Genomic DNA, 133,053 nt, shown 5'->3' on the forward strand with positions numbered 1-133,053 from the left:
GCGGCTTGGGACCCAAGACAATATTTTTAGAAACTCTTGCGACGAATGTGCAATTGCTATCTATGAATACTAAGATGTAATATTTTTTATGAACACTATGATTTGGCCAGTGTGGGCAAGTTACTGTACAACTATGGTTATTATAATTCTCTGTATGAATGTATTGATCTAACTCAAAATAGGACTGTTGGAAAAACATGCAGGGAAGCAACACAATGGTGCTTAATAAGCAACCCCCAAACAAACAATTGGGGAGGCAATTACTGGACAATGGCATATTTCCAGGCCTCAGGCTGAAGTGACACAGCTCTTCTGACAATGCTGAAAACAAAGAGATCAAAAGTACAGTACTCTAAACTGTTAAAAAACCCTTTTGGGGAAGAAGGAGGGGTTAACTGTCAGGATCTGTCATGAGGGCAGCTTAATTGAGAGACGCTGTGCAGAGGAGTCTGAAAGAGTTGGATCTTTCCCCAGATCCAGAGAATGGCAAAACTTTAAGGAAAGACAGGCAAGCATGTAAACTGTCTATTGTTTTAAGATGTATTATCTCTGAATTTTTTTGTTTAAATAAATTATAAATTGCATCAAGAAGGCTGTTTGGTCACTGGTTACCACTGCCACTGCTCCAAGAGTACAGGTATGGAACATAGGTCACACCTGCTGAGGTAATCATAGTTAGTACCAGGAGACTGCAGCCAGGGCCCAGTTTGAGAATGGAAAAATATGATTTCATCCAAGAAAGGTGACAGCGTAATGCCTTAGGGGTTGTCCTCAGAGAGTCTAGGAAGGGTCAGAGGTGCAGTTAGCCTGACAACTGTGATCAGTATCACCAAACAAATAAATAATCATTAAGAAGTTTATTTGTGGTTTAGCTTTACAAACAGTAACTGTGCATACGGCCTTCACTTAAACAGTCCTTATTCTAGAGACCACTTCAGACTACAGACAATATTTTCAGAGTTGTCATCATCTGAGGCACTAAAGCTGGAGCCCCATTAAAATAAGGGAAGGGAAACTGCTGGTAGAGATTTCCATGAGGAACTTAACTTCAGACCCCATTCCCCCAGCCTTGATCTGAAATAGCCCATATTTATTGGCCTTCAGGGCACACTCCAAAGCCTACTGACTCAGACTTTGGGGAAGTGGGTGGTATTTGTGATAAGGGAACAATGGCTGGCTTATTTTTGGGTTTCAGAGGGAGGAGCAGCTTCTAACTTAAATGAAAAATACAATTGCCTAGAAAAAAATTATGTCAGGGGCATCTAAGACCTAGCAGAGCTTCTTAAAATGTGCATTAGAATTCAGAATAAATATGGGACGAATTAATACTTTTCAAAGAATATATGGATGTAAAGTGGGCCTTGCTCCCAGTTGGGCTATAATGGGGAAAACAAAATCATAGTAAAAAAAATAAATACATAAGATTTCACAGTTGTAAAACCCAAAAGGGGAAATTCTTCAGTATTCATGGAAGGATCACTATATGTCCTACCAGCCTGGGGTTTGCAGTAAATATGTTGCAGCCACAGGCTTAAAATGTACCAATAACAAAGGTCCCTGAAGTTTGACTATACTAACAAAGTTACAGGCTTATTTAACATGTGTTCCATCTTCTAACAGGAACCTGATCTTGCAAAGTGGGGAGAGGACAAACTTGATACAATAGGTCATTTTCATCTCCAACTACTATGATTCTAAGTGAATTCAGATTCTCTCCCAGTGCCATTGAAGAAAAGAGTTAATATTTCTGAGTCATTTGAAATTTAAATCGGGATAGTAGCTTATACACGCACACACACTGAAAGTACCAAAGAGATATTGCTCTGTGGTTTGAACTAAGGACAAACTTTTGCTTTCTGATGCATAAGGTATACCTACGTAACAGGGATGTCACTGGGAGATTTATGCATGTACATCAGAAACATCAGACTACTTGTGTTGAGATCTATCATGCTGACATGTAAGAGCAAAATTTTGCCCTATGACTTTGCAAAATTCAATCTCATCATTATACAGATAGTGCAAAAAGCTTCTAAAACTGGCCATAATGTAGTCCCCCCCCCCCCGTATATACTAATGCTATTAGATGCCATGGTCTTGTGCCTCTATTGGTAAAATTCATGCCACTTGCATGAAGGTTGTGTTTTGTGGCTCTAGAGAGGTGGAAAACAAGGACATGAAATCCAGGGCCATGGTGTGGGGCAAAATGGTAGACTCAGTGTCCCTTATGTCCCTTCCTTCTGGGATTTTGAGAAGATGTCATCTATTCCTCCACAGGCTGGTGAGATGGCAGCTGGAAGACTAAGGGAATTACCCAGCTGTTGAATATCTCTTGAGCACTTCTGTCTTATTGCTATTGATTAACTGGGCGGGAGGGAGGAAGGAGCATTTTTCTGTGCTGGGAACTTTTCATCAAGTTTGGTAGGACTCTGGGCTTGCTTACTGGTTTGCTGTTTGAAATCTAGGCTTGGCTGCCCAACCGTCTGGGCTAAATTGCCAACCATCTGGGCTAGATTGCCATGAAGTTAGGTGGGGTAGCACCTGATTTCTAGCAGAGCTCTTTAAAGTGAGAGCAGTGAATAGGCCAGTGATTAAAGGCAGCTGAGAGGGTTGAGTTACTCATTCCAGCTGGGTGTGGGGTTCAGGCTTTAAAAAACACAGAGGCTGCCAGTGGCTGGTAAGATATGTGGCTAGGACACTAAGGGAGTTTGTTAGCAGAGGAAAGCAGGGAGGGATTTTTCCCTTAATTTGCAGGTAGTTGGAAGAACCTGCAATAGGAGGAAAAAGACATGTTGCCAACACCAGTGTTAGCTCTTCCTCTGCCTTCACACAGTGGCGGAGGAGAGGAGGTAAAGAAGAGCAACAAAAGTGATAAAAGGTTTAGAAAACCTAACCTACGAGGAAAGGTTTAAAAAAACTGGGCACATTTAGTCTTGGGAAAAGAAGACTGAGTAGGGACTTGATAACATTCTTCAAATATCTTAAGTGCTGCTATAAAGAGAATGGGGATCAGTTGTTCTCCATGTCTACTGAAGGTAGGACAAGAGAGATCTACATTAAATATTAGGAAAAACTTTCTAATTATAAGGTAATTAAGCACTGAATAGGATTCAGAGGAGGTTGTAGAATCCCTGACATTGGAGGTTTTAAAGAACAGGTTAAACAAACGCCTGTCAGAAATGGTCTAAATATGCATGATCCTGCCTCAGTGCAGCGAGCTGAACTAGATGCCTTCTGGAGGTCCCTTCCAGCCTTACATTTCTCTGATTATATGTATCCATCTAGGGTGACAACCTCATATGTCTTTGGGGCAACATCTTGTGACACCCCTGCTGTTTGCAACCAGTGTTTCCCATCGCAGAGATGCACAGCATCATTTTCATGAAGTGGTGCAGCCATTCCCCACAGCTGCTAAACCAGCCAATGTAGCTGTGTGGGGTACTGCAGCCACATGCACATAGATAGGTCTGCAACTTCCCTCCAGGCCTAGTCTCTAGATCAGTGGCTCTCAACCTTTCCAGACTACTGTACCCCTTTCAGGAGTCTGATTTGTCTTGCGTACCCCCAAGTTTCATCTCACTTAAAAACAACTTGCTTACAAAATCAGACCTAAAAATGCAAAGGTGTCACAGCACACTATTACTGAAAAATTGCTTACTTTTTCATTTTTACCATTATAAAAATTAATTATAAAATACATCAATTGGAATATAAATATTGTCCTTACATTTCAGTGTATAGTATATAGAGCAGTATAAACAAGTCATTGTCTGTATGAAATTTTAGTTTGTACTGACTTCACTAGTGCTATTTATGTAGCCTGTGTAGTAAGAAGAGAGCCTGAGACGCACACATGCAGCCAAACATCTGTCAACAGCCTGTTGTAAAACTAGGCAAATATCTAGATGAGTTTATGTACTCCCTGGCAGACCACTGCGTACCCTAAGGGGTACACATACTTCTGGTTGAGAACCACTGCTATAGAGTGCCCCAAAACTGCTCTTTCATGTCAGTCCCCTGTAGATTGGCAGAGAGACCAGCCCTGTGGTGTGCCGGGGTACACAGGCACCTGTCCATGACCACTCAGTTAACTTCATCCTATAAAACCCCTAGGCTGAGCTTTAGTAGTTTCTTGTGCTGGCCCTCCACACCGAGCAGAATTTGACTGTATGTGCAAAAGGACGATAAATCACTGTATGAAACAAAGTGCTGAAATAAAAGTGATAGTATCAGGCCACCCAGTGATTTGGCACCAGAGTTTGGAACATATTCAAACATCACCTGCCAGCTCTGCTGCTTGAAAATGCAGCAACAAGCTGATGTTTGTGCCTACCTACTTCCAGATATCTCATAATAATTTTAGACTATCAAAGGTGTATCCTCTTGTAATACAGCTTGTTATGACAAAATTCCATAAAAAGCTGAAAGGGCAGATGTGATGAGTCTTCTCGGACTGACGTGTAAGCTTTCAAAAGAGTGTTTTGTAGGAGAAAGGTTAGGCCTGACTAAACAAAGCGGGGGTCAAAAGTCAACATTTTGAAGAGAAGCTTTCTGATGAAAATAGCAAAGAAATTATGTCAATTATTTTTTTATTGCTTTCTCTGCCACCTCACCCCTGCATTAATAATTTTTTCCAATAATCTGGTTGACATTTAAAACATAACAATCCTGCAAAACATTATGAGGTGATGCAAGAGATACATTTGTTTAGGAGAGTTCATCATTATATTCTATCTACTAAGGTTTGCTTCACAAGTTCCTTTGGGTATAATATGGTTCCTCGCTGTTTTTCCTGATCTATTGTATAGAGTTCCCATCAACTGTTAAAGGACTGCTGCATTCCACTGTAAAGATGGTTGCATTTCAATGACTCTGGCACTCAACATTTTGCAGCAAGGTGTCCGAAGTTTGCAAAAATTTGGAGATGCTTTGGATGAAAGTACTCAAGAAAAAAATTCCTAGATCAATGCACAGGGTCATTTGATCCACCTTAGTGATTTTTTTCTCTTTACTCATGGAGACAGAATATAATTTTACTTATGTTTAGTTTGAATCTTTATCCAGTGTATTGTAGTCAACCACCCAGTATATTTCCATATCATAAATAACATAGGCTCTTCTACTTAAACGAAAGAAAGAACCTCTCTGTTAGGAAAAACCTCACATATTAGATTTCTATAACCTCATATCAGAGAGAAGTTCAAATACCCTGCCCATTGCCTGGCTACACAAACATACCAACATAAATATAACAAATAATCAAAACAACCTAACATGTAGGACTTGATTGTCAGGTCTAGCCAAGTAGATTCTCCAAGCTTCCTAGAGAAAAGGAAAGAAGTTTGCTCAAGCAACGTTTTTTCACTGGTCCGTATATCCTTTATAAGCTCCTCTATTAATAATAATAGCACCAATGCCTTTCTAGCCAGAATGACCTTCTACCAATGACCTTCCAGGGGAGGAAGCTCAACAGGGAAGTTCTCTGCAACTGGGGGCCCCACCTGGAGGGGGTAGGTCTTTATTTTGATATTGCTTGCAGGTTTTACAGAGGAAGGTTTGCTTCAGCCCCTGCCTCCAAGATCATTAATCTCTTCCTGCCCTGGTCCAGGGTAGGGTTCATTCAACTCATCGGAAGAATTTTCTTGTAATGGTGCTTCCTCCTACAAATTTTCTTGTACGGGGGTAGAGTCTGGCCCAGGGACTCATCTGCATCCCTCATGGCTCTGCTTGGTATTATATGTCTTTGGGAGGATGTAAAAAACTCAATAGCTAATGCTAGACACAAGACTGGTTTCATTAGAAGAAGCACATTTGGTGCTCAGCTCACTGATTGGTTGCTGTTCTAAATCATACTACATTGTGCAAAATACTGGAAATCCAAACTACGAGTGCATTATCGGTGCAAATTAGTGTAGGAGATTGGTGCTCTGGAGCATGAGGGACAATCTTCACCAAAAAGATGACTAATTTCCCTGTCTGGTCCATTTGATCACTGGTTTTTTGACATTGTGTCCCGCCCAAAAGGATTATGTACATACCAGCATCTTCTACATTTCCATATTTTGAGATGAACTCTCTTTTCCCCCCATTACCTGTTTAGAGCAGGATTATCCCTTACCCTATGCACCTGCATAGGAGAGGAAGGGGCATAAAATTAATCCATGGTGTGAACTACGTGCATCATGGGTCATAGTGTGGGATGGAGTGTAGCCTCCACTGAGCTGCTACAATGGTACAAATGGTTTTTCAGACTGAACATAAATCTTCAAAATACTGGATTTATATTGAAAATGCTGCTAAATTAGTAATACAATAAACCAAAAACACCTATTTCCCACCGCTGATCCAACATGCTGACTAGGCTAGGGGTTAGACAAAGCTATTACATCAGCTCTACACCAGCCTGGGAGGTGTCCTGTACAGGGAATATCTCTGGGGACTGCTTTTCCCCTTTCAAGGCCCATTTATGATGCCAGAAGAGTACAAAGGTACCATAAGGTAACTAACAATGAGGCCCATTACTCACTGAAATATTTTTCAGTATTCATCCATTTGTTTTATGGCTAAAAGTCCACTCTGAAGCATCTTGTGGTATTTAAAAGAAAGTAGCTATCTTCACAGGAACACAGTGATCATAATTTTCAGTAACAGAATCACAGAACTATCACCCAGGCTGTTTGACCTGCCTCTCAATAATGTAATAACCAGATTCGCAAGACCTCATATGCCAAGCACCAGCAGGTCTGCCAAATTTGCAAGAAGATGATGGAAATCATGACACAGAAGGTGCAGACTAATGACCTGAAAGAAGTTATCAATAAGCTGATCCGAGACAGCATTGGCAAAGACATAGAAAAAGCCTGTCAATCCATCTACCCTCTTCATGATGTGTATATACGCAAAGTGAAGATTTAAGAAGCCCAAGTTTGAACTGGGCAAGCTGATGGAACGGCATGGGAAAGGTGGTGGCGGCACTGGAAAACCTTCTGGGGACGAGATAGGCGCTAAAGTAGAGAGAGCCAATGGCTATGAGCCCCCAGTGTAAGAGTCTGTCTAGAATCAAAAATGGATGCAAAAAATAAAAAAAATTAGTATACAAAAAAAAAATTTGGCTGGAGATATGCTTATCAACAACTGCAATGGTTCAGCCTGAATAAAAATGATGATATGCATATTGGAAGTTCAATCCACATATCTGGTAAACTGGTACATTTGAATTTTTAAAAAATATTTTTCTAGTATATTAGATTCAAGAAAACAGGGTGCAGATCTGGGGCCAGGGAACATAGGACTTTGTATTAAAAACTGCTTTAATGGAGAGTAAGAGTTGGAAATAAATATTTACTAGTTTCCTATGTTTCATGTTAATTAAAGAAGCATGTGCGTGTTTCTTGATAGGCTTCTTTGATGGCAGTGGCCTTTACAAAGGTTGTAAGTCTAATGTTGCAATGTTCATAACTGGTGAAAGCATCACAGAGATTCTCTATTTACAGTGAAAATAGATTGGCATTGCTCTTGATCATCTCATCAGGGCTAACACAGGGTGGCATTATTAAATCTCAGAAGAAACACCATCTGTTTCATTTGTAATTGGGAAAGATGAACTGTGTTAAAATAAGAACCTAGCTAATAAATCTTTGCTCTTCCCTCACTCTGAACCTTTTTATTAAGATTCAAAAAATACAATTAAGGCTGTGTCCTCGCATAGAAAAGGAGATAAAGGTCCCCAATATGACTGTCTAGTTGACCTTCCCCTTCCTGATCTCTACAATTCTTGGTAAATTTTGTTGATATGATTACAGGGCAGCCTCTTTACTGGGTTGTGATGCAGCTGAATTAGGATATAGTGTTCTCTGAGGCATTCAGTGTACTCCAAAGAGATTGTTTACCTCTGGACTATAGCATTTCTGTGGCAGTCTAACTGATGACATACCAAAAAGAGTTAGAATCATGAAGGAACAAATAGCAATTTAGCATGAAGACAGTTAAAAACAATGAGATCTATTAACGTAGATCTATTAATCTGACTAACTGATTTGAGAACAAAGCTGGGCTTTCTCTGTTTTCAGGATAAATGGTAAACAAATGACTAAAGCACCTCCAACACAAATGTCTTATTTTTATTAATAATGATAAACTACATGAGTACAAAATATTATTTTTTCTGGTATCAATTCCCAGAACACAGTTATTAAACCCTGCAGTTTCTAATCTAGGCAATAAATGTAGGTCAAGGAAATCAGAAAACCTACATCTGTAAATTTTTAAACCATTTCTTCAATCTCAAGGAAGAAAAAGTTTGCTCATAATCACACCAAGGTAAACTTTGCTTTACTCAAGATTTTAGTTAAAACTAGTTGGAGATCTATTTTTGTTTGATTACCAAGGCTTTTTGAAGCTTTGTTACATCATCATTACATATTACATTGTGTAAACTAGTTCTAAATAAATTTGAATTCAAGGTGTCCAACTTTACTTTATAATCAAATCATTATTGCTATTGTATGAGCTCCAAACAGAGAGACACTTTAATAAAATATTATCTTGAATCGTTAATGTCACAGTGAAATGGACCTTTGACCTAATACCATAGCAGCTCCTTTAAATAGTATAATTTATGCATTCCTAATTGACCATCATATGAATACCAGGTATCATATTAACAGGGTATATCAATCGGTAATAGGAAATTATTACAAACTTGATATATATGACAGATACTGTGACTGCATGGTAATATAAAATGTATAACCATTATTTACTTTATTTCTTTTCAAATATTCCACAAGGTCTTCACATTGCTGCTAATGGTTTAAAATTCTAAAGTTTAATTATATGTAATTCTAAATAACATGGCTTTTTTACAATTACAAGAACATAAAATGGTCAAAACTTGTAACTTTAAAAAAAATAATCTTTAAAGATTACAAAATCTATAATAATTTCAGATTTCCATCTAACACGGCTGCTACTCTGAAAGATCTTCCATCTGTAATGGAAGCCATATCACTCCAGACATTTAAAACTAGACCATAGTAATGTTTACCCCAGATGTTCAAAAATCATGACTCAGGCTCCTCAAAACTGTGTAATTTTAAAAAGAAATGTGTTCTTATTTCCCTTCTTTTTTTTTTTTTTTTGAGTCTTTATTTTACACTTGGGTCACATTTTCAAGCTTTTTTCCAAAACCAGATGGGTTAGAAACTTTTAAATGAAAGCCTAATCACATGCCTCTTGGAACTAAGGCTTCTGGGAAAACACAAAAACTATGCGACTCATGATTAAATCATAAGAATTGGCAACAGTGACTGGACAAAACACAGATGAATATACTGTTGCTGCGTTAGAAAGGATATGGACTAGATGAACTAATAGGTCTTTTCCATCTCTAGCTACTATGAATCTAAAGTTTAAGAGGAATTACACACATTGTTATTCTGCTTCTCTTAATGTATCATCTTGCAGGATTCTTATTCCTGGCTCTTATCTTATCAATACAAGATTAATGGAACTACCTAGTTGTTAAAGTTTTTTGATTCTGAAGGGCAGGGAGTTCTCCTGTTGGCATAGGTAACGCAGCTCCCCAAGAGGTGGTAGCTAGGTCAATGGAAGAATTCTTCCATCAACCTAGCAGTATCTATACCGGAGCTAGGTCATCTTAACTACATCTCTCGGGTGTGAATTTTTCACACCCCTGAGCAACATAGCTAGGTTGACCTAAATTTTAGGTGTAGACCAGGCCTAAGAATCCTGCAAGATTATTTTTTTAGAAAGGCAGAATTACAAGATATGGTCCCTTAATTACCTGAGCAATTACATTGAACACAATGGGACTACTCATGTATCTGAAGTTAAATACCTTACTGAATTGGGGTAGGGGATAAAAGTAAGTCCCCCTTTTCTAAAGTTACCATCTGAGGAGGATTCTTGCTCCTAGAGCTCAAGGGATGTCCCAAAAGAAAATGTGAGCACAACTGCTGTGAGAAAGAACAACAGGCCAATGCTAACAGTATGTACAGGAAAACTTTTTACATATACACAGAAAGAAAATATATACACACACACACTATGTTTATCTATATTGCATTAAACAACTATGTTAAGAGAACATTATGGTTGCCAAATCAATGAATGGATAGTTACTCAATATTTCTTTTTATTCTCCTAATTCAACATGTAGACACAGGCCTGGGGCTAGTCTACTACAGATTCTTTGGGTATAGTTAGGCCAGCAAAGTCTCCTGATGGAGATGCAGCAAATGCTGGCAAAATGAGTTCTTCTGCCCACGTAGCTATACCACTTCAGGGATTCCAAGGCCAGAAGGACTATTGTGATTATCTAATCTGACCTACTGTATAACACCGGCCATAGAACTTCCCCAACATAATTCCTAGAGCAGATCTTTTAGAAAAACATCCAATCTTGATTTTAAAATTGTCAGTGATGGCCAACATTAGCTATGCAAACAAAGGCACTCTTCTGTCAGTATAGTTGTGTGTCTAGACTAGGGGTTTTGCTGGCATAGATATGTCGCTTGGGGGTGTGTGTGAATTTTTCTCACACTCCTAGCTGACATAGCTATGCTGGCAAAACTTTGTAGGGTAGACCCAGCCCTTATTTACCACATACGTCCAAACCCTGCACTGAATACAAAATTAATTACCTCATGGGAGTTTCCAAGGTGCTTTCACTATAGTATCTGAGTACTTCACAAATATTGATGAATTTATCTTCACAATGCCCTTGTAAGGTGAGGTGGTTTTAACACCCACCCATACCCTTTTACAGTGGGAGAATGGGGACACACAGAGAGATTGAGGCCAAAAATTGTCAGAAGTATGCACTAAACTTGGATAGACTGCTTGAGACATCTAAGGCTGTGATTTTCCAGAGTACTTACCATTTTAATAGGACATTATATGCTCAAAAATACAGCTTCCATTGCCTTCAGGTGAAGTTGAGAGTGCTCAGCACTTCTGAATATCTGACCTCAGGTGTTTCATGTTCGACACTCTAAAAATGAGGAACACACAATTAGTGGCTAAATTTTGGCTCAACTGGTTAAGACTAGTATTCTCATAGGAACTCTGCGGCAGAGACAGGGATAGTGTCCAATTCTCCAGGGTTGCATTCAGAAGCTTTTGCAACAGATGATACAGGGGTACTAGAGCCAACAACCTTATTCATTACACAATCTTGATTCATACCCAGCATAGGTCCATCCTTTTGCACTGAATGTGCAAAAAATAGCATGCAATCATGTAATTAATTACTGAATCATAGTGCATGTGGCACAAGCAACCTTAATGCTGTTTTTTCCAACTTTTGAGTGTTTGACTTTGCAAACAATGTTATTTTAATGTTTTATTTGTTTATTTTGAGTGTACTTTCCTAAGTTGATTTCTGGATACCCATCTTGCTCTGTCAATCTGTTGGGTACCCAGAAATCACCTACTACAGGATAGGCCCAACAAGGACAATAACAGAACACCACTGGCCATCACATACAGCCCCCAGCTAAAACCTCTCCAGCGCATTATCCACGATCTACAACCTATCCTGGAAAATAATCCCTCACTCTCACAGACCTTGGGAGGCAGGCCAATCCTCGCTTTCAGACAACCCCACAACCTGAAACAAATACTCACCAACAACTACACACCACACCACAGAAACACCAACCCAGGAACCAATCCCTGTAGCAAACCTCGTTGCCTACTCTGTCCCCATATCTACTTTGGCGACACCATCAGAGGACCCAACCACATCAGCCACACCATCAAGGGCTCATTCACCTGCACATCCACTAATGTTATATATGCCATCATGTGCCAGCAATGCCCCTCTGCCATGTACATTGGCCAAACCAGACAGTCCCTCCGCAAAAGAATAAATGGACACAAATCGGACATCAGGAATGGTAACATACATAAGCCAGTAAGTGAACACTTCAATCTCCCTGGTCATTCTATTACAGATTTAAAAGTCACTATCATTGAACAAAAAAACTTCAGAAACAGACTTCAAAGAGAAACAGCAGAACTAAAATTCATTTGCAAATTTAACACCATTAATCAGGGCTTGAATAGGGACTGGGAGTGGCTGGCTCATTACTGAAGCAGCTTTTCCTCTCCTGGAATTGACACCTCCTCATCTATTATTGGGAGTGGACTACATCCACCCTGATTGAATTGGCCCTGTCAACACTGATTCTCCACTTGCAAAGTAACTCCCTGCTCTCCATGTGTCAGTATATAATGCCTTCATCTGTAACTTTCACTCTATGCATCTGAAGAAGTGAGGTTTTTACCCACGAAAGCTTATGCCTAAATAAATCTGTTAGTCTTTAAGGTGCCACCAGACTCCTTGTTGTTTTTGTAGATACAGACTAACACGGCTACCCCCTGATACTTGATGATTTTTAGCAGCTGATTCAGGATTTTTGAATACTTGAGATTGACAATACTGTGCCACTCACAGCAAATTGTTCAGATCTTCCCACTCCCTTCTACATACTTTGATCAAAGTGAAATAGTTAATGCTGACATTTAAATTACCACTAATAGGCATCTATACTAACACCCATCCAGATGACTGGCCAGTTCACATTTCTCTGAAGAATTATTAAATCAGCAAAGTATTCTTTAAGGCCTTGTCTGTACTAGAAAGGGTTTGTCTGTATAGCTATATTGGTAACTCCTCCTTGTGTAGACGCATGGGCTATACCAGTTCTCCAAAGAAAACGTACTGGCAAAAGCATTTTGCTGGTATAATTGCATCTACACAAGGGCTTTTGTCGGTATAAATATGTTGTAAAAAAAACACATACCATAAGAGACATTACTGGCCAAAGTTTATAGAATAGATCAGGCCTTAGATACAACCAATGGCATGATGTCTCTGTGAGTTTGCAGAATTATAATAATTGAGGTTGGTCTACAGCCAGAACTTGCCCCAGTTTAACTAAAATCAGATTTCAAATTGATCTAGGGGTTTGTCTACAGGGAAGTTATACTGGCATAAGGTAGGGTATGAATTTAAAGCTCTATAGTTATACTGGTATATCTCCCTGCTTGAACACTCTTATCCTGGAATCAGGCTATGTCTATACTATGGACCTTTCAATGGCACAGCTGTACTGCTATAGTTGTGTTGCTGTAAGTCTCCTATGTAGCTACTCTATGCCAGCAGGAAAAAGCTCTCCTGCAGGTAAAATTAAACCACCCCTAACAAGCAGCGGTAGTTACGTTGGGAGAGCATCTCCCACCAACATAGTGCTGTCCACACCTGCACTTTTGTCAGTGAAACTTTTGTCAATCAGGGGGATTATTTTTCACACCCCTGACCGACAAAAGTGCTAGTGTACACATAGCTTAAGTCTAGTGCCTTTTTCCAGTTTACCTTATGTCACTTTGAAAGTGTTTTAAACTGGGCTTGTCTACACTTAAAATGCTGCAGCTGTACCACTTTAGCACTTCAGTGAACTTTCCTGTCGACCTAGCACTATCTATGCCTGGGGTTAGACCAGTTTAAGGGCATGACTTGGGTGTGGATTTTTCACTCCTGTGAACAACGTAGTTATATTGACTAAATTTCCTAGTGTAGACCAGGGCCTTGGCTACACTGGCGCTGTACAGCACTGCAACTTGCTGCGCTCAGGCGTGTGAAAACACGCCCCCCGAGTGCAGCGCTGTAAAGCGCCAGTGTAATCAGAGCCTGCAGTGCTTCACTCTCACTCGCAGCGCTGCAAGCTACTCCCCTCGGAGAGGTGGAGTACATACAGCGCTGCAAGAGCTCTCTTACAGCGCTGGCGGCGCGACTACACTCGTGCTTCACAGCGCTGACGCTTCAGCACTGTGAATTCCCAAGTGTAGCCAAGGCCCAGGCCTTAGCCAAAAAAGCCCATGCTTATTCCAGAATAAGAGTGTTCACATGGGAGAGTTAGACAGCATAGTAGTTTAACTAGTAGTATAACTGGAAAAACCTGGCGTAGAGAAGCCCTTAGTTATACCAGTGCAAACCCTTAAGTGGACAGCCTGATGTCAGTTTGCCAGGCTTATCTTTTTCAGGCCTGGTCTATGCTTAAAACTTTTGCCAGCATAGCTAAAACAGTCGAGCGTGATCAAACCCAGTTGACACAACTCTGCTCGCAAAAGCCTTAGCACCCACAAAGTTAGATTGGTAAAAGGAGCCCTGCGCCCAGCACAGCTATGCTAGGAACTTGCACAGGAGTGAATCCACAGCTCAGGGGTGCTGAGAGCCATCGAACCAAACTGTAAATCATGTATATGATGGAAACCACTTCAAGCCAAGCGTACAGCAGCATCCCTACTTCCACCACTTATGCTAAAGCTAATTCACTAAGTACACCACGCCTAATGGGTGACTAAGCAGAGACTAGGATGGGCCACATGCACCAGTGCCTCGGTGCCGCTCTGCACTTAGGGCACCATCCAGTGACGGACTGGCTTCCTCCTCCAGCTGCCACTCATCGCTTCCAGCCAGCGCTACGCCCTGCCCTCTCCCTCTGCCGCAGCTCTGATTGCCTTCCCCCGCCCTTTCAGCTGCCTAGCCAGCCCCGCCCGCCTCTAAACTCCCCCCCCCCCTTTCGCTCGAGCGCGCCCGCTCCCCGGCCCCCCACCTCCCCGGCCTGGTGGCGCCTGCGCAGTGCGGCGGGGAGGCGGCGGCGCGCGGGGGGCCGTGCGGGCGCAGGAATGTGCGTTACGGTTAAATAGTGGGCGCAGGAGGGGCCGCCGCGGCGCTCGGAGCCGGGCAGCGCAGGGAGGCGGCGGCGGCGGGGCTGGGGAGCCGCTGGGCAGGGGACGGGCGGGCTCCATGGCGCGGCGCGGCTTCCTGGGCGGCAGCGCCTAGCTCCTGTGAGAGACGCTTCCCCGCCGGGACCGAGCGGAGCTTGGCCGCGGCCGGTGCCGGGCGGAGCGGGGCCGCGTCTGCCGGGCGCGCCGGGGCTTGGGGCGGGCGGCGGCGGCGGCGGCCGGGGCACCTCCGCCTCTATGATGAAGCTGAAGCCGAACCAGACGCGGACCTACGACCGGGAGGGCTACAAGAAGCGGGCGGCGTGTTTGTGCTTCCGCAGCGAGCGGGAGGACGAGGTGAGCGCGCCGGGGCAGCGGCGGTGGAGGGGGGCTGGGCACGGGGGGAGAGGCCGAGGGCCGGGTCCCTGCGCCGGAGCCAGGCTTGGGGGGCTCCTATCGCCTGTCCCCGCCGGTGCCTTTGTCCCGCGCGGGGTGTCGGGGGAAGAGGCTGTTCCGGGGCGAGTCCCGCTCTCTTTCCCCTTCCCTCGCCCCGGGGCAGGGTAGCGGCAGCCGCATGGCTGGGTGCGAGACGTCCTCCCTCCCAGGCTGCGTGGCGTTTGCCTAAGGCCCGATCGGGTCGCTTTGCGGGCCAGGGCGCCGGTCGTGCCGCTGCGCTTCGCCCTGGCTAGCACGGGGCGCAGGGGGGCGGGCGGCTCCGGGTTTCAGACCGAAAATATCACGGTGAGCCTGTGAAGAAGGAAGGTTGCGGGGCTCTCCGACTTCTCGGCTTTTGTACGGTGAATTGGAGCTAAAAGCGGGCTGTTCAGACCCTGGTTCCGCGCATGTGGCAAAAGCGGCATCATCTCGGCATAACCTGTGCGCATCGCCCTGCCGGGAGTCTCGTGCCGCTCACGCACCCGTAGCTCCATCAGTCGAACAGATGTCTCTTTCGCAGTATAACGTAGCGAAACATCACTTCGATTACTTTCTTTCTTGTGTTGCAACTTCATTATTGGGGGGGACTGAAATATTTAGGACTATCACCATTTTATAATCAACAAACCCAGCGTGTAAAGCGGAGTGCTGACAGATAGGCGGCACCAGCTCTGATTTGTGGCCAGAATCGGTATAGGGGGCGAAAACGGGGTTTCTGAATCTATTGTCTTTTTAGTTTGTAGGGTATTTAGAATTATGACTTGACTGTACAGCAGTCTTGGTGCTGACGTTAACCAGAACTTGATTAGCTTACAGTAACTTATTTAATGCTGACTCTCTTAATTTAATGTATATTCATTATTTGCGTTTTTTACCAAATATTTGGTTAATCGATTTGTAATTTAACAGATTGTACTGCATATATTTGAAGATGAGGTATACTTGGTATGTTATGACATAGTGTTATGATGAACTTGGGATAAACCTGATTGTGCCCTACTAGTGAATTTGCATAGTTGTCTTGGATTTTTACTTTTCATTGAGTGAAATTTGAGTAGTCTTCAGTCCCCACAAAACTCTGCTAAACACTTTACAGTTTAAAAATATTGTATAGACATTTTCTACATTGCATTGACTTTGAGGAAAGTTGAAATGGTGAATATAGATGTGAGCAAGGTCTTACATTGCAGCAAATATAGGAGACAACAAAGTTCTGTACCCTTAATCAAGGTCAATTGCACAGGCAGTCATTTAAGAACTTTTTTGATGGTTGCATTGCATAATGTAATTAGACATTATCTGTGATTTGGAAACATAAAAGCTAGAAACTTGAGTTAATAACGTTTTTAAATAACTAAAATGGTCATAAAACTTATCTACCAGAAATTTAAGACTTGTGTTTTCCCCCCTCATCTGCATATGGGAAGAAGTCTTTTTTTTCTAAACCATCTTGCAGGTTTCTTATTCCTAGAATATGGCACCTTAGTGTGAGACCGAAGAAGTCCCCTATCAGAGTATGACCCTTGAGGTCTGCAATAGCTGGGGAGATTATCCTAACTTCTGGACATTCCACTCAATTCCTCTTTTACCATGGTCTGCAAAGGAGCAACCTGCAAGAGACTATTCCCTGGTCTACACTGCAAACTTGTCAGTATAACTGTGTTGCTCAAGGGTGTGAAAAATCCACACCCCTGAGCGAAGCAATTATATTAACCAAACTCCCGGCGTAGATGGTGCTAGTGCTTTCTCTGGTCGGTGGCATCTTTACTAAGGGTACGTCCATATTGGCGGGTAGTGTTAGCTGTATCGGGGATCGATTAATCACATCTCATCTAGACATGATAAATTGATCCCCGAATCGACACCTGTACTCCACCTCCGCAGGAGGAGTAAGCGGAGTCGATGGGGGAGCCGTGGTGATAGATTCGCTGCCATGAGGATGGCCAGGTAAGTTGAACTAAGATACTTTGACTTCAGCTACGCTATTGCATAGCTGAAGTTGCGTATCTTGGTTCCAATCCCTCTTCTCTTCTCTCCTCCCACCCCCCCACTTCTGTGTAGCCCAGGCCTAAGTGCCACAGCGGTGTTGTAGGTGTAGACAAGCCCAGGTGTTCTGGTACACTTCAATGCTTTTGCATTTGTTTTTCTCAAATTTGAGTGCCTATCTCAATACTCAAGAACTGGTTTTTGTCTTGGTGCTCAGACACCTGTTTTGTCCCGCACTTCAGCACTGCTACTGCTTTCTTGTCTCACTTAATCAGCTGATATGAGCCAGCTGTAGGTGTTTAATTGCGGTGTAGACATGCCCTGTTTTTTCACACCCCAGAGCAACAAAAGTTTTGCCAACATAAGTACTGGTGTAGACATGGCCTTAATTTAGGTGTTCAGAAATATACTGTTTCTTTACATTCACATACTCCTTTCCACCCAACTTCCTTGAACAGCTAGTCATTTGTTGAATTAACTCTTAAGTCACATGAACTATATCATTATGTAACCTCAACAGAAGGTATGAAAAAGCAGTAACTTAATTCTTAATTTCATTAGTTTCTTTGTGGTCCTCAAACCTCTTGTTAGGCTCCTAGTGTATGTTCATCATTTGTTCATATTACTTAGCCTAGTACTTTCAGCAACACTTGGGGTTTACTCTCTAGTATAGCCTCCCCAGTTTGCTTTTGATTGAGATGGGGCTTGCCAAGTGCTGCAGTAAATTCTAAACACTTAGCTGCTGTAATTAGAATTCATCCATATCTGCATTTAGTATGCATTAACCTCTTTTTGGTACTGTCCAAGACACACTAAGAGTGTACACTTCTTAAATGTGATGCAGTCAGATTGTAAATGAAATCTGTTATGTACCATAGCCAAGGCTGGCAAACTCCCAAAACCAGAAGTGTCTAAAAAGATGCACAGGTTATCTATTTTGACTTAATTATGTTGAATGTCAATATATTACATAGGCAACAACATTGCTTTAAAGAAGCATCATAATATAAAAGCATTTACTGTATAGCATAATATAAAAGCTCCAAGAAGCAACTAGTATGTACATGTAGTGAATGTTTGCCGCCTCTTGTATTGTAGCTCCTTGGTCCTAATTGATCTCTGCATTCTTTTTTGTGGGGGAATTAATAAAATAGAAGGATCTCCTGCCTGATTTCGCCACTGAGTTGTTTCAAACAATGTCTCCTTATTAGTAGGATCACTTTTTCTTATGTATGGGCCTGGATTGAATGAGCTTTCCAGATGATTACCTTTGATGTAAAAAGCTGTCTGGCGCCTGTCCATTTGAGAGACTAGTTCTGTTCATATTGCATACCTGCAGACTGCAGTCACTTGGGCTATATTTGCACTAAGAAAAAAGGTGTAGTTTTAACATGTTAGCTGATTGAATTAGGGTTTACCTCAGCTGTGTTTAAAAACACAAATGTCTTCTGTACACTAAGATTTTAACATGGAGCTAATACATGTTAAAATGCTTTCTTTTGCCTAGAAAACATGCCACATACCCTGTCTTGATTATGGGAGAGTGTTTTTAAAAATTAGCTAATCTGACATTAAGGTGTCATATGCAGTGTTGCATCGATGTTGGTCTCAGGATATTAGCAATACAAGGTCCAATAAAAGATACTTCCTCACCCACCTTGTCTCATCAAGATGTCACGTTTGTTAACTTAATTTTAAACAGGGAATATCTTATTGTTTTTAAAAAGCACCGTTTCCCCCAGTAAATACAAGTCCTAATTGAGTGTCTGAAATGTGCTTTAGGCACTGTCTAATACCTAAATTTGGGGGCACAGGGCTTTTGCCTGGAACATATTCCTCTCACTTAACTGTCAGAGTATCAGAGGAGTAGCCGTGTTAGTCTGAATCTGTAAAAAGCAACAGAGGGTCCTGTGGCACCTTTGAGACTAACAGAAGTATTGGGAGCATAAGCTTTCGTGGGTAAGAACCTCAGAAGATCTGAAGAAGTGAGGTTCTTACCCATGAAAGCTTATGCTCCCAATACTTCTGTTAGTCTTAAAGGTGCCACAGGACCCTCTGTTGCTTTTAACTGTCAGAGTAGAATTTGTTCATAGGTATATTGCAAAGTTTTTGTTCAGTGTAGTTTTCTGTTAGTGCTGGCTTGAGAGAGGATGGTCTTGGTTTTGTAGTGTTCTATAATATTTGGCCAGTTTGACCTGTTAAGTTTTGGTGTCTTTGGACCTAAAGAATTTTGGAGCCATTATCTAAATTTAAATACTAATATCAAATACCTAGAAGCAAAATCTCTCCTCTGCAAAGATGTAGTGTGCTCTTCTAAGTATCTTAATGCCAAGACAGGTCAGTGATATTTAATTGGTCCTCCTTACAACTGAATGAGCCTCAAAGGGTAGGTCTACACTTACATCTGGATCCGGCGGTAAGCAATCGATCTTCTGGGATCGATCCCGGAAGTGCTTGCCGTCAACGCCGGTACTCCAGCTCGGCGAGAGGAGTACGCAGCATCAACAGGGGAGCCTGCCTGCCGCATCTGGACCCGTGGTAAGTTTGAACTAAGGTACTTCAAATTCAGCTACGTTATTAACGTAGCTGAATTTGTGTACCTTAATTCGAAGTGGGGGGTTAGTGTGGACCAGGCCAAAGGTGTATGAACTGTTTTTTCCTACTTCAGCAAATGAACTACTGACATGCTGATCCTTAAACCACGCTCTTTCCCCACTAACTACAAGTAGCGGTAAGCACAACACCAAGAGAAAAATGGCTCTTGCAAGGAGCCCAAAGCGATTGTGATACTGAAGTTTTACCAGTAAAAACTACATTCTGCTTCAATTTGGGCTCATTATTCAAGCTCAAGTGAGATTCCATTTGGTATGGCTGTGGTGTGCATTTATGGTGCGGGAGATGTTTGCATAGTGGTCCAAGTCTTTGTCATTTAATTTTCTCAACCGATTTTCAGTAGAGCATAGGTCTGTCCAGCTTAATCATACAAAGACTGTCCTGTTCAAGCTCTTGGGTATTAACATATGTAAAGGGACTTGAGTTCAGGTCACCTGTATATAATGTTGGCCCCACCACCCTCTTACGGTCCTTTCAACACTATAATAAAAAAAAAAAATCAGGGAACCTGGTTACAACAGTTTGTACTCTGGATGAATTTAAGATTGTAACAAAACTGGGCAACTAGGGTACAGCTCAGGGGACAACTGTAGGACTAGTGGCATCATGTGATCACAGGTACAAAGATACTGAAAGTGATGAAATGGAAGGATATTTTTATTTAGTGAACAGTCATTTAACTTAAATGCTCTACAAATAATTGGGAACATCTGATTCAGGAGTGCTGACTATCCGTTAAGGAGAGAGCAACTTTCCAGTTTGGGGCCTCCAACAAAGTTAGGTTAAACTTCCATGTTTTGTTTCCAAGTGTGTGGGGGTGTGTATGAAGGGAAAAAAGGGGGAATGGGGTGCAGCCTGAAGAGTTTGAGACCTTTCTGGCCTTCATACAACATAAGGGCAGACTTTTCCTTTTTAGAGGTCACCTTTCAATGCAGCAGCTGCATGCTGATTACTCCACACTGTTTAATCTAACTTTAATACTGTATAAAATGCAGGTATAGTCATCAAAACTTTAAATTAAAAGTTTACCAGTGTAAATGTAGCTAATAAAGTTACAAACTTAATGAAATGTGTTTAAAAAGTGACCTTTTTAGCCCACACACAAATACAGCTACTTAGTGTTCTCTGAGTTAAGCGAGGTACCTTTTAGCATTTCATGTTAAATCACATCAGCCAAAAAGATTGCTTTGCCCTTCTGTCATATTAACATGATTATAAATTGAGCATGGCAACCGCTTTGCGGCACTTTACATGGAACTGAGGAAAACAATTCTGCCAAAATTTTAGGTAAAACTTAAATATCTTACCTTCTTTGGCACTAGCAAACAGGAAGCTTTCCCTGAAAAATGGGGAGGCCCAATGCTATCAGGTTGTGCATCTAAGGTTTTATTAAGCAGCATTGCACATATATTGATGTCTTAGGGCAGTGGTTCTCAACCTTTCCAGACTACAGGACTCCTTTCAGGAGTCTGATTTGTTTTGCTTACCCCCAGGTTTCACCTCACTTAAACTACTTGCTTACGAAATCAGACCTAAAAAGACAAAAGGGTCACCGCACACAATTACTGAAAAATTGCTTATTTTGTCTGTATGAAATTTTAGCTTGTACTGACTTTGCTAGTACTTTTTATGTAGCCTGTTGTAAAACTAGGCAAATATTTAGATGAGTTGATGTACCCCCTGGAAGACTGCTGCATATCCCCAGGGGTACATGTGCTCTGGTTGAGAACCACAGTCTTAGGGCTTGCCTATATGGGAACATTTACTGGCATAACTATACTGTTTTAATTATCAGTATAACTCCCCATATGGACAGTTATTGCAGAATAAGAGTACTTTTAGCCAGTTTAGTTTGTTGCAAAGTGGAAAAGGCACTGGAGCAGATGTGGTGACATGGAGTTACTGATAACTTTAGCAGTTACATAGTTCTGCCAATACATTCCCAATATAGACCATTCCTGAGGTATCAATACATGTAAAATGCTACTTAAAGCTGCACAACCTGGTAGCATTGGTCCTCCCCAATCTTCAGGGAAAGTTTCAGTTTTAAAGTTTTTTGTTGTTGTCTTCCTCAGACTTCAGTTTCTGGAGTCCAAGCTGAAATGGTAATATTATGGACCCATGGTAAGCTCAGTTACAGAAGAGAAACTATTTTAGAATTAAAACTAGACAGTGATTCTTAAAGTCAGATCAAGGAAATATCTAATAGTATTTTAACTTAACTAGAGAAGCAGGCTTAACAGAACTCTTTAGTCCAAAAACCCATATACATCACTTCTTGTAAATGAGAAACGCTTTGAACAAAATCCCACCAGAAGCTGTAAAAGCATCTACCATGATATGTAGTCAAGAACACAAGCTTTTCTGTGCTTCGTGGTATGGGGCGTATGTATTACAGGTGTATTATAAGTGGCTCTTATAGTTAAGGTTTCACTATACTTCCCATTATAAACTTTAACCACATGGGCTGAAATATTCCATGATGGTTATCCATCTTGGATTTATTTAAAAAAAAAAAAAAAAAAATTCATTTGAAGTGGCTTCTTGGTTTTTGAGATTAGGGAAAAATGTTTGCAAGTTTTGTTTAATATGGGCCAACCATTTTGTTGAGGGGCTCTAGCTTTGGAGTGGAAACTTGAAATTTGGCATAGGGGTTGCTTTGGTATCAAGGGCATGCCTTTTGCCAGCCCTGTGAAAATTTGACCAAGTTTGGTCAAGTTATGAGATTGTGCAAACTTAGGTTTTTCAGATACTCTGAATAGCTAGTTTAGTAGTAACAATTCTCCAAATATTTTGTCTGCACGGAGTAGGGTTAGGCATTTGACAAGTCAGATATTGTCAAACGTCAAAAATGGTAAAATATTTTAAAGCACTAATTTATTAGAATAGTAATAAAAGAGCAAGATGTTATGGTTTCCTGTAGGCTTAGCCTTAGATACTTAGGCCTAATTCCAAAAAACAAGTTATTCATGGAGTTATTTTAACTCAGAAAAATGGGATAGTGAAATGAAGTTCTGGGAAAAAACCTACCTTTTTTTAGCAATGTTAGGTTAGCACTTAAATGCTAAAGTTTTTCAAACTAAACAGTTACAAAAGATGTATGAAATTAAATGCATAACAACCATGAGACATTTTTTAAATGCAGTTTTGATAGGTAGGTAGCCTGCCACATTTTAAGCAACTTAATGGCTATGCACCTATTCTTTTTGTTGAGAGAGGAAGTTTAATGACTGAATTCTTCTCCTTCCTCCCCACTCCATTGAGTTAACTTCTTTGTTTGTCTAGTCAGTTTAGATTGTAAGCTCTTTGGGGCAGAGACCATGTCTTTGTTTAATGTGCTTTGTAAACTGCCATGTACAGTAACTCAGATTCTACAAACACCTTGGGAATGGAGGTTGTTCGTAACTCTGAAATGCTTGTAATTGTGAACAGAAAGTTGTGGTTCTTTCAAAAGTTTAGAACTGAACATTGACTTAATACAGCTTTGAAAGTTTACTATGAAGAAAAATGTGGGTTTTTTCCCTTTATTTTTTAGTAGTTTAACACAGTACTGAACCATATTTGCTTTTTTGTCTCTGCTGCTACCTGATTGTGTACTTCTGGTTCCAAATGCAGCATGTGGTTGACTGGTCAGTTTATCTCTTGTGTTCCTAATTGAGGTTCTACTGTGCATTGATGGCCTATTATACAAATAAAGATCGTGGTGTTGTAGAAGATTCTAGCCAATTAAGATGCTCAACTTTCAGTTAATTCATCTCACTAGCAGATGGCACCATGATGCAATCAAAAAGGCAGGCTGCTGCCTACATTAGGACTTCCTTGCAGGAATATTTAATGTCTGATCATGTTCAAATTGACCAGCTTGCCAGGCCTAGCACTGAGCATGAGTTATCGCCTCTCAGCACCTGTGTGCTGTCCAAACTGCACGTGCCATCCCCATAGAGCAAGTGAGCATTCCCAGGGCTGCAGGGGCTGAGAAGGACCTCCCCTGCAATTGCTCTTTCTAGCTGTTGTGGGTCACTCTGGCATTAAACACTGGAACTGAGAGAAGGGAAACTCTCTCCTGTCTGTCAACAATCCTCCTGACATGCAGCCGAGGAGGAGGCGGCGGCGGCAGCAAGTTGAGGAACAGGGTGGATAGAAGTGTGTGTGTGTGTGTGTGTGTGTGTGTGTGTGTGTGTGTGTGAGAAATTGTGGGGCAAGAGCTGCTCAGGAGGAGAGGTGTGAAGAGGGAGGATACAGATGGGTCTCTAACCACTAGGGCATTCCCCTAAAGAACCTGGAACTGAACAAATATTCTTGAGTCTAAACATTCCTTTGCTGTCTAGCAAATAGCACTTGTGAAGTGTCTCCATCCCCCTCTAGTGGCTTAACCACATAGAAAATACCAGTCTGCTGCCAGTTATTCCATTAGCTCAAGTGTTAGAGGACTGTGCTGTGGATCTAAAGATCCCAACCCTGCTAATACCACCATTTGGGGATGGGTAATATGGTTCTACAAGACTGGATTTTTTTTGTTAAACCTTTAAAAACTGTATCCAAGGAACTTGAATGGTAAGGTTCCAAAGGGAAGCACTCAAAAGTTAAGATATGCCAGAATTCAGGTACAAGAATATGCACAAGTCAACTTTGATTTTGGCATTTTCTAACTTTGAGTGGCTGACTTTGCAACCTTAACATTTTTAAAGTAGATTTTGAATTTGTTATACATAGCTTTGTTATTACATAACGTTATTCCAGAACATGAGGTGTTAAATCTTAAGCATTTTATTATAAGCAAAGAGATCAAAAGAGCCCAAGAGAAACATGCAATAATGTTTCCTTCAGTTACTAAAGACTAGTCAAACTTTTACAGCTGCATCTTGAGTTTCTTCCCAGAGTTTTTTAATCCTCCTGTTTTTTCTAATAGTGCTTTCTATATAACAAAAGCCCCATGATGCCACATGTTTTGTCAATTGGTATATACCTATGACTTTAACCACAGCTGGGTTAGGCAGCTTCCAATTGCTTCTTATGACCAGGAGATTGCTAGCAGCTTCTCTTCCTCCTTGAATGCAGGGTACAGCTATTTCTGTACTTCATATATGGGGTAAAAACTTGCTCAGTAAGACCTATTGGGAGGCTAGCTTTTGCCTCCCTGCTTCAGTTGAGCTGCAGCCACACTGGCTCACTTCTCTTCTGTGGCAGGTGGAAGAGATTAACTTTCTCTCAGCTTCTGGGAGAAGTTTAAATTTAGAGGTGGGTGTAGCTAGCTAACCTATCCAAATCACCTTCATTTCACATAAGAAAGAATCCCCAAAGAAGAGGGGACTGGTCATCAAAGATGAAACCTCCCCAGGCTTTTGGGAAAGAGGACAAAATTTGGGTGAGGGATCCCAAATAAGTGATAGTATGGCAAGAAATCTAATTCCTTGCTATGCAATTTGAGAGCCTTCCTTCATAGATAAAAATTCCTCAAGCTATGACCATGTCAAATAAGTGTTGCATTGTTTTCTGAGCCTAGTGAAATTTTGATGTAGAACTCCAGGAACAGTCATAGGCCATGTGTTAGTTTGCTTTCTTGCTTGCATTCATCTCAATGTTTGTAGTTGACAGCTCCATTGTTTTACTAAAACAGTAATGGTAATGATTGTGTAGAGAAAAGCTCTTGGCTAGCATTTCACAGGTTGCCCCAGGTTATCCGAACCTGGAATTTGATTCTCTAAAGAACAGAGCAGTGGGGGAAATGGTTCTTGGCAGCTTGTGCTGCTGAGTTCATGAGCTGCTATGCTCTGAACAGTTGGAGTTTTTCAGTGCTCTCATTCTTAAGTCACAAATGGATGGATCACTGTGGCCAAATCAGTCTGATAGGATGGGATGCATCTTCTAGCCAGCTATAGATGGCAGGTGTCTTTAGCTGTAGTTAGTCTGATATCTAGAACTAGTGAGGCATTGAGTCCAAAATTGCATGTTGCCTTAATTGGAGCAAGCGAGCTCTCTAGGGAGATTGTATATGTGGGGAGTTCTCCAAAGCACTTCCTTCTCCCCATCAGCATAACCTATTAGCTTCCACTTCGTTTTCAGCTAGTTATTTATCCTGGTGCAGATAATACTCTGCGAGATGGTGCTTGTTTTTATGTTAGCAAGAGCTAGGTGCCAGTGAATTGCTGACACATCCCATAGGGTCTAATGAATGTCCCAGTGGCTTCATGCTTAATAGGATAATGGGGAGTATTTTGCGTTGTGGAACTTCACAAGTGAGGTTCCTAGGTGTGGTGTAGTTCACCTTAGTGATCCTCTGGGTTCAGAATATGAAGGGCTGCAGATTTTTGTGCTCATTCATTCAATACTGCTACATCTCTGAGGAAGGACAGATATTTGGTGACTGACTGTATCAAATGAGAAATCCAGCTGTATGTCTGCCCATTGAAAGATGAAGTCATCTATTGGCACAATAAATACGATTTATCCCGTGTCCTGGCTGAAACTTAGGCCTGGTCTACACTAACCCCCCAATTCGAACTAAGGTACGCAACTTCAGCTACGTGAATAACGTAGCTGAAGTCGACGTACCTTAGTTCAAACTTACTGCGGTCCAGACGCGGCAGGCAGGCTCCCCCGTCGACTCCGCGTACTCCTCTCGCCGAGCAGGATTACCGGAGTCGACAGCGAGCACTTCTGGGTTCGATTTATCGCGTCCAGACAAGACGCGATAAATCGAATCCAGAAGTTCGATTGCCTGCCGCCGAACCAGCGCGTAAGTATAGACATACCCTTAGGCCTTGGCTACACTGGCAATTCACAGCACTGCACTTGCTGAGCTCAGGGGTGTGAAAAAACAACCCCCCCCCCCCCAAGCGCAGCGCTGCGCGCTCTCTTGCAGCGCTGCGCTGCGCAGCACGCTCGGAGAGGTGGAGTACTTGCAGCGTTGCGACTACACTCGCACTTCACAGCGCTGCCGCGGCAGCACTGTGAATCTGCGAGTGTAGCCAAGGCCTTAATTGTCAATATTCTGGGTTCTTTTCAGTTAACAAATTAGAAGTGGCTGTTAGCACCCCTCTATTGGCTTGCTCACAAATGTGGTCACTGAGAAGCATGTGATAATTTCTTAAGTGTTGGCCATGCCTTTGCCTGGTTCAATTAGACTTCCTCCTTCAAAGAAGGTGCTAATTATTTCTGGTAGGGGGTCCCAGATATTCCTGACAGTTCCACTAGACATGAAGAGTATGGATCAGAGTAAGCTCGCGGGATTTCCTCTTCCATGAATGGACCAAATTCTTGGATGGAGATACTCTTATGGTATCTTACTTGCATCTGAAGAAGTGAGGTTCTTACCCACGAAAGCTTATGCTCCCAATACTTCTGTTAGTCTTAAAGGTGCCACAGGACCCTCTGTTGCTTCTTATGGTATTATGTTGCAAAATTAGAATGAATTGAATGAGATTTGTGCCTTAAGATTTTTTTCTTGGGTGTTATTAACTAGAATATCCAAAAATATTATTGCCTCACATTACACTCAGAGTTAAAATCTTGTTTAGTGCACTTTCTATTCAGAGGAAAACTTTACAGGACAGGTGGGAGTGGGAGGAGAGGTGGTGAGCCAGACAAAAGCTTCAAAGTGAATACTGCTGACTTGTAACCAATAATCTTCACACTTGTGGGTTTCCTTACTGTAACTATAATTATGAAGTCTGGTCATCTTAACATGCATTTGTATCCATTTCTCAAAGGGTACGTTCACTCTATAAACAGTCCATCATACAAACACACCTTAGTGGTAACTGTTGTTCAGGTCAATAGTAAAATTTTATGTAGTCATGTTAAAAATGCATGGCTTTATGCTAAGCTTCCAGTCAGGCCAAGCATCCTGATTTATCCCCTACTAGTAAACTGGAATTTGTTTTCAGTCCTTAACTAAACAATAAATGCTGATTAAAACCATTCCACTAAGCTCTGAATGATTTAATGTAATAGTCATCACAATTACTGGTTGCTTTCACGTGACTCCACTAGTTTGATCAGCATGAAGTTGTGTGTAATGTTCATGTTATGTGGAATGTCAGCTGTGCTTAGCATTTAATCATCTTGTAAGGTTTTAAAGTTGCTCTTTGAGCATTGTTTAAGTGGATCCCTATTCAAGCAAATACACACACCATCCGGTTACAAGCTCTGAACTTTCTCAATAGCACCACTTATGTATGCACCCTCCCTATATACCCATACCAATGGATATAAGGGGAATCCGCCTTAATTCATAAGCATTGAGCAGAATCTTGGTGATGACCATTGCTTAACTCTGTTTTTTTCCCTAGGAAACTGGGCTTTCAGTTAAGGTAGAAGACCTTACTTACTAAGACTGTGTTTGGGGCCTCATTTGGCTGTTTTCTTTAGTCTTTATGGTTGCCCACATATTGTGGGTCCGCTTCCTTGTTTGGGGGACGGTGGAGACTGTCTTTAAGCTATGTCCCCCTGCATTATCATATGCTCATGACAGATGATATACTCCTGGTGTTTGCTCTGCCTTGGGAAAAATACAATTCCAAATTCTACTCCATGTGACTGAGCTTCTCCAAATCCATATGTGGAGCATGAGCATAGCTCTCAAGAACAATTTGTGGGAAGTGGCAATGCAGGTCTTATTGCCTACATGTAAGGCACTGAATTGGAACAGACCTTGATGTTGAGTCCAACATCAGCAGTCAAACACTCTACAGCCAGAGAAGCCTTGATGTCAGGTGTCTCAAGGTCCTGTAAAGCAAGTTCCAGTGCATACAAATATCCTAGAGAAATCTCAGATACGACTTTTCCATTCCCCAAATCTTCTGTTAATGGTGTTAGTGCTCAATGGCAGCATTGATGTAAAGTCTTCACAGCAAGTTTGAGATGCCTTCAAGTGATGCTGTTCTCGGACACCATTATTCTTTGGAACTAAGGGAGAAAAGGTAAAAAGTCTCAAGTCTTGTGATTTCCCTTCTTCCCCCACAAACATAGTAACTGCTTCAACTCTGAAAGGTTGGTGTTGAGGAGGAGGGGGGTTGAGGGACTCATTTAGTGACAGGAATCTGATGCCTTGCTTTTGGATATAATCTTGATAGGCAGTTTTCACTGCTGGATGCTTCTACACCATCAGATTTGGTGATTCAAAATGTCTGGCATCTGTGGTGATGGCCTTTTTATTGCCTTTCCATGTGGCAGTTTCTTCCTCTGCTGTCCTCAGGAGAGAGCACTCTTTTATTTGTCTTTTCCCTAAATCGTCCATTTATTTCACAAAGATCAGATTGAAGGACCCAGAGGATTAGTCAGCCTCACCCCTAATTATGCTGGGGTCTGATGTTCATTCCAGAATATCTCTCAACACTGTACACCTGTATTTGGGTAAACAGATGTGCCACTTACAGGATTTGTTAGCCCTTGGATTCCAAAATGGAGATACTATGAGCTCCTTGACCTGATCGGGCAATACAGGCTAAGCAGTTTGGGGTCCAGAAAAGCAAGATTCTCCAGTGCCCCAAAAGGATTGCTTCCAGTTAGATCTTCATTTGAGCTTCCATAAGGACTTGTGCATCTCAGGTGTCCTTTATAAAGGTTGTCCATTCTCTGAACAACTAGTAGCTGCATTTAGAAGGGCAGTTGCCATCTTCAGTTTCTGGAAGGTTGTCCCCAAACTTAGTCTTTCCATCTGATTTCAAGTTTCCATGAACTCTTAGAGGTGACTTGCTGAACTTTTGGAATTATCTGTGTAATGACAAAGAACTCTGGCTTTTCAGCATCCTTCAATTCATGCAGTCTTTGAGAGACTTTCTTCAGCTAGATCCTGCATCCCAACCAGAAGTCCCAGAGTACAACAGTCTGGTTCCTGACCAGTTAAGCAACTTGGACAGATTCTTCTGTAGAAGTCCAGAAAATGCTGTTAGAAAGCAGAAAACCTTCCATCAAATTTTATTTCATCTGGAGAAGATAAAGGATAGGATTCTCTCCAGTTTTCCATTCATTCCCTTTATTCTGGACTGCCTATTTTGCTGCAGTTTATTCTCTTCCTGGGCTTGAGTGTGCACCTGGCTTCAAATTTCTGTCTTGTCTCACTAGTATAGAAATCTTCGATAATCTTTCCTTGTTACAATGGTGAGACTTTCAAAAGGTATAGATCTGTCATTTTCAGGAGTTGTCCCTGTCCTGGAACTTGCATGTAGTGCAAACCAAATCAGTGGCACCACTCTTCTGCTAGGATGTCTTTTTACATCCCTTTTTTGTCTTCATTCCTATTACTCTCCAAGCTGATGCATACTCCTTTTCCATTCTCCATGCTGATCCATCAGTGTGTTCTATAAAGATAAGATGCTGCTCTGACCTCTCAAAGCTCTTAGCAAAGCCTCTTAATATTAATCTAATTCTACTGTATCTTTCTCCCAAGCACCACTTGAGACCAGGAGAGATTACGCTGCAATATTAAAGTATATAGAGGACATTTTGTAATGCATGAAATTTCCAAAGTCTTAGATTTGTGACACTTGATGTGAGCTGGCTTTCACCCAGACACTAAGTGGTGAAGACTGACTTCTTGCTTGAGAGACCAAGGATCCTAGTATCACTAGGTTGCTTGAGCACATTGACAAGCCCAGGAAGTAAAACTGTCTAGCGTGGGCTGGTACTCTTTCTGGAAGCGTCTATCTTGTACTTAAAAAAGAAAAGGAAAACTTGTGTCTGGCTCTTGTGGTTGCAAAATCTTAAATGCAAACAAAAGCGTTCCTGATGGAATAATAGTAAACTAACAGTGTCTGCCTGAATCTACAGTCTGAAGGAGCCATATTATGAATGGCTCCATCTCTGTTAACTAATGAAAGCACAGTGCTACCCTGCTGTAGGAGCAGCTTGGTAATCTACCACTGCTCCTTTCCAGTTGCTACCCAATCTGTTCTAAGGTAGCTTCAACAATTTCAGTAAGACTTACTCCTGGGAGAATTGTGTGCCACTGTGCAATGAAGAATTTGCACAGAATTAATGTTCTGCACAGAATTGCATTTTTACATGCAGAATTGGTGCTGCAGAGCTGCTGGCTGCCATTAGGAGCCGATGGACCCAGCACAGCCTGGTTCTCCAGCTTGCAAATACAGGACACTGTCAGGGAGAGAGAGCTGGATGGTTCCAGGCAGCTGTGGTGTCCAGCATGTCCTGAAGAAAGGACGTGGCTTTGTACTAGCTCAGGACCCAGCATCAGGCTGTTTCTCTATTGCACGCTCTCGAGATCCCTGGGCTCTGGAGAGGAGGGAGTGTGGATGTCTGGGCCAGGGGATGCCTCACGGCTTAGGATCTGGGAGGTGGGTGTCTGAGAGCACAGGGGCAGGTTCTCTCCCCCCTACATGTGCCCAGCTGGCACATATGACACACCCAGACTGAGACACCCAACAAAAAGCATAGCAGGAGCTGGAACTGGGTTGTTGTAGGGGTTTCTTTAATTCTTTATTCCTGGGGAATCTTTTTTGTTGTCTCTATTGTTAGACATACTTGCCTACATTTATTTTGGAATAAATTACCAAAATAATTGAAACTGATATTATATTGTATTATTCTGACAAATAAAATATGCAGAGTTTTAAAATAGTGTGCAGAATTCCTCCTGAAGTAAATACTGTCCTTGCTAGGACAGCTATTTTTAGCATCTTTTAAAAACATTCCCCCCTTGTAATTAGCTTCTAGAGCAGATGCTTGAGTAGGAGAGCAGTTCCACAAGCATTGTTCAGTGGGACTTCTCAAACTCTCCTCCCTGGGTTAAAGACTACTTTGTAATCCTCTAGTCTGGGAACCTTGCAGGTAATGCTCTTGCATTTAGTTAACGTAACTGTTTTTTGTAGACTCCGTATGTTCTGTATCTCCTTCCCCATAGTCTCTTACAATAGATTCTTGACTTAGTAGGAAGAAGTGAGCAGTGTAGATCCATATTGGCAACTTCATGAGCCATAGTAAGTAATTTATCTATTACCAATATTTTTAGGTTTTAAACAACTATGCTAACAAAAGTAGGTTGTAAAATATGTGGGGTAATCATGTGGTCAGTGTTCTGGCCTTCTATACAAGAGACTGGGTTCATAGAATCATAGAATATCAGGGTTGGAAGGGACCTCAGGAGATCATCTAGTCCAACCCCCTGCTCAAAGCAGGACCAATCCCCAATTAAATCATCCAACCAATTTTTGCCCATATCCCTAAATGGCCCCCTCAAGGATTGAACTCACAACCCTGGGTTTAGCAGGCCAATGCTCAAACCACGCCCAGTAAGTAGTGGGTTCCCTTCCCTGCTGTGAGAAAGAGACCAACTTAGTTCTACTGTACCACCAATAACTGGACCATAGGAGTTACTACAGAGCATTATACTGCTGTAACAACTGTCTCCACAAATTAGGACTTTTGTCTTTGACAAAATATTAAAATAGAAGCCAGTTCTGCTGTCTAAAAATCATTTGAGTGATTGGGCAAATGTTATCCAGTGGTGGTAATACTGGTATGTATGTGAAATTAAAACAAGCTTTTCCCCCTGTGAGTACAAAACGCTCCAATCCCAGCTATACGTTGTTACATTGTTCTGTTTAACTTTATTGGAATTGGATAGTAATCTGCATATTTTCTAGAGCAGGGGTCGGCAACCTTTCAGAAGTGGTGTGCCGAGTCTTCATTTATTCACTCTAATTTAAGGTTTCGTGTGCCAGTAATACCTTTTAACATTTTTAGGTCTTTCTAGAAGTCTGTAATATATAACTAAACTCTTGTATGTAAAGTAAATAAGGTTTTTAAAATGTTTAAGAAGCTTCATTTAAAATTAAATTAAAATGCACAGCCCCCCAGACCGGTGGCCAGGACCCAGGCAGTGTGAGTACCACTGAAAATCAGCTCGCGTGCTGCCTTTGGCATGCGTGCCATAGGTTGCCTACCCCTGTTATAAAGTAATATAATTAAAACTCCTTAGTTTGATTTATTTTTTGTTCTGTAAAATGTCTCTCTCCTCTCTTTCCTCCCCCCCTCTCTCCCCCCCCCCCGCAAGGCCAAATGTGATCATCCAAACATCTAGCATAGCTAAACTGAGCAATATGTTCTAGTGAAAATTCGATCCACTACATGATTTGGGTTTTTGCACTTATTGGCTTCGTTATCTGAGAATAGCTTGCTTATATGTTTATATTCCTTGCCATCTTTAAAAAGGAAAATGTGTTTTCTAAGGAGAAAAGTGATTACATAAGCTATCTTGTGCTAACTTCCAAGAAGCTTATACTGAACTACTATAGATAGAATCTACTAGTCAGAGTGGAAATGGCCTCAAATACAGGTAATATTTTACTAACTCCAGATGTTCTTTCCATCAGAGTTCCATTTTCATGGTCTTCCTTGCCATATTTCACTTTTATATAAAACTATCCTATGTAATCTTTAACTTCAGTACATTCTTGGATAGATGGTAAAATAAGTATTTTAAATTGCAGTTGCTGGCTAATGGTGAGAACTGTACAATGCTAAAATTCTATTGCAGCAACAGTTGTACAAGAAAGCTCCTTTGGGGAGAAGCCATCTTTGTCCTCTTTGTACAATGCCTCGCATAGGGGAGTCCCACTCTGACTTGGGCTCCTAGGCACTATGATGATGACTAGTTTTATTAAAGGTCTGTTATACCTATCTGCCCAATATGTCCTTTCCAACTTTAATGCAAAATAGATGGTTAAACATGAAGACAAAACACATTTTAAATAGGTATCTCCTAATTTACTAATAACAGATTGATACATTTTTTCAAAATGTACAACTAACTTGTTTTGATTCTTGCTTTTTGTTTACTATTTGTATTTCTCTAACCTGAACAAGAAGTTATAGTGAAGTTGCATCATTAAATCATGCAATGTCAATATTGTAAAAATTGCAGGGAAATATCTAGCTTAAACTTTATATTTTTGATAATTCTACTTGTTGGGACTTCTTACAAAAGCCTCATCAGTCTAGAAAGGTGTCCTTTTAAATCAACTTGATATATTTCATCGTACAACTATCAGAAAAGTTCTCAACAATGTGATGTAAGAAAATGCCCTGTTTAAATATGTGCAGGGGGTTGAGTATAGGACTGATGATCTTGACTCTTAACCTTCATTAATCTCAAGGTTTTTAGAGAGTTGGTACTTCACGTGTAAATCTAGCTGCAGGTTATTTCTGATTTACATTTTTGAAAGCTATAATCCATCTGGCATCATGAACAAGTGCACTGTAGGAAAATGGTTAGTAGCCTTCAGACTCTCCAATCAGATTATTTTCAAATGACTGCTTAAATGTGTGTATTTTGACCTTTCAGGTGCTGTTAGTGAGTAGTAGTCGGTACCCAGATCAGTGGATTGTACCAGGTGGAGGAATGGAGCCAGAGGAGGAACCAGGAGGTGCTGCAGTCCGAGAGGTTTATGAAGAGGTAAACCTAGATTTAACAGTTCCTTTCCTATTCGGATAGGGATCTTGAAAAAGAGAGAAAAAAAAAAAAAAAACGAACCTCAGTGACTTCTTTCACAATATAATTTGCCAAAATTCAAATGATCCACAAACTCCAAAGAATTTATAGCTTATCCTATTTCAGACTTTTTTTGCATTAAAAAGGAGATGAGTCATAAAATAAATGATCAGAATACATTGCTATGGAAGTAGGTTATGATCAATATTTAGATTGAAACCTGGATTTTGCAGACATTATAGTAAATTCTTAGAATGTGACATGCAAAGGATAAAGGGATGGGGGGGGGGGAGAGGTAGTTATAAAGAAGCCTGCACGATGGTAGTGGGAGAGTGGGGGGGACCCTTTCTGCTTATTTTTACCTTAATTTCAATTTCAGATTTTTCTGTCTTAAAATCTTACATGTATGGACTACTGGAGGACTAGTGGGTCTCTTAAATCAAGTAATGAGACCTGAGTAGTTGGAAGGAAAGGGATTCTTAGTGCGTGCCTCAGTTTAAAATAATCAAACTCAAATTCCTGACAAAGTATTGAGAAAATGTTTGAATAGTTCACCTCTGCCTCTTCATTTCAGGGCTGAGTTTCTGTTCTAATACAAAAAACTAATGTTTTGGCATCAAGTAATGTGTTTGTATACTTGTGTGAGAACACCATATAGGCAGTAGCTTAGAACCTAAAATTTCTGTAAATGGTTCTGGCAGTGAATATTTCATCTACATGAACAGCTGCTAAAAGTATTGCACCATAAAATTTCTTCCAAGATCACATACAGTAAGTTAAACAGAATTTACAAATGGTATGTGGTGAACACCAATAGTGGTAATTCTTCAAGAGACTTGATATTTCAACGGTAAAAATAGTGCCTCTGGCCATTATCCATCAATAAAGTAAGACAGGAACAACACACATTTTTCTTCTAAAGCCAACTTTAGAGGTCTAAGTTTTGATGAACAAACTGTTCCTTTCAGTAGCTTAACACTTAAAGCAAATGATTTTCTTTTAAGTAAACTGCTAATCAAGTTTTAAATATTGTTTGGGCAAACTAGTTAAAAATACTATCTAAACACAGTTACAGGCTTCATCTGTATCTTTAGTCTGCAGAAATACTTCAAGAAGATCATGCCTAATTTTTGATAGCTACTTCACAACTAAATATGCATTGCTTGTTTCCAGCTAAAATAAAGTACATCAATGATCAACTGCAGTAAAGTGAAATGTATATAATTAAACTTAATCTGACACTTTCACTTTAACTAATAAATCTCACGACTGGAATATTGGTGTAGAGGGTTATAACTTCAGGAAGAACAGTCAGGTTAAAAAGAAGGTATTGCATTGTACATCAAGATATGCATTTGTTCTGACCTCCAGAAGGTGGTGACCAGTGAAGGCCTTGGTTGAAAATAAAAGGGAAAAATACAGGGGTGCTGTCCTAGTAAGGGATTTCTATAGATCCCCCAAATCAGGAGGAAACAGGAGATATTTCTAGAACAAATAATAAAATATCCAAAACGCAAGGTAACATACCTCACTGAGGACAAAGGGGCAGTTCACAATTCTAAACTGTTGTTCCAAGCTCTCTGTAGACTCACCAAAACATCTCTCCATTGGTTAAACTAGTTTGCTTTTATGCTTTTTTCCAACTATGGTAACTAGCTTTATTTTAAATGAAAGCTGAAGTTTCTAGAGAACAAGACAGCAGTTTGAGAGGTACTGATAGCTGTATTGCTGCATATTGACATGATCCTAACCCTGGCTGCATGTGTCTCTTGACCAGAAGTAGACACTAGCTGGTTTCTTTGGTAAGCTTTCTGCCTAGGTGTGAAAGACTGCAATCTGCACTGGCATGCTTTCAACCTTTTATTTAAAATCATAAAAGCTACAGATTTAAAATATTTAGGTATTCCAAGCAAATAATTTAATTGAAGTCCAGATTAAATAATTTGCATTTTAAATCATACTCTTATTCCAGGTTTAATTATTGCTGTTTTTATAGTGTAAAACGAGCCTTAAAGGATGGCTTCATCCTCTGACAAACAATAATTTAAGAGCCCTTGACACCTTGAGTTCTCTATTCTAGATTGCATTTAGAGGAAAGAAACTTTGTATGTCCCTTGTACCAATATCCATATAATGAAGCATCTGAGTATATTTAAAACGGAATGCAAAACATCTTAAACAGCACTTAAAAAAAATATGGGTTAAGGAAGAGGCCTTGGCAAGCCATTCCAGTAATTACGGATTTCACTTAATTAATCAAGGGTTTCATTCTTTAAGTATGGAGGATGGAAATAAAACAGGCTGTGATTGCAAAAGGGAAAGGTCTCCAAAAGTAGTGACAGATTGGCCAGCTGAAAGGACCAGACCCTGTGTCTCAGCAAACTTAAATAAGGCCTGGTCCCCACTTCGGACTAAGGTACGCAAATTCAGCTACGTTAATAACGTAGCTGAATTTGAAGTACCTTAGTCCGAACTTACAGCGGTCCAGATGCGGCAGGAAGGCTCCCCCGTCGATGCCGCGTACTCCTCTCGGCGAGCTGGAGTACCGGTGCCGACTGCGAGCACTTCCGGGATCGATTTATCGCGTCTTAACCAGACACGATAAATCAATCCCAGAACATCGATTGCGTGCCGCCGGACCCTCCGGTAAGTGAAGACAAGGCCTAAGAGTGCCCAAAACAAAGTGAGTCTTGGCATTGTAGGAGATTGAATATAAGGATAGAGATATATAATTATATTAGAAGATCTCTATTAGCTGTAAACACCTGATTATTTTCCCCCTTCTCTGCAAACATAACCTTCTGCAACAGCTACGTTTCACTGGTGCAACGAAATTTAATGTATTGGTAGTCCCATGTCTGAGAGAACTTTCATAGGGGATTAATTTAGACTAGGAAACTCAATCCAGCAGTTCTTTAAATACATGGAAAATAATAAAACACAAGTGATGGAGGGTTACATAAGTGCCTACAAAAACTTTCCCTAAAAAGTGTTCTGCAGTATGTGTGATATCTAACTGCAGTTCTGCATTATTTGCAGCAATTGTTTCCTGCAGGAGAAACTCATTGGATTTTACTTTGTGAGCATGCAAACAAGTGCAGAATAGTGTCACATCAGAAAGTAAATTACTGCTTGGTTATTCAGCATCTTTGGGATATAAATCTGGCAAAGCTTGGATGCCATATTAATTTCAGCTCACAAAATCAAATGTCAAAGCTTTTAACTGTTACATACAGAAGTTTGCTTCACTAAACTAGATAACTACAGCATGGGCTTTGCTCCATCTACAGGAAACAGGAGGTAAGACTGTCAGTACTGTTGCCAGACAGAGAATCAGCTGATGGCTTATGACTCCTAGGTCTGAAAGATTACAGGCTAAAACTGAATTTAGCTTCCAATTTAGATGCATGTTAAAGGCCACTGATATTTGGGAATGCATAAAATCTGATAAAGGAATGTCTTAAAGGAAACTTTCTGGCATCAGACACTTCAAAAGAACTGCAAAGAGGTATTTCAAAGCAGTGACTTGACAGTCCTATCCTGCATAGGAGTAACAAGCTAACACTGACTATTTGACTCCCAAAACCTGAATAAAAGCTCTAACTTGCTATTGCACCTGTACAAACAAAATTCTACAAGGAAAACCACAAACAATTCAACTTCATTCTCACCTTTTCTGTTGTAACTAGTGGACAGATTCCAACACAAACTACACTTCTCTTTAGGCAAACTAGAGCCCTGGAGATGGACTATAACCCCTCAAAAAATTTTTTCGGTCGGTGGCTTCTGACTGCTTATCCTACTTAACCCAGTCATGGTTAGTTGTTCAAATGGAAGCTCTTAAGAGTGGATTTTACTAGAACCTGCTAGTGTATATTCCTGGCCTTTCCTCAAAATTAGGACTGGGAAATGCTTTTCAATTCAGTTCTTCAAAGAAGCTACCCATAGCTACTTAACACATGTTTAAACCACTATATGCATAGTAGCTTGAGACACTTGCTGTTCAGTGGAAATCAAGAAATCAAATAGAATGCCACCTACTATTTTTCTTCAGAGAAGCCTGTTCACTTATCTTCAGGAGCATATTGTCTGTTTAGGATTTAATAGGAAAAGCTTACCCCATAAGCATAGATATTCAATATTGATCAGTCCAACTTGTAGCGTTGCTTATGCAGAACATTCTTAACAACTGAAACCTGGTGCTGGATGCCAGTGGTGTGGTGTTAGAGTACCACTGAGGGGAATCTTCTCCCCTTTCTCTTAATGCTGAAGAATTGCCATAAAACTGTCCTAAGTAACATGTCAGCACAAAAGCTGTTCATAGATTTATAGATTCTAGGACTGGAAGGGACCTCGAGAGGTCATGGAGTCAGTCCCTTGCCCGCATGGCAGGACCAAATACTGTCTAGACCATCCCTGATAGACATTTATCTAACCTACTCTTAAATATCTCCAGAGATGGAGATTCCACAACCTCCCTAGGCAATTTATTCCAGTGTTTAACCACCCTGACAGTTAGGAACTTTTTCCTAATGTCCAATCTAGACCTCCCTTGCTGCAGTTTAAGCCCATTGCTTCTTGTTCTATCCTTAGAGGCTAAGGTGACCAAGTTTTCTCCCTCCTCCTTATGACTCCCTTTTAGATACCTGAAAACTGCTATCATGTCCCCTCTGTCTTCTTTTCCAAACTAAACAAACCCAATTCTTTCAGCCTTCCTTCATAGGTCATATTCTCAAGACCTTTAATCATTCTTGTTGCTCTTCTCTGGATCCTCTCCAATTTCTCCACATCTTTCTTGAAATGCGGTGCCAAGAACTGGACACAATACTCCAGCTGAGGCCTAACCAGAGCAGAGTAGAGCGGAAGAATGACTTCTCGTGTCTTGCTCACAACACACCTGTTAATACATCCCAGAATCACGTTTGCTTTTTTTGCAGCAGCAGCATCACACTGACTCATATTTAGCTTGTGGTCCACTATAACCCCTAGATCCCTTTCTACCGTACTCCTTCCTAGACAGTCTCTTCCCATTCTGTATGTGTGAAACTGATTTTTTTTTCTTCCTAAGTGGAGCACTTTGCATTTGTCTTTGTTAAACTTCATCCTGTTTACCTCAGACCATTTGTCCGGATCATTTTGAATTATGACCCTGTCCTCCAAAGCAGTTGCAATCCCTCCCAGTTTGGTATCATCCGCAGACTTAATAAGCGTACTTTCTATGCCAATATCTAAGTCGTTAATGAAGATATTGAACAGAGCCGGTCCCAAAACAGACCCCTGCGGAACCCCACTTGTTATGCCTTTCCAGCAGGATTGGGAACCATTAATAACAACTGTGTAGTTATCCAGCCAGTTATACACCCACCTTATAGTAGCCCCATCTAAATTGTATTTGCCTAGTTTATCGATAAGAATATCATGTGAGACCATATCAAATGCCTTACTAAAGTCTAGGTATACCACCTCCACAGCTTCTCCTTTATCCACAAGACTCTTTATCCTATCAAAGAAAGCTATTAGATTGGTTTGACACGATTAGTTCTTTATAAATCCATGCTGGCTATTCCCTATCACCTTACTACCTTCCAAGTGTTTGCAGATGATTTCCTTAATTACTCCATTATCTTCCCTAGCACAGAAGTTAAACTAACTGGTCTGTAGTTTCCTGGGTTGTTTTTATTTCCCTTTTTATAGACGGGCACTATATTTGCCCTTTTCCAGTCTTCTGGAATCTCTCCAGTCTCCCATGATTTTCCAAAGATCATAGCTAAAGGTTGACATACCTCCTCTGTTAGCTCCTTGAGTATTCTAGGGTGCATTTCATCAGGTCCTGGTGACTTGCAAGCATCTAATTTTTCTAAGTGATTTTTAACTTTTTTTGTTTTGCTTTGTTTATCTGCTAAACCTACCCCCTTCCCATTAGCATTCACTATGTTAGGCATTCCTTCAGAGTTCTTGGTGAAGACCAAAACAAAGAAGTCATTAAGCATCTCTGCCATTTCCAAGTTTCCTGTTACTGTTTCTCCCTCTTCTCTGAGCAGTGGGCCTACCCTGTCTTTGGTCTTCCTCTTGCTTCTAATGTATTGATAAAAAGTCGTCTTGTTTCCCTTCATTCCTGTAGCTAGTTTGAGCTCATTTTGTGCCTTTGCCTTTCTAATCTTGCCCCTGCATTCCTGTGTTGTTTGCCTATATTCATCCTTTGTAATCTGTGCTAGCTTCCGTTTTTATGACTCCTTTTTTATTTTTTAGATCATGCAAGATCTCGTGGTTAAGCCAAAGTGGTCTTTTGCCACATTTTCGATCTTTCCTAACCAGCAGAATAGCTTGCTTTTGGGCCCTTAATAGTGTCCCTTTGAAAAACTGCCAACGCTCCTCAGTTGTTTTTCCCCTCAGTCTTGATTCCCATGGGATCTTACCTATCAGCTCTCTGAGCTTACCAAAATCCACCTTCCTGAAATCCATAGTCTCTCTATTTTGCTGTTCTCCCTTCTACCCTTCCTTAGAATTGCAAACTCTGATTTCATGATCACTTTCACCCAAGCTGCCTTCTGCTTTCAAATTCTCAACGGGTTCCTCCCTATTTGTTAAAATCAAGTCTAGAACAGTTTCCCCCCAGTAGCTTTTTCAGCCTTCTGAAATAAAAAGTTGTCTGCAATGCAGTCCAAGAACTTGTTGGATAGTCTGTGCCCCACTGTTATTTTCCCAACATATATCTGGATAGTTGAAGTCCCCCATCACCACCAAATCTTGGGCTTTGGATGATTTTGTTAGTTGTTTAAAAAAAGCCTCACCCACCTCTTCCACCTGGTTGGGTGGCCAGTAGTAGACTCCTAGCATGACATCTCCCTTGTTTTTTACCCCTTTTAGCCTAACCCAGAGACTCTCAACACTTCCGTCTCCTCTGTCCATCTCCACCTCAGTCCAAGTGTGTACTTTTTTAATATATAAGGCAACACCTCCTCCTTTTTCCTCCTGTTTATCCTTCCTGAGCAAGCTGTACCCATCCACACCAACATTCTAATCATGTGTATTGTACCACCAAGTTTCAGTGATGCCAACAATGTAGTTTTTATTTATTAGCACTTCCAGTTCCTCCTGCTTATTACCCATACTTCTCGCATTTGTATATAGGCATCTAAGATACTGGTTTGATCTTGCCTCCCAGTTTTGTCCTGACCCTCCTTTCTCTCTGCCAATGTAGCCCACACTCCCTCTCGTTTCCAACCCATCTCCCAGGTCTCTTTACTCCCCACTTACCTGTGGGCTTTGCTCACCTGTCCCCGTCGAACCTAGTTTAAAGCCCTCCTTACTAGGTTAGCCAGTCTGTGCCCAAATAGGTCTTTTCCCTCCTTGAAAGGTGAACGCCATCTCGGCCTAGCCGTCTTCCTTGAAAAGCATCCCATGGTCGAGGAAGCCAAAGCCCTCCTGGTGACACCATCTTCGCTAATCTAACTCTGCCAGACTTCTGGAACCCAATTTAACATGGTCTGTCAGACTAGGGTGCTTTAGAGTCAGGACAAAGTTGAAAAGCAAGCAAGCAAAACAAATCTCAATTTACTTAAAGCTTTTCTGGATCAGATGAAACATAACCGAACTGTATACTAAAAAAGTTTTCAATAGGGTAGCTTCTGGAATGACACCATTTTCTCAGTTCACTGAACCATTCTATGGAATTCCAATTGCATGACTCTTGTACATTTTTCTGACTTTCTCAAATGACAAATATCTTGGTCCAGTTAGAGAAGAGAACCAACAGGTTTCCTTTATGAAGAAAATACATTTGCCTCAACTGTAGCCACACTCTCCATTAACTTTACTTCCAGTAAACTCTCGTTTTTACTACAGAATAGCTGGTTCTTTCAGACTTCAGATTCTAGGAGTGGCAAGAAAAGAACTTCTGGAGAAAATAAAAATGAATACTTCTGATCTTGTACAATAAAGTTTAGAATTGCCACATGCTAAAAAGGATATCATTAAAAATACAGGTTTCTGTATTTCAGGCAATTTACTAAATTGCCAAGTTTTACTTATCGGGTACGTCTATACTACCTGCCGGATCGGAGGCTAGTGTTCAATGCAGGGCCGGCTCCAGGCCCCAGCCGACCAAGCATGTGCTTGGGGCGGCACCTTGGGGCAGGGCGGCGCTTGATTTTTTTTTTTTGATTGATTTTGGTGGTGTGGCACTTGGGAGTGGGGGCTTCTGGGGGCGGGGGCTTCGGGCGGCGCGATGCTTGGAGGGGAGCGGGGCTTCGGGTGGTGTGGCACTGTGGGGGTGGGGGTACGGCAGGGCGGCTCTCTTCTTTTTTTGCCTGGGGCTGCAAAAAAGTTAGAGCTGGCCCTGGTTCGATGTATTGGGGATTGATTTATCGTGTCTCGTCTGGACGCGAGTGTAGCCCAGGCCATACACTGGGAGTGTAGACTGGTCAAATAAGAATGTCTGGGCAGCTGCACTTCAGAGCAGAACAACCAGAAAAATTCCATCTGAAGTTGCAATAGATGCAGGGACCCTCAATGAATTACATAAGGCATAAATATTCTGAGTCTCCGCCGTATTCAGTGGTATACAAAGGATTATTTAGTAAGTGTGCTCAACAGAAGGCTCACTGCAGTCTTCATTGAGGGTATGACTACACTACAAGCAGCTACAGCAGGGCATATGTGGTGCTGCAGCTTCGCTGCTGTAGCATAGATACTTATTACAATAACAAGGTTTTTCTATTAGTAAATCCACCCCCGTGAGAGGTGGTAGCTAGGTCAATGGACAAATTCTTCCATCGGCCTAGCTGTATCTACAGTGCGGGTTAGTGAACCCAACTCCATTAGGTAGGGTGTGAAACTGCCAACTGTGAGCAATATAGCTAGGTCAACCTTAATATTTAGGTGTTTAAAAAAAGTTTTTTTTAAAGTGTGCTCAAAGCTGTGTAGTAATAGTTCTAGCAAGTTGTGCATTCAAAGCAGCTGGCTGTGTATTCTGCAGTAACTTCAGGCCCAATCTTATTACTAAATTAGTGGCAAAACTCCCATTGCCTGGATTAGGACTGAGCTCAGTTCTAATCTTCCAAAGATGCTTCATAAAGGACACCAGCCATCTGCCTTTGTTTTAATTTAAAAAAAAAAAATGTTCACTTTAGTGGTCGTGAGAGCGCACTATAAAGCAATATGCAGTGTCTTAGCAGCTTGTTAAAACCTCTACTCACTTTTGTCTGTCTGAGCGTCTCATTAAAATCCATCTTCTTCCTTAAATATCTCAAAGGCATAAGACGCCATCAATTATTCTGATTCTTTAGCTAGTACAGGAAATAGGGAATGAAGGCTAGAAAATTATTTTACAGTACTGGGAATTCATGTATTCTATACATTATATCACAAGGCCATACTTAAGCCTGGTATATAGTAGAAAACTAAGTTGGCTTAAATACATTGCTTGGGGGGTGTGAAAATCCACAACTCTGAGAGGCCTAGTTAAGCTGACCAAACAACCAGTGTTCCATCAGCCTAGCTACCACCTCTCCCCCAATAGGAGAACCCTTCCTATTGGCATAGGTTGCATTTCTGCTGAAGTGTTACAGCAGCACTGCTGCAGCTGCAACATTTCAAGTGTACAAAAGCCCTTTGTTATAGCCTCATCTGCAAATGGGTTTGCTACCCTTGAGTCGTAAAAAAGTAATCTGAACAAACTGCAAATCCAAACCTAAATATAAAGCATAAATAGTGCCTCTTCACTGGAAATATCTCAAACTACTTGTACATATGAAACTGGAAAAAACTAGGTAGATAGTGATTTCTCTTGTATGTGATGTGTGCTGAGAAGCTATTTCTAAAATAAAACTCTGAATTTTAGCATTGTAGCATTGCTAACTAGATAGAGATGTAAACTACAGGTGTGGGGATCCCGAATGTAGATTCATGCATGACTTAAATCTGTATTTGTGAACCATGTACAATGTAATTATTATGTCCAGATTGTGTGAGGGCAATTCATATAACTCTGCTTGTTATATCAAGTATCCTAAAATGGTATTAGAGTCCTGCCTTTTGATTTACCATAGCTGTTGACAGTGTTCTTGGACATCACTAGCTGAACTTCTACTTCTTATGGAATGACTGTTGACCTGTTAAAGGGGTTTCTGTTGGTTCTTTAGTTTGAATTTATTGCTCAGCCTTGGTAAAGTATGCCTCTACTTCCATTTATTTCATTCTACTCACCTTAACTCACTGTGTCCCCCATTTGGTTTCTTACAAATGTGTAAATAGCTTACAAGGAACATGGCAAATAAAATAACATTTAGGTCTGGATGCATATGTGAGGTCAGCTATTCTTTGTTCTCTGCACTTTGGAGCTAATATGCTCTTGCCCACCACCTTAAGTCAATAAGATCAGATATGTATCTTCCTATTCCTATTAGGCCCACAAATTATTGAATAGACAGATTTTTTTTGCCCCACAAGCATATTCGGACGCCAGAAAGTTTCGGGTCATTTTGAAGTAATATAATGGTGTCTAGATAATTTTTTTCTATGAACTAATATTCTACAGTATCTTCTGATAAAATTGTGTAATCCGTTTTTATATGGCTTGTAGCGACTCCATTACAAAAGCACAAGTCAGACTTCAGCTTTGAACTAAAAAAAAACCTGACATGGTAACACTTTCTTCTTTTTCTTTTGTAGGCTGGAGTAAAGGGAAAACTAGGCAGACTGCTGGGGATATTTGAGGTGAGCTATTTAAAAACAAACCACAAAAAACCCAAACCCACATACCTAAATACAGATGTGTCGACTGTGCAAGTTGATAGGCTGGTGAAACCAACATCTGTGCAGTAGTATCAGATTTGAAGTTCTCCAAGAAAGTAAAGTGTTACTTGTTTTAATCTTACAAAGTATATTTAAAGTGGTTGGAAAAGGAGGTGGGGAAATGGGCTTGTGCTTTTTTGCTTCTCTTATGTGTAGGGCCTGGAAAGTAAAAAGTCTTCAAGATGTTGGGAATCCAGGTGTTCTCTTCCCTATTTTCCTGGAAGAAATGTATGGATATCTGAAGTACTAATAGGTTTGACACTTGGAAACCAAAAAAGTGAAACCAGACTAACTGGGGAGAGGCTTTTTATTTCAGACTAAACATTTTCTTCAACACCCAACTTTCTAAAATAGCCATAGATCTTAAGGCCAGAAAAGACCACCAGATTATCTGGTCTGACCACCAGTATATCACAGGTCACTGAACACTACCCAGCCACCTGCACACTAAAAGCCCACTGGAATTAAACCAAAGTATTACTGCCCTCGTAAGACTTCTCTGTTGTATGCCACATAGAACAGGAGAGATGGCAGTGAACCAGTGCCTGAAGCCTGTGAAATCAAAGAATGAGACCCAGATGATTCTAGCAAGCGACTAGTCCCATGCTGCCGGGGGGGTTTCTTGGTTTGTTTTTTGTTTGTATTTTGTTTTTTGTGTTTTTAAAACCTAGTCACTGCTAGTCTGGCGGGGGGAGGGCGGGATTCCTTCCTGACCCTGAGTATGGGCATCAGTTAGTTGTTGAGCACGTGAGCAAGACCTGAAAGAATGCTTTGATACCACCTTAGACCACTGGTCAATACCATCCTATGTCCCTTCTCCAGTTGTGGCCATCTCTGGTGCTTCATATGAAAGATGGAAAAAAGAGTTAAAATATCAGTGGGGGCAACTCAGATTCAATACCTAGTCCTTTTAAGGTCTCTGAGAGCTTTCAGTCCATTTCCTTGGTTTTACTTTTGGCTTCACACAAGACAAGATTGAACATTCTTAGTATATTGGAGATTTAAAAAATCAATTCTAAAAATCAGGCTTTCTCAAAAGCGCAAAAAAAAATTCCTTTGTCCTTGAAGTGTGGGTGACAAAGGGACCCAATCTAGTCAGCTTGAGTTACTTTTTAACTTCTGGTACTACAACTGCATCTTCCAATTTTTGTAGTTTGACAGTCACTATTATCCTATTTTTAAAAAATGTTTCCCCTGATGCTTTGTGGCAGACCCACACAAATGGGGAACTGATGATACAAAATGTCAGATGCTCACAAAGAACTGGAGAATAAAACCTCTAATTTTTGCTATAGTTACTTTAAACTTTGGCTGCAACTGTAGCAGGCCAGATATTAGGTTCTTTATCCCTTTAAAAGAGTAACAGATCAATAGTTTCAAAGACAAGTGGAGTCTTCCTCTGCTCCACAATCAAAGCAAAGCTTGAGTAGATGTGTTAATTATATCTGCCATATAAAAGCCTTGCCAGGTACTTGTAAATAAATAGCTTACATGGTGAACATATTGCATTGACTGGCCATTGTATGAAAACAGTTTTATTAGGAGAAGGTGTTCCATATAAAACTAATGGTTGCTGTCTGGCACAGGAAATTAACTTATAAAGAAAGGTAGAGTGAATTACATCTACTACAAAAGGTTCTAACGTGATAATTTTACCATTATTTCATGGCTGAAATCTAACACATGCACTTGAACGCCTTGCCAGTATGAAAAATAAGCGGTGTGATCTTAAACTAAATTGAAGTAAAACGATAGATGAAATTTGTCAACAAGAAAATAGTCTCAGTATAACTTTGCTTCTTTAAAGAAAATTAATGTTTAGGATTACAGATTGTTAAAGAATAGATTTAAAAATTACAAATCTTATTTTACGTAGACCCTGAAAATAGTTCTCAACTTCCACCTTATTTACCTCCCGAAACCATGCCTCTCAGGGACTGATTCTCAGACAGTAGCTTGGCTGATAACATAACACACCAAGCAATGTGGTGAATGTAGCTCTATTTTAGATGGTGGTTATGCCAACTGTTTCACAAATTCTGAACTGAAGTCCTAACAAGTGTTTTTAGAAACCTATAACTGCCTCAGAGGAAGACAAACATAATATACCTTGCATACTTCAATATGCTATACCATGGAGAGCAGAAATTCCTTGATAGCTGATAGTAAGCTTGGATATATAGTACTGATGTTCAGAGTAACTTTTAGCGTAGCTAAACAACAAGTGCTTCTATTTTAATCTGACTCTTGTCTGTTTTCCATATTGTGCAGCAGTCAATCCCATAGGTTGATACCCTGTTTCAAAATTTCCAGTCATGTGACTGTCACTTTGTTGAACTGCAATGACTGTTGAACAGTTATGAATCAACAAATAAACTAGAATTAAAATTAAAACAAATTCACTTGATTGTCAGATATTTAGTCTTAAGACACGAGTTAAGATATGGCTTCATATACAAATATGGCTTCAATATCTAAATTATGTCTGAGTACTTGCATTCCTAATTTTTTTTTCTACTTTGAAAACCCAGATGGCTTCAAATTTTCTTCCTTCTTTGGATCTTAAATGGCAGTCTGAATAGAGACATACAAATTTTCTATGTGGTGGTATGAAATGTATTGAGAGAGGCACTCAGATTACAAAAGTTCAGAATCAAATATTAGGTGGAGTTTATCTGGAGCAGCAACCTGCCCGTGAACAGACTTAAAAAAAAAAAAGGGGGGGGGGGCATTTTATCCTACTCACAGGCTGAACGACAAACTTTGAATCAACTAGGACATAAATGGCCCAGGGATACACTTCCATCTTTGGAAATGGCAAAAATCTGTCTCCCATACTTAAAATACCTCTTTCACATTCCATGTCAAATGCCACCAACAGAAGTTGGACCAATAAGATATTACCTCACCCACCTTGTTTCTTTAACATCTTTAACAGTACAATACACTTTCCTCTTGAGGAGGATACTGTGGAACTGATGGATTGATGCCTAAGTCACCTGGAGCGAGGCAGAGAGATTACTGCATCTGCCATATCTACTTCAGCTGTAGGTTTCCAGAAACCAATAAAATGCTGATTGGTGAATATTTTCTCCCAAGTTCAGCCACTCTTCACACGAGTGTCACCATAGTATCCAAATATTTCAGAGGTAAACTAGATATGCATGAGATCCCTAATAGGTAGCCTTTTTGGAATCTTCTGTGTTCTTTTTTTGTTCCTAAATTTGTATGTTATATACACAAACTATCATTTTGGTACAAAATCTTACTCAGATAGGATTTGTGGCATGCCCTAAAGGTCATCAAATTTGGATTAGCCTAATTGCGGGCAGCCTGTTCCTCTGGATCCCCCCTCAATTGAGAACACCCAAAATATTCTTTTGGTACCTCTATTCTTTGGGTACTTCCACTTTATTGCTCAGATTGTTTTATAGTGTAGCCCTAGCATTTCTTTTAGGCTACATCTAATACTATAGGACTCCTAGGCCTGGCTACGCTGCTGCTTAAGTCAATGTAAGTTACGTCACTCAGGGATGTGAAAAAATCACCCCACTGAGCAATGTAGCTTATATCGACCTAGCATGGTGTCTGCTCTGCACTATGTCAGCAAAAGATGAGCTCCTACCAACTTAGCTTTCACCTCTCGAGGAGTTGGAGCACTGAAGTCAACAGGAGAGCACTCAGCCATGAACTTATCGCATCTTCACCAGACCCACTAAATCAGTGCTGCTGCATCGATCGCAGCGGCACCAATTTAGCATGCAGGTCTAGACAAGCCCTAGGACTAGGTAACGACTGTAACATGTCTGTCTAGTTACTCATCCCTTATCTGGGTCTTCAGTTGGAGGCATGGCCACACCTTAAACAGCTTCACTTCCCTAGATAACTGACTTCAATTTTAGGGCATGTTGAATGGAGCTCCTTACCAGCTAATATATTTAACTTTCTAAATCGGAGGCAATTTGTAATGCCTCATCTCTAAAGCCAAGCTAGAAGGTAAGGAACCAGCCACTAAGTACCTCTTTTAGGAGAAGGGGTTAAAGCTAGGAGTTAAACTACATATTTGAATCGTGTGTTATGTTGTTTTTGGGCAGACATGCTGGACTCCAGTGGTAAAGCAATAAAGATGCCTACACTGAGGACTAAGTTGACTGAATTGGAGAAGTTCCCTCTATCACTGTTGCACTTACATGGCTAACTACACCATTTTGCCCCCTTTTTAGTCTGTGTGTGCCCATCTTAGGTGTTTGGTTTCTTGTCCTTACCTGTCCTGGTGTGGAATTTCTCAATTCTTCTACCCTTAGACTGGGATCTGGGTACACTACTGTACTTGCTTATCAGCCTGCAGCTCTAACAGGGTTTTAAGAATTGATGACAGTGGTGATGACCAACAATCTTCTTAGAACTTTTATATAGTAATTAGAACAAAACATTACATTATTTAAAACCGACTACGTATGCACAATTAGGGCATGTCTACACGAGACAATACTGCATGGCAATCTAATACACCGTAGATTCACACCTTGGCTTGCCACACAGTAACATCCTGTGTAGATAAGTCAGAAGTCTCATATGTCACTACAAACCAAGTTAGATGGTTCAGTTTGTTCCAGTAGCCAACTTAAATTCCCCTACAAACCCTCCTGTCTCTGATGCTCAATCTTTCTCTCTGTTCTACCTTAACTGTCCTTGGAGCTCCCCAAAGAGCAGCCATTCAGGGTACTTACTTTGCTATTGTCCGTGAATTACCCATAACTGTAAGCTGTTGGGTGACTAGGGAAGAAGGAAAGATTCTAATAGGTTAGTGGGATCTGCTAACCAGTCAGACCTCCAGGGTGAAAGATGTATTCTGTTATATAGTAGTCACCTGTGTTCCCTCTAAGCTTCCCGGTCGGGCAGCTGCCAGGAATGATTCAAGTGCCACACACTTGATTAGCAGAGCTGTGCACAATCAGATAGCTGTGTTCAGGTGCCCCCTGCCCGTTCCCTCCTCTCCCTCCCCTCCCCCCGAGTGCACTGTTTTTCAGCCACGTTGCTCCTGGGACCCTCCTGCTGGCTGTGCAGGGTAGGGAAGGGGGGTGCTGTTGTCAGGTGCTGCCCCCACCCCATACCCCATCTCTGCAGAGCAGGGGAGGGGGGACCTGGCTCAGGATAGAAGCAGGAGAGCTTTCTGTGAGTGACTTAGAGAGACCATGCATGGCGTCTCTCAGAAACTTCCCCAGCAGCCAGCACACACTCTGTGTCTCTCTCACTCACCTCCCAACACATACTAGTTGTTGTTACTTCTTGGTACTCCCTGCAATGCACCTATATTCTCTGTAATTTTATTCTTTCAAAGTGTTATTTTAGTGTTTTGACTGGTCTATGCATTTTCATAATTTTTATTTCTTACACTTAAATTTATTTCTTTGGGTAGTGAGTCCTAAAATGCTTAAACTGTGCTGGCTGGAGTAATTATCCCTATGATTACTTATATAGTTTTTTTTGTTTCTACTGGTGGTGCACATCTGCACATTACCTTGGTGTGCACATAAAATTTGGATGGAAAAAATTAGAGGGAACATTGACAGTCATACCTTACTATTGGTAGATCTAGATTCAGTATTAATTATTAAGGAGCACTCTCTCTTGCTCATGAATCCCTTGTCCATTTCACCCTACGCTGAGTGAAATTCTATAGTCTCCATTATACATGTGGTCAGACTAGATGATCATGATGGTCCTTCCTGGACTCGCTCCTAAATGTAGATGTTTGAGCATTAACTAAATGAATATCATCCAGTTTTCACACCATAGCATCCACTATGCTTTCAATTTTGATTCTCTTCAATACTAAGGGTGGCTTTCCTGTTTGATGGGAAAATGGAAGTTCAAATACTCTTGTGTTTAGTGCTGCAATAGTAAGACTTATGAGGGATTTTATAACAATATCGAGTATAGTCAATAAAAGAGTTGGTTTTGTTGTCCAGCAGATACATTGCACCTTAATTATTTACTTTAGATTAAAGAATGTGATTTTTAAAAAGTGTATGTCTTTAAAAATAACTTCCAAATTACTGTGAATTAAAATTTGTATTTCTAACATTCAAGCAGAACCAAGACCGGAAGCATAGGACTTACGTTTATGTTCTTACAGTGACTGAAATATTGGAAGACTGGGAGGATTCAGTTAATATAGGCAAGTTTGTTTTTATCCTTGCTATGTGCTAACTTTAATTATGAAGTGTGTTTTATTTTCTAGAACCTACAACAGTGGATTCTTTTCTAAATCTGGAGAGATCCCTAATCTGTGGCAAAACTGAAATGATTGTAACAGTTTTCCTCAACTGTACAAAACTTGACCTTCAAATACAATACAAAAATAACACAATATATGAAGTAGGCCTTGTAAAGTAATAAGATGGGATAAACAGTAACTTTAGTCATAATTGGAACTCCCAGTTGTCTAGTCATAATTAGTCTAGTCGTAATTGCAAGTGTTGAGAAAATGGGTACGTTTTATAGAAAACTATTTTTAGCAGAGTTTTGCTTTTTGTTGAAAAACTTTCAATTTTTGTTTCCAGAAAACAAAAAGGGGTTCTGATTGTCATAAGAAAACAATGACAAAGCCATTATCAAACTTTAATGAAAAACTTTGACTAGCTTTAGTCAAACTTATACTTCATCACTTCTCTAGCGCTCGAGCAACGCCAATATTAGTCATAAGTAAGGATAAGATTATAGCGTAAAGTCACAGATTCCGTAACTTTGAGACCTCTGACATTTTCTGCGTCAGCCTCAGGGCGGCAGGGCCAGAGCTCTCAGCCAGCAGTAGAGTACCTGGAGCCATCTGGCTCCCCCTCCCAGAGTGGGGCTTGGGCTCCTTCCCCCTGCTTGGACTGCAGTCTCACACCCCTCCCCCAATCATTTTTAGTAAAAGTCCTGGACAGGTTGCAGGCTTCTGTGAATTTGTTTGCTTACAACCTGTCTGTGACTTTTACTAAAAATAACCGTGAAAAAAATCTTAACCGTACAGATAAGTTATGTTCATTGGCTAAAGCCTGCTATGTTTAGATGCATGGAGTATCTAGTCCAGTGGTTCTCAACCCATTTACCATTGTGGGCTGCATATGCAGTTCACTGTGTTGTAGGCTGCATCCACACCATATGTACTACCTGTATGGCCCTGAGGATGTCCTATGGGCCACAGCTGTGTGCTGATTGGGCAGTAAGCGGCCCATGGCTGCAGGTTGAGAACCACTGATGTAGTCAGTCTAGTTAAACAGCATTTTTTGAAATGTATCACATGACTACCCCTTTGCTAAATTTAATCAGTTACAGATATCCCTAACAAGTTAGCCTGCCTTCCATGTGGTTTTACCTAAATATTAACATGTTACACTCATTGAGCAGTACGTTGGACAGTTATCTGATGGATCATACAGGAATCTGCACCAAAACGGTATCCTTGGTTAGTAGATGGCTTTCCCATTTCAGGAATTGGAATTTTAATACTTAACATAATACTATAAATTATAGAACTGAGTTTTTTGCCATCAAGTGGTGTCAATCATGACAGTGTCCCTTTAAAAGAATTTTTTAAAAACTACAATAGCAGCACAATATATGTAATGCAAGTTGTACATCAAAATGAAAATAGAATTAACAGATTTTTCATAATGTTTTCAGTGTAGAAATATATATTTTTTTAAAATATAAAAGAACCCTTAGTGCAAGGGTTCCCAAACTGTTATACGTGTACCCCTGGGGATATGCAAGACATCTCTGGGGGGGAGCGGTGCAGGAGAAATTATGTAATGGTGGATTTTATTTATTGCATTTTCATAGTAGGCTACTCAAATGAAGCTTTACAGCTCTGGACATTTTGTTAAATAAAATATGGTAGTTTGTTACTTCAAGATATACCAATGAGAACACAGATGCTGATGTACGGCGCCCTCACCTCCAGTCACCATACAGTGCAGGTTCATTTGCCCAGCAACTGTCCAGTGTACTGAGCTCAGAACTTAGAGGTTTTTTCGGTTCTATACATCACACTATAACTATATCTATATGTAACAGTGAAATATGGACAGATGGCTGAAGACAGTGTTAAGAACACACAAAGTATTAGTTATGGATATGGGGTATGCAGGCAATTGGTAGATCTGGAATGCGGTACACAATAAGAAAAGTTTGGGAACTTCTGCCTTAGTGTGGGTTGGTACTTTCTGGATCATTAAAGGTGTCACAATCATGTATTTTGTGGTAGCAAATAAGATTGTATGGGTTAAAATAAATACTAGTATTCATTGCATTTTGGGATATCCTCCCTGAACCAGCAAGGAACACATTGACTTCAGGATACAGTAGCAACATTTTTGCAATTTTAGTGCAAGGGGATTGGGCTTGTGATTGTCTGATATACAAACATCTTCAAATATGAATGGTAAAGAAATACAACTTTTGTCAATATATTTGAAAAAAAAATGGAATAACTTATACTTAACTAATTCAAATATTTTAAAAATATTTCTTAAAGGGAACGCTTCTTAGCAGCTGTGCTTTAGATGGCTTCATTTAGTCTTATCAGCTGAGGCATGAGGTTTAAGAACATTTTAGCAACTTAGAGGGGTTGCTTCAGCAAACTTCCTGGCTGCTCTATTCTCATTGGCTGGAGGTACTCCTCAAGAGTTGCCTGTTTTTCCTTATCCATTACCAGTGCCTGGAGTTCTGCTACTAATCTATCCTCTGCCAAATGTCAGATGTTAAATTTACTACCCCTCTATCATCTTGAAGAGGGCAGATGAATAATGCACATGTTCCCTCTGGTATGTTTACAATGAAATAGCTATTCCAGAATAACTTCAGGCATGAACACTTAGAGTGGATTATGCTACTTTGGAAAAAGGCACCTCTTTCATAAGTGTCCACACAAGGAGTCACTCAGGAAGAGTTTGTGTAGACATGCCCTATGCTATAAAGAAGCCAACCATGAATTTGTCTGTTCCCAGCCATTAGGATTAGACGTGTTTGTTTTAAAGAGCATGGATTCTGCATAAACTGATGGACTGTATAGAGTAGGTATAAGACCTCTACAAAAGAGACCCTGTATCTAAAATGTTTTGTTAGCATCTATTTAGTTTCAATGAACCAGATAAGTTTGACTAAATCTTCATTGTCCAACTTTCTCTTGATGTCACTTCCCTGTTCTCCAGTTGTCAATCTACCGGAGCGCAGACAACCTGGATTTCCAATGTAAAGAAACATGGGGAAACAAACCTTTTAGGACCCTATACACTGAAGAGGGGGAGGCACAAAGACCACTTTTCCTCTGCTACTCAGCTGTTACTCCTGTGTTAAATGCCATCTTCCTTCACACTTGGGGGGGTGGAAGGGGGGAGGATGCTTGATCTTAATTGTATTTTTGCTTTGCACTTGACCTTTAAGTTTTTGGACCTGGAGTTTTTTTGGAACTGGCTGTTGTAGCTGAACTGCCATTGAAACTTGTTTGTAACATATTTTTCTTTGATCTAAATTACTCATTCAGGAAGGAAAAGAGAATGGTTTAAAGTAGAAGATGCTATCAAGGTTCTTCAGTGTCATAAGCCTGTTCATGCAGAATACCTGGAAAAACTGAAACTGGGCTGCTCCCCAACCAATGGGAATTCTGTGGTCCCCAATCTTCCTGATAACAACTCTTTATATGTCACTTCTGCACAGACTTCTGGGTTGCCCTCTACTGTGAGATAAAAATTTGGATTACCTTTTTACTCGTGCGCCATCACAAGGTGGAGGAGGGGGGAATGTATTTGTGTTCACATGCAGACATCTTTGACTATCAGTCCTCAGCAAAATGTGTGAATACATCATAACATTCAGACACTAACTTTTTTCCTTTTAACAATGTAAAATAGTATTTCAGCAAACTAAAGCCATATATGGAATTTTTTAAGATGCCTTAAGTGGCCATTTTTAAAAAAAAACTATCAATATAAACTTACACATCTGCTAAAAATAAGACATCTGGGTTAAGTGGAACTTAGTCCAGATTTTGGTTTAATCTTTTTTTGTCAGGTAGTCTTTAAAAAAAATTTAGGGGGAAAATTCTTGAACAAATGGCAGTAATGTTTCTCTTTTTTTGTAGTACTTGGCCAAATATGCAAGAAATTCATAATTGTAGAAAGAGGTACATGAAAACTGAAACATACTGCCGCCCCCCTTCCCACCCAATGATCATTAAGTGTTGCCTTCCTCTGATATCCTCGCATTCATTTTGCTGAGGGTGCGATCCCATAGTTTTCTAAGATTGTTCAATTATTAAAAATTAGCATCAGTTTCTTCCAGTTCTGAGTCTCTTGTAGCTTCTGTGGCATAGAAGAATAAAGTAGTGTTTGGGAAGAAAATTATACCTATAAGGGAACAACGTGGCTAGGTCGAAGTCCATTAGCAAACTCCTAAACCTAGAGGAAATGGCACTGTGGACTAGGAGAAGAAAGGGCTGGTATTGACATTTCAGATATACCAAAATTTTTGTTATCTTATTAATGACTATGCTAAATATCCCAATTAAAGTTGTAATACTAAAAATATTTTTGATCGTTCAAAATAACTGCTTTTGCTCTCTGAAGTGAAAGTAGAGCTAATGCTACAACTTAACTGGAGTAAACTTGGGACAGCATCCTGTCATAATTACCATTTCTCCCTCCCCCCTGTACCTGTCAACCAAAAAGGATGGAAACTGAACTTAACCATGGGTCCCAAACATGTTCTTCCCACTGTGCCATTAAGACAGTTTTCTACAAAGAATGCCATCTAGCTCATGCAGATACTTCTGGAATTTTTAGGATCTAAATATTAATTCCAGCCACCTCTTCTTTCTGGGCAGAAAGCCAAAACTGAGGTTGGGGTAAACTTTGTGTCTTGTGAAGGCTGTTTTGGGTAAACTCATTCTTTTACATAGCATTTGAACCCTTTGTAAATAGTCCAACTGGTAAATAGTGAGTGTAAAATGGAAAGTAAATGTAATTTAAACATTTTGTTACTCAATACACAACTTCTACTTTTTTAGCACAAATTGTGTAAAATGCTGCTATAAATTAAACTTCTGCGTGCTGTTACACTTTTTTAGGAAAATATTGGTGCCACAAGTGATCCTTTTTGAAAAATGAGATCTTTGTGCCATATATAAATGCATTTAAACCATGGATAGTAATGTTTGAGGTTTCACCTCATGTAAACTGCTCTTTGAAGAGGCCATAAGTACTACTGATTAGAGATGTCCCTGAACATGAGCCAAAAAACAGAAGCTGCCTGAACTTTGAGGTGGGATGTTTTTTAAATCCCTAAATCAGCACTAGCCCTATGGTTCTAGTTCCAGGTCTCTTCTAAAACCAGAAGAGCAGGCATGTCTTCTGTGTATAGTTTTGGATGCACCACAAACTGGTGGAATCATCATGAACAGTTGATCTCATGAGACTTCAGGTATTTGAGGGCCAAAATCTCAACAATTCATGAGATTTTTAAACCCATTTTAATTCTTCTGATCTAAACACCACCAACATTGCCTAGCTTTTGTCCTGAAGGGCTTACAGAATTGAAGAGAGACTTACTAACTAAAATGTCTAGAAAGCTGAAGTCAGGTGCTTTGAAAAGAATGTCTAATGTACAATGACAGAATGGTTTAATGGTAATAGAAACATCAGATTTTTAAGTTGATCTAATCTCTTTTTGAAACTGAACCATTTAATGTTTCAGTCATATACATTGACACTCATTTAGTCATTAACACATTAAACTGAGCTCATAACTGTGAGCCTTTTGAGAAGTTTCTTTTGATTATACAACATATAATCCATGAAACTACATACAAAAGTTCAAAGTAGTTACTTAGAAGCAGTTATGAACTAGAAGCCATCTCAAAACAGTTTCAGATTCCTGGAATTAAAAGAAAACTCATACTTGTATAAGATATTAGTGGTAATGCATGATCTTATTTTGTAGCTCTCTATGTATTTGATAACTGTGTAAAAATGTACAGAATTGCTGTTGCTAACAAACTGTTGATTGCCTATAAATATTTTAATATTTTGGTTGCACACATTTGGACTGTTAATAGTGCCACATGAATTCTTAAATGCCATTTGTTGTACAGATCTCTTCAGTCTCTATGCAGCTTTCAAAATGAAGCCCTGTATTGTTCAATTTGATTTCCTATGCTTTTCTATTCACAGAACTTTGAAGTATGTGACAGTAAAGGTAAACTGACAATACTGTGCAGGCTCTTGGTTTAAGTATGCTACAGGAAACCATGCTAGCAAATTCCTTTTGTATGTTTGAGTCTTTTAACAGTCTAAGTGAACACTAAAGTTAAATTCTACAGAAATGGATGGTGTAAAACTTTGGGATAAGGAGGATAAAATTTTGCATCAGCTCCTGCTGTCAAGATTATATATAGAAGCATGTTACTGCCAGCAGTTTCCTCATGTTCTTACAAAGGTTTCCAGTTTGGTTTATGAAGTAACTAGTGGTGGTTTTATAGCTTACTGTGATGCATTATTTGTGCAAATAGGACTAGAATTTACATTTTTAATCCCCATCCCAGTGAGCTGCTGGCAGCTCTGATGCTTGCCTGGCTGTGGGAACAGAAAAAGGAATCTGATTTGCATCAATGGTTTTCCTGTAGCAGCCATGGTTTGGGATCATCATGACCCAAGATGAAATAGATGATATTGCCAATGGAAATAGCTTCAGTTCCTCCTGAAACAGAAGTTGTTACACTAAATACCTACTTAAAAATTGATGTTTTAACACTGCAAAAGTATCAAGTGTATTGCACAGAGACTCTTAAAAGTGAAAAGCATAATTTGGTGACTTACTGCACACTAACTTTGCCTGAAGTTGGCCTATTGACAAGTCCCTGTGGAGAAAATCAAAAGGAAAAACCAAGTTGGTTTGTTTATCAACATGGTTCTGAAGAGAAATTTGAAGGAAAATCCCCTAACAAATTGTAAACATTTTGAACTGCTTGCATGGGTTTTCTTTAAAGATTGATGTAAGAATTTTGACTTTTTATATTTGAGATAAATATCAATAAAATCTGAACTAGTGCTGTGAGTGTCATCCTTCAGTAGACACTAGTTTTACCACTGATAGCAAAGTGCTGATATACAATGGTTATGCCCCATCTGAAAAGGGTTTGAGGACTGCTTAAATATATCTCCATCAAGAACCTTTAACAGTGGTTAGCCCTCTCTGGGCTCCAGATCAAACATCATTGTAAATGTGGCCTAAAACTGACAGTCATGCACATGTGCTCCTATTGTGTTTTGAATAGTCCAAGTAATAGTATGGGTGCAACCCAGCAGGCATAAATTGGTCTGATGTACCTCCTATCTAACCTCAGCACCTGATAAAACAGCATATAGATACAAACTAGAGCAGTGGGCCAGCAGTAGTTTTCATCTCATCCCTGACCCTAAACTACAGCCTTGCTCTTCTGAAGGCTGCTTCAAGAACACAATTGAAATTGGGTATGCCTTAGAGGTGAGAGGCATCAATAGGTCTTAACATCTGTACACAGGGAGGAAACTTACCTACCTCACATGTGTCAGAAAGCCAAATTTCCAGAGTAGTCTCCTACTGAGTGCAGGGGAAGTGTAGAGAGTACTTACTGGAAGGGGATCAACTACCATCTTTTCTAAAACTGTCAGAGCTGGGACTTTTGCATTTTTGGGGAGGTAAGAGGTGACATTCTGCCACATTTGTTCAAGGACATAGGCTGTGTTCAGTACCTCTCATGGAGGGAAAGGATAGCTACAGTCTGTCTCATCCTTGGAAAGCAGCAGGTAGGGTATTAACCTGCTTATTGCAATCTAAACTACTTTTGCTATACCTGGGCTGTCATTAGGACAGTTTCCCCACCTTTACATAAAAAGGAAATGTTTGTCAAAAAATGGAATCCAAGAACAGCACTATCACTGACTGAGGCAGTTGATTCAAAGATGTGAACCTCTCAAGGGCAATTAAACCTGTTGTATGATCAGCTGCTACTTGTTTAAGGGGCTTGGTTCAACTCCTATATCTAGCTGTGCTGGTAGTTAAGGTTCCCAAACATTTTTCCTTACTTATACAGGCTTCATTGTCACCCTGTTAGTCAATAAGGGGGTAAGAAATAGTACCATCTCAAGTCTTGCCCCAGGGGTTAGCTGCACAAAACCCCCCTCTTAAGTGACCAAGCCTTGATATAGGGACTGCTCCTCTCTCCTCCCCCCCATACACACTGAGATGCAGCAGTTGCTCCCATCTAATTTAGCTCCTCCCTCTCTAGGCTGCTGGAGTGTTGGCTCTCAAGTACAGTATAGAAAGGCAGACCTACCTTCAGCCATGGCAGGCTCCTGTGTGCAGTAGCTGAGGTTTTTATGGTTAGCTATAGGAGTTCACACTAGAACCCCTTCAATATTTCTTGGCTTTTTTATACTGTTTGCCCTAATATTCCAATTTTCAAGATGGCCCACATTTGTACAAACAACTGGACTGAAGAAGTCATAGGATCCAAGGGAAGGATTGACACCTAGGAAGATGGGGGAAGATGGTTGACCAAGATACCCAGCTAATTGTGTGTGCACCTGCTACTACACTGCACAGCAGTGCAACAGCTAAACTGGTATCAATGTTTTATAGTTAACCCAGTGCAACAAGCAGCCTCAGGAAGGTACATCACTTTAGTTTTTCCACAACCTTAGAGGCAAGAAACTTGTTTTAAAATGCAAGTTCTGGAACAATTTTGTAGTAGGAATGCTTCTGCAGGTGTTACAGCCACAATTAGAGACCTATGTGAGACAAATCTTCATGATATCTTTATTTCATATTTAAGACCCACCCTCAACTGTGTTTTCATGTCAGCTGCAACTTCTGGCAAAATTTGCATAAATTAATCCCTCAACTCTTTACTATGAACATGCCTCCTCTAGTAGCTGATGTTCTGTGGCTAGTCAAATTGACAGCTTCTTGCCAACAGATGTCTAGGTCTGAGTTTAGTTACCTTAGGTATATTATTTTCCTTTACTAGTGCATGTTACCAGAGTAATTGTGCTTTGCTAGAAGAGTTAACTTTTGCAGTCATGACATTTCCTTTTTCCAAGCACTGAACAAACGAAGTACATCAGCCCTCATTTGCCATCATTACTCATTCCACTCAAGTCCAGGCTGCTACTTACTATAGATGATGCAGCATCAAACAAGCAAGCAAACATCAGCAATAAAGCAGTTTAGATACTGTATGCCACTCTTCCCACAAACTGCAGTGCTACAGCATTATTAAGTGGTCACAAGGAAAATCTTGAACATTTTGATAGCATGAGTTGTATTTATGGCCTGAAGTCCATTACCTGTGGTGGACACATGCAGTTGTATTAACACCTCAGTGTTTTACAGGTGTTGTAAACATTTTTTTACAGTAAGCAATTAGGAATGTTGGTTGGATAGTTTAATTACACTTCCAAAGCATTTAACACTCCTATATTGTGCAAGAAACCAGAAAATAACTTTTCGAGACCAGGGAAACAGAGTTTAATATTTGTCTGAGGTTTGGACAGAATGGTTTACTTTTCTTCCCATTACAAAGCAGTAGCAAATGGAAAACAAGAGTTATGGAGGGCTTAAAAATTTGTCAAAGTTTATTTTCTTATTTTGCACAGACATTTAAAGACCACTGAAATTGAACAATACCATGGTCATACTACAAAAGGGACCACTTTTTTCAAATGATGCTCAGTATATATGCAATGAATAATCACGCTTCCTTTTATTTCAAGTGTCCATTACGTTACAGTCACGACAGGTTCTGTTTATAACACATTTTATTTTAAAGTAACCCTCAAAATAATTCCAAGTAGGAACACACACATTGAGGGAAATTTCACAACTTTCAATTTTACTATTCCATTAAGATGTTTTACAGTAACCATAATGTGTTGGAGATACGCTTTCTTGAAAGCTATAGAAGCAACACTTCACTGTTTTTAGGCTACAGAAGTCACCTAATATCCAAGACATTTATTCTATCAGTTCTAAGTGATTTATACACAACCTCATTTCCATGTAAAATCATGGCTAAATGTTTAAAAATGACAGTTCAGATTTCAGAATGTTAAATGCAAGAACAAAGGACCTTCCAGTGTATTTCCTTGACCTAGATTAAAGTTAGTTATTGCAAAAAAAATAAAAATTTAGGGTCTGGTTTACAATGTATGCCTTCTACCTACACAAACATCTGTAAAATATAGCTTCAACTCTTGTTTAGGCTTTCAGGCCAGTTAGCTCTTAGCACCAATAGCACTGAAGGAAAGCTATAAAAGGAAACACTTACTGTAATTCTTCTGCAAAGGTTAACAATTCTAACTAGTACTCATTATGGTAAGGCAACCACACTTGTACTTGTGGCAAATTTTAATTCTAGAGGTGATGGAATGAACATTAGATAACAAAACATAGTGGGGCATCTCCAACCACCATTTGAAAAATAAATTCCATTAATCTGGTGTCAGATAATTCAGGCAACTATACAGATGAGCTAAGAACTTCAAACATTCTCAAATATGAGTCAGGAAGTCAAATATCTGCAAGCATCACTTGATACAAGACAGAAAATATCTGACATTGCATTTTAAGCTTCATTAAAAGCACGAGATTCAGATGTTAAGTGACTATTGTAATATAAAATTATATTCTCATAAATCCTACTTTGCTTTAATTTATTGTGGACTTGAAGTCCACTTACAGATTCTTACAATCATGGTGGATATCACTGAAGTTATGCCATGTGAAGTTTTTAGAATCTACAATTGTTTTTAAAATAAGCATTTAAGGGCATGTCCTTCTAAACAACTTAAATCTGTAGACAAAGCTATTTACCCACAGCTTTACATTGTCTAACTGCACAGAGAAAAAGCAGGTTGGGAAGCTATTCAACACTCAACCAGTAGATCTCTCAGCTACATTCCAGACTCATTAAGAATCTTTAAAAACCTGGGATGCATTGGCACCTCTATACACACACAACGAAGTTTACTGCACTCCCCATTCTTTTACCATGGCTTGACTGGAGGAGTACTTTTTCCATTCAATTACATATTCAGAGTATGCTAATAAAGGCATCCATTGGTAAATGTGAACAGTAGTAGTATTAAAAGGGTGGGTTTTTTTTTTTTAAAGTGTATCTTTAGCTAAATTCATTTTAGAAGAGTTCAGAAGAGCCATCTACCATGTTAAAAATCAGTTACTGTACAATTAAGGGTAGATGTATGCTCAGTTAACTAGTCCCCCAAATAATGACATGCAAGAGAATTTCACCAACTAAACTGCACAAATGTTCATCAATAAACAAAAAACCTGATTTGTTAGTTACAGTAAAGAGGCCTACTTAACCTGAATAAGACACAAGATCTGCTGCAAGCCACAGATGTGAGAAACTACACCCAATAAGGAAATTTAACTTTAAACCCAGCTTTTTAAGTGTCTTAATCTTGTGCTGAACTAGATTATTCTGAACGAAGTTTTATGACGTTACTATGCAGTGCACTTTGAGGGACAATACCAGTTACCAGTCACTGAAAGCATTTGTATGTTGAAAATGTAACTTTAATAGATAATCTTCATCTTACATAAGAGCACAATAAATACACCACATTCTATAGAAACTCCAGATGATACTAGAATAGGAGTGTGGGAGGCAGAGAATACCAACGGACTACATAACCATCACCGTGAATTGCAAGACATACATTCCCACTGTAGGCTGTCATTTATACAGTTCAGACTGGCCACACTGAAAGCTTAGAGATCAGAAAACATTCCTGGAGGGTGGGGGTGGAGGCAACTGGGGGGGGGGGGGGGAGAGAGGAAAGAAGAGAAAAAGAAAAAAAAAGAAAGAAAGCATTTAAAGGGATATGAAGTTGAACTGAAGAAATTAAAATGGGCTTCCAAGAGAGACAAAAAAAAAATTATAAATGTAATAGCAAGGAAGCAAGAAGCTATTACTTCCTCCAAATGAATAAACCTTTCTTGTGATATTTAGCTTACTTAGGCTTATAGATAAGATCAGTTGGGTCTAGTTGAAAGTAGCTTAGCAAATGTCAATCGACTGATTAGCTGGTCTGTAACAGCTGTATTGTACACTGGTGTTTTATATGCTTTTTTTGAGACACGACTTAGAATTAAAGAGCATAGTGTAATACCTGATAATCAGCACAAAACAGACAAGTGACACATTTACCCAGTTACTGCTGTCATTTGCTCTGTTAGCCTCCTGCTTTAATGATACATAAGATGTTATGTATATACAGGTTAATGCATTGTCAAACCTTTGACTGTGATAAATTATACTTATCAGAGGCTCATTTTGAAAGAATCAGCTACTAATATAATTTTGTACTCTCTCAGCCAATTTAGGAACACACTGTGGCATGAGCTAGTAATACAAATCAGCAGCAACCAAAGTAAGGGAATTTGAAAATTCTTCCTCTTACTATTTAATCTGTCAGACTGGAGATGACAAATTGTTCTGTTCTGGTTTCAATTTTTTAAATACAATTGTCACAGTAGAGAAATGAAAACCACAGCAAAATAAACTGTACAACAGCAAAGTAGAATAACAAAAAATATTTTACTAAAACATAAGATTTACAGAAGATCTTCCAGACAAGCCATACAAAATGGTCACAAGCTTTTTCTTGAAAGGAGGTTTCTACACTTGACAGCAGAATCACAATATTATTAGTGAAGGTGATGGATGTTTAATGTTCCCATTTTTGTTCAAACAATCAAGCTTGTCCATCTACAGCATCTAAGTTAGACTTGGCTAGAGGGCATATCCTAAAGTGTAACTGGTTAGCTGCTTTAACCAATGCATTTAGCATCACCATAAAAAAAGGGAAGAGGAGGAGCACACAAAATTAAAACAAAAAACCCTGCAGCTAACCCTGACTACCTTCATTCACAGTGCTTATACTTAAATCATGATGGAAAAAGTTATTCAAAGCAGAGATGTGCTACTGCTTTTAAACAATTTCACAACAATCCAGATGATATTTCTAGCCTCTGCTCATGCGTTACAACAGTGAATTAGGACAAGACACAGATTTGCTAATGTGCATTTAATCACCAAAGGACTGAAGATGTCTGGGCTTTTATTCTGTAATGTTTCTAAGACTGTGTCCATTAAATGCAAACAAAAGAAAAAAGAGAAGAGGTCTTGGCAGAATAGGAGAAGTGATGCACACTTGATGTTCAGAGCGAATTTAAATATTATTCATGGCATATAGCCTAGTCCATGCTCTGGCTGTAAAGAAAAAAAAAGAAGCACACTCTTAAAGTGAAATAAATCTCATTTTATTCATTTCAACATACTCCATTTCCCAAACTTTTGATTAGACGAGCTTGTTAAGCAGAGATACCTGAGTATTTTAAATTAAGTTTTAGGTCACTGTTTCACAAATATAAGCATGTTAGCTGTGGAATGTTAGTCATAATCCAAGCCCACAAGATTCACTGGGAACAGATGGCCTGGCTGCAGAGGATCCTGTAATGGGAAGGCGTAATGCAGCCTGTTTATTCTATTACCACAGAAACTACATTCTATTAGAGCCTGCAATACAAGCAGATTTACAGATGCTGCAGAGCTCTGTGGAACTAAACTGCCATTTATTAAAGAATCTCTCATGATGTACAAGGAATGGCTAGAAGTACAGAAAGTAATGGTTTCTCTTTCCCAATAAGAGTTCAGTCAAATACTCTTGCACTTTTAGCAATGTAAAACACGCAAACTAAGTGGATCCTCAGAAAAGAAAGACCTCCACTCTGGCTCTGATTCTGTACCTGCATTCAGGGCTATCAACTGCACAAGCAAACAATTGTTCTTGTGAGTCACAAGCACAAAACCAGAGGCCAAGTTTTAAATTAAGTTCTAAAATAAAAACACCTTCGTAATCTAGTTTTCATAGAATTTCACACAAATACGAAAGTAACAACTTGTGTGATACACTACCTGTTTCTATGGCTTGGGCTTCATTGGTCTTCCACTGCTCTGCTACATCATTTGCTAAAGGATCATCTGGATTGGGAGCGCTTAGCAAAGCCTGGATTGATAGCAGAACTGTACGGATCTGCAAAGCTGGGGACCATTTATCTAAAGAGACAGATTTACAGTAGTAATGACACGCAAATTCATGAAATACCACATTCTTTATTACCACCTCCAGATTTAATGCGTTTTCCTCTCAGATTAAAGCCATTTAATCCAGCCTTGTGAGAAAGCTAAAATTAAAAAAAAAAAGTTTGTAATCCTTTTAATATCTAAATTGTCAGTTTTCCCTGCTAAGGATGAATTAAGAGAAGTGTATTTAGTGGAAAGGATGACACTTACCTTTCAAAATATCTAAACATATTCTTCCCAACTTGTCTACATTAGGGTGATAAATTTTGGTCATGAAACGTACTTTAGGAGCTGCCATTGGATATTCTTCTGGAAGGAATAGTTCAAGTTTAAATGTCCCACCCTCAAAGGGGGAATCCTGTGGACCTGCAATGACCACATGAAAATAACGTGCGTTGCTCTCATCTGGCTCTGCTTTTATCCCGGGGACTGGTTCTGCCAGCAAGCGCTGGGTTTCCTGGAGGAGGAGGAAGAAAGAGTCATGGTGTAACAAAGGCAAGCTATTTAAAACACAGCAAACGTATTTAGACAAAATTTGTACCAGGATACCAAATAGTCATTTTAAGTAGATTTATGCAAAACCATAGAAAATGACTTTGCATATTAGGTGAAGTATAAAAAGAAACAAAAACAAACAAAAAAAATCACACAGAGCGAGACAAATTCAGAATGGAAATTAGGCATGAGAGTAATCAATCATTGGAACAATGTACAAAGCATCGTGGTGGATTCTCCATCACTGACAATTTTTAAATTAAGGTTGAATGTTCTTCTAAAAGATCTGCTCTAGGAATTATTTTGGGAAAGTGCTATGGCCTGTGCTATAGAGGAGGTCAGACCAGATCATTACCAGGGTGGATAAAAAAAAAAAAAAAAAAAAACCACCACAATGATTTTTTTTAAAAGAAAAAATAATTTAAAAAAACATTTAATTTAAATCTGATTTTTTGATAAAATGCTTTTTGAGGAAAAACCTATCTAAAGATGGTTTTAATTAAGATATCTTTGAGCTATAATGTATCTCATCATGGAATAAGGATTATAAATTCTAATTCTATAGTACGAGACAATATATTCATGTAGTGTTTAAGATTTGTAAATGATTTCCAATAGTTCATGGATTAGGGACCCAATCTTATGAGGTTCCACAGTCTTCTGTATAGATTATTTATATACATACCTACCCAATGGGACTCAGTGTTCAGTCTAGAAGATACCATCAGAGATGCTTAGTTTTGTAGTTCTCAAACTGTGAATTTGTGTCTCCAGAGGTAACATGCTTGTTAACAGCAAAAATGTTTTTAAATAAATATAGAGAGGTGAGAAATAACAGACTTCAACTCTATTGTCCTCTGCAAATTTGTGTACACAGAATCAATCCCTTATCTCTCTCTAAAAGTGCAAAATTTCAAAAAGTTCAATGAATAGAAGATTGTTGGGGGTGGAATAGATATGGACAAGGAGAAGAAGTCTGAAGATAAATATGAAAAGCGAGGAACATATGTTTGTTTTGTTAAAATATTATATGTTTGCTGTTGAAGAAAAAAATCCAGAATACTTAATGTTGTTGAAGTTAAATAAAAATTTAAATGTCTTCTGGTGATGTTCTCCTCCTAATACAGCATAGCAAGACAATCCTCCAAATATTAATGATTAACCTGTTGAATTGGAGACAGTTCACCTCCCAGTGGACTTCATAAATATCTGCTTCAATTACCTTTGGTAAATGAAATAACCAGTCATTTTCTGATATAGCTGTAAAACTAATTTGAAAAGTTTCCAAAATAAATCACTGTTTAAAAATGTATAGTGTGTACCTTCTAAAAATGAAACGTACATCTGAGTTGTGAAGAATATATATTAAGGTTCTTACAACCAACAAGAATGCACTTTTATGTAGAAAACTATGATTAAAATCGAGTCTTCCTGACTAGTGATTTAAATCAAATCCACACTGATCATTACAATGATCCTATCCGGCCTTAAAAAGTGATGAACTTATGAATAGGATGGATTGCTACAGAGAACTCTAAGGAAAACCCCACCACCATTATGCTGAGGAAAGTGCTTCCCACTCTGCACTACACAAAAATGCCTACCAAACAAAGAAGAATCAGAAGGAAGAGCTATTTCATATGCAATGTTCAAGTTTTCCTATGTAGTAGTGAGAGGACTTTAGAATGATTCAATAAAACAAACATCTGTGCAATGTATTCATAGCCATAAACCAAATTTAAGTTATCAGACTGAACTTGCACAATTCCATTCTTCTGCATTACTGAAAGAAAGCTTTACGGTTATGGGGTATATCAATTTAAAGAGAAACCCATCCTTGTGTTAAAGCATGTTTAATCTACTTCTGTTACCGATACTGCAAATACATGCAGCATCTTTATTTTATGCTTAAAACGTGAAAACCTGTGGAACCTGGAATCCCTAAGGGGCGATTAATGCAGGAAAAAAAAAAAAAAACAGCCTTTTGAAGCTCTCCGGGGGAGGAAAGGACCACTGACTTATACTAGTTACAGGAGGTCAGAGATCAAAAGATCAAACTGATAAAGGAACAATTATACTATCCAAAGGGTTCTGGATCTGAAACCAGACAAACTGGTAACCAGGAGAGCAGACCAAGTTGAGGGATTTGACGGACTGATATATACCAGAGCCTTATGTTGGACAGGGGGCGCAACGTGACCTCTGGTAAGCTTTTAGAATATACGTAGGAACTTTCATTGTTTTCTATATTTTTTTTATGCAATGCTTTTACCCTAAAACTAAGTGGATTTAACTTTGTGAAGATTGCTTAATCAGTGGTGGAGAAAGGTTAACCACAAATGCTGGACCATGCTCAGATCCACTGGGGGAAAAAGATCACAGTGAGGTACAGAGGGACCTTGATCTGAAGGGAGGGATGGAAGAGGGGGGAGGGGGAGGAGAGAGAGAGAGGAGCAAGCGAGCTCTGCCCAAGAGAGGGTCAAAGGTGTAGTTAACCCTGAAACTGTAACTATTACCATATTTAAGATTACTGTAACGGAAATATTAAAGAAAAATGTCTATTTTCTCTCTCCTTTACTTTGTGTGTTTGGCTACTTCTATCTAGTCAGTTTCACTATTTCCCCTCTGAATCGTTCACAAAACAATAAGGGAGAGAAAATTATAAAAAGTAAAACAACTTGTACAACAAGAATTAAAGCTTATGCAGTGCACACTACATGACATTTATAAAATATTTTATGTTGGGTGCCCACAAAACATAACCAAGACTGAAGCACTACTACAGCTGCAAATCAGCAAGATGGATGTGCCTCTTTGTACTGGAGTACATCAAAGTACTGTTTAGATAAAATACACTTATTAAATTAACAAGGAAACTAATATTTAAAGGCTATATTTACCATTTTGACACAGGTGTCTTTCTCAGAGCAAAAGGGCATCCATTACTTTGAGCAGAAAAACCTCATTTATAGAAAAGCATCAGATCACAAAGAAAGTAAAGCACCACAATCATTAAAGGCAAGTACTATCAGTTTACTTATCTCATACAGTAATTAGCTGTAAAGCACTTGCCAAATAAAAATCTGCTACAAGCCATATTATAAAAAGACAAAGATAATACAAATGTTTTATTCAAAGATCACAGTTAAAACCACTTTTAATCAGCTATGATTAAGCAGATAATACCCACAAAATGAGAAAAACTAAATTAAGAGTCAAATGAAAATAGAATTGAGAAGGGAAAAAAAGTACCCAGATCAGACAGTCCATACCACCATGTTACTTAAATATTTAAAAACCCCTGCTAGGTTATATAACACTCATGACCTTAATCTCTGGCTAAATATGTTTTATATGACTACTACTTATTTTGTATCAACAAATGTAGTATTTGTCTTTTTCTAGAAAGAAACAGTTAACACTTTTTTTGGTATATCCACCAGATTAAAGCTCTGAGTGACAGTAATTAGGCATAAATGGTGGGAAGCTTTTCACAAAAGTGTTCATTAAGTTGAGATTTTTTTCCAACTTTCATTAACAAAATTTTGCCAATCAGGTGTAGGGGAGAAAAGCCAGGCTTAGACCTCACCTACTGAAAGCATTGATTGCTTCATAAATTTGATGTAAGGCTATCTATGTATTCACTGCCAAAAAAGGGGGGTTGTTTTTTGTTTTAAACAGAAATAAAACTAATTCACATTAGTTATGCTATATCTACCAGGATTTTACAAGGGACAGCTAGTTTTTACAAACCAGGAGGTAGCGACGCAAGATCAATACTATACCCCCACCTGGGGCTGACCTCACCTAGCTACATCAAGCAGCCTGGTCTCCACTAGGATTTTAAAGCAAGATAAGTAACTAATGCAAGTTAGCTATGTAAAACACACACACACACACACCCCCAACAACCGCCACCACCCTTCAAACACTTTGGCCTTGGCTACACTGGCACTGTACAGCGCTGCAACTTGCTGCGCTCAGGGGTGTGAAAATGCCCCCCCCCCCCGAGCGCAGCGAGTGCAGCACTGTAAAGCGCCAGTTAATCAGAGCCTACAGCGCTGCACGCTCACTCGCAGTGCTGCAAGCTACTCCCCTCAGAGAGGTGGAGAACATACAGCGCTGCAAGAGCTCTCTTGCCGCACTGGCAGCGAGACTACACTTGCGCTTCACAGCACTGCGTGAATTCCCAAGTGTAGCCAAGGCCTATGTGTGCGCGTGTTAAGGGGGAGGGGGAAAAGAGCAGTGAAGACATCACCTTAAGCCATGTCTACACTACAAAATGATGTTGACCTAACTTACTCTGGCATACAGCCACCATAGTTATTAAATCGCTTCTGCATGCGCACACTTGTCTCCTTGTGTCAGTAGTGCACAACCTCACTGGGAGTGCTTGTATTGTCAGTGTGGGATAACCCCTGAAAGCCAGTAACAGCTAATGTAAGCAACACAATGTCTACACTGATGCGGCACTGATCGTGCCTCTGCCGCTAAGGGAGGTGGTATTACTAAACTGGCACAAAGAGGCACTTATGTCGGCAGGAGCCAAATTTAAGTGAAGACACTTTCACAGCTAGGTTGATGCAAGGCAGCCTATGTTACCTAGCCGTGTGATGCAAACCAGGCTGTAGTCTTTGGCCAGGTCTGAACTTGAGAGTTGTAACACTATAGCTACTTTGGTTAAGGGTGTGGGGATTATTTTTAGATCAATATAGTTATACTAGTACAATCCCTAATGTGTATACAATTATTCCAGTAGAGAGATGTCTTACACCAGGATAGCTTATTCCCATTCTAGAATAAACTATACTGGTATAAACACAATAAAACTGTGCTAACTATGCCCACACCAGGGGGGTTATAACTGTTTTATCTACATCAGTACAACTTTTATGCACTTCATATATTTCTTGCAGACTCTTCTGCTTGTTAACCCAATGTTTGCTGTCCCAGCAGCAAAGCTCCTATTAAAGTGCTTTCTGCCTTGTGGAGCTTTTAAATTCCTTGAAGATAAGCAAAATGTTGGGTATAGGCACAGGAGTAGTGACACCACACTGGTAGGTTTTGCAGCATCTAAGTACAGTAAATTTTGTCCCTTGTTACCCTGATTTCTGGGCTCTCATACTTGAACAAAACACCCAGCAAGGCACTATAACACACAAACTTGTTGGAATATGAAGCCAGGCATTAAAAAAACCAGAGGTTATTAATCATTACCTTTTAGAGAATGCTGCATAAAATTAATTATAAAAGGCACGGTAATGCTTGTATTTTAATACCCTTTTACAGTGGGAACTGGAAAGTGACTGGAAAATAAAGTTGTCAAACAAATGCTGAATGCCCTTCTTGTCCTTGCCATTTGAAAAATAAGGATATTTGATATGCCCCACTTTAAGTATTTGCCAGTCTCCTTTAAATTCAACTCACTAAGGCCCTGATCCTACAGAGCACTTCAGCATGTGAGTAGTGCCAATAACATCAATGGAACTACTCAAAAACTTGGAGCATGTGCTTATGTACTTTACTGGATCAGGACCTAAGAAAGTCCTATATTTAGAATTAACACAAAATTTTATTAGACATCAGACTTATTCACAGAAAACTAAGATTCAGACCAAGATTTTTATAGGTATTTAGGCATCGCTGTGCTCAGCATCATAATGCTTAACTTGATTTAGGAGCCTAAGTCATTTTCAAAAGGTATTTAGGCAGTCAGGAATCTAAATCCCATCAAGTATCTTTAAAAATCTCAGCCTAAATAAATACTTCATGTATAAAATAGGGAGTTCAGACAAGATAGAAAAAAATATGCAGTATTCGCCATTGTTATTGCAAAAATATATAACTAAGGCCCTACTTGAATCATGGGATGATTGTCAAATAATTGCAGCTGAGTTGCAGACAAGAGACACAAAGTTGCAGAAAAGTAATAATGGACCCTTATTAATTGTAGTAATTTGGAAAAGCCAGAGAAGACCCATTCGATTAAGAAAAAATTGCTGGAACAATATAAATACTCAAGTATTATGTTATGCCTGCTAATTTGTGGTAACCAGACATTTTGCTGCAAGTATATTACTGTCATTAATATGCAGGGTCCGCAGCCAGGGTTCCTATCCAGCTCTGTGCAGCTGACAAAATTATGGTGGAAGCCTAATATTGTGGGATTCACAATATCGCAAATTAAGGAAAGTCTTACATATAAGATTTTACAGGCAGGCTGCAAAAAAAAAAAAAAAAAAAAACATTAAATCCCAATATAAATGTCTGTACAAAATTAGCTTTTTGATCACTGAAAGCCAGAAATGGAATCTAGCAATTCGGAACAAAACGTTTTAGCAAGACCTAGAAAATGTGGCTCTTTGAGGCCTACTGGAAACTAAGTCACAGAAAGAACAGGCTTTGAAAATGCTATTTAATAATTTTATTGGCTTCATTAAAAAAGTTTAATGAAGATTAACAGAAGCTAAAAGGTGACTAACTTGTCAGGTAAAAATCCGACTTTACAGATACCCTACAGTAGGAAATCCTCTTGACTCATTCAGGGCAGTATGTCAATTTCCTCATCTGGTTAGTTTAATTCAAACACACTAACTCATTAATTGCTATTTAAATATCATGGGACTTTATAATACTATAAAGGCATCCTAGAGCTACCTAGTTTTGCTAATCCTCATACAGATTTTTTTTTTTTTGTTTTAAATACTGTGATTGTAAAAAAAGGCTGTTGCCAGAATTCTTGCATTAATTTTAAATCGGCAGTCAAGGAATTTGTAAAAAATATTGAAGGTTGCCATGCAGAAGAGAATGGGGATTCCCTCATTAGTGCAGTTGGCTTTTCTTTTTTGGGAGTGGGTAGAGAGGGAGAAGATCATATTGGGGGGAGGGGGAGGGAGCATGGTTAAGAGTGCTGAGCTGGAACAGTTCTTCCAAAAAGGCAGCCTTGAAGAGAAGAATGTTGAGAATAAAAGGGATATCCTGAGAAAAGCTGGAGCTTGCTGAACAGTGGCTTACCTAGACAAGAGACCACAGAAGCAGATGCTTTGTTCTCAACTAAAAAATGAAAAAAGTTAACAGACCTGAAAAAAAAATGGGATTCTCAAACTGCTGTGATGCCTTGGAGCCATACAAGCAAGAGACACCTAGTTTCTTAGGATGTGATAGCTCATCACAAATTGAACATCTGCAGGCATCTTTCTTTGCCACCAAAAACAAAAATGGCAAGATGAAGCTTGGAGAAAATGCAAGAGTAAAATAAGGTATTCCCCCCCCCCCCCCCACCATCACCAGGACACCAGTACTGGAGAACCTGGTAGAGAAGAGATGATGCAGTGATCTGCATAAAAATATTGTGCCACTATCTATACACAAAGTGTAACAAAAGCATCACTTTTGAGAAGCTTGGATGTCATTTACCAGCCCTTTAAGTCTTTTGAGAATTTCTTATTCAAGACCACAACTCAAGCAATCAGTTTCAAATAATGATAAAGGAAAATTATAAAATGCCAAAGTATACATATTGTAGAAAAAGAAAGCTAAGCCAAACAAACCTTCTCAAATAAGTTACAACCTGTAGGCAAAGGCTAGTACAACACAATGGCATGTTGACTAATAATTATACTTGAAATAGAAATTCATGTTAAACTATTTCTAAAATATCTTTACACTAGTGTAGTTCTGCCACTAGAGAAAAGTGAAAGCTCTAGCCCTCACTTGACTGATTACTCCTGAGGGCATTCTGTGCCAAAAAATGCAAAATTCTGCAAATTTTATTTGTCAAATAAATGTGGAGGCTCCAGCATGGCATTGGGGAGCACAGGCTTCTGGCTGCACAGAGATGGGAGATCAATGTGCAGCTCCTCCTCCCCTCGGGACACTGACTCAGCAGTGAGCTGCACCAACCCCTGACACAGCGCAAGGACTGGACCTGCCCCTCCGTGCCAGAGGAGAAACACCCCAGAGCCCTGCCCCTCCGTGCCAGGTTGCACCCAGGTGTGGGCAGACAGGCTCAAGTGTCGAGGGGCTTAGTGTGTGGGGATCCAGGTAAGGGGTGAGAGGGTTCTGTATGGGGCAATCTGGGTGCGGGCAGCTTGTGGGATCTGGATGCTCAGGGGCTTGTGGGGGGTTCTGGGTGCAATGGTAATGGACTCTGCAGGGGGTCCAAGTGAAGATTGTTAGTGCTCAGCAGGAGGATCTGGGTGTGGGATGGTTCAGTTGGGGGAGAGGGGTTGTCCAGATGGGGATCCAGGTGCAGCTGGTTGGGGCTCAGTATGGTGGGGATCCAGGTGCGGCTAGCTCACTGGGGTGGTCCAAGTGCAGGGGGAGTGCAGCTAGTTGGGGGGGAGGGGCCTGTGGGTGTGTGACCCTTGGCAGGAGGATCTGGGTATGAGGGGGTCTGGATGCACAGGAGTTGGACAGATGAGGGAGCAGTTCCCTGTACAAGGATCCCTCCCCTTGCAGTTGAAGGGCGATGGGTGCAGGAAGCACAGGGGGAAGGGGAGCGGGGGGGGGGGGGGGGGGGGGGGGGGGGGGAAGAGGGCGGTTTGCAGAAGTTCCTACAGCCGGGGGAGTGGGTCTGACCTGGCCCCAACTGCCATGCAGGGGAAGAGGAAGTCCGGTGCTCCCCGGCCCAGCAGGGACTAGCAGCTGAGCCCAGCACAGGGTAGGAGCCACCAGCCATGTCTTCCCCAGTCCTGCCCCCACCCCACAGTGATTTACCTCTCTGCTGGTTGCCCTGGGCACCTGAAACATACTGCTGGGGAGGGTCGCATGACCACTTTTATTGCCTCCCTTTGCTTTTCAGTCAGAAAGTCATTTTTCTACAGGGAAACAAAAATCTGCAAGGGACAAATTCTGCACATGCACAGTGGTGCAGAATTACCCCAGGAATACCTGATGAGAATCTGGACTGATTTAGAAGATTGAAGAGAAAATGTGTCACATGGAATAGGAGGGCTTTAGGAGACTTTAAGGAGTCTTTTTTTTTTTTTTTAATTAAAAGGACCTTGTATATGTTGACAGGGAAATGGTCACATTCCTATCTCCTTCCCATACATTTTGGCAATAAAGAAGCATAAGGACATTTGTTGTCATTCAGTGAGAGATACTGCTTTAAAAGTTATAGAACACATCAGGAGAAAGCTATAAACTTTTTCCAAAACTATCGTGAAGGTATTAGGACTTGCATCTATTTAACAAATTTCTGTGGTTCCAACAATTTTAAAACAATTAAAAGGAAAGTTAATTTGTCCATCTTATTTTATTAGCAAACAGCCTCATACCTTTCCCCACTCAAAAGAAAACCAACCCAAAATCATTACATCTTGCCAGATTCACTGTGCTTGTGAAATTAGTGCTCTCCATGCAAAAGAGTTTTATTCCAGTTTCTTTACTTTCCATTCAAGGCAACAGATCTCTTCTATGAAGTTGACACCAAATGCCAAAAAATTGCCTGCTAATCCATGAGTTTTATGAAGCATCCATTAAAGTGGTGCCAGGGAGCAGGCACTTTAACATGAAGTTTAACTGTCTGGTCTTTGCCATTCCAAAATTGCATAGCAATGGCATCAGACACAGAATTCATTAAGAATTAAAAACAACAAAACAAAACAGAGGAATTTATTTCCCTGCTGTAACTAGCAGTTGATGTAGCATATCAGAATACTGCATTCTCTTTCTTCTGTCATCAGCTTCAAAAACCTCCTGGCCAGTTATGTGTTATAAATGGCCAATTCAGCAACTTTTTGTAGTAGTAAGAATATGGGTATGGCAACCTTATGAGAAGTAACTTTACAACACTGTGCCTTAATGTTACTGTCTGCCTCGTTTTAAGTACAGAATCAGCTCAGTACCAAGTGGTAGTATCATTTGAGCAATCTGAAATCTCTCAACACAAAATGATTAATTTTCACATTTCCAGCCTGTTAATTTGAACATTAATGAAACACCCCCTAACTCAAAAGAAAAAACGTTAGAAGTCAGTTATAAACTTCAGAAACACCAAGGAGTATTTTTTTTAAATCCAGAGTCACAAGAGAATGACTCTTCCTCACCAAAATACGTAATTGCTAGTAGTGAAAGCCTTGCTACATGGAAATCTCAACCAATCAAGCAATTTGACAGACTATGGAGCATTCTACTAGACAGGCTGCTCTACTGGCTTAAAATTCTGACACCTTTTGCCAAGACTCAAGAGACATGTTAGTTCATACAAAGGAGACTACTCCATTGCGCTACTGGGATTAAAAATAATAATAAAAAAAAAACCTCTCTGTGACAAAAAGCCAGTTAAAACACCTCACCACGTTTGTAAGTGGAGCACCAGAGTACAGCTCCTCCCATCCAGCAAACCCCCCCCCCCCCCACACACACACAGTTAGCACCTTTGCAAAGACAAAAGCATGAGAACCATTTCGCCCCCTCTCCCAAATTCACCAGTACTTTGCAAGACTTAGAAAAGTGCCCCAGTAGCGTGTGACTGAGCCAGAGCTTTCCTAATTGTGAATGTTCACTCAATCATAGGTATTTACATGGTATGGGTGGTAGGATATCCCACTCTTCTCCACCCACAAAGAATTCCTAAAACCAGGAGAGAACCAGATACATGTTCATGCATCTAGTGTTTCACCAACAGGAGAAGATTCACAATTCCCTGCTGCAGGGCTGATTAAGACAAACAGAAAGATGTTCACTGAGAAGAAAGAGGGAGAGAAACAGGAAACTTCCTAAAGGAAAGTAGGTTTGGGGTCAGTGATTAAACAGTTCAAACTTAAGCTTGATCCTTTTCTCTTCAAGCCAAAAGGAGCAGTATTCTCCCTTGTGGAAAGAGCACCTTATCTTGCCTTCTGATCCTCCAGACTGGCTGAGCACAATGATGGGCTCTGGAACAAAAAAATCCATCTAATTTTTCATGAGCGTACCACTGATTGGGGGAATTTTTTGGGATCACCTCCCTAAAGGAGGAGGGACCAATTGAACCTGGGGGACTAATGGGGAAGGGGAAGAGATGTACAGGGAACAGAAGGGAGATGGGGATGGAAGCCATGTAAAAAAAATAAAGGGTGTTGGAAGGAGAAAGGGTCAACTATTTTATTATAAGAAGAACAAAGAGTACATGATTTGTTTTTTTAATTAATCCAGTTAACTGCTATAGCCAACAGGAACTTAAATACTCCACCCCTTGCAGGTGTGTGGCTTTTTTGTTTTGGGTTGGGAGAAAGGGAGGATAGCAGAGGGAAAAGAAGATTCTCCCAACATACAGAAAGTGAACCCCAGCAAAAGTGTGAGATCTCACCTATGGGACAGATTTTATTCCGTGTGGTTAAACTCCATAGCATTGTTCTCATTGTTTAGAGAATGACAAAAAGATCAGAGAAGATCAATATCTCCTATTTATACCAGGCCACTGAGCAACAGCATGCTGAAGCTATTAAAATATACACAAGGGAATATACAGATTATTGTAGAGTGCTGTAGCACCTTACATCAAAGGATCCCAAAGCATTTGACGAAGATGGGGAAGTATTTTTTATTTTAGAGGGGAAACTGAGCCACAATAATTACATGAATTTCAGTAGTGCCTTTTATATTGACTAATTGTTTCTCTGATCTGCAGAGCCAATATGGAAGTCCTTTTACACCCTCTATGCCTTCCCATTAGAGTTTCACAGTCTTTACAGGATAAACACTATAAAAAGTATACATGCACTCTGTTAAGGCCTATCAAGGTGAAAGTTATATCAACTCCACCAACTGTATACGCAATCAGCTTGATCTTATTGTGCATGTCTAGCAAACCAGCAGGTTTAAAGGCAAGAATTGGTTGGTGGCTGTAAATCCTACACCTCTAGTTATTATCTGTGATGTTTTCCCATCTTCAGGAAAACCTGGAACAGTGTAGAGTTACAATACAAGAATTCCTTAATCTGCCTGTTTCGGTAGCTACGGACTGCGTTCATCTTTTATACACTCCCCTCTTGGCTTTTTGCTTGTGTTTTACTGGTTCTATCTTTTGGCTCATTCTTTAATGGCTCCTCCCCTCATCTACTGGTTCTCCTCATGGTTCTTTTCTTGGATCCTTTCTCCTCACTCTGAACATATCCCCCCACAAGAGTTTAAGCCACTACCTCTACACCGATCTCACCTCTTCTGTTTAGCCTCACACCTATTTTAAAGGGGTTTCACTATGTTTAATGTATGCTTTGATGGGTGAATAGTCACTTAGCCACTATGTAGTTAGCAAAAACATCTACAAAGAAGGTGGTTAGTGAGCCATTTTTCTTCCTTTCATTACATATTGAGTGGCAGTTATGACAAGAAGGCTCACCCAAATTTGAAAGGGATTTGTTATATTTTTGTTTTACAGTCAAAGGGAGATCTTATGGCAAAAAAAAAAAAATTAATAGTTCCAACAACTTCCACAAAAAAAACCCACTGTCACAACCCATCCAATACAAGTCCAATTTTCAAAAATAAGTGAATGTTTTAAACTTATTCCTTATAAGATTTGTTTCCAGTTTATATTAGTGTTCATAATTAAAACACTTTAAATGGTACATGGATGAGCTACCTTTTAGTAGAAGTTTAAAACAAACTCCAGATCAAGATTTAGCAGCATGCATCCCTCCCTAGCACACATTTGAAATATCCAGTAAAAGATATCTATAGTAAAAGACTTTGTTTACCAACAAAAATTCTACTGATATAATCAAATTAATTTAGGAATTGATTTAGTTACATCAGTGAACCTCAAATGGGCACTCTTAAAATGGCAAAGAGACAAGTTACAGTCAAGTCAATATCAAGCGCTCAACCAGAGTGCCCACAAAAGTCTGTTTAGACACTGATTTAGTTAAAATGGTACAAGCTGTGTTTAGACCAGGTCTAAGCTAGCAGTAACTAGATCTGTGTAAATCACCAAAATAAGTTTAAAATATGATAATTAACTGGTGTACATAAAAGCCTGTTATTAAAGCTGCACATGTGTCAGATTCGAGACTACTGCTGTTGAAAATTATGATTTTTTTAAAAAGGTTTATTGTAAAGTTTAACTGAATTGAAGTGGAAAATATTACTGACTCATTGTTCAAGACTGGGTCTCTTCAATTTCACTTTCTGCAAGAGTCGTAAGGATGACATTTAGTACTTGGAGGATGCCATGCAAATAGTTGGGGTTAGAACGCAGGAACGATGAGAATGAAGAGAAATGGCTTTTAGTTTAAAATACCTACTGGTTTGTTACTTTAATATTTGCTCTCTAGCTGAGATTTGGGTGTGATCCCTGCTCTCTAAAGGAGATCGAAGCAGCAAGTCTTAGCCAGTAATCAGAGATTAGTCAAGTGATCATTTAAAGAACCTGAAATTAATCACTCACCTGCCAACCATGCAGGAGAGGTCATTTCTTTTATTCTACCTTGCCTTCAACTACTGACTCCCCCACTGAGTCAGACCCATTTTTCTTCTCCCTGCGATTTCAGTTTGAGTCACAGGCCCACTTCATCCTGGCTATCCTCATGCAAGTCATGGACCTGTTTCCCAGTTTTGGCTTCCCACCATTTCCTTCCCATGTGCACATGACTGACTTGAGCATAACTGCCTGGGGATTTCCCCTTGCCTCACCTTAATTAGTCAATACACTGGTAAACCAATGTAATCACCACCCATCTACATATCTTATTACAGCATCGATATTAACATTAAACCATTTATTTTGCCAGGACTTGTTTGAATTAAGACTTTTATGATATGATACATTTATGTTAATTTGCCTGCGGTTAGTAAGAATCTGGAATAAAGTAAATTAAGATGTTCTACCACTATCTAACTCCATCACACAGTTGGAGAGTTAAACTGAAATATATGGAATGGAAACTACAGCTGGTTAGAGAGCAGTTGGGGTTAAAATTAAGCAGCATATGGCATGTGGACAAGAAAACAAAAACGACATTACAGCCAGCTGCATGACATGAGTGAACATTCATTTTTTCATACTCTATCAGAGTGGGAAAATATGATTTTCTCCCTCTCCAGGGCAGATTGTCTCCAGGTAAAAAGGTAAATTGTGTGTGTTGGGAGTGGGGGGGGGGGTGGAGAAGAGAAGGGGGCGCGCACAGTGGAGGGAGAGCACTCATCTAATTATGAGCGTAACAGTACATTGATGGGAAAAGAGTGTTCCTGTTTTGGGATAGAGCAGTCTGAGGAGCTGCAACTGTAGACCTATTTCACAGACTTGACATATGAATACATCATCTTCTGTATTTTCACACACAAAGTCTAGAAAAGGAGTTTATCAGATACATAGGTAATGGCCCATGAAGAAAAAGTAGCCATAGCCAGCACGGTATGATATGAACCAAACTGGTTTTATTTTACTTGCTAATATCTTAATACAATACGGCATATTCTCAAGTTTTAAAACATGTAGGTAAAAAAACATCTGAGTTGACTGTAAACTTCCATTACTTACTTTTAAGAAAGACTCACTGGACAGAATGCTGTACTTTTCTCAAAAGAAAATGTCAGCATGGAAATGTACGTATGAATGCACACAGTGAAGGTCAACTATCCATAATTAGGCACCTACCATCACCTGCAGAACCATCAAAAACTATCATAAACCAAAACTCTATCCTAAGGCTCATCACCACCATACCAGTGATGCTGAAGATTACAAAGTTCTTAACTGCACTAGAGTACACCTGCCATTACCGCATTGTAGCAAAGCAGTTCTTTAAGATCAGTGTAACTGGAAACAGTCTTTTACATCTCTTTACCAAAAAGTGACCACACTGAGGACCATTCCCCAGAAGTATAACTTAGATAATTTTTTCACATCTTATCTCATAGAGCTGAAAATGAAGCTGAGTTCCTGTCTACACTGGGGATGGGATGCACTGGTGTAGTTACACCGGTGAAAATTTCTCTAATGCAGATGCACTACTCCAATTAAATTCACTGAATTAAATCACACTGATGTGCCATTTACATTAATGAACTCCCTAATGCAGACACACTGCATCAATGTAGGTATTCTGGTGCAAGTTTCTCTAATAAACAAGGTCTTCAGCTCAGGACTTGAAAAAATTACCCACCCAGCTGAAATACACTAGCCTCAAACTATACCCCATCCAGCCTTGTCTCCCACCCCCATTGTGTAGGCCCAAACAGACCAGTCTCTCCTGCTGCCTGAACTCAGTGCTCCCAATTAATGTTGGTGCACACACATACAGCAAATCAACCAATTTTACCCCCTATAATACATTAATACTTGGCAGTAGTCCCATTAAATCACTTTATGCTACCCTCCAAAATCCTTTACTGGAATAGCACAAAGACCCACATGCATGCAGAGTCCTCTGCTGAGGAGGCATGGGGCAGGTTTCCCTCCTCCTGGAGGAGACCCAGCCTGTACAAAATCATGAAGCAGCAGACTAAAGAGTTGTGAGACCTTGCCCTGGCCAACCTAAAGACACCAGAACAACAACAAGGTCAATCCCCTGCAGAAGAGAGGGCTGGATTCCATATGGCCCATCAGCCAGAACATACATTTAGAACTTCAGACTCTCCTCAATCCACAGCAGATCTCCCACAGATATCTTTGCAAGCCTTCCACTGATATCAAGGGGAGAAGAGAGTCTTTATTTAGTAACTAAACTTTTATTCATACACCCACATTTAGTTAAAAAAAAGCTCTTCCTTAGGCCACCACTATTTCCAACCTTCTCAGTTTCTCTCCCTCTGACCTGTCTTCCCTCTATTCTTTTCTCTGCATTTGCTTCCCTGCAACTCCAAAATCTAACCACCAAGGGCTTCACTCCCACTCCCTTTCCTATGCCATCAAAACGATCAGCAATGGAATATTTGATGTTGACATTCAAGTATCACTGGCTTTTGGAATTTACCATAGCTATTTGTTTCAGATGTCTGCAGACTCAGGCAGACACAACCAGTTTAGATTGGGAAGGATCTCTCTCTGCAACCATGGTGGGTAGAAATTTTCATTTAGAAAAATAAACAGACTCTGCACAATTTTAGTCATGTAGGCCAAATGTGACCCAAAGGCTGTATGTCTGACACCCCCATTCCAAGGCACAGTATGGACATTACAAAATGGACCACTACAATCCATAATGACCAATCCAAAATTCAAAAGCTCTGGAGTCTATGGAGGCATATATATTTATCTATATCCTTAACCTAAAGCGTGCATTATTCTCTTAATAATTACCACTCTCGAAAAGATCGAGCAGCCACCCCCCCCCAAAAAATCAGACAAATATTCAGTGTCTAGTTTTAAACTGCAAGGGGCAAAAAAGCACTGGGATACTTTTCTAGATGTCACACTTCCATCCATACTTTGGAAACAAGTTGTGTTATTTGCTTCAAAGTACTCATGAAAAGAAGACAAAAAACTCAGGGAGATGAACCTGTTATCGACTTAGAGGTAGTTTCATTATTTTTTGGTGAAGATAAAGAGGTGAATCCAAAGCCACCTGAAACATAATGGGAGATTCAGCTTAACTCTAGAGCTTTTGCTGCACCTCTCCATAACAAACAGTGTGGGCTTATCTAAAGCCAAGCAATTAAAATCATGGATTATAATCAGCAAGCAGGACACTTATTTAAATCTTAAATTTTAATTGTGTTTTGTATTTATACTTTAACCTTTTCTTTAGGGAAAAAATTATTCTCACTGGTTGGTAACAATTAAAACATGTTTATTTACAATTAAATAAAGCTTTTATACTAATTTTTATTCTTTTTTGTTAACCAGGAGGATACACTATACTACACGTTTATTTAAGCAATTATATGGCTTAATTTACATTTATTCCAATGCTTAATTTTTATATGTTTTATTATTTGAGAATGATGAATACTGCATTTCTTATTTACTAGATGATTATTTCATTTGTGATGTGTCTAGCTTTATTTGGATGAACATTCAATTAAAAATGAACAAAAACATTTTATATATTTAAATGAGAGAGTTTTATTTAATCCAGAAAAAAGTTCTCTTAAATGTGCTGGAAACAAACTTCATCAAAACATGTTTTGCATGTAATACTCTGTTAAATCAGTTTAACTGTAGTTAGTGAGTTGAACCAATTATATCTGGTTACTGTCTCCTTCAAGATTTTAGATCTAGTAGATTTCATCCCCTCACACCTAGTTTTTATTCACATATTGGAAGAGAAAAAGTAGCTTCCTTGCTTTCTCAAAATTAAGCAACTAACTGGGAGTTGAGTGAACTAGTTATTTAAACTAAATTGAACAAACAAGTGAAGAAAATAATCTCTACACCAGCAGAAGAGGCTATTGCTGTCAAACGCTGATTTAGCACTCAACAAATTCTGATTCTAGATGTTCTGCCAGTGCCTTCCACCAGTTCATCGATTAGACTTTCTTTAAAACATGATAGCAAATATGTCCTATTTATCTTTTGTGATTAATTTATAGGATTGTACTAGATTATGTGTTTAGGCCTTAACAAGTTGTCAATTTAAATAAAAATCCAATTTTTATCAAAATCTATTTTTATCAACTCCAATAATTTGTTTCCACTACATTTTGTAATACTAAATATTCTACCCTTACACATTTCAGTAACATTTCCAGTGTTTTCTGTTCATTAAGATGGCTGAATGAGTGACAAATCAAATTGTATTAATACAGTTTTGTCCTTAAAAATTCTCAACATGGCTTGTAAACATTAAGAAATTGATAATAAACTTTATAGTCTTAATAATACCCTTGCATAGTTTTAGTGATTTTTTTCCTATTCTAATTTCATTATCCCAGCTATTTATTATGCAACTTTTCATTAAGACAATCTAACTTGCAAATTTGCCTGTTCTCTGCTGTTTGCATTGGTTGCAAACTTTCAGTGTGTTCAGCAAAGAACAGCTTCACAGCATTATAAATTATTTGTATGACATTCATTCAATTTAACAGGAAACAACAGTGTTGTTTCCCATCAAACCTAATGGACCTTACTTGACTAGTTCTATAAAATTAACAAGTTATTCATCACATCACTGCCTAAAAGTTGGAGTTGTAGATGTAGGTAGTAAGAAGGATATTTATGTTGTACTAACAAGAGGGGATAGATCTATATCAGGTCAATATTATGCTGCATTCATGAATTTTTATTGTGTGATTTCACTTCCATCTGCTGTAATATTTATATAAATTGATATCAAAGAAGTTTACCAGACTCAGAGTACTCAGTGGTTTGAACTAACTAGAGTAGTTCTGAAGTAATCATATTACATATTTTAGCAAACATCATATTAGTGTGATCCAAGAAATTTGTTGGATTCACATTGCACTGCATGAATGTATTGTTACAAATTGAGAAGTCAGGCAGATATCATTTAACACACTGCTTGGTTTATATAACTACTACTGAAAGAACTCTAATTACAATATCCACAATATTCAAAAATATTTCAAACCCTTATTCCGTATACAATTCGATGTACACACACCAAATATCCAGAATTCAAGAGGTCTTCATTGTTCTGACATTTCAAATTAATATACAGTTTAAAGATTACTTGTTTACTACACTAGATGCATAGAGAAATTCATTTTAGAATTATCTTGCTCACTACCTACAAATTACCATCCAGTTAGGAAGAAGCATCAACGCAAATAATTTCAGACCTACTCTAAGTGTTAAAGATGCAGAAAGAGCTAATTTGCTAGGATTATTTATTAAAAAAAAATTATAAAATTCAAGCAAAACACATACTTCACAGATACTGTAAACAGTCTAGACAACACGTTAACCATTCCTATGTGGGGCAGTCATCGTAACTGGTGTAACCTTATTTCCTCAGACAGTCAGTCCTGAGTCATCAAAAGATTAACAAATCGCAACTAGCGCAAACCAGGAAGCCCTAATTGCGAGGCTGAAGATGGGCTTCAATGGTGCGTGTATCACAATCTTTCCTTGTCAAGTATCAGGGGGTAGCCGTGTTAGTCTGTATCTACAAAAACAACAAAGAGTCTGGTGGCACCTTAAAGACTAACAGATTTATTTGGGCATAAGCTTTCGTGAGTAAAAACCTCACTTCTTCGGATGCAATCTTTCCTTGGGAAACGCGGGTGGCAGCAGGATGTTGGCGCACGACGCACTGGAGCACGTTCGGTTTCATTCAGCCTGGTGCCGCATTTCCTCGTTGCCGCTGTCACAGAAGGTGCAGCCCCCTGTAAAATCCACTGCCGGGCCCGGCCCCGCCGAGAAGCCCAGGACGTTCTGCGCAGTAACTGAGCGTCTCCTGCCGCGAGGGGGGCCAGAGGCACCGAGTCCGGGGTGGGGCTAGGAGGGGAGCCGCGCCGCGGCGGGCGGGCGGATGCAGGGCTCGTGGCTAACGCCGCTCCCGGGGCCCAGAGGCGGCGCACAGGCCGCGGCCTCACCTGTTCATTCATTCCCCGCGCCGCGTCGGCAGCAGCAGCGCCAAGACTCCGCCCGGGCCCCGCAGCCGCTCCTCTCGCCGCCGCACGGGGCCTCCGGCGGCGCCGTCCTCGCTCACGCAGCCCGGGGGTGGGAGACAAATGGCGGCTCCACAGACACGGGCCCCACCCGCTCCCAGCCCGGCGGGGCCTGCCCGTGGCTCCCCTGGTCAACGGAGCGGCTGAACCCGCCTCCCCGCGCTCTACCCTGCCCCGCTCACCGGAAACTCGGCGCTCTGCGCCCGGCACAGGGGGCCGGCGGCATATGGGGGACCGGGACGGCGGGCCGAGTGGGGGTGGTAGTTACCTTGATGATCCTGCGGGGCAGCCCGGCCATCTTGTCTTATCGGGATTCAGGCTCCGCTGGGTCTCGGCTCCGCTCGGTACTCACGCACAACCGGAAGGAACGCGTGATATGTTTCCGGCGACGTCACTCCACTACCTACAGCCTTCTGGGAAATGTAGTCACGGCAGTGGGGAGGAGCGAGAGGTCAGTCTGTGGTTCAGGGACAGCTGCCATAACCGGGTAACTGGGGCGTAACTGCCGTGAGATCCGCGGACCTACCGCTGCCCCTCACAGAGCACTGCCCCCCCCCGCAGTGCCTAGACCCCCGTAGCTCCTAGAATCGCACCACACCCTACAGCCTCCAAACCCACCTGTCTAAAGCCCCCAGACCGACCTATAGTCCCCAGCCCCGAAACCCCCCTCACACGCCCCTTGCAGTCCCCAGCTCCCACTCGCACACGCCCCATACACACCTTTCAGCACCTAACTCCCACCTCACACAGGCACCCTTCACCACCCTGACCCCGTCCCCACCACATCCTGCAGCAACCAGCTCCCACCCCACACTCCATCAGCCTCCTGACTGTCTGTCATACACACCCTGCAGCGCCCAGCCCCCCAGGCCAGATAGCACTCATATCGCAGACACATACGTACGGCAACACCCAGCAGTACGTAACTACAGCCGAACAGCCACCCACACCCATATAGCTATACCTAGACACCAAGCCCCACAGATGCTGCCAACCAGCAACACCCAAGAAAAGACCTCCTGTCCCTAAGCTATAGGGTCCCCCAACATACCAAGTCAACCACAGGCTCATCCACATAGGTTCTTCTACACATATGGCTGTGTATTTATACCTGCCTACTGTATTTTCCACTCCATACATTTGATGAAGTGGGTTTTAGCCCATAAAAGCTTATGCCCAGATAAATTTGTTAGTCTCTAAGGGGCCACAAGGACTCCTTGTTGTTTTTGCTGATACAGACCAACATGTCTACCACTCTGAAACCTGCAGTCTTCTTTGTTATTCCAGGCCTTTCTTACCTACCTCCATGTCATCCTACTCTCACATTCATAGGGGAATTATGGTCTCATAAAAATCCATTTTAAAGCAATGTATAGTTCTGTTACACAAGATACAAAGACTTTCCACAAACAATCTTTCAAATATTTAACTGAATTTGCTTCAACTGTGTTTATGCTTTCTGCAGGTGAATTTATTATCAGGAACGTTTACCAAAAGAGCACATTATAAGTAGGTTTGAAAGGATTAGATTCTTATCAGTAAATGTTGATTTCCCTGTACACACACAAACTGATTAAAAAATATTTCCATCGTTGATAATCAAAATTTACAGATAGGCAAAGTACAAAAAATGCTGCTTGCGAACTTATTAGAGTTTGATTTAAGGACATTTACTTTGTATATTTTGACATGTGAGGTTGACAGTTTGTATTTTAATGGTTATAAAGCTTTAACTTTTTGAATCTCAAGGTCTGGTGTCATTAAATAATTTTCTGATTCCCCCTATAGTTGCCTACAGCTGTGAAAATTTAAATCGATAAACATTGACAAAGAAATGTTTAAAACCTACAATTTTGTGCAACTGTGAAAATTTAAATAGATAAAAAAGGAAAAAATCTTAAAAATAAAAATTGATAATATCCGTCAATTACACAAAAAATCAAGTTCTGACAAGCCTAATTTAAGGGAATATTGCAGAAAGCAAATTTCTTCCTCCTCCAAACAAGAAACAGAAACACAACTTGCAACTTGTGTGTCCATAACAACTTGAATTCTGAATACTGTATCAAAATCTTGCAACTGTTTTTGAGCAAGCTGTGGGTCATGGTTATTGACAGAAATGATTTGACTTCAAATTACAAATAAATTCAAGAAAATGCTAATCTTTTTTCAGTCAACTCATGAAAAAGGATAAATATTTGTTGAATAAGGTCCCAATCCTGTAAATGTTTATACACCTTCTTAACTTTATGCATGTGAGTAGCTCTGTTGACTTAATTGACTTCAATGAGACTATTCGTACTTAAAGTTAAGCATGTGTTTGCAGAGTTATTTGCCCTCTATCATGTGCTGATGGGAGAGGGTCCAACCTGAATGCGTTGCTGGGCCTGTGAAACAGCATGTTTAAGCATGGATGTATAACATAGTTTGGTATTGTCTATATGTATAGAGACACAAATTGTTTATAAAAAAAAATAAAAAGAGTCTAGGACATTTTTTAACCTAATTACAACAATTTGGTTCCCACCAGTTAGTCAGGTATTAAGCAACCAAACTTAATGGGTACAGTTTCATAGGTTAGATGAGTGCTGTGACACAGTACACAAATGAAATCCTAGTCCTTAGAGGAAGAGACTATAACACAGAGAGAAAAATCTTTCTAAACTAAACTATGTTTTTAACCTAGTGTTAGCATAGATTTGTCCTAGCATATAGGCAGGACCAAATTGTGTTTATTAAACATTTGGTTGATTGGCAACCCACTCCCTTATAAATAACTATATGTTTAGCATGGGTTCTTCTCTCTGGGGATACTCTATGATTTGCAAAGTATTCTTTCAGCATGAGAAACATACTGTTTTATTCATCATAGTTTGAAATCTCCTCCTTTTCAAACTGATCTAGCAGCAGCTTGAGCACAGCCAGCTACTCCAACTGTGTCTAATTGTCAGCAGCTGGACAATTAGATAATCAAGATAATTTGAGACATATCTTGGGCCAGGTAATCTGTAAACCTGGAGAATTATTACATTTAAGAACTTTCATCTTGTGAATAGACATGGCAGTTTTAGAACCATACAGGTTATTTAATTACTACTCATTTCAAAAATCCATATGGTACTAAAAGTGCCATCTCAAGAAACTTTTGGTTAATTGACTCAGGGAATTCTAAGACAAATAATATTTAACACACATTTCCAGCAGTCAAAATTAAATCTTCTCAAGCATGACAAACCTGCAGCAAATTGTAACAAAGAATAAAATACAGTAGTGGTATTCTCAAGGATTTTAGCATTTGGGAAAATGGTGGGAATGGGATAAATAAATTAGTTCAGACAAACTATATGGTCTGCATATTATTGTTTACTTATCACTGATCAGCATGGGGAAGGATTAGAGAATCTGATCACTTGAGAGGGATGAGATTACAGAAGGAGATATCTGATCACTTGAGGGGGATGGGATTGCAGTAAAGGTTTATCAGTGAGATGGAAGAGGAGGGGAGGGGGAGGGGATTACTGAAAAAATGAAGTTAGTATTCAAATAATCCAGAGATAGCCTTAGTAACTGAGAAGTAATTAGTTATTAAAATATATATCTTTATTTGTAATAATGATGTGCCATTCAATGGTAACTGTGAATCATTATTCTAACTTAATCTATTAATTATGGACTATGAACATATCTATTTAAGGTATTTTTAAGCATCTTCATTTTCAGTTTAAACCAATTTTTACCTAAAAAAAAATCACAGGTTTTACAAAAAGTATTATCTATTTTTTCCAATTTTCACTCTACTTTTGTATCTTTCAAATATGTAAAAAATAACTTGTTTTATTAGGAAAATACAATACATTTAAATGATATGTGTATTATGATAATACATTAGTCTGTATATGCAAAGCTGCATGTTGAAGTAAGGCTATTATTAGTCTAGAAGATATACACAATAAACAAACAGGCACAAACTTACTGATGAATCTTACACCCACCATGCACATATTTCAAGCCGTTAACAGATAATGGTTTAAAAATCTAAACTAAAATGGGAATAAAACAAAAATCCATATCAGAATACATTTCAGAACAGAAGGAAATATTCAAAAGTTTTAAAAAACCAAAAACAGGAGAAAAGGATGAAGTTGAGTGTATGCGCTGCAAATGGTGTAGCATCGAAGTTACAGACTAATAGTTCTAAGTCTACAACAGTAAATGGTTTATTCAAATGAAAAGTTTTACTGGGGGATTAGAGATATATTGTTTTCTTATAGGTGGCACTTATAGGTGGCATTTTGTTTTGAGTTCTGTTTTAGTTCTGCAGCAAACCACATTGAATTCTGTTCATCAAAGCATTCATCTACTGAATACATTTCCCCCCGTCCTTCTGTCCACCAAACTAAACCCCAATATTTACCCAGAAAAAAATATTAATTATAGTTTTTGTACCGACTTTCATCTGTTTTTGTTGTAGTAATAAAAAATGATAAATTCCTGAAAAAATTTAAATTAAATTCAATAAAAACCTAAAATGAAGGGCCCTAGGTATTTTTAGAATGGTTATCACTGTGCTATCTAAACTCCATATAACTCTAGGTATCTTAAACCAAGTCTGAGGGTACATCTACACTACAGGGGGGAGTCGATTTAAGATACGCAAATTCAGCTACGTGAATAGCGTAGCTGAATTCGACGTATCGCAGCCGACTTACCCCGTTGTGAGGACGGCGGCAAAATCGACTTCTGCGGCTTTCTGTCGGCGGCGCTTACTACCACCTCCGCTGGTGGAGTAAGAGCGCCGATTCGGGGATTGATTGTCGCGTCCCGTCGGGACGCGATAAATCGATCCCCGAGAGGTCGATTTCTACCCGCCGATTCAGGCGGGTAGTATAGACCTAGCCTATGAGTTTCATTCTTCCATCTCTTCATATTCCAGAACATTTTTTTCACTATTTCTTTTAATCTTATCTTTCCTCTTCCTCTTCCCCTCTGCCTTGAATAGTGGTAATAGCAGGGGCTGGTGTTACTGAAGAAAGGCATGGGAAAAAAGATTGGTCTTGCATTTAGATTATAAACAAAGTCAGGCTCTTCTAATAATGAGCTGCATAGTTTGCTGAGGAGACTCTACCCTCTGCCCTGAGAGTCTTATCCTATGTCTACTTAGCAGCAGCATCCTTACTGGAGTATAGTTGTCTTGGTGGTTTTTTCTGAGGTGCTATTAAAATTAAAGGTACTGTAGATTAGGATTTTGAATTCAAGAGAGTCTGTGGGATACATGGTGTTTTGCTAGTTTTTGTAACTCACTCAGTGGCCTGCTGTATGCTGGGCAAATTTAAGTTTTCTTGTGGCATTTACCTTCATACACATGTAGAATAAGTTGTTGTTGTCTGTTTATTCTGGATGTGACAAAAATGGAGATCACAGAGCCAAAGTCTTCACTTAAAAGAAAAAGACAGTTTCCGGGCTGTCTGAAGATGGAAAAGGTATTTTTCATTAATGTTACAATCTGTATGTCCAGGAAAGAAGCCGTCAACATTTTTTGGCTGCTTAATAAAAACTTTGTCTTCTGCGGTCAATCCTACCAAGACCTAGCCCCAAGACCTGCAATGAGTTTCCCACATGGACCACCCCTGGGTGCTGGGGTCGCCACTTAAAATGTGGCCTTAAACCTGGGATCATTGGACAAATCCAGAGCTCCATCTATCAATGGGTATCTTCCACAAGGGAGTATAGTAAGAATTGCCCATCATTTGTGGTCTTTTTAAATTCTACTAAGATGCGTCTTAATGCACTTATGCGTGGAATGGTTTGTTCTTGCATCATGGGCTTTCGAAGTAGTTACTATCCAGGTACCAAATGAATTGATACCTTTCTGTCATATCATAACTTTGAAATGGCATGGCAAAGGAATTTTAGCAGCCATATAGTTATGCAATGACACAAATGGTGCTTCTCTGGTTTGTATGTCATTAAAAAGTTTGTTTGAAGGGAAAAAGGGCAAAAAAAAATAGATTTTAAAAAGTGGATTTCCACACAGGCTATAATGTATGTGTTCCAAAACAACATTTTTTAAAAGCATAGCTAGTTATCCAGGTAATAGGAGTTGCCTTCTTTCAGCTTGACACAAATGCTCATTGTCCTTTAAAATTTCCTATCTTGTATTAAAAACATTTGATTGTGTGCATGGCTCAATATGCTTTTTCTTCCCCATACAATAGCAAGTTTTTAAATGGTAACAGGCTTGCTAGAAGCCATGGTCACTGAGACAGCATTCTGAAAGCAGATTGTAGGGTCTCTATCTCCTCATTTCTTCTTTTATGGCAATATTTTTCCCACAATGGCTTATCCAGTTTCAGTCCCCTTGAGAAAGGAATCCCTCTTTTTAGAAGCAGTTATTGTTGGTTTCTTAGCTGTGCCATTATCCTTTCTTTAAATTGATACCAGCATTGTTTATTACTCCATTTCCTACTGGAAAGGGGAGCTTTCCCCTTAGCTATACCAAGAGACACATTCTTTTAGCTTCTATGAAAATGATCCATAATAGATACATTTTCATTATTATTATTTAACATTTATATTGTAGCTCCTAAAGGCCATAGCCAGGTTGGGCCTTTGTGCTAGGTGCTGCACAAACATGTAATAAATGATAGTCCCTGCCCAAAAGAGCCTAGTCCTACCTAAACTTTTACTTGAATAATTACATTCTGCTTACCCAAATTTCCCCTACATTTTCAACAGGGTATAGTATTCTCCAGGTCCAGTCTTACACCCCAATTCTGCAGGCTGTTCCACATGGGTGGAATTCTGTTGACTTCAGTGGAGCTCTAGCTGAAACCTCTTGTTGATGTAAATCCAATGAGGTCAGTGAAATTACACCAAGCATAAATTTGGCCCACCAGGTACATCTCTGACACCTATTTATAAAAAAAAACCTCCTTAAGCAACTGATTTTTGTCTATGCCCTGAGGTCATTTAAGAGAGATTTTACTGTACTGTGAGAGCCTTGAATGAGCAGTGCTACACAAGTCCAAAGTATTATTATTAATGAAATTATGCAACATCATGTGGACAGCTGCTCCCTAGCATGACATAAGCTGTAATTGTTCATGATCTGGTAATTATCCAGGTGTGACAGGTTGGGTCACAGAAACCCCTTTGGGAACTGCCACTTGATGTGCCTAGACTACCTCTGAGCCCGTTTTCCCTGCCAGCTTGGAACTTCAGTACCTTGCCTTGTTTGAGCCAGAGACGCTTGCCTGCTGCAAACACAGATCCAAGTCTGAACCACGTCTCCTATAAGCTGCAGGCTTAACTGAAAACAGCTTAAGAAGTGCTCCTGTCTCCAGCACTTAGATACCCAGCTCCCAATGGGGTCCAAACCCCAAATAAATCCGTTTTACCCTGTATAAAGCTTATACAGGGTAAACTCATAAATTGTTCATCCTCTATAACACTGATAGAGAGATATGCACAGCTGTTTGCCCCCCTCCCCCCGGTATTAATACTCTGGGTTAATAAGTAAAAAGTGATTGTGATTTTATTAAGTACAAAAAGTGGGATTTAAGTGGTTCCAAGTAATAACAGACAGAACAAAGTAAATTACCAAACAAAATAAAAGAAAACACGCAAGTCTAAGCCTAATACAGTAGGAAGCTAAATGCAGGTAAATCTCACCCGCAGAGATGTTCCAATAAGCCTCTTTGACAGACTAGCCTCTTCTAGTCTGGGCCCAATCCTTTCCCCTGGTACAGTCCTTGTTCCAGTTCAGAAGATAGCTAGGGGATTTCTCATGACTGAAGCCCCTTTGTTCTGTTCCACCCCCTTATATATCTTTGTCACAAGGCGGGAATCCTTTGTCCCTCTCTGGATTCCCACCCCTCCTTCTAAATGGAAAAAGTTAAAGATGGATTTCAGTTCAGGTGACATGATCACATGTCACTGTAAGACTTCATTACCCACTTGCCAGCACACACGTATAAAGGAAGACTTACAAGTAAACATAGCCATTTACAACCAACTGTCCTGGTTAATGGGAGCCATCAAGATTCCAAACCACCATTAATGGCCCACACTTTGCATAACTATAATAGGACCTCAGAGTTATATTTTATATTCCTAGCTTCAGATACAGGAATGATACATTCATACAAATAGGATGAACACACTCAGTAGATCATAGCCTTTGCAAAGATATGTTACGTGGCATATCTAGCATAAAACATATTCCAGTTATGTCATATTTACACTCATAAGCATATTTCTATAAAGCATTATGGGGTGCAATGTCACACCAGGATTGTCTTTGGCAGTAATTTAGATTGATATGTTAGTTTAACTGAAACTGAAAGGTTTCACTAGCTCTAAAGCTGATAAAGCTTTAGGAGAAGGTTAGCATTGCTACCCCAGGACATCTGTACCACACCACGCAGCCACACATGACAGTTCTCACAATGGTGCACTAGTGTTTCACCCCATCACTGTGACTGCACTCACTCTGGGAACAAAGCTAAGCATCATGTCATCCACCAATGTGCCATTCTGCACAGTTGCAGTCTCACTGTAGGCCGCAAGTATAACTAATTAATTGAATTATGCAGTTCTCCCAGGGCAATCCTTCAAATCAATGCTCCTGTTCACCCTTCAGTGACAACTCTGGCTCTGGTCAAGTTACTCAGGCCCAGATCCTCTAAGATATTTAGGCACCTCGCCCTAGCTAATTTAAATGGGAATTAGGTACCTAAATATCTATGAGGATCTGAGCCGCACTGACTGGCCTCATGTATGGCTTGACAGGGGCTGAGGCTATTCTTAGCTCCCCCCCAAATCCTCTTTCCAATCTTATTAAAGTCTGGTTGCAATTCAAACTTTATTTCAAAACTTAAACAACATTTTATAGAATGGAAGGCATTCTGAAACTTTACCTGTCAATGACATTTAAAAACTTTAACAAAAGAACCAGCAAAAATACACTAGGGATAGATTAATACACACACATGCTCTACATCCACATAAGAAGACCTCGCTCTTATATACTGCTTTTCCTGAGTGAATCTCAAAGAGCTTTACAAAAGAGGTATAAGCCTCATTATCCCCATTTTTACAGATGGGGACACTGAGGCACAGAAATCTGATGTGACTTGCACTACACTATACAGCATGCGTGCACAAAAATACAGGAATGCTTCTACCTTGTGGCCGTGGCAGGGCTTGAAATGGGGGGTGGGGGGGAGTTGTACTTTGTCTCAAGTTTCACTTACCTGGAACATCAAAACAGGGTGCCACTCACAGTAACCATATCTGTGTCACGCCTGAAAGTATTTGATTTTATTGATGAATTTGCTGCCTGGATAGAGGCCTTATACCACTTATTTGAAGCCAATATATCAAATTATTTCAGCTGTACAGAAGCACTAGACACAGCTGATCTTTGTCACCTCTGTTATTTACACTTGCAATTGATTTCTAGCACTAACCAGATTGACAGATCACAGAATACATCAGATTCACGTAGGAGGGGAGAGGCAGAATAAAACATCTTTGTGTGAAGATGATTTATTAATACAATATGTAGCCTAGATTACAACGTTGACAGAAAATTTAGAACTCTCTCTAGCTATATAGTCATTTGAGAATGGAATTAATGCTCCTAAATAAATGGCACTGGGTTGAAAATATATAGAAAGGGACTGGCTTTTGGATATTTGACTCAGGTCTGTTATTTCAGGAGTAAGGGCTTATGGACTTGTCTCTCACTAATGTTAAGATATTGTCTTTGACATAGGATAAACCCATCCATTTATGAATAAAGTAGCACTTCTAAATAGGATTATTTTTTGTAATAATGTAGCACCTTTTCTATTAAGGATCTCAGAGGACTTTCATACAATTTAATTAAGCTTCACAAGCCCCCTGTGAGATAGGTAGCTATTGGACACATTTCACAGATGGGCAAATTGAAACACAGAGAAGAGACTTCCCAAGGTGACATTGCAAGGCAATGGAAGAGCTAGTACTAGAAGTCCTGACATTCAGGCTCCTGCACTAATTACCATGCAACACTTCCTGCTTGAGTATTCCTCTGCTGGTAAGCTAATTCCTCAGAATGTTTCCTACTGACATTCTCATCTGAATTTTTAGGAAAGTATAGATGTGTTTTTGATTTGGCAGAAAAGCCAGTCTAGAATAAAACTGACCACCATATGATTTTCCAAAGGTGTAGGCCCCTAGGGGCTGAGACTTGCAGTCCTATATTATTACCACTATATTCCTTTACATTGGCCCTCATCATTGAACAGTTAGTGGGCAGCACAGTCTATCTCAGATTTGGTTAACAGAGAACGAGAATTTCCTCTTCACTATCCATGACCTGCTGAGGCAAATGAAGTAGTTGGTAGTTCTTTGAGTAGATGCAGACTTGAATTCCACTTAGGTGTGTGCGTGCCCAGCATGCCGGAGCCAGGGATTTTGAGGAAGCGCCACCCCGACCCTCCTGGCAAGCTGGGCCTTAAAAACCTCTAAGGATGGAGATTCCACCTCCTCCCTAGGTAACTCATTCCAGAGCTTCACCACCCTCCCAGTGAAATAGTATTTCCTAATATCCTTATTTAGGTAGATTCCAAGCTCCACCTCCTCGGGATACTACTTGGGAGTCACCTAAGTGGAATACACAGTGCATCTACACAAAAAAGAAGAAACGGTTACCTACTGTAACTGGTTCTTGGCGATATGATGCAGATGTGTATTCCGTGACCCACCCTCTGTCCCTTCTGCATCAGAGTCTCCTCTCATGGGTGTTTGATGCAAAGGAACTGAGGGGGCTCAGGGCAGCATCACCTCATATAGCCAGGGGAGGGGCCACAGCCACAAGGTGCAAGTGGCAGAACTCTACGGATACTGCTAAGCAAAATCTCCGGTTCCAGCAGGCTGGGTGCACACACACATAAGTGGAATACACAGCTGCATCACATCCCAAAGAACCACAGTTACAGTAAGAAACTGTTTCTTATTAACTGCATTTCCAGACGTACTTGGGAGGTGTGCAGTCATGCTTCTTAAGAGTCCTGAAGTAATTCCTGTCTGTCTCCCAGAAAGCTGTCACCTGGCAAAACATGTTTCTAAGAATAGATTTTAGGAACATTATGTGTCTGAGGTGAAATGGAGTTAGTATATCGTAGCTTAAAGAACTGTTTGCTGTTTTCTAGAAATAGTCTTGAAATATATATACTGGGGGAATTTGGTTGTCTTGGAAAAGATTTTTTTGCAGATACCGCCAATTGTGACCTTTTAGAATTTAGAAATGGGGTCAGGTTACAGGATTTTCAGCTTCAGTCCTAGCTCTAAAATGGACACATTTCAGGAAGGGAATTGCTCAGTAACCCAGTGGCTACTTCATTTAGAACTAATTAGGTCAGAGGATGTAAAATTAGGGAATCTTAAAATCCAGTAGAAAGGGGCCTTCGGAATCACAGGCTATTGGCAAGTAGATTAGGTTTATATAAGGGATAGCTGATTACATGTAGTCCATGGTAAACCATTGCACAGAATGTTACTTCTGGGGGAATTCTGCACCACTGCATGTGTGCGGAATTCATGTCCTCCCCCCAGATTTCTTTGCTTCCCCACCGAAAAATGACTTTCTGATGGGGAAGCAAAGGGAGGCCATAAGAGCGGTCACGCACCCCTCCCCAGCTGTACGGGTGCATTGTTTTGGGCACCCAGAGCAGCTGGCAGAGAGGTAAATCACTGTGGGGGCTGAGGTAGGGCGGGCAGAACAGGACTTGCTCTTCCCCCTACAAGGAGTGACTAGGGCCAGGGCCAGGTCAGACCCACCCCCAGAAACCTCCTCCAGCTGCAGGAAGCACCCACCCCCCTGCTTCCTGCCCCCATTACTTCTCAGATGGGGGGGAAGGGTCCCTCCCTGTACAGGGAGCTGCTCTCCGTCCACCAAAACCCCATACATCCAGACCCCCTGTGACGGGTTCCCCCCAGGGTGCCACCTGCAACTGGGGTACCACTGAGCCCGCCTGGCCTACCAGCCTGGACTCCCTTTACACTGGACTGCTGTGACAAATTCTTAAGCCCCCACCAGCACACATACAGGTAGAGACACACCCAGCTGCAGCTTCAGGGTCATCTCCCACCTCTGTGCAGCCAGTGGCCTGTGCTCTCCACTCCATACTGGAGCCTCCACGTTTATTTATTAACAAAATCTGCAGAATTTTAAAATATTGTATGCGGTATTTTTATTTTTTTGGTGCATAATTCCCTCAGGAGTAATTGAATGTATTCCACCCCAGTAGTGTACTAAAAAGATAGGAGTATAGAAGTGAGACACATCCCTAGCTACCAACTCTTCATACTCTTGCAGGTGGCTTTTCTTCTGAGTTCAATAAGGCATCATACCCCTTGCAGAGGACCATATGGTGTTTACACTGTGAAAAAATGGCGACGGAAAACAAGTAACACAGACAGGGTGGCAGGTATATTGATAGAAGAGGACTTTTTGAAAATAGTGAGATAGCAAATTCTGTATCTTTTATGGTTCACTGAGATATGCTCAGATTAATTGATTCTAAATTAGCTGTTACCACTCAAGAAAGAGATCTTGGAGTCATTGTGGATAGTTCTCTGAAAACATCCACTCAATGTGCAACAACAGTCAAAAAAGTGAACAGAATGTTGGGAATCACTAAGAAACGGATAGATAGGACAGAAAATATCATATTGCCTCTGTATAAATCCATGGTATGCGCACATCTTGAATACTGCGTGCAGATGTGGTCACCCCATCTCAAAAAATATATATTGGAATTGGAAAAGGTATAGAAAAACAAAAATGATTAGGGGTATGGAACAGCTTCCATATGAGGGGAGATTAGTAAAACTAGGACTTTTCAGCTTGGAAAAGAAACGACTAAGGGGGGATATGATAGAGGCCTATAAAATCATGACTGTTGGGGAGAAAGTAAGTGTTATTTACTCCTCATAACACAAGAACTAGAGGTCACCAAATGAAATTAATAGGCAGCAGGTTTAAAACAAACAAAAGGAAGTATTTCTTCACACAACGCACAGTCAATCGGTGGAACTCTTTGCCAGAGGATGTTGTGAAGGCCAAGACTATAACAGGTTTCCAAAAAGCACTTGATAAATTCATGGAGGATAGGTCCATCAATGACTATTAGCCAGGATGGGCAGGGATGGTGTCCCTAGACTCTGTTTGTCAGAAGCTGGGAATGGGTGCATCACTTGCTGATTACCTGTTCTGTTCATTCCCTCTGAAGCCCCTGGCATTGGCCATTGTTGGAAGACAGGATACTGGGCTAGATGGACCTTTGGTCTGACCCAGTATGGCCGTTCTTATGTTATGTTCAGTTCATGATTGAGTGCCACTGGGCTACAGGTTTCTAGTGTTAGGGAAAATGTAGTTTCACAACCACCTGCGGCATTTTCCAGACTTCTATCAAAATGAACACTTAGAAGAGTGTGCGTGTGTATATCGTCTCCAGCAAATTCACATAGCACTACTTCAAGATAAAAATGATCTTTGTACAAGCAAATACACTGGTATAAATAGCATTTGTTATTTCTACATAGGTTCTTATACTGCCCTTATACAGTAGGTTTCCGGTATAGGGTGGTATTTATGTGACCATCTCATGGATAGACTTTACAAAAACTAGACAAGCCATTTACAAGACAAACTTTGCCTCTCTACAAAGGAAAAAGGACACTAAACTATCTAAACTGCTACATGCCACAAGCAGCCACAACAGTAGTACCCTTAACCCACCCAGCAATATTGTTAATCTTTCTAGCTATACTCTTAGCCCAGCAGAAGAGTCTGTCCTATCTCGGGGCCTCTCCTTTTGTCCCTCCAGACCCACGAACATGATACAGTTCTGCGGTGACCTAGAATCCTACTTTCGACGTCTCCGACTCAAAGAATATTTCCAACATACCTCTGAACAGCATACTAACCCACAGAATCCCCCCTACCAGCACTACAAAAAAAAGGATTCTGTGTGGACTCCTCCGGATGGTCGAAACAACAGACTGGATTTCTACATAGATTGCTTCCGTCAACGTGCAAAGGTTGAAATTGTGGAAAAACAACATCACTTGCCCCATAACCTCAGCCATGCTGAACAAACACCATCTACAGCCTCAGAAACAACCTTGACATCATAATCAAAAAGGCTGACAAAGGAGGCGTTGTCGTCATCAACCTACTGACCGCTACACTTACCTACATGCCTCCAGCTTCCATCCAGGACACACCACACGATCCATTGTCTACAGCCAAGCTCTAAGATATAACTGCATTTGCTCCAATCCCTCAGATAGAGACAAGCACCTACAAGATCTCTATCAAGCATTCTTAAAACTACAATACCCACCTGCTGAAGTGAAAAAACAGATTGACAGAGCCAGACGAGTACCCAGAAGTCACCTCCTACAAGACAGGCCCAACAAAGAAAATAACAGAACACCACTAGCTGTCACCTTCAGTCCCCAACTAAAACCTCTCCAGCGCATCATCAGAGATCTACAACCTATCCTGAAAGATGATCCTTTACTCTCACAGATCTTGGGAGACAGACCTGTCCTCACTTACAGACAACCCCCCAACCTAAAGCAAATACTCACCAGCAACCACACATCACTGAACAAAACCACTGACCCAGGAACTTATCCTTGTAACAAAGCCCGATGCCAACTCTGTCTACATATCTATTCAAGTGACATCATCATAGGACCTAATCACATCAACCATACCATCAGGGGCTCGTTCACCTGCACATCTACCAATGTGATATATGCCATCATGTGCCAGCAATGCCCCTCTGCCATGTACATTGGCCAAACCGGATAGTCTCTACGCAAAAGAATTAATGGACACAAATCTGACATCAGGAATCATAATACTCAAAAACCAGTGGGAGAACACTTTAACCTGTCTGGCCATTCAATGTCAGACCTGCGGGTGGCTATCTTACAACAGAAAAACTTCAAAAACAGACTCCAACGAGAGACTGCTGAGCTGGAATTGATATGCAAACTAGACACAATCAATTCAGGATTGAATAAGGACTGGGAATGGCTGAGCCATTACAAACATTGAATCTATCTCCCCTTGTAAGTATTCTCACACTTCTTATCAAACTGTCTGTACTGGGCTATCTTGATTATCACTTCAAAAGTTTTTTTTCTCTTACTTAATTGGCCTCTCAGAGTTGGTAAGACAACTCCCACCTGTTTATGCTCTCTGTATGTGTGTATATATATCTCCTCAATATTTATTCCACTCTATATGCATCCGAAGAAGTGGGCTGTAGTCCACGAAAGCTTATGCTCTAATAAATTTGTTAGTCTCTAAGGTGCCACAAGTCCTCCTGTTCTTTTTGCGGATACAGACTAACACGGCTGCTACTCTGGAACCTGTCATAGTATCTATGTACCTTCCAGTAGTGCATTAAGCAACATGACTAACATCTGTCACATGGTTTGTTCTTTCTCATGCTCACCCTAGGGGAAGAACTGTGTGTGCAGGGTAATGTTTTGTTTTGGTAGCGCTTACTTTTTTTAGTTTTTTTTTTTTTTTATTAACACGCTACTCTGTATTTAAATTAGAGAAGACAGAATGAAGAAGTAAACTTTGGACTGGAAGGTGATGAGGTTTGTGATGGCCTTTAATTTCTGGGAGAGCTTGCTCCACAGTCTTGTCCCAAGAAAGCTCTGTCTTCTGAACAGACGACCTTTACCTTTATTGTACAGAGCTCCATTGAGCCTGAGGAGCAGAGTTGTCAACCATAGTCAACCATCAAGGTGTATTGCCTGGCTGTATTTCAGATAGGTGGTGACATATGCTTGTATAACCAAAGCAGGTCATTGTCTGCCAGATGGGACAGTCTTCTAGCCAACTGGAAATACTAAAAGCTTTACTCGTGGATGCTGTTGTGCGTGAGAGGTTAGAATCGGCAAGAATCTAGGAGCATTTCTAAGCTATGGACTGAACTGATCAATTGATATGTGTGCTTTGTCAAATTATTGTATCAATATATTTTATTGTCTAACTAACTATCACTGAATTATTACTAAATGCTTAGGAAGAAAATTCCCCATGGGCATGTTAATATGTCATTATGCATTGTAGGGATTTTATGTTTTTACTGAAACATCTCAATTTAGCAACTTGCCTAGATGGACCACTTGTCTGATCTCCTCTGTGTAAATTCCTGTTTCCATCTAATAAAGTATCTGTTAAATGCTACTCCAAATATAGGGACCATTAGGGGAGAAACAAAAGCCAGTAAACAAGAATCTAACCATGCAGCATTTAAGGAGCCAAAAATTAAACAAGTCATTGGACATTGCCTGTAAATTGCCTAGAATTAATGCTGGGTATTTATCAGTGACCTGTGAAAATAACCTGTGCCCAGTCCTGCAACCCTTATTTCAGACAAGGCTCCCACTGAAGATTAATGGAAGCATTACCTAAATAAAGATGGAAGAGAACAGCCTTTGAGGTAACATTATGGAGATGACCTTGCACTTCAGCTAAAGGCCATGTGGCTGGGCACTGCTGGGCCTGATACCACTAGGGTTGGGGGGATGCTGGGGCCTGGCACCCCTAGCTGGTGGCAGAGGCAGTGCTGGACCTGGTACTCCTGGCTGGTGACAGGAAGGGTGGGGGCTGGGGCTGGCACCCATGGCTGGTGGCAGGAGGGAGAGAGGCATGGGGCTGGGCCTGACACCCCTGGCTGGTGGCAGGCAGAGGGGCTGGCATGCTTAGCTGGTGGCAGGACAGAGGGGCTGGGCCTGGCACCTCTAGCTGGTGGTGGGACAGAGCTGCTGGGCCTAGTACCCCTATAGGAGGGAGGGGGCTGGGCCTGGCACACCACGCTGGTGGCATGCAAGAGGAAGGGGCAGGGCTGGGCCTGGCATTCCTGGCTAGTGGTGGACAGGGTTGGCACCTCTCATGGCACATGAGGGAGAGGTGGGGCTGGAGCTGGCACTCCTTTGGCAGGCAGGATGGGGCTGGGCCTGACACCCATAGGAGTGAGGCTGGGCCTGGCATCCCTATCTGGAGGTGGGCGAGGCTGGCATCCCAAGCTGGTGATGGGCAGGGCTGGACTTGGCCTTGCACCCCCACTGGTGGCAGGTAAGAGGAAGGGGTGGGGCTGGCTCAGGCACCCCTGGCTGGTGGTGGACGGGGCTGGGGTTGGGGCTGGGCCTGGCAGCAGACCCCTCGTGCGGGAGGTTTGGACGCTAGCTGTTTGTATTTTGCCTATACACTGCTTTGGACTACATTTCCCATCATGCTTTGAGGGTGTATCTACGTCACAGGAAATATACATCACTGCTTCCGGGCATCGCGAGGAAGGCATTGGGCCAGTACCTACAGACTGATTGATTCATTGAACATCTCTCAGTTGAATCTGTGGAGCCTCACAGAACAAGATGATGGCGCCACTCTCTGGGCCGGGCCAGGTAACTGCTGCTTCCCCCATCGGTGTCGGTCCCAACCGGCCGGGCGCGGCCTGGCTCTGGGCTCCAGCGGTGCGGTGTGACTGGTGGGCTCGGCGGGGCCGGGGCTCACGGGTACGGGGGGGTGCGCAGAGGGATGAAAGGCGATGATGGGCCGTGGCGGGAGGCTGAGCAGCGCGTGAGCGGCCGGAGACGTAACGTCATAATCTGCTCCTGCCGCTAAACCGAATTGCTGTTCGACAGTTAATGAGCTTGCGAACTGAGCATGCGCAATAATGTCTGCCGTCGTCTTTGCCTTTACTCCCGCTTACTGGGATTCCAGCGTGGTCCCTGCTGTTCCCGGGGGAGGGGCAGGATCGGGGGGAGCTGGGAACCCCGGAGGGTCAAACATCTGTTCTCGTTGCTGTTCTGTGGCTTACCGCTCTAAACCCAGTGGAAGGGGGAAGCATTAGATGTGATAAGCTAATTGTATTAAGGCTTTTGACCGTCCCATACGATAGTCTCATAAGCAAACTAGCAAAATGTTAGTGGTCTGCACGAAACTACTATACGGTGGGTGCACAACTGGTTGAAAGATATTCAGAGTTGCTGTGAATGGTTTGCTGTCAAAGTACATGGACATAGCTCAGTTCTGGGTCCTGTACTAGTCCATCTTTTCATTAATGAAATAGATAAGGAAGTGGAGAATGTGCTTATAAAATTTGTGGATGGTGCCAGCTGGGCAGGGGGAACGAGCATTTTGGTGGACAGGATTAGAATTCAAAGTGACCTTGACAAATGACAGAATTGGTCTAAAATCAACCATATGAAATTCAATAAAGAAAAGTGCAAAGTACTCATTTAGGAAGGAAACCTCAAATGCACAACTACAAAATGGGGAATAACCGGTTAAAGGATAGTACTGCTGAAGAGGATCTGGGGATTGTAGTGGATCATGAATTGAGCATGTATCAACAACGTGATGCCTTTGTGAAAAAGGTTAATAACATTTTGAGGTGTATTAACAAGTGTGTCATATGTAAGATACAGGAGGTAATTGTCCCACTCTACTCAGCCCAGATGAGACCCCCCCCAACTGGAGTATTGTGTCTACTTCTGGGTGCCACACTTCAGGAAAGATGTGGATAAACTGGAGAGAGTCCAGAGGAGAGAAACAATAATGATAAAACGTTTAGAAAACTTACCCAGTTTTTTTAACCTTTGGGTCATGTTTAGTCTTGAGAAAAAAGACTGAGGGGACCTTAATCCTTTATATTGGTTGGATGGGGTCCTAGTGCTGACCTTCCCTAGTTTGTCTTTTGGTGAAACTGAAGTGCCTTGTGTCCACTATGTATTTACAATGAGATGGCTAATGCATGTTAGTTACTCTATGGTAAAAACACACTGTCTTAGCATAGTTACAAACTATAATGCTGACTCGTATATTAGATATACCATTATTGTTCATGGCTTTGCAACTCTCATGCTGATTGTGTGGTGAATACTGCATCAGAAGTATTTGCATCTGATTTTCTGCAGCTTCCCATTTATATGGGTGTCATGGAAAACCAGTTGAAGCATTTTAATGTAAAGGAATTAACAGTGGCTTTTCCTCCCTCAAATTCCCTTATTCCCTTCCCTTAATCAGGGCTTGTCTACCTGAACACAATAGAGGGGTGAAGTTAATGCACATAATTTACAGCTCCTTAAATCGCTGTGTGGATGCTCTTGTTCATAAGTAAAGTGGCCTTAGTTTTGATGACAGGACAACCTAGAAGATTACAGGAGTCTTTCCCCAAAACATGATATATTAATCTTCCATCCTTTGATCTGTCTTGAATATTTTTAAAGGGTTTTATAGTCCCAGTGTAACTTAGTTTTGTTTTTTATTTGAAGACCAAAGAGAAGGCGGAAGCAGTGGAGCTTAACTTTTCAGAGTGTGGCTCTTTGTAAAAAGCCTTTACAGTATTTCACAGGTATCAGTTTTGTGCTGACAAAGTTTCACTATATGGTTCAAGGTTAATTTAAGGTGACCATGGTCCTTCTCTGCACTATGTGCTGTTCAGGACAATGAAGGCCTGACAGTGTCGTGGTAGATCCTGCCATGCATGCAGAGGTTGTTGGCACTCCCCTGTATAAGCAGAGTACACAAAGTGGTGGCACTCTTGTCCCATGAGAATGAATCTACAGTTTGGTGCTTTAAACTGTAAAAATTTCTTTTTGATCTCCGCTTCTATCTGCTTGCTAACCACACATGCTGTAAACCTTATCTTTATTAACTATGTGCTCCCAGGAAAATTTAACTTACAAACCCAGCATTATCTTACACCTCTCTTACATTATGATGGTAATATTAATGAGTCCTTAGTGTGATATGCAAGAACACCGTCTGCATAGGCTGCAACAAAAATATTTTCAGCTCACTTAACATTGTGATGTTATGTCTCAGCATATTTGAAAAGTGCTGTCAGAGATGTCCTGATCCAGAAATGGGGTGTGGCAGTTACTAGACATGTTCTGCATTTGTTTCTGATAAAGTTGCATAGGATGGCTTTCATTATAGGCAAGCTACCTGGCAGGTCATTCCCTCTTTACACACCTGATTGGCATAGCTATTAGGCCTTAAGGAGAAATGTTTTAAATATATCCGTTTGATAGCAGTGCCAGATCCTATACATGTCTGCTGTGAGGGGTGGTTTTGCTGACAACCCTGATTCTGAAGTGTTCTGAAAAGGATGCTGATGTTCTTATCAAGATCTGAAGAAGCCAGGCCCATACACTGTGTATTATAGAGATCGAGGACTAGATTCACAGAGATACTTAAAGGTCCAAGTTTTAGGTTTCACTGTGATTGCTAAAGCTTCGAATGAACCTTGTAGGTGCTTAAATTCACTCAGTGCCTACATTTTCAGGATAAAAGTTCCCAAGGTGCCTAACTTTCTGCCTTTTGAGCATGCGCAGTGCTTCCTTACTCTAAGCATCCAGATGCCTATCTCCTGCCTAAACTGCAGGGCAGTTCATGAAGGGAAGGAAAGATAAGTCAAGTGGTTGGAGGAGGTGGTGGTATCCACCTTATAACTTTTAGCACAGTGGGTAGAACACTCGCTATAGGCGCCTTCTCCTGCAAAGCTTCTGCTGTTAGTGCACCAGTGCTCACTAACCCCTCCCTGGCAGCGCAGATAAGTCTCTCTCCCCCCTCCCCTGCACGGAGCAGCCAGGGCTGGGTCAAATCAACCCCCAGAAATCTCCCCTGACTGCAGGAAGCTCTACACCTTGGGGGGGGGGGAGAAGGAGTCTGCATGAAGAGTGGGGTGGGGGTTCTGGGTGGGTGGGGTGGGGTTAGGTGCAGGGTGGTCAGGCAGACGGAGGAGCAGCGCCTCCCCTTCCTGGCCCCATTGCTCCTTAACCACAGGGGGGAGGGGTCACAGTACAGGAAGCTGCTCCCTCCAACTCCCTCCGCATCAAGCCTATTCCCCCCCCCCCTCGCACCCTGAACCCTCCCACCGAGCCTCACCCTCTGCATTGGGAGCCCCCTAAACAGCTGTATCCTGACCCCAACTCCCCCAGCACCCAGACTGCCTGCTGAGCCCCCACACCTCCTGCCCAGCTGAGCCCTAACTACCTTCACCTGGACTCCCCTACAGAGTCCCATTTCCCTTGCACCCAGAACCCCCCCAACGAGCCCCTTTGCATCCTGATCCCCCTCTCCCCACAAATACCTGGACCCCTCCACTGAGCTGCCCACACCCAGATTGTGCCACACAAAAGTAATGTACTCTTGAGGCAATTCTGCACCAAAAATTAAAAATTCTGTGCCTAAAAATTTTAAAATTCTGCATAATTTTATTTGTCAAAATAACACAATATAATCACTAATATTTTGATAAATAAAATTATGCAGAATTTTAAAATACTGTGCGCAGAATTTTTAATTGTTTTGGTACAGAATTCCCTCAGAAGTACTATTTAGTAAGTGGATGCTAATTCTTAACTCATTACAAATATTTCCAGCACTTGTTGAACAATATATAAGGTGTAGTGCAAGTCGTATCTTTCATAGTTTATTAATAAAAGATTCAAGATCTAATTGTCAACCCTTCTGTCTCCTAAACAGTGATGAAACCTGCTCCTTCAGAAGTGTGTGCTGCAGTAAAAAGGATACCGTTTGCATCCAGAATATTTCTTTCTCCAGCACCAATTTTCTGTCTCCTGTGACCATGGCAATAGCATTGAGAAGAGCTGTGTGGTCCAATACTGTGTGGATGCATGTAGCAACATTCTGTAGGCAGGCCTCAGTACAGAGTAAGAAATAGTGCTGCTTTATGAAAATCCTATGTTTAGAAATTTTCTGGTTTTCTTTTTTAAAAGACTCTTGCATTGGTACTTAGCTCTGAGCAAAGTTTATAGTAACACAGGCAGAGAAGTGACCTTTATATTTCACCTGGTTAAAGTTTGATATTTATGGAGTTATGTGCTGTGTTACTAAGTCACGTTTTGACTTGGTTGCCCTTGAAGTTTCCAGTGTTGAACTTTAAAATAGATTAGCTCCATTAACCAAGCTTTAAAGAGCATTTTAACTTTAGGAGACATCTGAGATTTGAAGACTTGATTTCTTAGGCTCATGTTTACCTTCTCTTGAACAAGAAGCAATAATATGCAATGTTGCCTGATTTTTGCAGTATTTCAGATTGGCTTTTGGGGAGGTGTTAGTTGAAGATAGCAATATGTGGAAGAAAAAGCGCTGGGTATCTGGAGTTGTAAGCACCGCCAAGGAAATCTTATAGTATCTCCATATAAAGTCGAAGATGAGCTATGTCACGTCTTCTAAAATGTGACAGCGAAAGTTGGAAGAAAAATGTTTTGACAGTCGTGCTGATTCTGGGTTTTCTGCTTTCCAAACTCCTTATTGTTTCCTGTGAATGTAATTCAGAGCTTGAAGTGTAGTGGTAATCTCTTGCTACACTGAAGCTGTAAGTGTAATGAACACCAGGAAATGCCAACAAAAGTAGAGTTTTGCCAGTAAAACTTTCTGTTGTAGACTAGGCCTAGCTTTAGGTTTCTGTGCCTGTTCTTGTGAAATATGTGGGAAGTAAGACACTTGTGTCATATCTGCCATAAGCAACGGAGTATTAATATTTAACAATATCCATACTTATAGTAAACAGTAAAATAATTGAACATTAGAAGAACTGTACCCAGACTAGTTACTTTTATGATCACTTTCAAATATCAGTAATGAGTTTGACGTTCATGAGCCTAATTTCTTACACAGATATGCATGTCATCCTAATAAATCCCTGAAAAATGTCAGTTTAAAAAAAACCATAAATCTAAGTTCAGATTACTACTACACATACTTCTTGATAAAATCATCTTCAAAGTGGAGACGCACTGAAACTCAAATATTTAAAAATAACAAACCCACACAAGTGGAAGAGTACATCATAAGATAGCTATAAAATGTATGAGTTTACTACCCTGTGATCTGGCCAGAACCAGAAACAATGAAGCATGAGCTCATGAATTACTGTTGAACTAAAACCCCACACAGTTTCGGGGAAAAGTGAAGATGCTGCAATTCTATGAAACATGAAAGCATTTTTGGAATTGGATGTTGTCATGGATAACAGTCTTTGTATTCATAATTTCTCATTCTATACATCTATTAGCCCAGCAAAGCAAGGTTCTACATAACTTCTTGGCATTTCTATTTGTCTGTATGTAATGCGATAATTTGTGAACACTGCATCTGATCAATTCCAACATTTCAGGGAATGTTCTAGGCATCAGTGGGCAGAATCCTATTGATTTTGGTGAAAATCGGAAAACCAGGACAGCCTGCTTTACAGGAAAATCAGACTGCCTAGTACTGCAAGGCAAAGGAATCTCTGTGGTGCCCCCTGCTGCTGCATATCAGAGGCAGTATCTTAACTTGCATGGGGAGATTGTCCGTAGCCTGGAGTATAAGAAAAGTAAGCGTTTTAGAGGAAGGAGTTTTGGGAGTCAGGGAGAAACAGGGACATGGAGCAGGGAGGAGTGGGGTTGGGGGAAGCAGCAGGAACTGGAAGATAGTGGGGTGGGAGGGGAAAGCAGGGACCTCGGGGCGGAGTGGCAGGGGGTTGGGAGTTGTGGTGGTGGGGAGTGATGAGGAAGCAGGGACCAGGAATGGGGGAAGTAGAGATAGAAAAATCAGGGACTAAAAGTGGGGGGGCAGGGCAGAGACTGTCTATAACAAACCCTAGGGTTTCAGCTCAACCTCTGCAAAAATTGCCTGGAAGGAGAAAGGCAGGCCCTGTGTTTGTGGGAACTGATTCCCAGCCAGGGCTTTGGGCAAGGGGATCAACTTCTGGGATCAGGTGAGAAGAGGAAGGAGGCATAGGCTGAGTAACTAGAGGGTAAATGGCAAGGCAGCTCTATGAGCAGGGGCTGGGGAATGTAACCTCCACCTCCCCAATCCCTATTTCTGCCTCCCTCATGGTCCCGTCATCACTCCTGTACACACACTTGAAGTAGGCAGCAGCTTAATATGGGGCTTTCTCTAATTGAGTGCAGAGTTTGGCCTACAGAAGCAACAAAGTAATGCAACCCTATAATATAGCAGTGTTTTTATTTCATTGGGCAAGAAACTATTACTTTAGGAGTAGTGTGCTTGGTTTGGTATGGTATGGGTTTTTTGCAACTTCTTAGAGTACCACAAGGATAACCCTGGGATAGCACCCAAGTACTGGGCCATTTGCAGTTCTAGAAATATGTATTATAATAGGATCGAAATATTGGCATGATATTCAAGACACTTTTTAAATGGATTCGTTAAACTTAAACTGAATGTGCATTTCTGGTTGAGCTCACTCATGTTTGAGATAACGGAATGCAGGTGTAAAGTTAAATTTGTTGCAGTTTCATTTGTTCTCACTGATGTTTTTTCTCATCTTTGCAGATGGAGCAGTGCATTGTGCTCGCCATAAATCTACATATTCAGTCCTTCCAGAAGACTATAACTGGTACACAATCAAATCTATTTTGACCAACTATGGACTTCATTTGACCCATAGCTTCAGGGATAAATATTGGAGTAATTGCCCTATCTGCTGTTAGTCTTGCTGTTTTCTTTATGCCAATTATTCCTTTTGCAAGTTTTGGATTGATCTAGCCATTTTCTGAAGAGCCTTGTTTCTAGACATAAGGCTTGTGAAACTAACGTTCAAAATGTGAATTAAGTGAAAAATCAATGCAGTGTTGTCTTCTATAGACAAAGGGCTGTTGTGCCTCTGCTGATATTCATAGGTTTGTCAAGAGGCCCGGTGAAATTAAAGAGCATGGCTGCTTTTCAGTACTTAGGCAAAAGTACTGGCACGTCCATGCAGCTGCTTAAAGTTGAGTAGCAACATAATCAGTTACTGGAGTTCTTTACTGGGTAGAAATCTAAAAAAGGTGGGGAAAGGAGGTTCATAGACTTTAAGGTCAGAAGGGACCGTTATGATCATCTGGTCTGACCCCCTGCATGCTGCAGGCCACAAAGCCATCCCTACCCCTTCCCTTGACTCTGCTGTTGAAATCCCCAAATCCTGTGGCTTAGTGACTTCAATTGGCAGAGAACCCTCTTGCTAGCGATCCCTGCCCCATGCTGCGGAGGAAGGCGAAAAACCTCCAGGGCCTCTGCCAATCTACCCTGGAGGAAAATTCCTTCCCGACCCCAAATATGGCGATCAGTAAAACCCCGAGCATGTAGGCAAGAGTCTCCAGCCTGACCCTTGTTAGCCATTATACTATTTACCTGCAATGGCACGGTATTCCTTTGGCTAAAATCATGTTTTTCCATTAAACCATTCCCTCCATAAACTTATCTAACTTAATCTTAAAACCAGACAGGTCCTTTGCCCCCACCGTTTCCCTCGGAAGGCCGTTCCAATATTTCACCCCTCTGACGGTCAGAAACCTTCGTCTAATTTCAAGCCTTAACTTCTGCACGGCCAGTTTATATCCATTCGTTCTCGTGTCCACATTAGTACTAAGCTGGAATAATTCCTCTCCCTCCCTTGTATTTATCCCTCTGATATATTTAAAGATAGCAATCATATCCCCCCTCAGCCTTAGAATAGTGTCTATGAGGTGAGAGGGGTCTACACTAACGGGCTCTCCAGGGAAGATGAGACAAGCCTCATCTCTTCCAGCAGAATGAGTTTGGTGGAGCTTCACATTTATCATGCTTACTATGTAGAAGCTGACTGGTAGGGCCTAGCACTTGGTAGAAATCCCTGCTCCCTTTCCTGCCCAGTGGATTAGAGGTGCTGGACTCTTTTGTAGGGCATTGGCCCTGGAATTTATTGAGGGGGCTAGTTGCCATGGTCTTTCGTGCTTTATTTCTGGCTTCTAGGTATCTTGTAGACATTTTAAGCCTAGTTTCTAAATATTTTCAAAAAAACAAACAAGATACAAAATACTACAAGGAAACTATCTGGAAATCTTATGCACTTAACCGTGGTGCTGGGTACAATTTTCAAAGATGTCTAAATGACTCGGAAGTCTAAGTCCCATTGAAAGTCAGTGGTTCTTAGTCTGCTAAATCACTTAGAGTAAAATTTTCAAGATGTCTTTTCAACTTTAGATAGCAAACTTATGCACGTAATACCCTAGACTTTCCGCCCGTTTCTTGGTCAGCCAGTCTGACTCATGTCTCTTCCAGAGTGCTCTCACCTGAGCAAGAGGGTGGACTTGATAGGAATAAGGGCATATACTGATCTGTATAATGTTTTCATCATTTATAGTAAAGTGGAACTTGCCATGACATCAGATGGAAGGACAATTGTCTGCTACCATCCTTCAGTTGAAATTCTATATGAGCACACACAGGTATATACAGATTTGCACAACTATGTTTCCTGTTTGCTTGAAAGCACAGACAATCTTTAATTTGGCTAACAATGTTCTTTTGGGCTATCCCTTTTTTAGCTCTCATTAAGTGTCTCAGTATACTGGATAACATGGCCAGAATATTGTGATATGAATTTGGCTACTATCTAGAGCAGGGGTGGGCAAAATTTTTGGCCTGCGGGCCACATAAGGTTTCCAAAATTGTATGGAGTGCCGGTTAGCGGAGGCTGTGCCTCCCCAAACAGCCAGGCGTGGCCCAGCCCTGCCCCCATCCGACCCCCCCCCAGCTTCTCGCTCCCAACAGTCCCCCAGGACTCCTGCCCCATCCAACCTCCCATTCCCTGTCCCCTGACAGCCCCCAGAACCCCATCCAACCCCTCCTCTCATTCCTGACTGCCCCCCCGGGACCCCTACCCCCATTCAGCCCCCCCATTCCCTGCCCTCCGACTACCCCGACCCCTATCCAGGGCTCTGCCCTGCCCAGCCCCCTGAACTCCCCTGCCCTCTATCCAACCCCCCTTGCCCCCTTACCGCGCTGCCTGGAGCACCGGTGGCTGGTGGCGCCACAGCCACACTGCCCAGAGCACTAGGACAGGCAGCTGCGCCGCCCAGCTGGAGCCAGGCATGCTGCAGAGCAGCTCATAGCACCGGGTCAGGCCCTGGCTGTGCAGCTGCGCTGCCCCAGGAGCTCGCAGCCCTGCTGCCCAGAGCATTGGGACGGCAGCAGAGCGAGCTGTGGCTGCGGGGGAGGGGGAATAGCAAGGGAGGGGCTGGGTGCTAGCCTCCCGGGGCAGGAGCTCAGGGGCCGGGTAGGAGGGTCCCGCGGGCTGTAGTTTGCCCACCTCTGATCTAGAGGTAGTTCAAACTGTTGTTGGGAGCAGGGAAAATGTACTATTGAGATGGGTACAGTATATGAACCTGAATGAACAAAGCTGGGTTTTCCTCCTGACTGCCACTCACTCCTGTGTGATCACTTCATCTCTCTGTGCTATAGAGTCCACAGGAGAGATTCACCTGCAGGGGATGCAGACAGATTCCCCTGTAGGCATGGGGGATACAATTCTGGGAAAGAGATTTACAACCAGAGTAGGACAGGCACAGAGTAGATTGATTTTAATCAAAGCGAATCTGGTAGTCTATGGGAGCCTAAAACCTTAGATTTTGATAATTTTCTTTACATCATTTGTGCCCTTTGTATTCCTTGCACTTATTCAACTTGGATAAGATAAAACAGACTAAATAGACTTTTTGTTTAGAGACAGTTTCACTTTCTAATTCTTGTGCAGTAGTAAAATACTGCAGTGATGGATTGTGAACAGTTCAGGGAAGTGGTTAAATGTTTTAATTAGAGTTAAAAAATACTAAAAGCTTACTAAAGTAATGTGCTCATTACTGATGATATTGTAGCCCATACCTCGACCAGATCCAGTGGATAACAAAGAAGAAACACATGATCAAGTACTGAAATCTAGATTGGAAGTGAAGGAGCTAAAGAATAGCAAAGGTCCTACATTTGAGGAGCTCAGCAAAATGTTTTATACAACAAAACATCGCTGGTACCCTGTGGGACAGTAAGTGTCTTTTCTGAAGTATTTGTCCTTTGGGGGTTGAAGGGAAAGAGGAATAAATAACATGGGCTAAATTCACTCCTACGGTAACTCATTAGGTATGACATAATAGTTTGATGCTAATTACTAAGTATTTTACATAACACTTAATTTTACATAGGGATAAATTCCTTAAGGAATTTTCACTGGCGATACGGTCTTAGAATTGCACCAAAAAGGGTATTGTATAGTAATGTCAAAGGAGATTATTTTTCTTCATCTGATTGATTAGATGATAATTCTTGTATTCTTCGTTAATGTCTCACTGTGAAACCAATCTATTATGTAAAGTACATTTGACCAAGAACATTAGTTTCTGCCTAATATCTCTGTCGATTAGACCTGCTCTGAGCAGGGTTAGATGACACAGTGCTTACCAGTGACAGTCTACACTAGGGCTTCCAACATTCCGAACAACAGTGGAGCTACACCAATATCAGCAACGCTGATAAATTTGGTAATATGTCCGTAGTGTAGACAAGACCTTAGTTACTGACCAAAGTGGGAGAACTGAGGTCAAATTATTTTCTTTTCGGAGACTTATAGCCTTTGGGAAATTAAAATTCTCAGCATTATCTACCCTTTTTGAATACTTACCTCCTCCAGTGATAACTTTCTAGAATCCTTCCTAGTAGCAGTTGCTTTTAGAGTCTTAAGTTACTGTGAAACACCGTGGATGCTCCTTTGTCTCAAAGGGCCTGTGATAGGGAAGCATTGTCAGCTCTTATATTTGCAGTCTCTTAAAAGATAAGATTTGTGAGGAGGAAGCACTCCTGATCAAGTTACTTCCACTTTAGGCACTATCTATGTTCAGCTGTGCCAGTGGAAACAAAGCCTGTTTTAGCTTCTGTTGAGAGTCCTTTCTAAAGTGGCTTCATAAAACTTTAAGTTGGCTGAAATTAACAGAGAACTGAAGAGCTGGTCCAAATTCTTCCCTGAATGACTGCCGTTATATAAGAAAGAGCATATGGGATTAGATGAGGAAGAATTGATTGTAGAAACTTGTAAAAACTCTGCTCTTTCGCAATAAGCAACAAAATTTCATTTTCTTGTATATGAAATCAGGGATATCTTCTTCTGATTTAGTGTAGTGCTAGTTTTAGTTGAAAGGACACTGTCCACTTGAATTTTTAGTGAAATTGACTATTTAAAAAATACCAGTTAGGCCATACCTTTTTTTTTTTTTTTTTAAAAGGATGTTCTGATTTTGTTTTAAATGCATTTAGAAAGTGGGAGGGAGTCATTGATGGAGTCATATGAGCAGATCCTTATGAAGGATCAGGTCATTTTTTATTTTCTTGAGTTTTAAGGACCCTTTTCAGCAAGGGAAAAGCTATCTGACCATCTAGTGAAATGAATTTTATCCAAAGTGCTGTCACGTGCATAGAATAAATAAACTTGGAAAAACTGAAGTTTTATTTGCCAATCGCTTTTAATAATCTTGGTCGTGGTGGTTGTAACTAAAGTAGGTACAAGATTCAGATGTGAATTTTCAAGTTGGTTGTATTGTGTACTTGTTCATGCAGCAGTAGAAGGGGCAGTGTTATTTATGTAGGTAACACCTTGTGAACAGGAGACAAATGTGTTGATCAGCTCGTGTATCTTTTTATAGCACTACTAATATGTAGGCTGTAGACTACTGGTTACAAACAAATCCTGACAGGAAAAATCCAAGAATACGTTCCAAATTATCACTGCAATTCTTTTTTCTTCCAGGTATCAGAGAAGACGCAAGAAACTCAATTCTCCTAAAGACAGATGATTACAATAATTTGTGTCTCTGCTTTGTGTCATTAACCATACTGGAAATTAAACCACGAAAACAGGAGTTTTGCTGATCAATACTGTATTAGTGTTATCATTAGTCTTTTCCCCATAAATAAAACTTGATTCTGGAATTCTTGTATGGGTAGGAACAGATGATCAGGATGGAAAGGTCCAGCAACAGAGCTGAATGCCTCCAGCTTCCTAGAAGCAGGGCCAGCTCCAGGCACCAGCTTAACAAGCAGGTGCTTGGGGTGGCCAAGGGAGAGGGAGCACCTTCGGCAATTCGGGGGCGGCAGGTCCCTCACTCCCTCTAGGAGCGAACGACCTGCTGCTGAACTGCCGCCGCCGATTGCGGCCTTTTTTTTTTTTCCCCCCCTCCCCAGTTGCCACTGCTGATCGCGGCTGCTTTTTTTTTTTTTTTTTTTTTTTTTTTGCTTGGGGCGGCAGAAATGCTGGAGCCAGCCCTGCCTAGAAGACTGAAATTAAATAAGTGAAACACAGATGACCTTTAAGATTGAGATGAAAGAATATTAGGCTCCTACAGCTGTTGATGGTTGCAAGTAATGTAATTGCCTCCAGGTACCACCTTACAAGTGTCTAAAATTATCATCTCTTACAGAAACTGGCTAGCTCTAGTTACAGCTTAGTTTCAAGGTATAATTACTCATATTTTTACAGACTGCCTGGAGCTCCCAAATGTAGCTATTTATAAAGCTAACATTCAGTAAGGTCATGTCAGATGCACATGACTGTATGGTTGTAACTGTGTGGAGGAAGGGATGTGTGCCATGGCAGGGTAGTCACTGAAGATACCAGAGCCTTTCCACCTTGGGAAGGCTTGGCCCTTAAACACTTTTTCTAGAGTTTCTCTAAAGTTCAGAAGATTTTGAGGTTTATATCCTCCATGTTCTAGTTGAAGTTTGCCTCATGTGAGTGAAATTTGTGGGTAGTCAGGACAGTGGAAGATAGGGTTTGACTACAGGCAATTTGAACTAATCGGTAGCATTAATCTATGACAAGCTTAGCTGCCTTTTGGACCCTGGAAGGCTGAAAGCCTGGCAAATACTCCATTTTATGGGACGGGGCAGAGTACTGAAACCAGACCCATTTAATCTGTTTAATGAAAGAAATGACTCCTGCTGTAAGGCACTAAGTATAAATACATATAAATATTCGTTAGCTGTATTTGACATTACTTCTGAACATTTCAGTGTAACTGAAGCTCGGTTCCAGGCTAACATCTAAAATGTCTGTATAGTGCCTAGCAAAATGGGGCTGGGGCATTTGGGGTAGCTTGCTTTTTTTGTTTTTTCATGGTAGCCTCCAGCAACCATTACACAGATTCTATTCCTACATCTCTTTGTCCTCTGGGCTTTTAAGGCCTGACCTACCTAGGGGAAAAAATGTCATGGTTGCTGGACATTGAGTCTGTCCATTGTCCTACCCACACAATTGCATTGCCTCTGTCATACTGCCAGATCAGATTCCAAGGCCAAAAGCAATCATGATCATCTAGTCTCACCTCGAGTGTGTTACCTGTTAATTTTCATAGACAGTTGAGTACCGCACAGGTTTAATCCTCAATTCATTTTGATCACTGTTTCTGCAAACAAGTCCAATTTTTTTTTGTAATAAATTACAACGCATTTTATTTCCATAAGGGAGAGGGAGTGGAAAAATTGGTCAGTCTGCTGTAAGGTTAACCTCCTCTAAAGAGCTATGTACATTAAGGAGGTTGCTGTAAATAATAATTAATGGGATAATGAAGATATTCTTACCAAAAGAAATAGAGCAGAAGTGATGTGTGAAGTTGAAAGTTCCGGTACATGAAAACTGGTAGCAAATAATTCTATATTATTTTAGCACATGACAGTGAATGGTGACTTTTGTGCAAGATATAGTATATACTCCTGGAAAAACTATACAGAAGGTAATTCAATGTATTTAGATGATAAACAGTTTAATCTGTAAAATTCAAAATTTTAAAAAAGTTTTATCCAAATCTAAATGCAAGTTGGTTGGTTTGACCAACCCCCCACCCCAAAACAGACATTCTTGCTAGCAGAGTATGAAGTAGTCGCACTCCCTCCTGCTGCTGTGCAGTAAAGATAGCTGGTTTAAAATTAATTCTGAAATTGTGCAAGACAATACACCAGCCACTGATTATGCCTCCTTTAGTATTTGGGGGCATAGTTAAAGTAGGCCTGACATAGTGGGGGAGATTAGATGCCATTAACATGGTAATACTCTGAACCTAACTTTCCTTCTGAATATATTGCTCCTACCTTTTCATGCTGTCTTACAACGAAATTAATGCCTTGCCAAGTTTTCCCATGATAAGTAAATAAGACTTGATCTTTACCTGTTTGTTTTTTCCTTCAAATACTCAGTGATAGTGTGATGCTGTCCTGCAAAATCCCCTGATGAGAACTGACTTGCTATGTTTGGAATTGCCTTTCACCCTTCCAGTTGGCATTATTTCATGCAGTGGTTTTCCCCAAACTTATTAAGTATGCAGAGTGTCCTGAGCATTAGGTACTACAATGATACGCTATAGAAAACCCTAACAGAGATGAATTGTTTGAGTACTGGAAGTTTTAATCACCAAGCCTAAATCTACCCCTCCTTGGCTTAATCCCAAATTTAAAAAACTACTAGATTCTCTGATTAAATTGTCTTCTTTAGACTTTCCATTTCTCTCCCCTCCCCCATCCAAAACTTATTTTATGGTGCCCAATATCTTTCTCCATTATAACAGTTTGCTTTACAGAAATCTCATGTTAGAATCATTACGTGCTACTCTTCCCCCTTCTTTGCATCTTAAATTCAGTTAGTTTGTGGTCAAATATCCTCAGCTAGAGTTAAAAATGTCTGAGATGTCTTGGGGAGGGGGTATATCTACACTGCAGCTGGAAGCATCCTCTCAGGCCCCCTGTACAGACATGCTGGCAAGGCTTGAGCTAGAGCAATTAAAATAGCAGTGGGCTTGAGAGCCCACTCTCTAGCCCAAACTGCAAAGTCCACAGTTCTAAGGCCGCTACCTCGAGTCCTGCTGGTGGAAGTCTGTCTACCCAGCCTGGGTGGCTCAGTCCCAGCTGCAGTGCAGAGATATCCTTGGTGGCTAAAAATCTTCAAGATTTAAAATAATCGCTATTAACAGTATTATCTCTTCTCTCCAATTCTGCGATATTCAGAGTCTAAAACACACCCTTACTATAAAGTCCCCTCTGCTTTCTTGTTTTCCTTGTATTAACCCATAGTCTTTGGTGGTGTATGTAGTGTCAGAAGTATCCATTCTGCCTTTTCCCATCTCCTGATTTTTTTCCAGGTTATCATCCTATACCAACATTCCAGTTGGATGCTCTAAAACAAAAATCAGTCAATGGTAGATTTTTTTAGGATTCTCTTCCATGCTTTAAACAGCTTATGTAGAGGCTAGCAAGAGAGCTTTCCGGACTATTGTTTCAGTTCACTTGGACTTACAGTTTTGAGCTTAACCATATTTTTGTTTAATTGTAGTGTCTAGGAGCCCTAGTCCTAAAGCAGGACTCCACTGTGCTAGGCACTGTACAAACACAGAACAAAAAAGACTATCTGTGCCCCCAAAGAACTTACAATCTAAGTACAAGACAGGAGATAACAGATGGGTACAAACCTAACCGACTGGGGAGTACAACGGAGTTTGAATGGTTCAGGATTCACTTGAAACTAGTCAACCAAGGTCCATTTGAAGTCAGACCAGAATTACCAAAATCTCTTACAAATTTGGCCCCAGTGTTATGTTTGTAATAAAACCGGAAAGCAGACAAATTTCTGAGTTAAGAGTTTTGTACAGCTCTATTAGACACTTCCTTGTGTTTTGCATGCACCTGTATCTGATACTGCTTTTTTTTTTAATGCTGCCTTTCAAACCCTGCCCCTATCTGTGGTCACAGAGAGTTTGGTATCCTACATCCTTCTAGCTTACTGTGGTCTTCATTTTTTTTCTGATTTTAAACCCTTTATGCTTGCTACCCTCTGACTGGGGAAAGTTTGATTTCAGTCCAATACCAAAGAAAGCTTGTTCCCAGGTCTTATATCATTTAAGTGGATTGAGTTATTTATCTTCAAGTGCAAGGAAGATGGTTTCATCTTAATAAACAGTCCAAACCTCCACAAACACACCTGAGACATCACAGCAATGCATGAGAGGAGGTTTTCATTTGTCAAAACAGGCCTTCCCTTTCCCAGGTATGAATGATGTGATTCTGTAGATCAGTGGTTTCCAAAGTGGGGTGCGTACACCTCAAGGAGTGTGCAAGAGGATCCTTGGGGGGGGGGGGGGCACAGTAGGAGGAGGTTTTTTTGTTTGTTTTTTTGCACTTCAGCAGTTCGGGTGGGAGTCAGGTTTTTTTTTTTTTTTGGCGCGCTTCGGCGCAGCAGGGGGTGCGTACTCAAGTTTTTTACTGATAGGGGTGCGCGATCAAAAAAGTTTGGAGACCACTGCTGTGGATTACTAATAGAACCAGCAGAGGGCAGTCTTGTACAAGAGTTCAATTAGACTAGTCTCAAAGCAGATCTAGAATTTAGAGTTGTATCCTGGAATATTGTGAAAGGAGGGACGGTGGAAGTGTGCATGACTTTTTTTTTTTTAATAGCTTTTTCTGACGTAGACTCGTGGCTTTGAAATACTTAAGAGACTAGGAATAACCCATCCATATGTATGCAGCAAGCCAGGTATACCTTGCATGTTGAGGATGGAGGGGGCATGAAGGGGGCTGTGGTTTGAATGGGAGTGTGAGTTCTTCTGTTGTGGGCTGAGTGGTGCTAATGGCTGTTGCTAGGGTTATTTGCTAGTTTTAGTTGATTTGGTTTTAGTAATTTATGCCAAAGATACTGGAGAGCCATTTTATACTTTTTAAAATGAAGAGTAATCTAATAATCAACACTGTTACTTTGAAAAATGCATTCGGTAGGCAGTGGGCAGGAATCAGGTAGAAGGAGGTGCTCTCATTCCCTGCACCAGAGAAAAGAGGATACTCACTTGATTTCTTTGCTACCAGGAGTGGATCTGTGGCAAGCAAGTAGCTTGAAGTGTGTAGGGACACACATGCACAAAAAGAGAGGCTTTGAGATGAATAATACCCCTGATGCTGTTTAAGTCAGTGACCCAGCCTTGGGAATAGCTCCTCTCCCCCCCAGCATGTAGAGAGTTCAGATAAATGTATTGACTATACATTACAATAAAAGGCAAAGCAGACCTATTGTCAGCCATTACTGTAAAAGACTCCCCCAACTACAAAGACAGACTCTCCAATTCAGCTCTCCCTCTCCTCCTCCGGAAAGCTTGAATTAGATTGGAGGATGTTTTAAAGTGAACACATCTGGGTTTTGTTTCACCAAGGCGTTTTCATACAGGTTAAGGCCAGAAGGGCCCATTAGATCTAGTCTGAGCTCCTGCATGTCACAGGCCATTGTCATCCAGTTATCCTTGTATTGAGCCAATAAGCAGGAGTGAAAGTAAGGTGGTATGGGCTGGTACACCGTACCAGTAAAAAGTAGCCGCCAGTACTGGCCTGTACCGCTGACTTAGCACTTTAATGTTGGTGCCCCATTTGCGCCCCCTGCATCAGCTTTCATTGACTTCTATTTTTAATACAATTTAGAGTCTTAGAACTACCATATTTAACTATCATATTTAGAACACTGCACAGTAGAAAACAAATGAAAATGGCTCATACAACAAGCACGATGGCCTGCAGGTTTGACTTCTGTGGTTCTTAGGCTAGTAAAAAGTGGGCCACCCAATTTTGATTTGAGGCATAGCATGATATAATTGGGATATTATAGTCATGTTTTATTGTTTCTCATATAACAAGGGTGATATCACAAAGGGCCTGTAAAAGGGCACTCACCTCTTGAAGCTTCCAAGCAACTGGATGGGGTATTGCAATCCTTTTCTTGCCCTTAGTGACCCTTGCAGGCTGCTGACTGATCTTGGCAGGTCTTCAGTGGTTTGGCCTTCTAGTGAAGTCACACAAATCTAGTCTGGGATATTAAAGAGTCCTGCAAATAAGTCTTTGCCCTTGCTAGGTGCTTCAACCAAGCTCTGAGCCCTTTAAATTCAGCTCTTTGTTTGGGCTCCCAAATCAGCCCTGCCCCCTTTTGGAGTTTATGCCACTTTACCTGTGGCCAGTAGGTTCCAACCCAGGAACCCTATACACAGCAGCCACATACTGCTCAAATCCAATCAACTGTTGCTGTTGGGTCCTTTTATCTCCAGCCCAATCTCAGGGTCAGCATCCTCAGGTTCTTCTCCCACTGCAATCTTAGTGTAAGTTCAGTCAACCATAACCTCTTCTTTTTAGGCTCCTTTGGCCAAAGAAGAGCTCCCTTCTTCACTCTTCTGGTCCCAGTCAGGAACTAATGGGCTAAGGCCCTGCATCTCCTTTTATCTGAGCTTGCTGGGCACTGATTTGCTGTTTGTAGCCTTGGAGGACCAGGACTTTCTAGCTTCAAAGATGGCTGCCCCAGTGATGCCTCTCTAGGCAGGCCTGGAGGACCTACCTTTGCTGCTCTTCTCCTCCCACCTTGCTGCTTCCTGGGACAGGGTGTGGCAGAAGGGGCCATAAAGCCCTGTTACACCGCGTCCCAGAGGCATATCATCAGTCTGATTGCAAATTGGTCCTGTTTACAGTATTAGTCTAGATGTGTATGTAGTAGGTTTGGGCTGAGGTTCGGCCCTCAGCGGGGCTGTGGGGTGTCCCAGTACCTCACTCTGGTCTGGCGGTAGTCCGGGGCAAAAGGCACACAGTTAAGGGCTCAGGCCCATAAGCAGGGGCGGAGTCCAGAGGTCCGAAACCCAGGCCCTTAAGCAAGGGCTGAGGGCAAAGTCTATAGCGGCCCGGGTCCTAAGTCAGGGCGGGGCAGTAATCAAATAGTCAATTAGCGGCCCAGGCGCTGAAGCTGGGGCTGGGTCAGTAGCAAATAGTCAATCAAAGGCCTAGGCCCTTAAGCAGGGGCTGGGTCGGGCTTTGTAGTAGCCCCCAACCTCTCTAGGCCAGGGGAAAAAAGGGGGGAGTCTGCCACCCAAGGAGTGGGTGGCAGGGGGGACGCAGGGCCTCCCACTCCACTGCGTCCCAGCCTGGGGCCCTAGCAGCGATGGAAACTCACTGCTGTCAGTGGGGATCCTGGCCACAACACACTGACATCGGCTCTGGCAGTGCAGCAGCCAGACTGGGGTCAGCTGCCCCCGGGCTACTTCCACACTCCCCCTCGTATGGCACCTGGGCCGTCTTGCTGTCGTCGGTGCTTTCCACCAGCATTGGCTCCTCTGGGTAGGTGGCGAAGGGCAGACTCAGCTCGTCCTCGGGGTACCTGGCACGGGGCCGGCTCGGCTTCTCCTCGGGGTACCTGGCACGGGGCCGGCTTGGCCAGTCTTCCTCGGGGTACCTGGCACGGGGCAGGCTCGACCGGCCCGGTGACTCAGCAGGGTGTTCGTGGCCTGCGGCTGTTTCCCAAGCAGGAGTTCGGCCACAGATGTCAGCTCTCTCCGCTGGCCTGGGCTCCACTGAGCTCTGCAGGCGAGCTTTTATACTTCCGGGTCGGGGCCATGACCTCGGAGGGGCGGGCACCGGACCCGGTGGCTCCGCCCACATTGGGATTAGGGGAGGTTCGGCCCTCAGCAGGGCTGTGGGGTGTCCCACCGCCTCGCTACAGTGTATAACTTGAGTGTCATGATTAAGAATAAGCTATAACTGAAGAAATTATACCTCCTCCATTACTCACAACTTTAATGCTGAATGTGTGTGTGTGTGTGTGTGTGTGAGAGAGCGAGAGACATAAGATAGCACTAAGAGGTACACCAATGTTTGTGGGAAGAAGCATGGTTGTGTTGTACAATATGGACTGATGAACAGCTGTGTCCCCTCACTCTCTAACCTGGGATGCCTTTTACACCGCTTCTCTGTGAGACCTACCACTCCTACTCTGCTCTCACATAGCCTCCAGCCTCTACGGTTCTCCCAGTTATTGTAGGAGTGCTGCAGCCAGCCACTCTAGAATCTCACTACAGAGCAACACAAGCAACTCCCAGTTCCACACTTTCCCTAGAAATGTATGTCTTATACTGCCCAGTTCTCTCTTGGACAATACAAGTGCATATAAAGCCCATTTTATTAATAAAAGAAGATATGCACAAATCCTGTTATCCCAAATTTAGTTTCCCAAACACTTCAATTCAAACATACTGGTTTAGATACAATAAAACAAGTTTACTTTTATTCGCTTAAAATCTATCCTTTTGTAGTTAATAAAGAGGCATAAAAGTCAGAATTGATTACAAGAAAAGTAAAAGTAAAACGCAACTAATGCCTAACTTAAACTAGAGTGAATACAAAGCAAGGTCTCTGTCACCATGTTTTAGAAGTCCTGCCGGCTGAACTTCTTTTAGTCAGGCTCCCTCCCTCAGTCCAGTGCTGCTTCTGTTGTTCTTCAGGTGTCTGTGTTGCGGAGAGAGAGAAAGGGAGGGATCATTTGGGGTGTCTGCCTCCCTTATAGTTCTTTCCCTTCTTCAGGAAGCATGTCCAGCTGAGGTTCAAGAGACAAAAAGTCTGTGTCGATGGGAACCCCAAGCAGTTTCTTTTTAAGATGTACATTTTTCGCCCATGTCCCTTTTCCTGCCAATGAATAGCCAAGTAAGCAGGTGATGGCTCATTTGATCTGATTACACCTGGCTGAGGCATCACCTTGTCTTTTGTCTCTGAAGAACTGGTTTGGCCACTCCCCAGACTTGGAATATGTTTTAGTAACACTATACAGTGGCATTTTATAACTTTACATATGATGTTCCCACACATATTTTATCAGGATAATATTGACCAGTGAGTTATGAGTTTTCAAATGATACCTCACAAGGCATTCTTGTACGAAGACTGTCATAATAGTGCACAAGGGATGAATACGGGTTCAGATCACATGTGTTTTATGGTTTTTCATTTGCCTATGAAGCTTTTGTGACAACAGTGCAACAGAGGAAATAATAATGGTGAGTTGGTGTAAGGTGTTGTAGTAACTAGATGGGATTGTATAAGGAAGGGTTAATGTTATGAAATAATGTGGTATTTGAGAGTTGATTTTTGTGGTCAGAGTTAAGGTTGCATAAGTGCAAAAGGCAACACAATCTTGACTTTTTATTCTATTTTATTTTAATTTGGAGGGATTTCCAAGCTGGTGTTGTTTTGTTTTTAAATCAATATTAATAGCTTGTCATGTATATTGCTACCAACGTTGATATTTATTGTCCCCTTTAGGACCTTGTGTCCCACCCCCCACATAGATGATGTCTTCCCTGTACCACCAAATCCCCCCCTCCTCCCCAACAGCTGGAATTATCCCCAAGCACCCACATCTGCACAGCACCACACCTTAACATACTTCACCTCCTAACTCTGCTTCTCAGCACAGGACTCTCAAATCCCTTACCACATTTAGCTTTCAAACATATTCCCTGCTACCATGCCTGTCTCACTAGCTCCCTAGGGTCACTCTGAGGAGTGATGCTGGTCAGACAGGCTGGCGGTGTCAGAGAATAGAAGTAGCTAGCAGAATTTGACTGTTCTATCAGCTAGTTTTTGTGAAGATCAAATATAGGGAATAGTTGTTTTTGTGTTTAAGTTTTAAATTTTTAAATGGCCTTGTCCTTGAGCTATTATGAGAGAGAGAAAGATCCCCAGAAATGTGAGCCTCCCAGGAAAAATTTCAAATAGAGCTCATTTTCATAAGTTACTCTGCTAAAGTTAGAAAATGTTGTGGAAAATTCAGTTGATCCATGAAAAGTTAATGTGTTAGATTTGGAAGCTACATTTAGTTATTTACATGTGAAGTAGAAGGATTGTAAGTACTGTTTCTAAGTACAAATCTCAATACCTTAACTATGAAACCACTAAAAAGTGTTCATTTTATTCACTCTCTCTCTCTCTCTCTCTCTCTCACTTATTTCCTACTCATATAAGCTAAATATCTGGGCTGAAATTTCAGCCAACTGTTATCATTTTTAAAATAATTCTAATCTCTATTATATCTGTTAAAGAAATAGCCAGGAATCTTATTTTGGAATGGACAGACATAGGAATTGCCATTCTGGATCAGACCTATGGTCAGACCCAGTGGCCAGCACCAGCTGGTGGTACAAAAACCCTGCAGTGTGGGCAGTTATGGGATAATCTGCCTCCAGGCAAAGTTTTCTTCAATTAGTTAGAGGTTGGTTTATGCCCTGCAAGTTGTATTGTAGTACTAAATGTCAAGGAGATTGAGGGATAATATAAGGAGGATGACATCACCAGAAATCCCAGCTTCCTCAATGTCACCAGAAGTCTTGCCTTAACCAGACCTCATAGGAAATTATGATATCCCAAAACTGATGTTCTGACCTAAACCTTTGCCCTTCAGATTCTGTCCTAATCCCTTTATACTCCTGATCCTCTCACTTAGGAAGGGAAAACAGGATTTGGTGGATGGATGGAACCCCTGAACCAGTGACTGATAAGTATCACTATCTCTAGAAATTATAAAGACACACAACTAAATGCATAAAAAAAAAAGCTAGAACATAAACACAGTGAGATCTTTTAAAATATGTGCAGAGGCTTGTTAAAATAGATACTTGTAAATCTAAATGATCCTACATGAATAATTGGAGATGGGCCTGGCCCAAGCCATTATGACCTCCCCAAGGGCCCTATGTAGGGAAACCAATAGGATTTGGTGTATGGCCCAGAACCACAAAACCAGACTGACCTATAGTGCCATCCCTACAAATGAAAAAGAACTACAGCTAAAATAACGGGAAAAAAAAGCTAAAATGCAAAAGCAGATGTTTTAAAATCCTATGACCTCCACCCAAGGCCCACCTCTTTTAGGGAAGGAAGCCACTAGGATTTAGTTCATGGGCCAGATCCTTTAAGCCAATAACTTACATGTAGTGCCAACCCTAGAAATGATAAAGAGCTGCAACTAAATGTATGAGGAAAAGGTAAAATGTAAAAAGAAAGATGTGTAGCATATGTGAAAGGATAAAATACATTTAAGTATTAACTAAAATGCCCCAATGTGTGTTCACACAGAATAATTGAAGAGAAACAAGCATTGAAAATACAAAACTACATTCTTAGTTGTGGCTGCCCACTGACAAATGAAAAAGAAAACTGCAGACATCTGTTGAGGCAACACATGGGGGAGGGCATGCAAGGTCATGTGCCGCCCCCTCAATCTGCTACTTGGCTTGCACAGACTGAGCATGCTCAGTAACACTGCTGAAGACAGCTGCCCTCACTCTGCCTCTCCCTCTTCCCCCCCCACGCGTGCACACACACACACCCCGCTAGCAGGTGCACTGGTCATCTGACTGTTGCTCAAACTGTCCCAAACTCCTGAGAAAAGTTTCCTGAAGAAGCAATTGATTTCACTCTGAGAGGGACTTTATCAGTGATCATCAGGTAGCAGTTTTCCATTGTAACTCAGACACCTGTTTAAAACTAGTTTTTATAAAGCACAGAGAAAATATATTACTTTCTGAATCACTGGTAGCAAGGCTTCCCAGGTCACCTTCCTACCACACCCTGCTCCCAATTCCCCCTCTTTTCCCCATATTTTATACCCAGCTTTGATAGATAACATTAATGTAGACAAACCCCAAAGTATGCAGACACTCATATTTGTTTTTTCAAAATAATTTTGTAGTAAAAACACAAACATCCTACTTTAAAAGAAATTAATTGAGAAATATACATTATGTATTTACTGTTAACTTTTTAATCAGCGAGACCGTATTCAACTCGTGAATAAAGAGATGGGTTGAGTAAATTATGAGACAAAATGCACACTTTGCTTAAACTATTCTTGGTAAAAGGATTTGATAACATTTTTGCTTGTTCTTATCACAAAGTATCTCCATTCTGCTAACAAACTAACTCTTTCAGAATGTACATTTTAGTATTTGTCAGACTGTAAACACAAACAAAAGACTTTCTGCAAGATTCAGCATATCAAATGCTTTAGCAGTAAATATTTTGCTTATGTAGCAAACTACATACAGAAAACAAAAAGCATGAATCTCTTACGTAGGTCTACACTGCAGGTGAAGGTATGATTGTAGCAAGGGTAGACAGAACTGTGCCAAGGTTAATCTAGCCAGCACAGGTAACAATAGTAGTGGAGACATGGTAGCGCATGCTAGCAATCTGAGTTTAAGCCGTCCAGGGAGCCTGGATATATACTCAGTTGCTTACTAGCCTGTGATAAAGCCTGTGTCACCATGCCTACTACTGTTATCTATGCTGGCTAAACTAAAGCTAGCATGGGGTCCGCCTACCCTTGCTACAATCACAGTTTCACTTGCAGTTTACACATAAGGAGTTGATACTTATTTTCTGTTTGTAGTTTGCTACATGAGCAAAATATTTAGAGCTAAAGCAGGTAAAATATGCTGAATCTTGCTACAATCACACCCTCGTACTGTAGCCATAGCCTAAGGATGTGCAATCCAAGGTGTGACTGCAACTGGGGTAGGCAGGCCTGCGCTAGCTTGGCTAAAAATAGCATTGTAGAGGTGGGAGTGTGGGCTTCAGCAAACTGAGTTTGCAGCTAGATTCCAGGAGGGTTTGTACAGCCCACACCACATCTACAGTTTAGCAGTGCTAGCATAGGTAAAACTAGCACAAGTATGTCTACTGAGGTGTGGTCTTGGATTGTGCTATACACATATCCCCAGATACAAACATATACACACTGCTGCAAACTAAATGTACGTAATGGTCAATAGTTAACTATTTTAAAATGAAAACAAATTGCTCACACGATTAATCTTCAGAAAAAACTGCCTTGCTTGCTTTCTTACTTCTTATAGTTTGTCAAAAGGTTTGATTGCAAGAGTGCATCTAACCATTGTGCCTACAACCAAGTTATAGCCCATAGTTAGTGAGCAAGGCACACATGTTTGCAGACTACCTTGTCCCACCCACCCATTCCTTCTCTTTATTCAAAGCATAGAAAACTGGATTTTGTGGAAAAGTTAAGGCATATATAGATTTTACCTAACAGGGCTTTGCCAATTTTACAAATACATACAGGGACCACATGAACATCAGATGTAATCAGCACAAGTCACACAAATAGAAGCACAGAAAGTTAGACATACACATGCAGAGGAACACAAAGAAGCCACTTCCAAACATTGTAAAAAAAATTATTAAAAATATATAAAGCACCCCCACATGTATGCAAAGCCAATGTACTTGCTGAGTGTGAGAGAAAGTGAATGGAGCAGGTTAATAAAGTCACCAGACTGTCTAGCTTGCCTTGCAATGTCACAAGCCTTCTGAGCCAACAAGAAAGCAGGTCAGTCAAGTCCATTGAAGAGTTTGTTACCCTAGAGTCACATCTTCAGGATACACAGGAGTAGGTGCAGAAAGAGATGTGCCAGAAGCTGAGGAAGAGGAGAGCTCCAAGAAGCAGCAAAAGGGGGCGGGGGGTAAAAACCATGAGGTCCACCTTGTAACTGCAAATCAGTTGCCCAGCTCTGGTGACGGAAGAACAAAAACGTGGAGAAGAGAAAGTGGTGAAAGGACATAGTGGAGCTGAAAGGGGAGGTCTTACTCATATAACAATGTGGGTGGAAGAAGAATAGATGGGGGTTCAGTTAAATGAAACCCTAAAAGCTTGAAGCAAGGTGATTCTGACCTTAGTAACTGGAAACCTTAAGAGGAGGTTAAATATTGTCATGGTCATTCTCAGTGCTGATGGGGGTTATGCGTATTTTGGAAAACTCCCAAAGAGGAGTGAAACAGCTTTATACAAATTTAATCAGAGTCGCAGCCTGACCTTGCTGACTTACTTCACAGGTAGCCCAAGGACTGGATGTTCAAAATATACAGAAAGTACAAATTATGACATGCCAAGTGTGATGGGTTGGATCACAGAAACCCCCTTGGGGCTGCCAACTGATGTGCCAAGACTACTTCTGCCCCTGCTTTCCCTGCCAGCTCGGGACTCCAGCAGCCTGTCTTGTTGAGCCAGACATGCCCGCCTGCTCCAACACAGACCCAGGGTCTGAACCATATGCCCCAAAGCTGCAGACTTAACTGAAAGCAACGTAAGAAGGGTTCCTGTCTTTAACACTCAGATGCCCAACTCCCAATGGAGTCCAAACCCCAAATAAATCCGTTTTACCCTGTATAAAGCCTGTACAGGGTAAACTCATAAATTGTCCGCCCTCTACAACACTGATAGAGAGTTATGCACAGCTGTTTGCCCCTCCCCCCCTGAATTAATACATACTCTGGGTTAATTAATGAGTAAAAAGTGTTTTTATTAAATACAGAAAGTAAGATTTAAGTGGTTCTAATTAGTAACAGAAAGAACAAACTGAATGACCAAGCAAAATAAAGTAAAACACGCAAGTCTAAGCCTAGTACAGTAATAAAACTGAATACAGATAAAATCTCACCCTCAGAGATGTTTCATTAAGTTTCTTTCACAGACTGGATGCCTTCCTAGTCTAGGCACAATCCTTTCCCCTGGTACAGCCCTTGTTCCAGCTCAGGTGGTAGCTAGTGGATTTCTCATGATGACTGCCCCATTTGTTCTCTTCCACCGACTTATATATCTTTTGCATAAGGTGGGAATCCTTTGTCCCTCTGGGTTCCCACCCCGCCTTCTCAATTTAATTGCACCAGGTTAAAGATGGATTCCAGTTCATGTGACATGATCACATGTCATTGTAAGACTTCATTACCCATTTGCCAGCACATACGTATACAGGAAGACTTACAAGTAAATCAGAGCCATCTACAGTCAATTGTCCCGGTTAATGGGAGCCATTAAGATTCCAAACCACCATTAAGGCCCATACTTTGCATAACTACAATAGGACCTCGGAGTTATATTTCATATTTCTAGTTTCAGATACAAGAGTGATATATTTATACAAATAAGATGACCACACTCAGTAGATTATAAGCTTTGTAATGATACCTTACAAGAGACCTTTTGCATGAAGCATATTTTAGTTACATTATATTCATACTCATCAGCATGCTTTCATAAAATCATACAGAGCATGATGTCACACCAAGAACCCTTGAAGACCACATGTGTTGTATGAAGTGCACCGGACATAGTGTTGGCCAAGCTTTGATCACATTATGGATGCCAAGATGGGGGGCTAACAATAAAGATTTACAAGACCTTTTCCTGTCAGAAGTGCCCCCTTGGCTGGAGAATTTGACAAAAAGAGGACCATAGAGCCTAACTTTGGGTATAGGAAGACTCTGGGGATGGGGAGAGGTCACTGAATGACTGGCCTCTTTAAGAGGGAGGGGGGTCCAGTGCACCTGGGCTGATTATCTGCTCCCCAACTGGGCAAAAGGGAAGTCACCTGGGCCTTACAAAGGAGAAGACAGCTGTAGGTAACCAATGTCTGTGGACACTGCAGGGACTAAGAAGGCTCCTGCAGTGCCTTGAGTCAGGAGGGGAAAGATCCTAGTTTTACCTCTGGAGAGGGCCAAGACCTAGGCAAGAAGTGCTGGGAGAAAAGGAAGACAGACCCTGGGGGGGTCAGCTCAGTAGAAACTGGGAGGAAGCCCTTGTGAGTTTTCTTTCGTGAGGCTTTGTGTAGGACTTAATAAATTGGACCCCAGAAGAGGAATGTTTTAAATATCTTGGCAATGTGGACTTTTTAAGGGTTCCTGAGTAAAGGGAAAACTGAGACTAGCCTCACCAGAGCCATATTTAGCCAGAAGGGAGCACTAGAGGGCAGGCATGGCCTTTGACAACATAATAAAGAATAAGTCCATATCAAATTAGGAACTCTATCTCAAGCTGTCATACATGGAGTCAGGGTGTCTGGAATAGTTCACTTTTACTCCTAACAGTAACATTTTTTGTTTTACTTCCTTTACAGTACTGCACATTCATTGGTATAATAAACATAGCTAAAGACAAAGCATAACAAAACAGTAACTGGTGCAGAACAGGGTAACTTACATATTATTTTAACCTTTAACTTAAAAAACAGGCAGCAGGGTACTCACCTTCTGAGAATCCTAGTACAAGACTGTGGAAGCAGGGAAGGTGGAATTATTTACATAAAGGTTCTAAATAGATACAGGAGGTGTTATAAACTTGTTAATGACAAAGAATTCACATTTTACCAATGCCGTATGTGGATTAGGATATCCAATGGGTGGGAAACCTGCAGCCAGACCGGGGCTGCTCACTAAGCAGCCATGACTTGCACTCTGACTTACTATTCAGGCATGCTGCACTGACTCATCCTTCAAGCAGAGCCTGCTGCAACTCAGCACTCAGGTGTACTGCAGCAGCCTATCCCTGGGCAGGACCTGGATCAGATGACCCGCCAGGCACTGGTATTTCTCTGACCATGCCAGAGCTGCAAGTTAGTCTGCACAACAGCATTTCTTGGCCAGGAACCCTCCTGTTTTCTCACAGTGTCACAGACTTCTATGGTTTCCAGCCTGCCCTTGATCCAGTTCCTGCCCAGGCCTTGCCTGAGCTTCATTCATGCCTGCTTCAGCCTTTCCTGTGCCCTCCTCTGACTGTTCATGCCCTCTTACTGACCCACTCCAGCCCTGTAGCGGCCTCCTGACCCCCAGAGTGACTCCTATCAGGCTTTGACCTTTGCCCTGTGTTTGGACTCTGACTACCATCCTGAATTGGCTCGTCTATGAACTCTGATCTCGGTTCTGACCCACAGTCTGTCCCCAACCTTGGGTTTCAGCTGCCCTCAGCTCAGTCCCACCTCTACAACCAGCTCCAACCCTTTACCTGTTCTTGACTATAGCTCTAACCACCAGAACTGACTGCTTCAAATGCAGACCTTGACACCCATCTGTTTTCATTTAGACATTTTCAGGCTGTCAACAACAAAAACTCCTCTGATGAGAGAACTGTCCAAAAGATCAAAGTGATACAATAATGCTCTTTAGTCGTGGATTCAGCTCCCTCTGGGAGCCTCACCACTCTTGAATTTCAGCTATGTTGTCTCTTACTGAGGTCATCCAAATGTGAGGACAGTCATTTTATCTTTCAGCACAGGTGGTACAGTACCCTCAAGGCCAAAGCCACGAGGCTTGGGATCTACCATTTTGAGCTCCAGCTTTTGTACTGATCTAAATACTGGCCCAGATCTTCAGCTCTGGCCAAGGAGCACAGCACAACTGAGGAAGGGACTGCACAGGTGTCCTTTTTGAACTCCCAACTCTGGACTGACTGTGTGCTGATTTAGTCCTCTGCTGTAGTGTATGTCATGCTGATGGATACAAGGGGCTGTAAGAGCAGCAAAGGATCTCTGGGGTTCAAACAAGTGTTTACCACTTTCTCCTTCTCCAGCTACAAGGAAGGTGCTGTGGGTACTGGAAAGCATCTGACCTGATTCTCCCAGGGCCAGTTCTGCTTGATTTAGCAGTACAGCATAGCTGTAGTTTGACTTCTACATTGGAGGGGGAGGGGGGGGGACAGCTCCAGTCAGGCCAATGGAGCCATGTGTGTGGGGGAGCAAATTCCATGCTTTCCCAAGGCTTGCAGTTTGGGTGGGGCAATGTCTCCCCTAAACTACACCTTGTAGTATAGAGCTGCTGACACTCTGGGTCAGAGCTTCTATTCTTGGCCCCCTTTCAGACACAGAGACTCCTGGGAATTTGGCACCTAAATACCTTTGAGTAGCTGTGCCAACATCCTGCCTGGTGTCCAGCCTCTGTCTCAAAAAGTTCATTTAATAGTTTACTGTCTCTTCAGCTCTTTCCCAGGATTAAAACTGTTCCGCAGCAGCAGATGCTGCAGTTTCTTTGGACCTAGATTGATGTGGCCTGAAACTCTACTGTGCCTCAGGCATCTTTCCAGATAAACTATCCCTTTATGAATAAATTTGATTAGGCAAGTGAGCTCAGAGAAAAAAATGAGTGCTAAAAATCCACAATGCATGACATAGCCCAGAGCAGTCAGAAAAGATATTCTACTAAAACACATGTATGTGCTCACATGCATATTGTTTTTAAAAATCTCACTTATTTTTGTTATTGTTCAGGGTTACCATACGTCCTGTTTTTCCCGACATTGTCGGGGGTTTGCTC

The 133,053-nt window shown here is 41.0% G+C and overlaps 3 protein-coding genes across 5 annotated transcripts; 2 read left to right on the top strand and 1 right to left on the bottom strand.

Moving 5' to 3' along the window:
• The first annotated feature begins 14,799 nt into the window (after nt 1-14,799).
• NUDT4 (nudix hydrolase 4) lies at nt 14,800-58,122 on the top strand. 2 transcript variants are annotated; one of them, XM_034772685.1, is made up of 5 exons: nt 14,800-15,111; nt 34,091-34,201; nt 44,909-44,953; nt 51,125-51,212; nt 54,564-58,122. In XM_034772685.1, the coding sequence occupies exons 1-5, from the start codon at nt 15,013-15,015 to the stop codon at nt 54,764-54,766; spliced, it is 546 nt and encodes a 181-aa protein (XP_034628576.1). In that variant the 5' UTR covers nt 14,800-15,012; the 3' UTR covers nt 54,767-58,122. The 2 variants fall into 2 exon arrangements, with proteins under 2 accessions (XP_034628576.1, XP_034628584.1); XM_034772693.1 differs by having other exon boundaries at nt 14,811-15,111; nt 51,128-51,212.
• A 5,536-nt stretch (nt 58,123-63,658) lies between these two features.
• On the bottom strand, nt 63,659-85,658 carry UBE2N (ubiquitin conjugating enzyme E2 N). 2 transcript variants are annotated; one of them, XM_034772715.1, is made up of 4 exons: nt 85,486-85,658; nt 65,436-65,682; nt 65,058-65,198; nt 63,659-64,352 (listed from the first exon to the last, which is right to left on the bottom strand). In XM_034772715.1, the coding sequence occupies exons 1-4, from the start codon at nt 85,513-85,515 to the stop codon at nt 64,312-64,314; spliced, it is 459 nt and encodes a 152-aa protein (XP_034628606.1). In that variant the 5' UTR covers nt 85,516-85,658; the 3' UTR covers nt 63,659-64,311. The 2 variants fall into 2 exon arrangements, with proteins under 2 accessions (XP_034628606.1, XP_034628597.1); XM_034772706.1 differs by lacking the exon at nt 85,486-85,658 and adding an exon at nt 82,074-82,127.
• Nucleotides 85,659-102,563: 16,905 nt separating this feature from the next.
• On the top strand, nt 102,564-115,003 carry MRPL42 (mitochondrial ribosomal protein L42). The gene is made up of 6 exons (XM_034772729.1): nt 102,564-102,707; nt 106,798-106,985; nt 109,621-109,684; nt 111,449-111,533; nt 112,962-113,125; nt 114,878-115,003. Exons 2-6 carry the CDS (start codon nt 106,901-106,903, stop codon nt 114,921-114,923), a joined length of 444 nt encoding a protein of 147 aa, XP_034628620.1. The 5' UTR covers nt 102,564-102,707; nt 106,798-106,900; the 3' UTR covers nt 114,924-115,003.
• The last annotated feature ends 18,050 nt before the right edge of the window (nt 115,004-133,053 follow it).

This window comes from Trachemys scripta, chromosome 1 (assembly GCF_013100865.1).
Source record: "Trachemys scripta elegans isolate TJP31775 chromosome 1, CAS_Tse_1.0, whole genome shotgun sequence".
NCBI lineage: Eukaryota > Metazoa > Chordata > Testudines > Emydidae > Trachemys > Trachemys scripta.

Excerpts from the sequence above, each read along its gene's own strand:
- NUDT4 (XM_034772685.1), top strand. The coding sequence starts at position 15,013 with ATGATGAAGCTGAAGCCGAACCAGACGCGGACCTACGACCGGGAGGGC. Across the intron at positions 34,202-44,908 it reads TCCGAGAGGTTTATGAAGAG|GCTGGAGTAAAGGGAAAACT; the intron begins GTAAACCTAGAT and ends TTTCTTTTGTAG. Across the intron at positions 44,954-51,124 it reads GACTGCTGGGGATATTTGAG|CAGAACCAAGACCGGAAGCA; the intron begins GTGAGCTATTTA and ends CTAACATTCAAG.
- UBE2N (XM_034772706.1), bottom strand. The coding sequence starts at position 82,112 with ATGAGTACTTTGAAGCAAATAACACAACTTGTTTCCAAA. Across the intron at positions 65,683-82,073 it reads TAACACAACTTGTTTCCAAA|GAAACCCAGCGCTTGCTGGC; the intron begins GTATGGATGGAA and ends CTCCTCCTCCAG. Across the intron at positions 65,199-65,435 it reads ATGTTTAGATATTTTGAAAG|ATAAATGGTCCCCAGCTTTG; the intron begins GTAAGTGTCATC and ends CTGTCTCTTTAG.
- MRPL42 (XM_034772729.1), top strand. The coding sequence starts at position 106,901 with ATGGCAATAGCATTGAGAAGAGCTGTGTGGTCCAATACTGTGTGGATG. Across the intron at positions 111,534-112,961 it reads TTCTATATGAGCACACACAG|CCCATACCTCGACCAGATCC; the intron begins GTATATACAGAT and ends ATGATATTGTAG. Across the intron at positions 113,126-114,877 it reads CGCTGGTACCCTGTGGGACA|GTATCAGAGAAGACGCAAGA; the intron begins GTAAGTGTCTTT and ends TTTTTCTTCCAG.